The 144,179-nt window shown below is 37.7% G+C and overlaps 1 protein-coding gene across 1 annotated transcript; it reads right to left on the reverse strand.

Moving 5' to 3' along the window:
• Positions 1-34,107: 34,107 nt before the first annotated feature.
• Positions 34,108-84,727, reverse strand: LOC149217111 (adrenodoxin-like protein 2, mitochondrial). Its single transcript, XM_089390136.1, has 10 exons — positions 84,561-84,727; positions 84,252-84,436; positions 84,013-84,037; positions 83,744-83,808; positions 83,545-83,630; positions 56,851-56,915; positions 35,555-35,661; positions 35,399-35,448; positions 35,223-35,305; positions 34,108-34,771 (listed from the first exon to the last, which is right to left on the reverse strand). Exons 2-10 carry the CDS (start codon positions 84,352-84,354, stop codon positions 34,657-34,659), a joined length of 699 nt encoding a protein of 232 aa, XP_089246262.1. The 5' UTR covers positions 84,355-84,436; positions 84,561-84,727; the 3' UTR covers positions 34,108-34,656.
• Between the last annotated feature and the right edge of the window lie 59,452 nt (positions 84,728-144,179).

Consider the following 144,179-nt stretch of genomic DNA (forward strand, 5'->3'; position numbering starts at 1 on the left):
CCATAAGGGAGAGGGAGAGGGCCGCCATCGACTGGCTGGCATGAAATAAATGGCTGGCTGAATGGGTATTGGAATGAATGGCTGGCAGGAGCGGAGTCCACTTCAATGGCTGGAAATCAATGGCTGACTGTCCAGCTGTCTGTCTGGCTGGTTGGTTGGCTGGCTGAATGGGTAATGTCTGGCTGGCTTTCAATGGCTCGCTTTCTTTGTTTCGTTTCTTAAATTTGAGAAAGAAATGGAAATAAGGAAGGTCCGTAGGGTCTTGCGCTTCCGAGTGCAAGGGGAAAAGGCCGTCCTATAATTAGCTTGCCTTTGAGCTCTCGTGAGCCCTCCCTACCTCACTAACTCTCTCACTTTCGAAAGCTGAGATCGATATTACATATGTAATAACGAAACCGCCCATATATTCTATCCCACCACTGCTTGCGGGAAAGAAAATGAAGAATCAGCCAGCCGCCACCAACCGCAAGAAACCGACCAACACCACATGGATGCATGCATCTATTACATGAGAACACTGCGTATAGATAGCCAGAGGGAGTCGCAAAGCTAGCTGATGAGCCTCAACCAACCTCTTTAGGTTGGGCTTTCCTCCCCCTGCCTGCCCTTACTCATAATCACTTCCTGAATGAATCTTCTTAGTTAGGGGGTACCACTATGAACCTGCCGAGGAGCCTTTACAATACCGATTCAGAAATTGAAATCTACTGCAAGGACATAGACCTATTAGCCCTAGACTTTAGGGAATCGCTTCATGAGGACAGCTATAGACACTTATACAGGCGGGATCAACCACTCCGTGCCTTTACTATTCCCTTCACCCTAGGACGATGGAGAAATCCCTAACCCATTGAATTGATGAAGCCAGGAACCCTAAAATAGGCATGGCATGCTATGAACCCTTTCACCCCCTTGGTTTACAAACTCTTTACCCACCTCCAAGAACTAGACCTTTATTTAGCCCTAGACCACCTGAGGAATGAATTGCCTTAGTGCGGAGGGCTACTTTCCCTTTCAGAACCGGATCACACAAACTTACCCTTTCCCTTTCTTACTGCCTTCAGCCTAGGATATGGAGTAATGCCCAACAACTCATTGCTTAAGCCAGGAAGAACTGGGTAGGCATGCTATGAAACCCCTACCTTGGTTCCACACACTTTACCCACCTGAATGAATAAACTAGACCTATATCACTTTCATCATCCATGCTTTCTTGCTACTGCACTAGACCTTCTCTTATAGGGACAGGATTCACCAGCTTACAGACAGTATCACATACAGCGCACCATCACTACGTATCCACCGGAAGACCTACACCTGTAGTCCTAGACCACTTTATGAAATTCTCAAGTGGGGACTGCTTTGCACCTTCTCTTCTCAGCAGGACCGGATCAACCAAACTGAACCTTACTTGATTACTGCCTTTCCACACAACCTATTTACCCACCTTCCGACAAGACCTTTACTGCTTCCTTGCACTAGGAAGCGCAAGCCCCTCCGGGACCTTCGAATTCGAATCACGGCCCTTGACCTACAACTTGTGTTAACCTTACTTTACGTACCCCTGGCTCCAGTACTTTCACTTTTCGATATGAACGGAGGGAGGACGGGCTTGCTTGTTTCGGTGGGTGGGTGGCACAGGAACACCCAGTAGCAGTTGGATCATAGCGCGTGGGAACTTATGGATTCAGCCAGAACTTATTAGATCCAATGGGAGTCAGCACATAGATAGGAGTGACTTAGATCATTGCTATTACCCTTTGAAGAAGAAGCCTATATATAGGACTACTCTTTTCGTTGGACAGCTACTCCCGTCCATCTGCTTCTTTCTGGAGCTGCATCCAATGCTGTATCGACAACTATAGCTATCAATCGGAGCATGCTTTCATTCTTGCCTGGGGAGGATGGATAGAAAAACCCATTCACATTCCCATGGGAGGATAGCCTAATCAACGGCATCTAGGGCCCGATGGCGAATATGTCAGTGGAGATTCTGTAATCTCCACTCGGACCTCATGGACGGATTCTCGGGTGAAAACCAAATCCTCATTTCTGAATAGGATCGCTATAAAGCCACTTTGAACTGAGAGTAGGGCACTTATTAGAGGGTTATGCCTTTTGGTTTGGTCTCAAAAACATGAAAGCTACCTACTAGCGAGCTATGACTATTGTTTTTCATGACATTATCCATAAGATCATCGAGTCATGTGTAAACAACCTACTTACTAAATCCCAATTACATTATGACCATCCTTGATACCTATGTACCATGCTCCTGTGCCTGTGTGCTTATAAGAGTCACTGAAACTTGGGCAAATGTGCCTGACCTTGGGTGAGTTGTTAGGTTTTCTTATATTTCGCTGTGGCATTGACATTGACCCAGCTAAAGCCAAGGCTATTCCTGAGATCCCTAAACCCTGTAATGAGAGAGCCCTCAGGTCCTCCCTTGGTCGTGTCAGGGCCATTTGACACCTTGTAGATCTTTACAGAAGTATAGTGCCTCTTAAATCAATTGCTTAAGAAGGGAACACCTTTTGTGGGGGATGAAAGGTACCAGAATGCTTTCTAGAGATTTAAGGATATGTTGCTCACTCCGCTTACCTTAATCTCACCAAAACTTGATCGTCCTTTCTTACTATATGTGTTTACGTCTGACTAGGCCATAGTTGTAGTACTCATGTATAAAAAGAATTCTCAGTGCTCGACCAACGGGAGAGGACCTTTAGGTGCTCGACCAACGGGAGAGGACCTTTAGGTGCTCGACCAAAAGGACCTTTAGGTGCTCGACGATAAGGGAGAGGGAGAGGAGAGGGAGATCTTGAAAAACCTCCGCCAAGGTGATAAGCCAAAAGAAGAGGGCCCCATATTACTTAGGGGTCACTCACTCATTCCGATGGGTGAGGGCTTTTTAGTTACTTATTTGAGAGGGGCCACCCAATAAGTAAAATGAAACTTGAGTTGGGTGAAGAAAGGCTTCTGGCGGCGAGAGGCCTTGCCAACCAGTACTGTAGTCAGCCAGTCATAGAGCCATAGGGGCATTAGATGAGTGAAAGGTGCGCTACTGTAACAGATGACTGCCGCATAGAGCAGAGAGATAGCTAAGGATACGCGTAACAAGATTGGCATTGATGACATATAAAGATAGCGGAATCGCTAGTAGAATGGAAACAAGTGTAATCATAAGCATTGCACACTAACTTACGGCATACTGTAATCATAACATCTCCATAGAATAATTAAGCTTATTGCTTTATCATGGACACGATATAAAATCTCTTAGTAGAACCATGAATCTAGGGTGGTATAGTGTGTCGTAATCCGGATGAAACTGATCTAGATAACTCATTGGTAAACCAGTCTCTAGTGGAGTGTATCATACAGGTACGCTTACTAACTACCTCGTGTTCTACTATATCTTTTGGATGTTTTCTCCTAGTCATGGGATGGAAGCACTTCACATAGAGCTGTTGGCTTGACCGCCTTCCTGACAGCACTCACAGGCAGACCTGGAATCATCACACTTGCTGAAATATGCTGGTACCACTATGACTACCGCTACGCCCCTGCCTTCCGAACCTTGACTTACTACTGCCTTAATCCCACCTTTCTTTATCAAGTGTGCTGCCTGCCCGTATCCACCCATTGATTCAGCCAGGAGTTGGGGGTACAGCACGAGCTCTTCTATTTAGACTTTCACCTCATACCGTACCTTATTTCTTCTTATGGGTACCACCTATTACCTTCTTGTTTGTACCATGTTCCCGCCGAGGAGCCTTGCCGATACGATTATTCAATTAGAACTGCTGAGACCTACCTGCTACCCACCCACCTAGATACACCCAACCTGACTTAGAACCTATTGCTTCAGCCAAGAAGAACAGGGGAGGCATGCTATGAACCCCTTGACCTTACCCTTACGCCCAGTGCATGCTACCTGTATGACCTATAATATCACATGGACAAGGCATGCTAATGGAGTGCTGGTCGTCTTTCTTTAGACCCGAACCAAAGTGAATAAAATAGAGTAATAAAGGTCCGGAGGGCCCTTACTTCTCTTATTTATTGGCAGCGCATCCTTGCCCTCAGAAGCGCAAGCCCTCCGGACCTTTATTACTCTATTTTATTCACTTTGGTTCGGGAACGAAGAACTCACTATCTACAGTTAGATGGGTGCGCATGGATCGGTCAAGGTTGTCAGCGCTGCTGTTTATGTTCATCATTGCATTCGGCAAACTACGTAAGATGGGTCAATAGTAGCTGGTAGGGCTATTGCTCTCGTAGTGAGATGCTTCAAGAGTACGTGTCCGCTCTCCCTATATCGTTTAAGCCAAGACTAGAAAAATACTCAAGACTCGCTGGGCGGTGCCGCCATTATTTATGTCATTTAGCCTTTATTGATCTATCAAAGTAAAGCAGCCGGTATCGGGTTCACCTATGATTTACGAGATTCGGGTTCATTCAACCTTTTTTCTATTTCCAAAGCCCGCTCCCGTCTTCGTGCCCTTACAGTCTCCTCGTAACTAGGTATTGTTTAGTTGATGTCTTAGTGGCATCTGCACCCACGTCCGGACCAGTCTGACTATTAGTCCCTCTACGTACATGTATTCCATTATATATGTCTCTGTTAAGTCTCCCTATTCTCTGCGGTGCTTTCTTAAAGCCAAAGGAACCAAGCATTGGAACTATTTACCCACCCACCCCAATCCCCCGGCGGAGCCAGCTCTGTTTCTATGCCTACTCTGGGATTGCTTACTCTCGTTCTACAACTACTGTATTGGCCGTATAATACTGTAGATACAATGACTCTGGGTATGCAAATAGTGTTATCCGTATGTGGTAGGATGCGTAGGGTAAGGATAAGTTATAACTTCGCTAACGTGTTTTGTTGTTCTGTACGGGTTGTGACCCGTCTATGTCCCACCCACGTAGTATTAGTATTTGTTTGGGGCATGTATTGGTCGTATTATGTAGGACACTATCATTCTATCTCTTGGTTGTATTATGTATGATACCGGTATGCTTGCTATTGGTGGTATCCGCCAAGGCTATTGTTTGAATTGTTCATGTTCTGTCAACGTGCAACGCATGGACCATTCTTTCTCTTGCCTGTCTCTGGCTGTCCCCCGTATGTTCCACTGTCGTTCCCTCTCGAAAGGGAGAACCTTGTCTATTGTAATGTCCCCTGTAGCATCTCTATATATATAGAGATGCCCATATCTATTTTGTCTTTGCGTGTTGCTTTCGACAGGATGGCCCTTGCTTGCTTCCTTCGTTGGCTTGCTCGCTTCCTTCGTTGATTGGTTGGAGGCCAACATCTTTCGGGCCTTTCACCACTGGCTTTGTCCTCCCCGATTGGTCCTGACCTTCTATAGCTGTGTTTGCTATCGCTCGTAATTCATCTTTGACGAACCCGAGTTGGGACGACTACTTGTGGCGAGCTCCAGGGGCCATATGCCTAATTTTGATACGGTTCCCTAGCACTTCTTATCAGTGTTTTGGTTCCCTAGCACTTCTTTCCATTGGTAACGCGCTACTAATAGCAGATCTGGGTTCGGGGGTGGATATCCAGGATGAGGGTATCAATTCGCCTTATGCATTTCTATTTGTCTTCTGTTTTCGCTCATTACAGTGGTCCACCCTCCCTAATAGATGCTTACGAGATACGATTAGCTGCTAGCTGTGGATGATCATCATTGGTCTCCTGTTGTACGTGTCCCAGATAGTTCTAGGCATGCTCCAGACGGTTCCATACATGCTCTGAATGCTCCTTGGCCTTATGTTTATGAAAGGGTGACGGCTCCTGCTCTCTAGGCTTTATCTGTACGGGGTGTGATGATGCCACTGGCTGGGATGGATTGATTCATGGACGGATGGACAGATAAGCGGGTTGGTCATACGGATTGGTACCTTTGCTCTCCTATGCTCTATCCACGTTGGTTGTTTTCCCCATGCATTGCCTTTCCTCCGCTCTGTTTAGGTGTTATCCAGGCTCTTATGTTGTACTCTATATGCCGTGTACTCTATTATAAGAGATAGAATCAAATCAAAGCGTAATTACGTATATAATATCTAGAGATCCTCTCCCTCTCATCCTCCTCTGTCGGATGAGCGTTAACACCCTCACCTCATGCTTTTCTTTCAGTGGCACCCAAAATTTGGAATAAGTAAGTTGCGATGTGTTCGAACAACAATGGCAACGAAATCGAGCTACAGCAGCGAAGGATTCATACATTGAAATGACTCTATTTATTTCATTATCGATCGTACCCTAATAGAAGAATATCGTATACAAAGAGATATCTCATTATATATGTCATTACGCTAAGGTAAGGATTCGTTAGAAAGAAAGTATAGATAAAGCAACTCTTTGGCAAGCGAGTTCTTCTACGGATAGTGGTAGGGCCTATGGTTCGTAACTGAAGCCAACAACACCTGACTCGGGTATAACTTATGATTCCGGATCATCTAAAGCCACTGGAGCGACTTGAACTGCTGATGCTGCTGGTGCGGTCGATTTCGCATCTATATGATCTCGGTCTGTCAACATATTGTCCAACATGTGAATGTTTTGGCCTCTGGAGTGTTTCTCATGCTAGCTACGGTCACTCGACCTACGGCCACCTTCGCATCTCCGTCGGAAGTTTATCGATCAACATTCAAAAAAACTGGCTATTTCTCCCGGTCGGCTATCATCGTACATGAGAGAGGCTGAACGTGCGATCCCTTGGGCGTGGTCGCTGAATCCGTTTTGGATTTTGGATTCCCGATTCATGTGTTGTTAGCGCGAGGGATTACCGTGGCGTTGGATTCTTGGTTGAAAAGAGATAATTGTTTGGCCCAGCTCACAAATTACCATTCACGTTGGCATACCATTCAAGAACGGATTGATCGCGCGCATACTTCTTATTCATTGTCCTGATCATCTAATTATGAATTAGTTTATGATTCAAGATCTCCTGTGGCATCATATTCCTTGCTCGGTTCCTGCTACTGCTATTAGTATTATGAATTACTCTTCTTCACACTATAGTAGAATTCGCTCTTCGCTCCTACCATCCTTTCTCCTTGGCCTGCGGGGTAGTCTATGCCTTTCAACGGGCATAGCATCCTTGTTCGCTTCTGCCTGTACCAAAGCCTGAGAGTTTTTCCTGAGCGTACTTCTCGTTTCCCTTCTCCGACCGATAGTTAGGTAGGTTCATTAGAGTCAATTAAGTTGCTCGATGATGGATTTCATCAGCTTGGGTCGATTAAGTTGCTCGATGATGGATTTCATCAGCTTGGATGGATGGGGAGCTCGCTGGTTAGCTGGATGGGGAGCTTGCTGGGGAGCTGGTTGGTTAGCTTGCTTGCTAGACCTAACTGAGGCTGGTCGATATAATCTGAGGCTGGTTGAACACAGCTGCTTGCCGGTTGATTAACCGAGCGAGGGCTGCTTTAACCCGTGAGGCAAGAACTTACGCTAGAACGTTTGGCTATACAGGTTACACCCGATGATGATTATGCTCAGATCTACAATAAAAAAAAGCACCGATTGATTTAGAGATTGATAACGACTGAAAAGCCTAGGTTGGTGATCCCACCTTGCCCGGATAGTGAGTTATTGATTTGATTGATTGATTGACGACAGAAACCCTAGCTTCTACAGGACGAGACGACAAAACCCGTTATCTAGCTAGAAACCCAAGGGATGGAAGAACCCGTTATCTAGCTAGAACCTGTCTGTGGTGGCTAGACGTTAGGATTGAAGGAACTAAATATCTGGGCTGGATTGGATAGTCGAAGAACCGACCGGGCTGGTTGAAGAAATGAGGAACTTTAGTTGCTCGACCCCCGGGAGAGGACCGGCAACGGGGCTCGACTGATAAGGAGAGGAACTTTAGTTGCTCTTTAGTTACTTATTTGAGAGGGGCCACCAAATAAGTAAATTGAACCGGCAGGGTGCGTAAGCACGCTCGACTGTTAAGGAGAGGGACGGAGTCACTCACTCATTCCGATGGGTGAGGGGCTTGACCATAAGGGAGAGGATTTGAGATTCTCGTTACTAATGATATTTTCCACTTTAGAACATGCTCGTAAATAATCTATTTGTTATAAGCATCAGTAGTGCCTAGCCTGGTATGCCCGGCTGGTAGGTGGGGTGCCTATGCCTGGTGAGGATAGCAGGTTCAAATGAGAAGGGTTGGGGAAGCTCAGTGTCTAAGTAAGGCCCGCCCAGGACCATTATAAGATCCATAGCCAGAAGCCTGGAGCATTTGAATAATAGCCGCCTTTACCGCTACTAATGAGACTGAGAAAGATGGGTCCACGGGGACTAGATAGGAATCTCTGCTACTAGGTAAACTGAGTCAACAACAACTTGTTCCGCAACCCTGCCTTCACTGCTTATACCTTGACTGCTTGCTTTGCTCCGTAATATGCTTGTGATTTCCTCCTGTCTGTAACCACGATTGGCATCGATCTGACTCTTTCACTTGTTTAAGGTAAGCAACTGGGTCTCGCTAAAGAAGAAATATCAGAATCTTCCTATCGATCACGAAAGACAGGATCTGGATAACGAAGGTATGAATCACGATCATCAGGAGGAACTGCTCGATATCGTCCTGTCACTTCACTGTGCCTGGGCTGAAGCTAGCTGTTATGCTGCTAGTTCAATAGGTGTGCTGGATCACTGGTATTAGAAGTTGCTGCTACTACTGGATAAGTTGCGACTGGATCTGCTACTGCCTGATCCATTAGTCATTCTTTTTTGTTTTTTTTTTATTCTATAACTAGAGGAGGGAATTTGAGCGGTAACCCTAGACAGCTGGGTTTCAAAGACTTACTCTTCTATTCCCTTCTAGCTCTGAGGGGAAGAAATCCATCAAAGGCCAGGTCCTGCTTAGCTAGCTCTGCTCTTTGAGGGGAAGAAAGGGTGCCGTTTGAGGGTAAGAAAGAAAGGGCGAGGGTCTTTAGACGCTCGACCGTAGGGCCGCCATCGCCTACTTCTGGGGTCGCTCACTCATTCATATGGGTGAGGGTGAGGGTCTTTAGACGCTCGACCGTAGGGAGAGGAAAAAGAGGCTGTTTGGCCCCCTCCTTCATTTACTAATATAACTAATATTTTATAATTAATTAAAAAAATCGATAATATATATTAAAAATATTTGGTTGCATATTTTCGAAAACATATTAATGAAACTTTGAAATCCTATCAAATATATATATATATATATGAAAACATAGCTCATAATAAATAGAATTTAACTTCTATTTGTGTTTTCCATAACTGTTCAATTCGATTAGCCATTGCATGAGCATTGGAATCTATATTAGGAAATTGGGAGGAGTGAATTAAAAGAGATGTTGTTACGGGCATGCTCAAATTCTGAAGTTTAAATATAAATATTAAATTAGCACTCCACGTCACACCAAAAAAAACTACTTTTAATTGTTAAATAATAATAATATAATAATATTGTTGGGTCTTTAGCGTAGTGCATGAGTAGAAAAAATAAAATTAGTTAAATTAATTTTCATCCTCAAACATGCATATGAGAGAATAAGCAGAAATATGATAACGATGGATACGATTTTCCAAAAAATCTCCAACCTAATTTCAAAAAAGAAAGATGTTCAACTTCAAAAAAAAATCTCACCTAAAACAAAAAGGTTACTAGTGCAAATTAAGATTTAAACATTTACACGTTGATTTGCATATTATTAATTCCAAAAGAAATTACAATAAAATCCAACAAAGAATAACCACTTAAAGTTATGCTTCTTGCATTACATAGGGTTACTAATGCAAATTAAGATTTAAACATTTACACATAGATTTGCATATCATTAATTCCAAAAACAGTTTACAATAAAATCCAACCATGAAAAGCCACTTAAAGTTATGCTTCTTGCATTACATATTCACATATAATTATTGAAAAATGGACTTGCATATCATTAATTCCCCAAAAAAAAAAAGTTACAATAAAATCCAACCAGTTAGAGCCACTTAAGTTATGCTTCATGCATTACATATCCACATATAATTATTGCAAAATGGATAAGTTAAGGCCCTCTCTATTTCCAAGATTTGTGAAACGGTTGTGAATAATGTGCATACACAGATTATAAAATAGAAATATGCATGTTTAGTGATAATAAGATAAGGAGATAAATAGGCATATGAATTATATATTTTAATTTTGTGTATTGAGTATTAGTTATATGTATTATTGGTTAATATCAATTACAACGTGAGGTATTGAAATTAAAGGGTGAGTTTGAATATAGATAAGTTAAATATATATTTAATAAATATGGAAAATGAAGATTAAGTATAAATTTTTAATAATATTTAATAATAAATTTTTTGTATTAATAATAAATATAAGGTTTAAATATTAATATAGAAAATATTTAAAGGTGTGTTATTGGCACAATTAATTTTTTGATATATTTAGTGATACAAGTTTAGATTAGGATTGCGAAGACGTGTATGTTTGGATGACAGTTTGTTCAAAAACTTTGGATTACTTAGAGGGGTCAGTTTGGGGTTGTGACTATGTATATGTTTAGCTTGATAATTTTAATGTCGAGCTAAAGTAAGTCCAAATTTCATTAATTTGGTTATTATTTTTCCTTTTATTCTTTGTAAAATAATTGAAATTGCATCAATTAAAAATATATTTTGGATTTTTATTTCTTGCATTGGAAACTGTAAGTGTCTAAAACTTAAAATCTCCAATCCTCCAAACACTTGAGTTAAATTGGCAATAAAAAAAATGAGATTGTGGAGAAGAAAGGTTTAATGATAAAATTCCTTAATCTTGCCAACATAGCCCTAAGAAAAAAAACAATCAGGTAAAAGAAAACACAATCTTCAATACCAATATTTGTTTTACCATTATTTCTTACAAAAATTTCATATGGTATAGTGCTTTGGTAATATGTGCTATATTGTAGGTAGTACTTTAGTTATTTAGTTAACTAAGTAAATCATATCTTATTGTTTAAATTTTATTGATACATCTAAATCATACACTATGATTCAGTTATGGTTCAATTAAGTGTTATGTCAACATAGGAATGTTGAAGTATAATGTGTGAGGACGGGGTAATTAGACATAGTTTTGATGAGAGGATAATGATGCACATGTGGTTCTTATTTATTTATTTTGTTATAATAATGATGTATGCTCATGTTGGATATGATATGAATAATGTGGCATATGGATTATGATGTTATGATATGAGGTTATATTGACACGAGGTTCATTAATTATGTGATGATATGTCTTTGATGTTGATATTATGATGTGAAGCACATGGTAATTTTATGTAGATTTATAACATGAAAAATGTTGTGATTAATCATGATGTTATGTTCTCATGATGGCATGCAAGACTTGACATGTGGATTATTTTCTATGATACTATGATGTTATAACTAATGCATTGGATGCATGTTGAAATGTGGTGATTGACAGGAACTCCACAAATGAGATGAGAGGGCCAGGTTATTTGATGATCTCGTGGGAGCCCATACCTACGAGGGAGAATATGTAACACCATATGGGCTGGGGATATACTCAATCAACACTACATATGCCAATGGTTCTTTTGTCTTGTATAGCTCTTGATGGATAACTCTTGAAGGGCTATGGGACCATCTTGAGGAGGCCAAGTGCCTGATATTGTAGGTTAAGTGCCTGGTATTGGATTGGGATGCCAAAGTCTGGTGGGGGTGTAAGGACTTCGATGCCTGGGGTTGTGCACCTTAGTAGTGTGGAGGGAGTGGGTCAGCCTTGCGAGATACCCTGAGTAATTGGGTACCGTATCGAATGTTTGCCTTGGGGCAGATGAGGTCTGAGTCAGGCGCGAGCCTTGGGCTAGGATATAGACTGATGAGGCTTATGCCTGGTTCTAAAAGTGGGAAAAAAGGACAGAGATTCCTTGAGATTTCCCCGGTGTTGTGAAAAGTTTCGATGCTTGTTGGTTATACTAGTTCAGCAGAGGATGTAGGGCAAACATGAAGTAATAAATAACTAAATAAATAAAATGCTATAAATTATTCAATTTAACTTCGGGACAAAGTGCTTTAAAGAGGGAGAGTATGTAATGTCCCTTAATAATAAGAATAATAAAAATAATAAATAATATAATATAATATTAAAATATAAGCAAATAAATAATAAACATTAAAGAAAAGATAAATAGATAATAAATAATGAAGAAATATAATAATAACAAATAAATAAAATAGTAAAATACAATACTACAGTTCTAAAATAAGTATATATAAAAGTAAACTATAAAATAGTAACAAAAGCAAAGTTAAGAAAAAGGTAAAATAAAATAAGAAAGAGTTAACTAAGAGAACTATAAAAATAGTAAAAATAAGTAAATTATCAAAAAGTAAAAAAGAAATAAATTAAGAGAAAATTTAACTTAAGTAAAACTTAAAATAAAATGAAAATAAAAGTTGCATGTTGACACATAAAATGTATGCATGTGGTTCACTTTCCAATGTTTGGTCTATTTAATATACGACGATGAAGATGAGAGATCATTCATTCCCCCATTCTCTGGGGAGAAAAGTGTGGTGAGACAAAGGATTCTCATGCAGTAGTACATTGATTGAGGGCTCAGAGGTGACCAGTTGTAGAAAGATTATATGCAGTTGAGCATACAGTTGGGTGGAGAGTCATCCCCAAAAATTTGTTGCAGTTAGCGAGATTCAAATAGCGTTCAACTTCGAAATTACAAGTAAGGAATATGATCACTACAGGTAAGTTTCCTTTGCCCCTATTTCTCAAAAATTCTATGCTAATTAGTCGAATAGAGGTGTATTGATTGTAAATCGCATAACTGATTTAATTAGTTGCATGTTTTAACTTCGGGGTTGTTACAACCCTGAAATTAAAACATGCAACTAATTAGATCAATTATGCAATTTACAATCAACACACCTCTATTCGACTAATTAGAATAGAATTTTTGGGAAATAGGAGCAAAGGCAACTTACCTGTAGTGATGATATTCCTTACTTGTAATTTCAGAGTTGAACGTTATTTACCCTGAAATTAAAACATGCAACTAATTAGATCAATTATGCAATTTACAATCAACACACCTCTATTCGACTAATTAGAATAGAATTTTTGAGAAATAGGAGCAAAGGCAACTTACTTGTAGTGATGATATCCTTCACTTGTAATTTCGGAGTTGAACGTTATTTGAATCTCACTAACCACAACAAAGTTTTGGGGACGACTCTCCACCCAATTGTAGGCTCAACTGCATATAATCTTTCTACTATTGGCCGCCCCCGAGCCCTCAATCAACATACAACTGACAGAGAATCCTTTGTCTCACAACACTTTTCTCCCAAGAGAATGGATGATGAAATCATCTCTCATCTTCCTCATCATCTATTAAATAGACCAAACATTGGGAAGGGAACCCCATGCACACATTCCATGTGTCAACATGCAACTTTTATTTTTTTATTTTAAGCTTTACTTAAGTTAAATTTTCTCTTAATTTATTTCTTTCTTATTTTATTCATTTTTGCTTTTTGATAACTTTACTTAACTTTTACTATTTTTGTAGTTTTCTTAATTAACTCTTTTTCATTTTATTTTACTTTTTGTTACTATTTTATAGTTTACTTTTATATATATATATGAACTCTAATATTGTTATTTACTATTTTATTTATTTGTTATTATTATATTTCATCGTTATTTATTATCTATTATCTTTTCTTTATTGTTTATTATTTATTTTCTTATATTTTAATATTATATTATTATTATTATTATGGAACATTACACTCAAATCCGACAATGCACATAGCCATAAATCTAAAGTGAATATTTATAGCAAGACTTCAAATAGTAAGCACAATAACAAATTAACACTTTCATTGTCAACTCAATAATATGTATAGATAAAACTTTAGTGCACCACTATCACAAGCAATTAGCAAATAATAAATAACATGAATGCTTATCACTTGACTTGACTAGCTGCACTAAATACAATAAGTGAAAGTGAACCGTATAACTAGTGCAAAAAATTAATGTTAAGCTATATTTTGATAAATCTAATTTCAATTTTTATAAATTTTGTCGTACAATGAGTAAAAAAAAAATTATATTATAAAAATTTTAAAATTATTTTTTAATTTCCAAATAATTCAATTTAATATTTAATTTTTTCAAAACTTGAATAAATTTAATAAAAAATGTTTAAAAATTTTACAACTAATTCAAGTCAAAACATTTTGACATAAAAACAAAAACAATATAACTTATCTTAAACGGATATAAAATAACAATATAAAAATATTTATAAACTTCAAATTAACACTCTAAATTTAATCCTTACACTATCAAAAAAAATTATGAAATTGATAGTCACAACCGATCACATGTAGTTCTCGCATTAAATTCTCAATTTTCCATGAAATCAGCAGTTTCACCATTGACAAATGATGGAAAGAATGTTTAAATTGTTGCTTGCCACCTCATCACTTTCTTACGGTGTGCACATAAATTAAAAGGATACTTAAAATATGTATCAATCACAAATCTTGTGTTTCTCTGACTAGAATGAACATCAAATTTTAAAACTAGTGTAAAGCACCCAGAGATGATTGAGATTGCACATCAAGGAATCTAAGACAACAATCATCTTTGGTATGCAGTGCATAACCATAGTATTCTTTCATTGTCACTACGTAGGGCTTCCTATTAAGGCCTTCTTGAATGGAGTGGAAAACTGATGCGATTAAATGGCATATAGATGGAACATGAAATAAATGATATATGTACAATATAGATTTGGATAATGGAAAAAAAAAACAAAAACTCTGACATGACGATCTAGAGTTGACAATATTATTTGCATTGATCAAAAAATAAATTGGTAGAGTCTGAATTTTCATAAATCTTGCTTCCTAAAACAATTGCCTAAATCCATGTCATTAAAGTTAGCAACTTAGTAAAGAGGAATAATGTACTTATATCTTAATCCATGTTATTAGAATAATCTCTTTAGTAAGGAGAAACAATGTGGTAATATATGTAAGTGACTAAGTTGTTGGAAAATTCAAAGTGAATTTATTAAATCAAATTTCCTTAATTTTAATATTTGCTTGTGAAATTAGTCTTTTTTTATTCTTTATTTAGATTTTTTCATAAACAAATATCAAGAACAAAAATAGTAGCAACAGAGGACACATAAATTAGGCTTTTAGTCTGGGAAAAACCTCTCCAAAGAGAAAACCCAGAAAAACTCCTCTTCTTATAGCATCTGCTTCATATGAGACAACAAAGACCCAAACCCTAGATCAAGTCCTTCTCCAAGTATCATGTCATCCCTTCCAATAAGTTGTGCTTTGATTTAGCACTAACCAACTTCAAAATGCAACTTCGACCTCCCAACTTCAATATTTCTCCTTCGACCTACAACTTTGGCCCTGTAACAGCTGCAAAAACCCTAATCCAGCTTCCTCTTGAGACCTTCCTTGAGCAAGACAACTCCTCTCAAGGTCAACAAGGTCTAGATAGAGTATTCTTCCTTTTAGCGAAATGAGATTTCACTTCGTCCTACTACAACTCGGATCTGTAATTTCGTCCTTCTTTGTACCTGCAAAAACCCTTGATTTTTGCACGTGTGAGAGAGAGATAGCACAAAAACAAGTCTTCTTCTTCTTCTAGACCTCCACTTTTCTTGTCTGCTTGCTTTCCAGCATTAGATCGAACTTTTTCCTTGATATCGAACGTCTTGGTGAATGAGTCACAAATGAGATTAAACTGCTCCTTTATATAGCCTTTCCAAGGGGTTGAATTCCCTCCTTTAGGCCAACTTGTAATTTTGGAGTTTCTAGGACTTTCTAGACTCAAAAGTAATTCTTTTTCAATTACATTTTCCCCATAAGGGTCTTATAAACATGATGTTGAATTCTTTGACTCGTGGCAATAAATCCTAAGACCTAACAAACCCTAGAAGCATGAAGAACATGCTTTTACCTAAAAGACCATCAATAAGAAGCATGAAACTCATGTTTTAATAATAATAACTTTTTATTTTCTTCTTTTGTTTGTTACATAGGATACATATTGAAAAGAGTACAACAATTATGAAGACTAAAACTAGTTACATTTTCAATTCTTCCTCTTAACTAGGGAGGTATTCATAATTGTACAACCAGTACAACATCATTCTCAAACTGAAGAGTTCTCATAAGAAGAGTCAAATTGATAAGCCAAACAATAAGCATCATCATTATAACCAGCACTGTCACTGAGGCCTAAGTTGACAAGCTCAACTTCATTCGAGAGCATTATGTTGAGAGGCTTTACATGTGATACTGCACTACCTCTAGAAGGCACATACCCCATCTGGATGTTCACAAGATATGTCCTTTTAGGACTATTCTTGTCTTAGATCTCCAATCTTGAGCCCTCAAAGAATATCGGTCCTCTTCAACTACTCTTCTCTTAAACACCTATCCTATCCTCAAAGAGTGTCAGTACCTTTCCTTTCTTAGATTTTATATCCTCAAGCAAACCACAAACGTTCATCCAATCCTCCACCATTCTCTTTTCATCACTTGAAGAAGAGAATGCACACGTAATGTCCAACATCACTCTCTCTCAACCAAAAAGAATATCACTATTTCCTCTTGCCCAAGGAATAGATCATTGCTCCCATTTAAGGAGTTTGCTTCCTCTCAAAACCAAAGAAGATTCCAGACTTCCTTTCTATTTGGGAAGTCAACACCACAAGCCTTATAGCTTGTCTTCATAAGGGTATCAACTACCAGTTCTTCATAGCTTTATGTCTCTCTCTCTTCTCTGCATCTCATCGTATTGAGCCTTCTTCCTTTCGAGGTATCATCAAGCCATCTTCACTTTTCAATCTTGCAACAAGTTCTAGGTCATTTTTCTTGCTTATCACTTTCATCTTCGACATTATAGATGAGGGCACTACATTGGGCCTTTCAAAGCTTCAAGTTGATCACAACTTTCAAATGAAAGTGATCTCCTTTGACCTTCAGGTTATCTTCTCACACTACTACCTTTCAATCCAAGGTGGGCACATATTGACTTCATACTTGCCAGGTACCAAATATTGAGTTTCCCTCAACATTCTTCATACATTTCCATCCACACAATTGAACTTGCCTCAACTGTAATCATGTATCGCTGCAACATTCTTCCAAGTAGCAAAATAATATGTTAACCAAATAACCAACAATAATTTAAAATCAGACTTACCTCATCCATATGACATTTTCTTCCAATCAACATCCTCATGGTCCATCACCATATGGATATCCCTTCATGCATCAAAGTGCCCAAAGATCAAACTTGATGTAACAACCCCAAAATTAAAACATGCAATTAATTAGATTAATTATGCGATTTGTAATCAACACACAATTTATCAACTATTTAACATAAAATTTCGGAAATATGAGCAAAGACAACTTGCCTGTGGCGATGATATTCCTTACTTGTGATTTCGGAGTTGAAAGTTATTTGAATCTTGCTAACTGCGACAAAGTTTTGGAGACGACTCTCCACCCAACCGTAGGCTCAGTTGCACAAAATCTTGCTACAACTAGCCACCCCCGAGCCCTCAATCAATGTACTACTGTCAGGGAATCCTTTGTCTCACAACACTTTTCTCCCAAGAGAATGGATGATGGAATCATGGAATGATCTCTCATCTTCCTCACCGTCTATTAAATAGAGCAAACATTGGAAGGGGAACCGCATGCACACATTCCATGTGTCAACATGCAACTTTTATTTCTTTATTTTAAGTTTAACTTAATTTAGTAATTCTCTTAATATAATTCTTTCTTATTTTATTCATTTTTACTTTTTGATAACTTTACTTATTTTTACTATTTTTATAGTTCTCTTAATTTAACTCTTTCTTATTTTATTTTATTTTTTGTTAACTTTACTTATTTTTACTGTTTTTATAGTTCTCTTAATTTAACTCCAGTATTGTTATTTACTATTTTATTTATTTATTATTATTATATTTTCTTCATTATTTAGTATTTACTATTATTATATTTTCTTTATTGTTTATCATTTATTTTCTTATATTTTAATATTATATTTTATTATTTATTATTTTTATTATTATTAAGGGACATTACATACTCGTCCTCTTTAAGGAACTTCGTCCCAAAGTTAAATTGAATCATTTAACATTTTATTTATTTAATTATGTATTACTTCATGTTTGCCTACACCCTCTGCTGAACTAGTATAACCAGCAGGCATTGAAAGTTTTCACAACACCCGATAAATCTCAAAGAATATCTATCCTTTTTCCCACTTTCGGAACCAGGCATAAGCCTCCCCTATCTGTATCCTAGTCCAAGGTTGGCCCCAAGGCTCGCGCCTGACTCAGGCCTCATCTGCCCCAAGGCAGGCATCCGATACGGTACTCAATGACTCCGGGCATCTCGCGAGGCTGGCCCACTCCCTCCACAACTACTAAGGCGCACAGCCCCAGACATCGAAGTCCTTACACCCCCACCAGACTTCGGCATCCCAATCCAATACTAGGAACCTAGCCTACAATATCATGCACTTGGCCTCCTGAAGATGGTCCCATAGCCCCTCAAGAGTTATACAAGACAAAGGAACCACTAGCATATGTAGTGTTGATTGAGTTTGTCCCTAGCCCATATGGTGTTAAATATTCTCCCTCGCATGTATGGGCTCCCACGAGATCATCAAATAAACCGGCCCTCTTGGCCCATTTGTGGATTTCATGTCAATCACCACATCTCAACATGAAACCATGCATTAGTTATAACATCAATTTATCATAGAAAATAATCCCCATGCAACCTCTTGCATGTCATCATGATAACATAACACCATTGTTAATCACCACATTCTAAATAGTAAAGAAACACATACTCTTGTATGTCATAAAATCTACATGCAATTACCACATGATTAACATCATCAAATATCATCATACATTATAACATCAACATATATGCATCAAAGATATATTATGACATCACATAATAAATGCAACCACACATCAACATCACCTCATACCATAACATCATAAATATGAGAATCATCTCAATACACATCAAATATAGAGACATAATACATGAATTAATTTCATTTTCTTATATAAACAATGAATATCAACTATGATACAAGATTATTCAACATCCATCTAAGATCTAGGCTATCCCATAAACACTCTTAGTGTTGTGTTCTCAACAAGATGTCAAATGCTTTCAATAATCATTTTCTCTTCTTTCCATAAGAAAGTTCAAAATTTATTGAATAGGCATAGCCATACTATCAGTATGCTATAGTTTTGATATAATCTCTTTACTTGCAAGTTTCACCCTATAGTGTCATAATCTCTAGTTAAGTTACTACTAGTCTTACCATCATTCCTTAAATTATTGTTTCATTTCCAATACATTGACTTATTTAATCCAAATACATAACTCATCAATGGCATACCAACTTCTTACTCTTTAATTATTTTTCCATTAGTCTTTAATCCTTAAGTTATCACGAAATGTATCTCCTTTACCCATGGTAAACAATTATTATATTTAATATTTACCTTTCACTATTGGCTTGTCAACACTACTATTGATTTGAAAAGTGAAGCATTGAACCACTATTACACTTATTCATCCATCAAAACATTTTATATGCTTGGTGTACTTGGTAACTTCTTCCATTAGCCATGGTATAAACTAGATAAATTTCTTCTACAAAAGTCTCATTATATCATCAATCTAGTCATGAAACCATGAATAAAATTTAGTCAAATACACCCTCTATTAGTGCATTATTTTCACTTATTTTGTCATTTTATGTGTAATCCTTCTCAAGATCTCATTATATAATTTCCAGCAATATTTTTTTTTACACTTCATGCTCGGTGTTTCCTCATTAGTCTACATAGTTTATATCCTTTTCCAATAGTTAAACCATCATTATCCTTCAAACATTTTCGCAATTTAACGTTTGTCATTTCTCATCAATTAAAAGTATTCACAATTTCCAATCCTGACACTTTTAAATTTTGTAGGAAATCACTATAACCCTCAATCCACTCATCAATATCATTAGGAGAACTTGTCACTTAATATAGTCCTATCTATGTGATTAATCCGGAAGACTTATGTCTACATTATGGATCACAAAAGTGTTAGATCTAACAATATAATTTAAATTGATTACTTAAATTGCCTAAAATTACTTCTTGTCATTTTCTCAAGATTCTGTCTCTACCCTTTTAGGTTTCCAATCTATTAGAAAAATTTATTTTGATTTATTATTATTATATTGGTCTTAGATTTCCTCATTATAATTTAGCATAGTGCTAAATTCAAATGAGGAATTTATATACATCATTACCTCTCTATAACTTATTTAACATTCAATATAATCAATAAAAATGATTTCACGTTTAATAAAAATTATAATAATTTATTTCTGATACCATAAAATAATAATAATTTTTTCCAGTGTAAATATAATTTTATTTATAGTTAAATTATTTAATATATATCTTTCCATTTATGAAAATATTTTTATCTTTTCTTTTCATACCCATTCAACCACATCAATAAGTATAAGAGTAAGGCAGGCATGGATTAATTAATCTTCTAAAGTGTTCGGGTTTTTCTTTTATCCTCTCCATAAGATCTATTATAGTTTTCCCCTTGCACGTGAGAAATATTTTCAAACTCGACTTAACACTATTACAAACAAACAACTCCATATTGACTAAACTTATTCAGATATAGAACTATCTAAACCCTAACTTTAATTTAAACAAAACCCAAATTAAACCCAAACTTGAGTACATAAAGTTGCACGTATCAAATCATTAATAATAATACATGAATATAATAATAAAAATATATCTTAAATATAATATTAAATAATTTTGACTACCTCAAATTATAACTATATTTCCTTTACTTCACATTATAACTCTATTTCTCATGATCCGGATAACTTGTAATTATTGATAAGTTTTAATATATAATATATAATTGTTAAGTTCACACTATGGCGGGGATTTCTAGCGTTTTCCATGAGTTATACTTCTTGTCATGCTAAACATACTTGGAGTGTTTATCATCGGTTGAAATACCTCTTCTTATGTTGGGCTAAATTAACCTTGCGGGAATGAAATCGAAAAGTGGTGTGCATTAAAACTAAATATTACAGAAGGAAGCAAAGCACCACCTTTAATAAGCTAAATTGTATGCATGTGGAGTTAAGACTTACCATTTTTAGCCATTCATAATTTCATTGTATATCTTCCAAATATAGTGAAATTGGTCGTTTTAGCGAATATCGACGGAATTCCATCCAACGTATAATAAACTTTGTATTATAATTTTCATGTGGCAGTGCCACGTAAAGTGAGATCCCAACTACACAAGTTCGTAGTCCTCTCACGATGAGAAATTAAAAGAAATCTTAATTATTTTCGAAGTGGAAAATATTTTCAATTTGAAATATAATTTATAATGATGATGATGATGATGATGGTTAACGTCCACTGAGACAAAAATTGGTCTATCGGACCTACAATCTTCTTAATTTTTACTTGTATGGCTCCTCGTCTTTCTTGGCGAGATTGGTGTTGTAGCTTTCTTTCTTTTCTCTACGGTCTTCCAACTTCCTTTGTCTTGCATCTCCTTCATCTCTTCTGGTTCTTGGGACATTGGTGTCTTAGCTTCGCGATCTATAGTCGGAGAAGTTTGGTTTAGGAGATCTGTTTTGTTGTTAAATGAAGATTTATTTTCTGCGGTATTCAAACCCTCATAACTGTTGATTTGTTGGGGCGGGTTTCTCCTTGCTTGCTTTGAGAGTTGTTTCCTTCTTCCTTGATTTCTTGTGACTCAGAGTTTTCTCTAGAATATTCTTCTTTGATGACAGTGTAGTGTTCTTTTTGTGCTCCTTCCCACCATGTAGATCTGTGGTGGTTTTTTCTAGCAAAATTTTTCTCAGAGGCTTTTGGGCAATTTTTGGCTAGATGCCCCGTCTCAAAGCACGATCGACATCTGAAGAGGACACTTTCATAATCAAGCTTCTGGTTCCACACATAGTCTTTACTTGTTAGGTTTATTTCAGCTGGGAATCCGGCGCTGAAATCCATTTCCACACAGATGCGTGCATAGGTGGTTCTGGCATATTCCTCTGTTTCTGGGCACCTGCAGTGAAATTTCCCAATTGCATTTCCGATGGCTTTTAGCGAGGAGAGATTCCAGAGATGCAAGGGTAGGCTTGGCAATCTCACCCAAACTGGTGCTGAGGTTATCACTGCTGTAGAGGGATCGAATGATGGGTTCCATAGCTTCATGAATAGGCCTGATTTTTCCCAAAACCAAGGGCCGGAATCTAGAATACATTGTCTGCTTTCAGGATTTTCAAAATCTACTATAAAGAAACCTCTAGCACAGGGGTAGATATTAATTTCATCAGAAATGATAGGCTTCCATACCTCCGAGATCCAATTGTGGAGTTCTATAAGCCGCGGCCAAAAACCATTGAACCGGCAAATTAGGGCACTTTCGGAGAACTTCAAAGCTTCATCGAGTGAGTCCTGGACCATTTGGATAGTGGGAGCTGGGGCTTCACTCACGATATGGGCAGGAGATTGCCCTCCAGAGGCGGATGAGCCACCAGTTATTTTTGCGAAGCTCGGAGCCATATTTTACGCAGATCTGCACCAGATCGAAAGCCAAATCGCAGATCTAGTCACTGTCGCAGATCAGTGGAGATCAAAAGTTCTTCCTCGCCACAGATCAAACCACGTAAGAATTTACCCTAGTCGCAGATCCGTAAAGATCTGAATTAGAGATAAGAACCGCACGAAGAAGAAAAACCGCAGTAAATACCAAAGCAACCCTGGTATATTAATATGTAAGACTGTCCAGATCTTTACGCTGCAAATGCGACTTTAACACAAGGATATATGCCATAAGGAAGCCGTCGGGCTGGAAAGATGGCTACCGAATTAAATCGTGGGCAACAGAATAGAGGTGGCGAGATCAAATCCTTAGCTGAAATCTTGAGCAGCGGATGGAAATAGTAAATAGTAAAAAAGGGAGCTTCGCGGAAAATTACAGGTTAGCGGCCAAGCCCTTGCTAGGCGATGAAACCGTATCGCATAACCCTAATAACCGCAGATAAGAACCGCACGAAGAACCGCAGATTACAGGAAGAACCGCAGTGAGAATAGGAAGAACCGCACGAAGAACCGCAGATTACAGGAAGAACCGCAGTGAGACTACACCGAAGAAGAGATCTGCGAGATCAGAAAGCAGATCTGCGAGATCTGCGAGCCACCGAATTACTTTTTTTTTATTATTTAAAATAATAATTATATCATAAAGTTTCTAATAATAATTATATAAACAATTAATTTAAACGGGTTTTTATTTTAAATATAAAAAAAAAAATTAATTCTAAAGACAAGCAATTCATTATAGATTGAGATTAATAGCATGTGCATATATATTATTGATTATGTTTTTTCTTTTTATTTAAATAAAAAAATTATAATAATGACTCATTATGTTTTTTCTTTTTATTTAAATAAAAAAATTATAATAATGACTCACTTAAAGTAGTTGAATCCTAAAAAATGATATCTGATTATAATAATGTATTTAGAGTATCCATACTACTATATATATCTCCAACTTTCATATTTAAAAAAAAAAAAAAAAGTTTAACTACTTTTATAAAAGTAATGACATTTATTTAATACTTTTTATAATACTTATTGTAAAAAATAATCATATTTATGTAATAATTATTGTAGAAAAAAAAATTATAGTTGTTTCTTCTTATCATCACGGCAAGCAAAATTAATTATTGATGAATTTAATCAAGTATTTTTCTCAAACTTTTACTTAGAGGTCACAGAGTTGAACCCGCTGTGATACCATATGTAACAACCCCGAAATTAATACATGCAATTAATTAGATTAATTATGCAATTTGTAATCAACACACAATTTATCAACTATTTAATATAAAATTTCGGAAATATGAGCAGAGACAACTTACATGTGGCGATGATATTCCTTACTTGTGATTTCGGAATTGAACGTTATTTGAATGCTGCTAACCGCAACAAAGTTTTGGGGACGATTCTCCACCCAACCGTAGGCTCAGTTGCACAAAATCTATATGGCTACAACTAGCCACCCTCGAGCCCTCAATCAACGTACTACTGCCAGGAAATTCTTTGTCTCACAACACTTTTCTTCCAAGGGAATGGATGATGGAATCATAGAATGATCTCTCATCTTCCTCACCATCTATTAAATAAAGCAAACATTGGAAGAGGAACCGCATGCACACGTTCCATGTGTCAACATGCAACTTTTATTTCTTTATTTTAAGTTTAACTTAATTTAGTATTTCTCTTAATATAATTCTTTCTTATTTCATTCATTTTTACTTTTGGATAACTTTACTTATTTTTACTATTTTTATAGTTCTCTTAATTTAACTCGTTCTTATTTTATTTTACTTTTTGTTAACTTTACTTATTTTTACTGTTTTTTATTGTTTTTATATTTCTCTTAATTTAACTCCAAAGTGTTATTTACTATTTTATTTATTTATTATTATTATGTTTTCTTCATTATTTATTATTTATTTACTATTATTATATTTTCTTTATTGTTTATCATTTATTTATTTATTTTTTAATATGATATTATATTATATATTATTTTTATTATTATTAGGAGACATTACACTTGATTACCAAGTGACAACTTTTTCTTCCAAAGATTATATTGGATGTTAATTATTATTCTATATATAATCTAGAGAAATCCTTAATCCTTTGAGTAAGCCAAATTTTCCTTTAAAACATCACATAATCATATAGAGCATGTTACAAGATTCTACCCACATGAATCTTATCATAGAGTCACTTCCAATGTGTATCCCTATGCCTCTTATTCTATCATCTAGCTATATGTTTCATAATGAGTTTGCATCCTGAGCCATTGCATTCATTCATCCCTTTATCAGTATTGTTTCCACATTACACGGAATGTATACTAACCTTGTCATAATGCTTCTTCCAGGAACCTCTAAAATGATGGTTCTTATGGGATCATGATGATCCACCTTAGCAGGATGACTACCTCTAACACAATGTTATATAATGCATGGATGAACACTATGCAAAATGGTCTATATATCTACTTTTAAAGACTAGATTATTTTCACAAAACAACTTGACCAAGTAGACTCTACATATGCTACTATCACATTCTTCTCTATGATGTTATGCAAAATCAAAATTCTTTTCAAATAAACAACAATGCATACTATTTTAAAGGAAAGATTAGTCCTCATGAAGAACCTGGCAGATAGTTTTTCTTCTTCAATAGTAAATATCTTTAACATCTTCTTTCTTCGACTTCTTCTCAAGTTCTCATGTTTCTTCAACTATGTGAACCTCACTTCTTTCCTTTCTCTTGTTGTTCTGTTGGATGGACAGTGCCTCTTAAAGTGTCCATATGCACTTAAAGCATTGAACTTGGGACATATTTCTTCTTGGACTTCCCAGACTTTCCCTTCTTCAGCTTCTTGACTCGAGCTAGAAAGACTTGACATTGTTCATCTGATCCAATGTCATATTTTACCTTGATCCTAGATTCTTCCAAAATGCATTGACCCCACAATACACATATGGTCACTTCCAAATCAAAAATTGTCTCTCCAAACCCCTTCAAATGATCTCTTAATTGAGAGATCTTCATTAGAAAGGATGTCATGTCCTCATCGCTTGATTTCTTCCTCTTGTATAGTTTATTTTGCAAAGACATCTTTTGTCGTGATGTACTTATAGAGTACAAGTTCACTAGCTTATCATACATAGCCTTCGAAGTTTTCAAATTCACAACAAATGGAACAAGAGGATCTTTAATGGGTTCAACTATGATACTTTGTGCCCTTACTTCCCCTTTCTTGTACTTTGTTAGTTTTTGAGTCATGCCTTTTCTAGGTTCAGTAATTTATCCAATTATATATTGCATTACCTCATGTTCTATAAGTGTCAAGTCAATCATTTTCTTCCATGCTAGGAAATTTGATACTCCAACAAGCTTATTTCTATCCTTGCATAAAGAACCCGTGTGACCTATAGATTCATACATATAGTAATAATATGATACTTATTAGACAACCAAGATTCTCCTCATCCTTGATGATGTCTCCAACCTTTCTTAATGCCCTCAAGACCTTTGAAGAAACTTCAACAATGTCCTTGAAAGATATTTCCTAGGATTCGTCCAATAATAGCTTTCAAAAGTGATAAATGATACCAAGATCCTTTCGATGCTTCCTTCAAAGATGTCTTTCAATGAGCCTTTAAATAGATCTCCTCCTCTCAAGAAACAAGCTTTCTTGTAGTTTTCCTCTCAAGTCTTCCTTTGATGAAAGCTTTCTGTAATCTTGATCTTTTTCAATGTAGAAACCCTCCTTCTGAATCAATAGGTATTCAACTTCTTTTTCTTTTGCAAATGATTCCCCTTGACAAGCAAACCCTACTTTGTGTTCGCAAGATGATCCTTCCAGCTGCCTTCTTGTTCACCTTAGCTCTGATACCATATTGGAAAATTCAAAGTGGCAACTTATGAAATAAATTTTCCTTGTGAACTTAGTCTTCTTTTGTTCTTTATTTAGATATTTTCATCAAACAATATCAAAAAAAAAATAGTAGCAGCAAAAGACATGGAAATTAGAGTCTCATCCACGGCAAAACATCTCCAAGGGAAAAACCCGGAAAAACTTTTTTCTTACAGAATCTACTTCAGATAAGACAACAAAGACTCAAACACTAGACCAAGTCCTTCTCCAAGTAGCAAGTCAGCACTTCCAACAAGTCATTCCTTGATCTAGCACTAACCAACGTCAAAATGCAACTTTTGTTAAACACACACGGGCAGCGAGAGAAAATATGAAAGATAAAACATGTAGTACAATTTTTATTGACAAATGATATATATTTATAGTACATTATGTGACCGTTGGGTTTCACATCCCAAGGTCTCTTGGACTCCTTTTGTCCATTCGGCTTCCACACTAACCCATTGAGGATTAGGTGTCCAACATTTCCCCCCTTAATCCGAAGGGTTATTATGAGTCCAAGAAGAGAGTTGTAATACAAAATGTGCAAAAAATACATGGCAGCACTAGGCTGAATGCGCTCTATGAAATGTTGGTTTAAAGGGCAGTGGTTTAAGGATGACCACCAACACTGAAACGCTTAGTGCAGTTCCCGGAACTCTTCCAAAACTGGCAAGAAGCTGAAGTCTTCTGCTAGAGGAAGTGATCCTATTGTTTTAAAGAGGGAAACCTTCAACCATGAAAGGGAGGTCTCACCCCGCATAAAAGGGAGAACTTCAACCTGAAAAGGGAAGTCTCAACCTGTGATGGTTTAAGGATGACCAACAACTTTGGAATGCTTAATGCAATTCCTGGAACTCTTCCAAAACTGGCAAGAAGCTGGAGTCTTCTGCTAGAGGAAGTGTTCTCAATTTCGTTCCTGGAATTCTTCCAAAACTGGCAAGAAGCTGAAGTCTTCTGCTAGAGGAAGTGTTCCAGATTGCCAACTGAAGGCATGTTCAGGGGCATCTTTGTCTCTGGCTACAACTCTGACACTGGTGTGGCGGGTTGTGGCTCAGGCTCGCTTGATGTGACTTTGAAGCTTGTAGATGACCATCATTTCCCCCCCTGTCAGATACAAGGTGAGATGATGGAGAAAACTCAACTGCAAGACTGTTCAATACTCTGGAACAAGTTCTGACATTTGTTTGGAATATCTTCTTGGTTGTTGATGCCCATTACCAAGAAGCGATCCATCCAAGATGAATCTTTGTTCTTGCAGGACGTTTGTTTTTGAAGCATCTGTGTGAAGAATGGCTAGTTTTATGACAGTGCTTACATGGATGAAGATCAAAACAGTGATCTTTCATATGGCCAACTCGGTCACAGTGTTGGCATTTCACGATCTGTTGTTTTTGTTGTTGTTGTTGTTGTTGCTGTGGAAGAGTGGTAAAATCTGGAACAACTCGAGGTGAACTGTCATGAGGAGCAGGTGAACTGTCATGAATAAATCCAGCACTCTGAAACTGAACGGGCTTGGAGTAGTCTGGAATATGAAATGACAAGTCCTTGTCATATCCAAGACCAGTTCTGTGCTTGTTGTGGACAAGCTATTCCCAAGGTCTGATGATGGGCTTGGGAAGTGCAGACTGAATTTCTGCATCTGCATGTACAACTGCTGCTTTATTGGGCACTAGATCTGAATCAATTGTAACATTATTGTCTTGTTGTTTATGGGAGTTTGTTTCATTATTCTGAACAGAAACAGGTTCAGAATGATGACTCCATTGTTGTAATTCTGCTCGCTATAGCTGAGATTCAAGCTGCAAAAAATCAATGTTTTCTTGTGCATGTTGTAAAGATGTTTGAATATCTTTGAGAGTGTCTTTGCTGACTTTAACTGTGCTTCCATCAATAGATAATATTAGAGTGCTTAAAGACTCCAATAATCCATGAATTTTCTCCATTATTCAAACAATCAAATCAATAAATGACCAAAAATGCACTTGTAAAAAACAATAATGGTTTTAGAAAATTAATTTTCCAAATTTTCAACACAAATTAATTTGCATTGATGTCTGCTCATGTTCTCACTTCACAGCAATCCCAATATTGCTGCTTTAACAGAATGTCCATCTTGACAGGTTTGCAGCACACAGGCTCTTTTTTTCCAGTGATAACAAGACCCCAACATAAATGAGATTAGCTTCTATGATTCATCGACCATAGACCATATAAATTTTGGACACAAACTCAAGGCCCCATATAACTCATATAAAACCACGTCTCCTACTTTCGTACCAAACCAGAAATCCGATTTGTAGAGCTCCAAAATTTTTGTAGCCTCAACAATTAAGACAACATATGGTTAACGCTGCGATATCATAAGAATGGCCTCAAACTCTGTCCATCATCTCCTGCCCTGGGTTTCTTGATAACAAAAATATCGGTTGGAAATTCAACTAGAAGAACAAAACGCAGAACTAGAGAAGCTTGCTTCTGAAGTTGTTAATCTTCCAAGTAAAGGATTGGGTCCATATGACATTCTTTTTTTTTATGAACATATTCCTGCGTGGGTTCCACTCTAAAGGCTGATGTTGTTGAAGATCCAAAAAGAGATGGAGCTGAAGAAGCTGTCCCAAAACGGGTGGATGAGGAGGTCGCTCCAAATGGTGAATTAAATGCAGAACCTGGTGAAGATGCAAATGTGCTACCGCCAAATCCAGGTGGTTTATTACCAAAAGGAATGGAAGACAATGTCGCTGGTGTAGATGCAATAGATACTTGACCATAGGCAATTGTCTGACCAAAGGCAAGTGTTGAAGTAGATACAAATGCAGGTGTGCTAGTTGAACCAAAAGCAGGTTGACTGCTTGCACCAAAAAGTTGACTCCTAAAAGCTCGTTGTGTCTGTCCAAAAATGCTTCGATGAAGATCAAACTACACCACTGCAAGCAAGAATAGACTATACCCTTTTGAACAAGACTTCAACAGATGGACTCGGCTACCTTATTGACGAAAGGCCGACTGTTCGGAAGGCCGCACGGTGGAGTGGAGTCGCTAGCATTCAACGCACTAGAGTATGCTTCTCAAATGAATTATGACCACATCTACCACATTTACATTTCCATGTGGAGTCTTTTTATACTCCCCCCGAAGCAATATGAAGATGATATGTGCTTCTTCTCCTGCAGGCTTTACGCCCATCACCATTTTTCTGATACGAGCCGAAACCCATCAACAGTCTGAGACTCTTCTTCCATGACTGTTTTGTAGAGGGCTGTGATGGGTCTATATTAATTCCATCCACCAGAGGTAATCGGGCCGAGAGAGATGGGTTTGATGTGGTTGTCCAGTCTAAGAAGGCGTTGGAAAAAGCACGCCCGGGGATTATCTCTTGTGCAGAGATTCTGGCTATTTTGGCTAGAGATGCAACTGTTCTGATGCACAGACCATCATGGCATACACTGAAGGCCATGGACATTGGTGTGTCTCTCTAGAATCCAATGTCCTTAACAACTTTCCCAGAGGCGATTCTAATGTCACTCGGCTATGCAAAATCTTTGAATCTAAAGGTCTCTCTTTACTTGATATGATTGCACTTTCAGGTGGTCACACAATTGGCAAATCCACTACTCACTCACTTCAACGCTATCGACCCTTCCATGGACAACGCCCATGCAGGGCTTCTCAAATGAGCGTGCCCTACCACTGGACGTGGTAGTCTAAACAGGGTCACCCAATGGATCGTTTGAGTCCTTTGAGGTTTGATAATTTGTATTACGTGAATCTTGTGAGGCACCGGGGCTTGCTTGGACCAAACAGGTACTCTTCTCCAACAGCCGGACTCGAAAATTGTTCTAATATTGCAAATTCGAGAGACGTTACTACTGAGTGAATGAAAAACGGGAGGAAGACAGGTCTGGCAAAACAAGGAGAGGCAGGATTGGAAGATTCATCAGAGTGGCGTAGAGAGAATATAGCTGACAGGAGGTAATATGTGGGATTTTATGTGTTTACAGTGTTTGAAGCGTGGAGTATGGAACCACCTCCGATGGGAATGGGAGCGTTCAATGTAAATGGCATTTTAGTGTGACAGAGACATCAGATTGGAGGGTGATATTGAGGGACTCGGTGGAGAGGAGTATTCAATGTAACTGCAGTGCTGCAGAGCATTATTAAAGGCTCTGATACCATTCAACGCATTCAATAGTTCAAATGCTTTATACCACTGGACTCCATTCAATATATACAGCGTTAAAACAGCGTTCAAATGATTCAGTGACAACGTTATACCATTCAACGTTCAAGCCACAGCGTTATACCAAAGTCGTTTTAACACATATACCATAACGCATATACCATTCAAACGTTAAAGCAATACAAGTATCTCTGCGTGGCGCAGCAGATTCATTCAACAGCGTTCAAATGATTCAAAACCGCATTCAACTTCTAACATAACGCATTCATTCAACATCATTAATATTCAAAAACCATGCGCATACCATTCAACTTCGAACCATACGCATACCAGGAGCTGGTGGCGTATCTCTGCAGTGGCACCGTCAGACCTCAGCGCTAAAACAAGAAATGACAGTGCTGTAAAAATTGACAGTATGGACAGATGTGCAGTGCTGGCAGAGGCAGGTTATTTCAGGTCTGAGGGGAATAAGGCAGAGTCAGAGGTCAGGTAACGCAGAACTGACATATATATAGAGACCACAAAACAAGTGGCTCAAATTGGAGCAGGACCAGCAATCGCCCGCTCTGATACCATGTTAAACACACATGGGCAGCAAGAGAAAATATGAAAGATAAAACATGCAGTACAATTTTTATTGACAAATGATATATATTTATAGTACACTATGTAACCGTTGGGTTTCACATCCCAAGGTCTCTTGGACTCCTTTTGTCCATTCGGCTTCCACACTAACCCATTGAGGATTAGGTGTCCAACAACTTCGACTTCCCAACTTCAATATTGCTCCTTCAACTTGCAGCGTCGACCTTGTAGCAGCTGCAAAAACCCTAATCCAACTTCCTCTTGAGACCTTCCTTAAGCAAGACAACGCATCCCAAGGTCAATTAGGCTAAGATAGAGTATTCTTCCTTTCAACAAGAAGAGACTGCACTTCATCCTACTACAACTCGGATCTACAATTTCAACCTTCTTTGTAGATGTAGAAACCCTAGATTTTCGCACGTGTGATAGAGAATAGCCCAAAACAAGTTTTCTTCTTCTAGACCTTCACTCTTCTTGTCTTCTTGCTTTCTAGTGATAGATCGAACTTTTTCCTTGAGATCAAACTTTTTGGTGAGTGAGTCACAAATGAAATCGAACTGCGCCTTTATATAGCCTTTCCAAGGGGTCAAATTCCCTCCTTTAGGGTGACTTGAAGTTGCCAAGGCCAACTTGTACTTTTGGAGTTTCGAGAACTTTCTAAACTCAAAAATAGTTCTTTTTCCAGTTACATTTTGCCCATAAGGCTCTTATAAACATGATATTGACTCATGACAATAAATCATAAGAACTAACAAACCCTAGAAGCATGAAAAGCATGCTTTTACCTAGAAGACCATTAATAAAAAGCATGAACACCATGCTTTAATAAGAATATTTTTGCATTTTCTTCTTTTAATTGTTACATAGGATACATATCGAAATGAGTACAACAACAATTATGAAGACCGAAATTAGTCTCATTTTCAATAAAAGCAATGTGGTCAACAAGGTCAAAATAGAGTATTCTTCCTTTCAACAACAAGAGATTACACTTTGTCTTACTGCAACTTGGATCTACAATCTCGACCTTCTTTGTAGCTGCAGAAACGCTAGATTTTCGCACATGTGAGAGAGAAATAGCCCAAAAACAATTTTTCTTCTTCTTCTCACTCTATTAGAATTCTTGCTTTCCAGCTATAGATCGAACTTTTTCCTTGTGATCAAACTTCTTGGTGAGTGAGTCACAAATGAAATCAAACTGCTCCTTTGTATAGTGTTTCCAAAGGGTTGAATTCCCTCCTTTAGGGTGACTTGAAGTTTCCAAGGGAAACTTGTACTTATGGAGTTTCCAAGACTTTTTAGACTCGAAAATAATTATTTTCCCAATTACATTTTGCCCAGAAGGGCCTTATAAACATGATGCTGACTCATTTGACTCATGACAATAAATCATAAGACCTAACAAACCCTAGAAGCATGAAAAACATGCTTTTACCTAGAAGACCATTAATTAGCATGAAACTTATGCTTTAATAATATTAGCTTTCTCTTTTTTTCTTTTGTTTGTTACATAGGATACATATTGAAATAGTACAACAACAATTATGAAGACCGAAACTAGTTACAATTTCAACAAAAGCAAAGTATGGAGATCCAAGAATATGAATAGCCTTTGCCTTTGATGTCAAGTTTGCCTTTGATGTCAGGGAAAATAGGAAATGGAAAATATCATGATCCTTGTTTTAAGTTTGAGGAAGCAATTACATATCCAAAAGGCTCAATAATCTAAACTAGAAGCTAATGTGATCACATAATGTTGGCCTAATGTGCAGTCCATGTGGTAAATTGTATCATGGTATGACCATGTGGTATAGTGTGCCTACCAACACCCTCATTTTTACTTTATCTTATTTAATGCAAGCCATAGCAGAACCAATGAAGTCAAGTTCAAGGTATACTGTCAACAACGCAAGCCACTAACTTGAAAAGAAACTCATATGGAATAGATTTTTTTTCAGCTTTAACTGTATATAAAAATCTTAAAATTGTAGTCTTTTGAATAAAATATATCAATATATTTGAAGTGAGAAGCTCTTACAAATAGATGCTAATAAAAATATAAATAAATAACTATTAAACAAGGATTGCTTAAAAAAATTAAAATTTTATATTAGCACGGTGACAGGGTATTCTGTTAAGGCACTCCACCGTAAAGTCACTGATTCAAAACCCTCTGGGCAAAAATCAGGCCATGCTAAAGGCTGGTGTTACTCAGGTTGGGTGCAAACCCCAAGTGATTTTGACAGGAACCAAAAACAAAAAACAAAAAATTACTTATAAGAAAACAAATTAAAATAAATCTTCCAAATTCAAATGAATCTTCCATAATATTTTACAGCTTAATCACATCATATTGTGATCATATTACAAGCTTAACAATTTACACTACTCTAATTTATAGTATAATCCCTTCATATTACAAGCTTAACAATTTACAATACTATATTCAAAATGATTAGCTTTTAAACTAGAAGCCAGTCCCTGGGCTCTCAACACCCTATATAAAACCATTCACTTTTGTATATTAAATTAAATACTCTTCGTACATGTCAAAAAGTAAATTGCGGTTTTCTACTATCAGTGCATTGCATTGAAAATATAAAATCAAAAAAACACGTGGTGGTTATGCCACAAAAAGCACTGTTTAGTGATACGGACTATAAAAATGGTATGAATTGAATTTATTGTTAAACTATTGTTATATTACACAGGATACCCTTTATTCCAGGCATGATACCCTTAAAATAATGACATTACTGCACCACACATATTTGGACGACTCAGCCAACAGGAAATACATGTATAACATATCCGAGAAAAAAATCCCAAATGCATGCAAATACAACTGATCTGGGTGGCACTTGTTGAAGCACATTCAAATATTATTGCATCCTCGAGAGAACAGATGCGGGCTTCTGTTATCATTATTGTCAATGCAATTTGAACGTCGAAGGCAAACAGTAGAGAGGACAGGTTCTAGCAGTAGGCAATGTCAACTTTGCTAGAACCCATATTTTTCAGGCTCATTAAACAATCCACAAAAATGGTTGGGCAGAATAATGAAGCAGGCAGGTAAAATAAGAAATGATAAAAACCTTGACAAAAATCATTGTTGCTCTCATTACAAAAATTGCCATGACTCTATATAAAAGTGATGCCGATTGTTATTACAGGAATAAGAACAAAGATCAAGAAAATATCATCCTAATGGGGCTTGGGAACATATCCATCTACAGCAAAATTCCTCGTGGCAGAAGGCAAAGCAACTTTCATCCCATCAAGCTCCGGCTTAGCGATGACTTGACAACCCAACCGAGACCTACACAAACACCAAACCAAAATCAATATTTGGTAGCCCAGCATAAAGACATGGCTGAGAGGAGAACCAAACTAGCTATCTGGTAGCACACCAAAAGCCACTTCATTAAGTTCTGAAGAATTGAAAAGGCCAAAATAAACAACAGATCAATGAGCAATAACCCAAAATTATACTATTTGGCAGTTCACCACAAGACATTCCGTATTATAATAAAAAATTAAAACCAAAATCAATCTCTGGTAACACATCATAACAGAAATTATGCACTAACATATTTGATAAAAAACACTTACATTCCTGTCAGGCCAAAAGCACTAACCCGATATTACACTGTATAGCAGTACATCATAAGGTACATTGCATATTAAAATGAAAAACCAAAATCAATATCTGGTAGCACACCATAAGACACATTCTGTACTAAATTTTTAGAAAAAAAAAAAAGACTCACGTTTCCGTAAGGCCAAAAGCAAGATCTAACATGTCATTCTCTTCATCTGTTGGCTCCGGTAGCTTGTTATAGTAATCCTCATCCTGTAAAAAGATAACCCCTAGACAGTGAGAACAAAAACAAAACAAAATACCACAAACATGTGGTGCCCAATAAAATATAGGAGAAGAATTTACCATGACAATAACATGGCAAGTAGAACAGGCGAGTGATCCTTCACATGCCCCTGAACAATTATAGCAGCCAAAAAGAATTAGAAAGGTAAATGGAAAAGAAGAAAAAACGTATATGCCTACACTATAATTTGATTGCCCATAAAGACAATTTGGCACCTTCAAGCTCTATGTCATTCTCATGAGCAGCTTCAAGCATCGACATTCCTACTGGCACTTTGATAGTATTTTCTTCACCATCCTTGTCAACGAATGTTACTGAGATTCTGCACCTCCCAAAAAATAAGTTGACATTTAGATTCATCTTAATGAACATTTTCAGAATGCTTTCAACTTAGCATGTTTCAATTTTGTCAAAAGGTGCATATCAGGTAATTCACCGCTGTCAAAAATTAGCTGGCCCTTGTACAGTGTAGAAAGAATTCTAAAAACTTTTTGTTTTTTAGTTTGTCTATCTTAAATTTTTATGGTGGAACAAACCACAGGTTATACAAAGGTGATAGGATATGCCACCGGATATTTCCTTCACAGTACCTGGTTAGAAGATTCTATATAGGCACCACCTCTAACCCAGGTACAAGTGGCACATTTCACCTGTTCAATCAGAAACCATAATGATTTTACCTGGCCCCTCAGTGAAACCTTCAGATGTTAGTAAACTATTAGTGGAGATAATACTATAGCACTACAGTTTTTCCTGCCTCCTGAAAATCAACTTCAAGACCACTGAACACTTTGAATCCACTTTTGTCGTTTCTTCCCTGTTTTTGCCTCACAATATTGCCCTCGGTGCACTTCTTGCAGTTTGTAGTATTAGAGGCAGAATTTCCCTGTGCAGAAAATGCTTGTCACTTGGATGATTTTACCACATGGCAGGGCAAGCATGTCACATTTACTGATCATTCAGGATACAGAAAAGCAGAGCCACAACAATGAAGGCAGATGCCCCTGCAACTTGTGTCCCAAGTGCAAATATGAAGGTCCTCCATTACATGTCAGTTGCAGCAAAATTGCATTTGAGCGCAGAAATAATTCCCCTCTAGCAGCAATCCTTGTTGGAGCATGCTTGTGGCCTCTTATGGATATACTGGCCAGTTACAGAACAGACAAGTTGTCAAGGTTTTCATATGCAAAGCATCAGCCGTTGCAGTATAGTGGTGAGAGTCCCAAAGATCACCTGTTCTCTAGCCTCCAATTGACACCCTAATTGCCTCTGGACCTCCAAATTAGTACTTCCATGACAAAGTAGGACCCACCATGAACCTCCGTTTCAGATTTCATTGAAAAAGGACTTTGTTTGACCATTTTTTGGCATTGCACCATTTCACATGAATTGATTGATTAAAGATGGGGGCCAAAACATGTTAGAAAGGAAATAAACAAAGCCAGTTATAGAAGCCTTTTGGTGACATTGGATACAAATAATTGTTTTCATCTTTCAATCAGATCAATGAGAAAAGGAGCAAGGGAATTTAAAACTAAGCCACATCCTTCAGAAGTCTTATGCACCTCATGGTAACCAATAATCTTTCATGCAAGTGTGGTGAAACGTTATAGAAGAAAATTGGTCTTAAATGCATACAGCAGCTGCGTAAATCCAAAAGGGAGGAAAAGGGCAGCACTTTCGATTTTAATCTTAGGGTCCCTTTTCCAAAGCATTCTTCTCCTCTTGCCAACCGATAAGCCATACACATAATTGAAATGTTTTGAACAGATTACTGTTTAGAGATTTTATGAGCAGAGTAGCTAATCCAAAGCCAAAGATGGACCACTCCACAAGGTTTGAACAACAAACAGAGGTTGGGTTAAAAGCTGCATGCTATAACATATCCAATGTGCATCAGCAGTGCACCTGCACAAGATAAGGATATGGACTTGGAGAGACACAAACTGCTGATCTCTTCACCAAGTCCTTGACGGAAGCAAATTTTGTGCATCTTTGCAACTACTGGGGGATAAGCTAAGTTGTCATCAAGGGGGGCTGTAATCTAATGTCAACTTTCCCTTGTTTCTTTATTAATTCCCCTGATCATCTTTAAAGGAGCATGTTGAAATGTGTGATCTAATGATGTCTAGTGGCTGCATTTGCAATGTATGATGTTCGTACAATAATCTTAAGAAAATAGTTGATTGGACATATTATACATATAATGAAGTATCATTAGACTATGTGAGGATTACAAATACTTCACTTATAGGCTCATATCATCGTCACCTATTCACAAACACTAAAATTGAGTAAATCCCATATACATCATAGGATTGAATATCTCAATTCATATACCAATTTAAACAAGAACCTAGATTCCTTTATGTGATTGAGGTGTGTATGGAACCCATATGAACTACATACTTGAATGCTTGTAAAGAGAGTTGGTGATTAATAGTAAGCCTATTTACAAGTGGATGTTTCCCTGCACTGGAATTTTAAACCTATTAATATCTTGTCTCTCTCTTGCCGCCTTATTTGATTTCTAGTTACTTTTCCAAAGGAGTTAGCAGATTAGATCCTTAGTTATCCATGCTTTGTAGGAAAAATTTCACTGCAACTTCTATTGGAGAACAGGCATTAAAGTTTCTTCACAGGATTTGAACAATCTTTGTTAAATTTGTCATTTCAAAGCTCTGCAACATGTTTTAACCATCCTTTACACTGTTCCCAATGTTATTAAGCAAAATCTGCGTTGTTTTCCACTGAGGGAGCTCCAGCACAAGACACAACACTCCACTACAAATCCAGTGCTCCAAAAACCATAGACTCAACTTCTTTTCCCTATTCCAGCACTAAGGATGAGTAATTCATTGTGCAGAAACAATGGGGTTTAGTATTCTGGACAATCAACATGCACAAATTGATGTCCATAGCCCTTAAAGGCTTCATTCAGAGTATGGGAATAGATGTTGAGACTAGAATCTGTCCAGGTTTAAAGTGCGAATTTTGTGATATTTGAGCTTTTACTCATAATGGAAATTTACTCAGTTGACTTCTCAAAATCTTAAGAATGGAAGGTGCACATTGCACCAACCATCAGCTGACAAAGACTGATCACTATGGGCATCCATAACATCCCATCATTAACATAGGACTCGCAAAGAAATGTCTATTGACATAAAAGCACAAGTTTTAATCAAAAGGGCAAAATGTAATCATGAGCTAATTTATAATTATTTATAACATCATTAAAAGTACAACTAATGCTGTTCAAATTGATTTAAGCCCAATCAAAAAATACTGAATTGTCATTAAACATGTTTGCATCACATTAAGCTTAATGATTACATACCATTTAACCATGAAAATTTAGGTACATGACAACCTATGTTATATTTTGTTGGACTACGGACACCATTTGTCAAAAATGGAGACAAAATCCTCTCAGCAATTTAATCCCTAGGTTCCTTGGGGATTTAGTTAGACTACATCACTAAAGGATTAGCACTGCACTATAGGATAGAAGTCATAACTTACAAAATAAAAACTGGGGTAGGCAATGCTCCTTGCCACCTTCTCTGGTTGGTCAAGGCAGAGACAGGTAAGCACCCTGCTACCCTTCCTCTTGGGCAGGTTTGTCAATGCATGGGAGGGGCAGAGGAGAGAATAAGTGGAATTAAGCAGAGTCACTTCTCTTTGCGGGTGAGCAAGGGGTTCTCACTGCTATGCTCACCAAGGACCAGCCACTTTCTGGGGTTCAGGAAAATAAAAACAACACTATTTTCCCTCAAAGTTCACTCAAGTCTCTCATTTTTTTCTTCCCTAAAAACCTAAGTCATTAAAGTGTATTATTATTGTAATTTACACTTGTTACTTTATTTTTTCTATCTCATTGTACATAATTCATCGGTGGCTTTGTCACACTTTGATTGGGCACTAAATATCTTAACCTTAATGTACCCTTAAGAAACTTGATTATACTTAATCTCTCTCCAACAGTTTTGAACTTATATATAGATAGTACCATGAACAGTGTAGCATATGTGTACATTGCAAAAATCTCCTCTCTACTTGCATGCTTGAATTCCTTGGATTCTCTGTTCTTGTATGAGAGTATTGGCATTACTGCTTTGTGACGACGTCATTAATGCACCAAATGGCGCACAATGATGGAGAGTTGACCATATAACCTAAATAATATTAATACAGCACATACTTCAAAAATAGAGAAAGATCAAAAAATAGCCAAAACATTAACAATAGAACAAAGTACAAGATAAGGAGAAGCACACTGCTTCCAAGTGATGGGCCGCACATTGCTTGCCCTAACAAGATAAATGGAGGCAGTCTACCAACCAAACAAATAGAGTAAGGCCGCCCACACAAAACTTGACTGTCAAATGTTAAAAATATTTTGAGGGATAACCTTTTTATAGTAATAAATTGTTGAGAATCTTATCCCAGACCATGGTTGATGGACATACATACACAATATTATACCAAAGCTGTAAAATAAACTTGTGTACCTGACAAATAGTCAATCATATACAATCACCTCAATAAACCTTTGATGTTGACTTGGACAGATAAATTAACCTATAAATACCTACAAAACCTAATGAGGCAGTCATCTTCTTTGTTATGCCTGTTGTATGTTGTACAAGGGGAAAGATAGAGAAAGATCAAAAAATAGCCAAAACATTAACAATAGAACAAAGTACAAGATAAGGAGAAGCACACTGCTTCCAAGTGATGGGCCGCACATTGCTTGCCCTAACAAGATAAATGGAGGCAGTCTACCAACCAAACAAATAGAGTAAGGCCGCCCACACAAAACTTGACTGTCAAATGTTAAAAATATTTTGAGGGATAACCTTCTTTTTATAGTAATAAATTGTTGAGAATCTTATCCCAGACCATGGTTGATGGACATACATACACAATATTATACCAAAGCTGTAAAATAAACTTGTGTACCTGACAAATAGTCAATCATATACAATCACCTCAATAAACCTTTGATGTCGACTTGGACAGATAAATTAACCTATAAATACCTACAAAACCTAATGAGGCAGTCATCTTCTTTGTTATGCCTGTTGTATGTTGTACAAGGGGAAAGCGTGCCCTCACTTCGTAGGAGCTTTAACCCCGAAGCATTAGAGAATACCAAATAATTGGATTTTTCTCGTTTTAGATCCCAAGTCATTCCATGCTTGATTATCTATCCATTGATATCTTATCCTTATCCATGTCAATCTTCACCAGATTGGCATCACATAATTGTTCTCTTGTTCCATGTATTTTCATATCTGTCATTTGGTGGCAATTATTGGTCTTCCATGATGTGTGATTGTTCATTGAGTCCATAAATTTCTTGAGGTTCTACCACCTGCTATCTTGAAAGGTATGGATATTTGTCTTGTCTTGATTAAAGACACCTAATAGTGAAAATGTCAATTCAGTTTAATGTATAGACGCTTTAAGTTGTCCTTCATCTTTGAATTTTTCTTCAATTATTTCTTTGAACACCTTGTCCAATTCATCTTCTTTTTGTCCTTGTTTCTTACTTCAAATAGATTTATTTTTACAGCATCTCTTAGAATGCAGCAAGAACGCTCGTCTCCAATCTAAGAGAATTACAATGTAATTGTCTTACAATATTCAATTAAGAATTCAATTCAGGTGGGGGATATCTATCCAGATATTGCACCTGGACCCAACTGCATGGAATACCTGCTTGCATGGATGCGAAAGCTCACGAGGGATGAGACATGTCTTTGGACTCTGGAGGACTTGAACCTTTTTGGTGAGAGAATATCACCAACCTTGCTTAACCATCAAACAAAGACCATGTTGATTATTTTAGAGTATATCCCAACATCATTTCTTAATCTTCCATTTCTGATTTAAGCTTATCTCATTTAAGTGCAACATTTTCCAACATTTCCTTTGACCTTCATTAATCCTTTTTCTTGCATTTCACACCTAATTTGCTGCATTGCCCAATAAAAGGCCCAATAAAAGGTGATAACTGATGAAGGGAAGATTAAAGGCACTTAGAGAAACAGATAATAAGAAAGTTGCATACTTGATGGATTTATGGATCAAGGTCACAAAATTTTCATAGAGGCAAAGCAGATTGATATACAAATTTGATGGAATTTGATACACATATCAGGTATGACCAAAGCAGTGTTTGCAAAAACGTCATTAAGAGGGAGTGTTACAATTAATACCTATTTATTAGGCCTAATATAATGTATTAATAGGATTCTTATTGTCTTGTCCTTGATCAATTTCAGATGGCTTTTGTTCAATGTTTAGAGGCTTTGTATTCAGAGTGTGCAAGTATAATATGTGAATGACATGTCATAAGAATGTGTATATAGTTTGGGTAGCAATAAGAGCTTTGACAGAGGGAAAGATAAATGGAAGGAGCATACATGTGGTAGGCCTTGGAAGCATGGCCCAAGGATCACGTAGTCCAGAAGGCATGCCATTCATTACATGGCAGCCTTTGATTAGCAGAAGAGATCACAACAGTTTTGCATTGATCCAGTTCCATCATGTCTACCAAGAACAAAATCGCGAGCTAGACAAATTATTTAAGCTAGCATGCAATTGAGAATCAGGTTCAATCTCCTTGAGAGTTTACTAAGACGGGATTCGGGAGATCCTCCCATTGAGGTCTTTTGATCTATGACTGGATGGGCAGATTGTTGATATGTGGATTTTGATGAGGGCAGACAACAGAGTTCTAAGCCTTTTCTTAAATCGAGGGCAGGGGCGGAGGCTGCATTAGAGCTCTCTTGGTCTGAAGTCTCCAAACATTCTTGACATGTAATGATGAAATCTTGTAGTTGCTCTTGCCTCTTTGATGTATAACAAGATGGGGGGTGGATTAGAGCTCTCTTGGTCTAGAGTCTCCAAATATTCTTGACATCCGATGAGATCTAGTAGTTACTTTTGCTTTGTTTGATATATAGGGGGTGTAATATGAACTTCTGGTCTACAGCCAGGTTGGCAGATTGTTGATATGTGTATTATGGGGAGTGCAGGTAACAGAGTTACGTGTCTTTTCTCAACTTGAGAGCAATTAGAGCTCTCTTTGTCAGAAATCTCCAAACATCTTGACGTATGACAATGACATCTAGTCTATGTTACCAGGATTTGGATACGGATCTGGATTCGCTAGTTTTTTAAAATCCAGGATCCGGATACAGCAAGGATACGTCAAGTACAAAAAACAATTAAAATATAATAATATTTTTGAAATTTTAAAAAACACTTTAAGTTCAAAAATCAAATACTCCCCTGAAACCATCAAACACTTTTAGAATTATCTTCCTGTATTTCTAATAATAAGATAAGAGCACATGGACAAATGATGTGGTATTTCTAATATATTGATGCTTAGAGTGAATATATGTCATGTGATAGATAAGATGGTGTCAAGACTGACTTATTTAGAGAATTTAATTGTCATTGTTGACTCGGCCTCCCCTGATTCCAAAAATAAAATATATATGGAAACGGATGAATCTATACAATCAACTGGATGGCACAATACAAGCAATCGGGGATGGATATCAACCAGATGATCTATACAATTAATATATATATATAGACTTAGGACTATATAGACCAATAAACTGACTCCAGGCCCCACACAATCAATAAACCTCACACAAACCATACACATATTACACTATAGGATATTACTTTTTACTGCATGGCTCCAAACAATAAACACACATATCCGTTACAAATAACACAAATAAAAAACAAATAACACAATAAAAAACAACATTTTTGTGGTGTAGGAAGTAGTGCTGTAGGGATGTTACATTAGTGAAGGAAGTGTAGGCGAAGAACTATTTAAAAGGTCTGAATCAGTGTTGTGAAAATCGCGATAATATCGCGATATTATCGTTTTATCGCAATTTTTTCCCAAAACCAATACTATCGCAAGTAATAATCACAGATTTTTTTTATACCCGATAATTTCGAAAAAATCGTGATAATTTGAAAAAATCGCGATTTTTTCCCAATTTATCGCCGAGGGTCGGGGCAGCGCGGTTTTCTAAGGAATGCTAAATGTTCGAAATGCAATTTTTTTTAAAGAAACAAATAATTTTTGAGTGGGGCACCTTAATGATCAAGTCTAGGCCCTAGTATTGATATGCTTCATGGTAATGTTAAATTCTTAATTCTTAAAGTAAAGTGATATTCTCCTTAATCTTCATTTTCATCCTTTTACTTAAATTTTTATCATTACCATGAAATGACTCAGGATGTTTGAGAGTGGTTCCGGCCTCATTGGATTTCATATGGGGAAAGTAGAATTTTAGATTTCATTCAAAATCCAGTAGACTTATCAGTTTTTCAGGATTTCAGGATTGGGAGATTGTAATGTTTCCAGGTGACACCACCTGCCCGGGCTACCCTGCCACCAGTAGAGGACGTGGTCTACCTCCTATAGCTCCTACTTCTAGTTCTTCAGCTTCTAGAACACAGCAGACTCCACTGCCAACTCCACCAGCACCAACATCTACATCTAGAGGGAAAGGGAAAGTTGTGGCATTTTCGCAAGAGGGGTAGAGGAAATCAATAGGATTAGACTTTAGTTATTTTCTTCATTTTATTGTATACTAAGTCACCAGATTCAGCGAATTTCAACGAACAAATTCGAAATTTGGCAAATTTTAATCGAAAACAAATTTATTCGTTCGAGTTCACCGAATTTTATGGCGAACTCGAATTTCATCGCGAATTCGAATTTTTTGCCGAACAAAATTGTTTAGGGTTCGATGAAATTCGTTTCCGGTTCAAAAAAGTTCGTTTTTTTCGCGCGTTTTAGCAAATTTGCCTGCAGCCCGTGGGTTTCATTGTTCGCCAAGTTTCATTGCTCATTGTTCTATTGTTTCATTGCTCAAGCCTCGAACTTCGAAGGGTTTCATTGTTGCCTGCAACCGAAGAGTTTCAATGTGGTCCAGACTCCAAACTCTATTGCAAACTTGCAAGTTGCAGTCCAGTCTACAACTGCCGAAGGGTTAGAATGACATACAGTCCAGTCTACAGTCCTCTTTTTTGTTTTCAAATTTAGTGATAACTTAGCAAAACAAATAATAGATATAGACTGGTCCAGATGGGTTAGAATGACATACAGTAATTGGAACTGATGACGGCTATTGTTTTTCTGTGTTTAGGTCTACAGTGACTTGACTGTGGATTATTTTAAAATGTTCTTGCTGAATGTGCCAGGCTAAAATAACCTCTCTATATTCAACCACTCTATGAGTGGTGGGATCTTAAAGGCAGTATCCCTGAAAAGTTTCGTTTTCACCAATTAAAGTGTACTAGGAGTCTAGAGATGCTGCTAGGTTTTGTCTATCATTAGGAGCATAAGCCCATGCAGCAGATCTAGAAATTTTGAAATGTGAAATAGGATGTTTGTTGCCATACCATTTCTCATATGGAGTCATATTTGTGACAGGACGAGTAGATGTTCTATTGATGACATGGATTGTGGAAACAGCAATCTATTCCCAAAATGGAAGTTTCATTTTCTTGGAGTGAAGCAAGCCACCAACCATCTCCATGATAGCCCTATTCTTTCGTGTTGTTAGCCTGTTACTACATTTTACTGTGGAGTGTAAGGAATAGTTCTTTAGCAAGATATGCCTTGAGATATGAGAAATTGTTGGAAAGCATTGCCAATATATTCACCTGTAGATTCTGAAGCATATAATTTGGAGGATAATTACAATAAAGATTAACATTAAAAGACTTGAAAATGACCAAAATTGATCAATCATCACACATAATTTATAAAATTTAATAGATTTTCTAGCCTCTGTTCTCTTGCTAAGCCAAAAATTTATTTGAATTTGACTTTAAATTGATTATCTATATATATATATATATATATATATATATATATATATATTTTTTTTCGAATTTCTATATTTCGAATTTTATGTCGAACTTTATCGATAAAATTTTAGTTGTTGAACTTTATTCTAATTTCATGGTCATCGAACTCGAACTCGAACACGAACCTGGTGACTTAGATTGTATATGACATTATGACATGATGAGATACATTATTAAATTTTTTGTTGATATTTTGAGGCTGATTTGGGACTCAGGAGTCAAGACTTACTATTCAGGACATGATTCAATGTTATGTGTGATTTTAGCACTAGAAATGATATTAAACATCTTATATATTAGTTCTTTTATTATATTTATGTGTCAATGTAGTTATTTTATGTTGTAGATGGTTTAGATATTAAAAAAATTGAAAAAAAAAGAATATTTTTGTACCAAACAATTTTTTCGCAATTATTTCCGATTATTTCCCCATAATTACGATTTTTTCCTCGCGTCGATATTATCACGATAACGATTAATGCAACATTGGTCTGAATCCCACTTCCGCTGTCTTTTTTCTCCCTAACCCACTCGATATTAAAGATAGGTTTCGGAGGAATTGGGGAACAAAGAAAATTTGAAACAAACTCTCGAGTCTCAAACCTTCGAAGAACAAAGTTACAAAACTGAGCTTCAAATATCAGAAAATGAGTGCGATGAACGAAGATGAATGACACCAAACGGAGATGAATAAGCAGTCATGATGAATAAGCAGTCGTGCCTTCCTCGCTTGTTCTTCCTGTTCCTCGAGAGTAGGGTGCACACTTTAACCTTTAACGAAAAGACAAAAAGCTAAAATCAATTGCAGCATTTGCTTTTTGTTAATTTTAGGTATGTCCTATGCTTAAAGCAATTTATTTCAATTTTCACAGTTAGCTCCATATCTTTTCCAGATTAGCAATCACATCAGCATTAAAGTAAACTGCAGATAGAACATAAACATAAATCACAGAAAACAAGCCAAGACAAGATGACAAAAGATACGGCGCTAGCCAGGGACAAACCCCAATGTGGGGAAACCCTTGATCAATTCTTCTTATATGTTCTTTAATAGTTCAACAGAGAGAGGGAGATAGTACGTTTACAACATAAGTCAACAGTTTGACTTATCTAGATAAGAGCATAGATCATCTCTAAGAAGATGATGCATGAGATCAGTTGAAGACATGCTGCTTCAACTAATTCTCCAAGGTGACTCCTTCACCTATCTATATTGCATTTTGTCATCATGCTGCACCTCACTGCGCTGCACCATGCTGCACCCATCATCACTACGCTGCATCTCATCACACTTCATTAATCATGACTGTAACCATCACTGTACTGCATTATGTGCCATTGTTGCACCATGTTTCCATCCTGACCTATGTATTGGATGCACCTTGCTTTCTTGTCCCTTGCTTGCTTGTTGTCCTTAGCATGTTTGTTGTTGCACGCTAGTTGTCCCTTGCATGCTAGCTGTAACATTGCATGCTTGGTGTATTTGCTGCTAAGTACCATACAATTGTCCCAATGTTAGTTAGTTATCCCTTGCATGTTGCTCTCCTTAGGAGACAGATGCTCCAACTGTTTCGGCAGTTCCCGACAGTTTTGGCAGTTCCGATTATTCCCGGAAGTTTCGGCAGTTCCGATTGTTCTCAGCAGTTCTAGCAATCCCAGCAGTTCCAACTTTTCCGACAGTTCCGACTTTTCCAGCGTTTTCGACAGTTTCGGCATTTTCGGCTTTTTTGGCTATTCCAGCTTTTCCGGTAGTTTCGTCTTTTCCAACAATTCTAGGTTTTCCAACAATTCCGGATTTTCCGACAATTCCGACTTTTCCGGTAGTTCCGTCTTTTCTGGCAGTTCCGACTTTTCCAACAATTCCGTCTTTTCTGGCAGTTCCGCTTTTCCGGCTTTTTGGCCTCTGGATCAAGACAACTTATTCCTTAGGATCTCTCCTCCTATTAAAACCCAAAGACAAGTAGAGAGAGGAAGAGATCCCAAGTGTGTTGAAATGACTTGAAGGCCACCTCTATTTATACTAAAACATTGAGCACGTGTGGGGTTTATTTGGTTGCTGGCCGACCTTGACAAATTGTCTTATAATGCAAATAAATTCATAAATCCATGAATACTTATCAGAATCGGATGATCTTTAGATCAATCCTACACCTCTCGATGAGAGGGATCCAAGAAAAATATCAGCTGCTATAAATTAGATGACCCACATGGAGTTTGGCCCTAGTTGCCAATTTTGACACTCCCTCTCAACTAGGGAGAACTCCATCCGTTGATCCATATGTTTGACTATACTATCTCTGCCATCAATGCCCTGCACTGCTCTGCTCTGCTATGATCTACTTTAATCTGCTGAGCTCTGCTCCGCTCCGCTTTGCTGAACCATGAAGAAGAAGAATTGATCGAGAATGTCTCATGCCATTCTCTACTAACCCGAAGTCAGTTTCATCTGAAGAGAGTGTGTCACATCACTCTTACTGACCCGAAGTCAGTTTTATTGATCCCAGATCAATATCCCAAGAGAGTGTCTCAAACCACTCATACTGATCCCAGATCAGTTTCATTGATCCTCGATCAATGTCACAAGAGAGTGTCTCAAACCACTCATACTGATCCCATATCAATGTCACAAGAGAGTGTCTCAAACCACTCATATTGATCCCAAATCAATGTAGGTTATCCTAACATAGGGAGTACAGTAGATACAGCGATGCGTCCATCGATAGTACTACTATGGTCCATTTCCCTGCTCAATGATCAAATGAGAGGTACTTCCCATGAGTCCCAGACTGCATGGGAAAGATGCCTCGACAGGAGAACTAATCATCCTGTCCACAGGAGAACGAATCATCCTATCAGTGGATGCCACGGAGAACTAATCATCATGGCCCATAGGAGAACTAATCATCCTCTTCCACAGTCGCCACGGAGAACAAATCATCCTGGCCCACAATAGAACTAATCATCTTGTTCCATAGTCGCCACAGAGAACAAATCATCCTGGCCCACAAGAGAACTAATCATCCTGTTCCACAGTTGCCACAGGAGAACTAATCATCCAGGCCCACAGAAGAACTAATCATCCTGTTCATAGCGCACCACCAAGGGAGGGTGAGTCGCCCTGTGGTCATATGTTGCTCCAGTAAGTACCCCAAGCCCCCCAGAGCTCCTAGAGCTCAATGCATGCAACATGCAAGACCCTTACAAGAAGGTCTCTCAACGACTCCAAGTTCTTCGGAAAGTCACAGATTTGACCTTTCCCCGGGGTTTTGACAAAATGTCTACAACTTGTACATTAGTCTCAATGCGATGGAGCCTCCTCGCTCATCAACTTATCGTATCGCAGATAAGGCAGTATCTGATGTCTATCTGCTGGAGCAATCATCGAATACGGGATTCCTCAATAATCAAATACCCCCTCTGGTTGTCACAAAGAATCACAATGGTATTCATCATGTGTACAAACAACTCACTTAAGAGCTTCTGCAACCATGCAGCTTCACACGAGATCATACTCGTAGCTATGTATTCGGTCTCGGCGGTGCTTATAGCAACCGACTTCTGCTTCCTGCTCATCCATGATATCGAAGCAGTATCCAAATAGAACCAGGACTAAGAAGTGCTCTAGTGATCCTCCACACTACCTGCCCAATCAGCATTCGAATAATCATGCAGTTTCATATTTCCGGCAATGTATCTCAATCCATGAGAGATTGTGCCCCGAAGATATCTCAGAAGATTCTTGGCACTAATCCAGTGAGGCTCAACCAAATATGAGCTCACCATGCTAACTGCAAAACATATGTCCGGACGGAAGTTCACCAAGAACATCAACGCGAATGAGTTTATGAAACTCAGAGGCATTTCCCAACTTTGGTCCGACATCATTACTATATAACTTCTAAAAGTTAAGATCCTCAAGGTAGTCACAGGCTTGCAGTTTATCATTCCACATCCAGAATCCAACTCCCTCTTACTTCTGCAAATGAAAGCGTCTGCACATGTCATAAATAGGTCGTCCTCATAAGGTGCCGGTATAAGAGGTATATCATCCACAACCTACGGGTAATGGTTTGAATCGGTTTCACTCCTAGTGAATCTCAACTTCATCAAACAGCTATCAATCCTCTCATACTACCCCCGAGGTGTTTTTCTTCAAGCCATAGAGGGCTTTCTTCCACCTGTATACATGAGATTCCCGATCATGAATCTCAAACTCCTTGGGTTGTTCCAAACCTGTGGACCTGCTGCATGAGGGGAATGGTCCCCTTATAAGATTTTCCTTTGATACATCTCAAACATGTACCTTCATGCTCTACTTGAATTCAGACATCCCTATCACCATTTGACTCACATCAGGTAGGGCCCTATAGGTAGACCTCTAGTGTTATAGATGCGATATGTCAATTGACATGATCCCCAATGGGCCATCCTGCAACTTGATACAAATTGCCAACCCTGAACCCATGAGAAAAAGCATCTTTGAAAATTATATTTTTTAACACGTACCTTTCCAACGATGAGTGCCACCCTGAAACCTTTGACTTCCATTTCCGAGATGGACACTAGGTTCTTTTTGCGATCAAGTACATAAAAGAGATTCTGTAAATGAATTGAGTTACCCTTATTCAATTGAGAGTTAACATTCCCTACACCCTTTCCAGGATAGGTGGCATCGGCTCCAACTATAATCCAACGATTGTTTCCATCTCTACCAAATTAGAGAGTGCACCCATCTATCCGATGAAGTGCCTTGAAGCACTATAATCTATAAGCCATATTCCCAAAGAATCTGAAGGAGAGGGCCAATACAAGATAACGCTTCTTTATCTTATCAGAAACAACATTTGATTCTTCATACCTGGGGTTCCTTGCTTTCTATGAAGAGTCGGCCATTTCCTTGATGACCTGCATTACCTATCATTCCTTTGATCATTGAAGATGTCCCTGGAATGATTGTTATCATCATCAAGTGATGTGTCCCTGCCATTTGAACACTCCTTCACATAATGGCCGAACTAGTTATTTGCTTTTCCTTCCACCCTGAGATCCAATCTTCCAATGAAGTGATCTTTAGGTAGGCCATATTCCGCTGCGCCATTCTGATAATATTCTCTGCTTTGACTTCACCCTTGGTGAATTTGAAGAGGGATGAGGAATCCACTGATCCTTTGGTCCTTTCCCAACTGTCTTCGATGATTGCTCTTTCACTCTTGCTTGGGCATTGTCTTCACCTCAGCTCCGATACCATGTTAATTTTAGGTATGTTCTATGCTTAGAGCAATTTATTTCAATTTTCACAGTTAGCTCCATATCTTTTCCAAATTAGCGATCACATCGGCATTAAAGTAAACTGTAGATAGAACATAAACATAAATCGCAGAAGACAAGCCAAGACAAGAGGACACAAGATGTGGCGCTAGCCAGGGACAAACCCCAATGTGGGGAAACCCTTGATCAATTCTTCTTATATGTTCTTTAATAGTTCAACAAAGAGAGAGAGATAGTACGTTTACAACAGAAGTCAACACTTTGACTTATCTAGATAAGAGCATAGATCATCTCTAAGAAGATGATACATGAGATCAGTTGAAGACATGTTGCTTCAACTAATTCTCCAAGGTGACTCCTCCACCTATTGTTGTGCTGCATTTTGTCATCATGTTGCACCTCACCGCACTGCACCATGCTGCACCCATCATCACTATGCTGCATCTCATCACACTTCATTAATCATGATTGTAACCATCACTGTACTGCATTATGTGCCATTGCTGCACCATGTTGCCATCGTAACCTATGTGTTGGTTGCACCTTGCTTGCTTGTTGTCCCTTGCTTACTTGTTGTCCCTAGCATGCTTGTTGTCCTTAGCATGCTTGTTGTTGCATGCAAGCTGTAACATTGCATGCTTGGTGTATTTGCTGCTAAGTACCATACAACTGTCCCAATGTTAGTTAGCTATCCCTTGCATGTTGCTCTCCTTCAAAGACAGATGCTCCGAATGTTTCAGCAGTTCCCGACAATTCTGGCAGTTCCGACTGTTCCCAGAAGTTCCGGCAGTTCCAATTGTTCCCGAAAGTTCTGGCAGTTCCAATTGTTCCTAGAAGTTCTGACAATTCCAGTTGTTCCCGGCAGTCCCAACAATTCCATCTTTTTGGCAGTTCTGGCTTTTCTAGCATTTCCGGCATTTCCGGCAGTTTCGGCTTTTCCGGCAATTCCAGCTTTTCCGACAATTCTGGCTTTTCCGACATTTCCAACAGTTTCGGCAATTCCAGCAATTTCTGACAGTTCCCGCTTTTCCGTCAGTGCCGGCTTTCTGGCCTCTGGATCAGGGCAACGTTATTCCTTAGGATCTCTCCTCCTACTAGAACCCAAAAGACAAGTAGAGAGAGGAAGAGATCCCAAGTGTGTTGAAATGACTTGAAGGCCACCTCTATTTATACTAAAACGTTGGGCACATGTGGGGTTTATTTGGTTGTTCGCCGACCTTGACGAATTGTCTTATAACGCAAATAAATTCGTAACTCCATGAATACTTATCAGAATCGGATGATCTTTAGATCAATCCTACACCTCTCGATGAGAGGGATCCAAGAAAAATATCAGCTGCCATAAATAAGATGACCCACATGGAGTTTAGCCCTAGTTGCCAATTTTTACACTTTTCACATTCGCCGGTCCCAACAAACTTTTATAGGATCCATTTCCGTCAAAAAGGATCCGCCATCTGCCATATTTTCCGCGTATTCCAGCGGATCCGGGGATCTTGGCCCTCCCCCTGTCGGATCCGGTAACACAGCGTCCAATAGTAGTTTTTGTTTCTTTGATGTACGAGGGATGTATTATGAACTTCTTTTCTATCTCTGTTGAACAGTCATGTAACCTCGATGACCTTTATGTCAACACGTTGGCTTGTATGATTGACTACTTTGTAACCCTTTTATTTTTATTAATCTAAAGGATTACCATTTTTTTAATTTGGGAAAAAAGAATGTGTGAATAATTAAAAGTGGGATTTGGGGGAACAGTATGTCCTAAATATTGTCATGTGAGACTTCTATAGGGGTCATGCAAAAATAGTATGTCATCTCTAGGATAGGTTCACAAAGAAAAGCTCATGATTAAGATACTGTGGCATGTAAAAAAGATTCTCAATTGTACTCTTATTAACGAAATGAGTTAAGTGTCCTATATCTAGCCTCATGTATTTTTACGGCTCAACAAGGAATACAGCGTCCTTTCCCTTCTTGAGAAAAAGAGTTTCCATACCCACTTCCAAGATGTACCTCTTAGACACAATCACCAAAAGCGTTGTCCTTTATGGTTCCAAGGTCTAAGGACAAAGCCTGCTTAAAACTAATTGGGCTTGGAAAAAAAGAATCTACACCTTCCTCCTTAGGCACATGGTCCATGCAAACAAAGTATCCCCAACCATAGTTTTAAAAACCGGCCACAAAAACCGGTAACCGGTCTAACCGGCCGGTTAGAGGCCTGGCCGGTCCGAACCGGCCTAAAAAACCGGGTTAGATACCTCATGTGCCCAAAAAACGGCCCTAACCGGTAAAAACCGGCCGGTTTAGGGCGGAACCGACCGGTTTGTAGCAAACCGGCCGGTTCCGTCCTAAACCGGCCGGTTTATGGACAGCCCACCGAATTATGACAAAAAGTGCAGCGGTTTTGTGGTTTAGGGGTTTTGGGGGTGAGGGAAAGGTATTTTCCCTCCAAAAACACCCTCACACTTGCTATAAGAGACCCCTCTCACTCTCATTTGTCTCACACAACTGATTTGGAGTGTTTGTGAGTGTTTGTGAGTTTGTTTGTGAGCTTGGAGAGTGTGGAGTTTTTGCTGAAGTAGTCATCTTGGAGTTGGAGTTGGAGCTATTTTGGAGATAGTGTGTAGCTGTCAGTGAGTTGCCATCTTCAAGAGGAGGCTAAGGGAGCTAGTTTGCATTTCCAGGTAAGGATTTGCACTTGATAATTCCTCATTTGAGTCTGCTGTCCATGAATTTTTTTTTTTTGTTATAAACTTCTCACTTTTATGATCTACCATCCAGGGAGTCATCATGCCTCCAAAAGCCGAAGATACTGCATGGGCTCATTGTGATATGATTGATGGCAAAATGATCTGCAAATATTGCCAAAAATCCATTCAAGGAGGGGGTATTAACAGGTTCAAGCAACACTTGGCTGGGATAGGAGGCCATGTAAAGCCATGTGGAGCACCAAATGAAATAATAGGGCATATTAGGGCAGAATACCTTCAGAAGTTTGAGACTCAAGTCACTGAACCAATAGAGAAGTTTGTGGCTACACAGTTTGGGAGTCGAGACTCAACCAACTGAGTTTGATCATGATGACTGAGACTCATGAGAAGTTTCAACTTCAAGTGATAATGTTGATCACTATTATAGTATTACTATTATCATATATGTAGAGTCTAGACTGAAGTCTTGTAGTAGGCCACTGGCCCCATAGTTTGTAGGCTTTATTTTTGCACTCTAGTGGCCATTTAGAACCTCATTGCTTATGTATTTTGTCGATGATATGTATTGCACTCGGTGCCATTTTGATATATTCACCTTTAAGGCTTTACATGGTATATCAATGAGCAATCTTTGCATATTTTGTCTCTATTGGCTTGGAATCATGGTTTTAAATCTTAAAAATAGTTTTTTTCATTAAAAAATAATTATTTAATGTATTTTTCTAAAACCGGTTCGTTTAGACCAAACCAGTCCCGATTAGACCGGTTCCGATCGGTAAACCGGTTCATTAGGTGGACCGGTCCGGTCACCGGTTCCGGTTTTAAAAACACTGTCCCCAACCCATTCTCCAAAGGGAGTTTGAGTCTTACCCTTTATGTCTCAAGGCCATTTTTAGATTGATGTCTTTCCTTCATATGGTCCAAATTTTGGGGGACTTGGCTTCACGGAAGGATCAATATCTTTATCTTGCACTTTGTCCTTTGGAGGCCATTGCCTCAACAGCGCCCCAACAAATCTTTTTTGTTGGTTCACAAGGCTTCCTAGTCACTTAAATCAATGGCTATCTCCCCAAACCGTCTGCATCCGTTCAGCTATTCTTTAGTTGCTCCAAGATGACACTTGTCATCTAAACGAGGAGTTAACCAAGTAATCTAGTATATACTATATTAATGTCACTTGGATTGCACCTCCCAGGGGTCATGGCCTGAAGATGACTTCTTATTCGAAGCACTTTCTAGAGGTGAGAGAAATCAAATTGAAAGAGGCTAGGCGGTAATCATCCCGAAACTCAAAAGTATATTGATTGGATGCTTTCCATTGTTGGTCTTATTATTCATCCCAACAGTTGGAACAGCCCACCTTACACTACCTATAGTAAGCCTAGGCCGCTAAAACTAGTCACCTACATCCCTATCACTAGCAGCCCATACACTGTACAGCAATACATTAGTGAGTTGGGGCCAAGATTGAATGTGCCAAATTTCATAAGAGAAGAAACAAGAGGGCCTCAAAATGTGAGAGATGCACCAAGATTCTTGTAACCATCTACATCCTTTCAGGTATTCTTTAGTTGCTCCAAGACAACACTTGCCATCTAAACAAGGACTTAACCAAGTAATCAAAAAAGACATTTATGAATAGTATATGCATGTGACTTGGATTGCACCTCCCAGGGGTCTCGGACTGACGATGAATTTTTATTCGAAGCACTTTCTAGAGTTAAGAGATGGCCTTTCTTATATATGCACAGACTTGGATGCATGCCCTCCAGATCCCCATCTTCATCAATTCCAAGTGCACTTTGGGCAACTTTGTGTCAAAATTGATCACTACATCTAGCAGCTGGATAGGGTTTACAACTTATGCTGCTTACAACAAACTAAGACAATGGGAGCACCTCATTTTTCGATGCCTTATCTACTATGAGATCAAAGAGAGATACTACTACCTCTTTAAGGACTCTAAGAGATCGCTCCACTTCCATATTATCCTGATCAAAGGTGCCTCACTCTCTTAATGAGACAAGCATTTGAACATAGATCGCAGACACAAAACTTCAGGCAAATCACCCCTTTCTTCTTAGTTGTCCCGACTCCCATCAGAACGATGCAACAAATAACAGGCTAAGATCCATGCCAGTTCAAATTCTAAATTGGCCTCAACTTTCCTTTCAAACCCTCCCCTCTTATGTACTACATACAGTGTTTGTTACAGTTTTCAACACTTCTCTTGTACCATATAGTTTCTTTCAGGTAGGTACTTAGATCTTTAACTTTATCTACTTTGCTAGTGTTGTTATAAGATATATGAGTTACTTTCACTCCCTATTTGTAATTACAGTGTGTCTACGGGTTTAGTCCCACTGACCTACATTTTGTGGGAACTCGTTAGACACTAATAAAATTATCTTCTCCTATCTATGTTTTATATTATTTGTGTTATGTTCATGCATGTGGTTTTTTATTATTTGTTTTCTTTTAGCTGTTATAAAGTATTTCCATGCTGTAGATGGCTAATCGAAACCCTAACTTATAACAGCAAAGTGTAATTTCTTGATAGCATGTGTTTGGGGACCTATTTGAGCGTCCATTGGTTAACTTGAGCCCTCTAGATTAAGCAATCAGAACCTTTGAGTGTGAATTTGGCACTATAGCCCCTTTTTTTTTCTTTTTTCCCATTTTTTTTCTTGGGGGGTGGAGGGGGGCAGTAGGATTTAGCCTAAATATTCTTGGGATACTTGATCCCTAAGATCTCTTCGGGAAATCTCCAACCACAGAAACGAAGGGAGTAGTTGTTGAGTTGACAGAGGTAACTCTCCCATTGTTGCGCTCTCTATCTAGATTGTTTAGTGAGGCTTTGCACTAAGGTGTTAGATTTTGCAGTAACAAGCACCGTTGAGAAGCCCATTCCCCTTCTAGGTCAAAATTTTAGAATTATCCAATTCCTAATTCAAGGAGGCGGGGGGGGGGGTAACAGTTCCAAAACTGATGGAATTTGTGTAGTTTGCACATCTGTTTTTCCAGGATTTGTGTGTAAGTGCTTTCCTGGGCCCAAAACATGCCTTGTTCATGCTCAAAATGTGGGCCCAGGTTTAGGGGCATGACTACAAATCACGAAAGGCCAACCAAAACATTTTGGGCTGTTTTGAAATGTGTTTCCATATTTAGAAACTTTCAGGCATGAGAAACATGGGAGGGCAAGCCATTCCTGCAACTTAGATGCAAATAGTATGAAAGGCATGCCAGAAACAAGTTTGATACTACAACAATGTATCAGGCTGGAATAATCTTAGTAAAACTGTCTTTAAAATAAGTCAATCCCAATCCCTCCATAAGTTTTTCTTCAAAATAAGCCAGTCCAATAACTCTTTTTCTGTTGTAAAGTTTTGTAAACCAAAACAAATTCTTCATTTCTCCAAACTAGAATATCATCATAGCAACTCCTAATGCATTACCTACCAAATAACATTCTCAACAGAATAAAGAAATATATACTCAACAATCATACATATCATTTAGGCAATTCAAGTTTCAGCATGTTTCTAGGATGTTTTAACTTTGCAATTAATATTTTATTCATGGAAAGTTAAGAAGATACCAACGTTTCCGTGTTAGCTGCTTGCTGGTTTTCATCAGCTTTATCTGACTCTGAAGTGAAATTCCTCTTCTGTTCAAAAGAAATTATATATGTCAACAGTTCAGACAGCTGAATAAACCAAATTAACATAGTTAAACTTATAAGTTATCGTGCACAACTAAGTATTCCTTAAAAGCCATCAAACACTATAATGTGTGATTTAGTTAGTTGGCCAAAGTCTTCTAATTTTTTCCATATCCAGAATGTATATTCCAAAAAAAAATCTCAATCAATTTTATAATCTACTAGGAGCCTCCAAGGTACTTCTACCATTTTGTGATCATTATTACTACGACTAATCTCTGTATATTGTGTAGTCAACAGGCAGACAGATGCATATTATGAGGTGGCTGGTGCTAGTTTCTTCTGAAAAAGGAATTTACACAGGCAAATTGAATTGGTTAAATCAGGTAGCATTTAGAATCTAGATGCAACTCTTGTCACTCCTAAAACCTTTATGCAACCTGAAGTAAACATGTCACCCATATTTAATAAGTTCTAATATATAAAATAATACAAATAAGTAACTGAGAAATATTACCCGGATGTCTACATAGAAGCATCACCAATTAATACATGCACTCTCTACTTCTAGCCTAGCAACACAAACTGGTTGCTGTTGTTGGGCAAACTGACTCTGACATCATCTTTCCACTCTAAACAATGGCAGGAAATGAAACGAGTGGCAGGTGTATTGTTACAACAATGTACATTAAAGCAGTGTTGACAACATTAGCGATTTTTTGCCGATGTCACAAAAAATCGTGATGTTTGACCTCCCCGAAAAATCACCTGCAAGAAATGGCGATCTTTTCGAAAACATAGTGACTTTTGCCGATTTATCACACCACAATAGAAAAAATCATGGGGCTGGCTGATCCACAGGGTTTTCAGGCGATTTTTTGGTTTTTTCCACTGACTTTTCTTTGTTTGCTGTTGGAGACGGAAGAATGAGAGTTTGTGGTCATCTTCAAGGAGTGATTGAGGGCCAAACAACCATCATCATCCCCAGCGAAGTTTTTTTAATGAAACAAGGGTTCAAATTCATTTGGCAAAGCAGCCAAATGGTGTTGTCATCCCACTCACAGGTATGTTCTTAGATCCTCCCATGTTAATTATTTGCTTTCCTGTTTGCATACCTACATTTTCCTCCTTTTTTTTTCATTTTGCCATGACTTTCATGCCCATAAAACAATGTAAAGGTTTCTTCTATATTGGAACAGCAAGCTTGATTTCAATTTTTTCTGCACCCTCTTATTGCCATTTTTCATTGCAAGTAATCTAATCTAAATTTCTAAAGGTTTGATTTTTTAAATGAATAGGCTATTTTTTTTGTCTAGTGGGGGTTTAATGCCATTTTTGTGTTTTTGGTGCCCTAGGATTGAATTTTGAAGCTGTCCATTTCCACTGCAAATATGCCAAAGGCCTTGGACACATTTTGGCAGTATGGGGAACCTAAAGATGGGACAAACTGGCAACGATTGAATTGCAAATTGTGCGGCCAACATATGACAGGAGGGGTTAGCAGGTTGAAATACCATTTGGCTAAAATCCACAGGCATGATGACAGGAAGGGTTAGCAGGTTGAAATACCATTTGGCTAAAATCCACAGGCATGATGTTGAGATTTGTAAGTCTTATACTCTTGAGGTTATGAGAGCTGCACATGATGCAATTTATAAAAAGGGCAGAAAGAAAGAAGAAGCAGCTGCAAACAGGGCCGAATTCTTGTTTCACAAAACAAAATTGGAGCACAAGTTTGTATCAAGTCAGTGATATGAAAAATAGAGAAGCAAGAAGCAGACAAGGTTATGGGAAGGCATCTTTTTTGGAGCGACTTACCTCTCAGCATCACCAAAAACAATCCATTTTGGCAGCCAATGTGTGATGCCATTGTTGTTGTGGTCCCAGTGTGTTAAATTTAGTTAACAATGGTATTTCTATGCTTAGCACAATTACTTCAATGTACTTTAAGCAGCCCAATGAAAATTTCCAAATTAGTTTCCAATAGCAATCACATTAACCATAAATCACATTGACAGTAACTGTAGATAGAACATAAAATAAAATACCAAAGACAAGCCAAGACAATAGGACACCAGATTTGGTAGATGCCAGGGAAAAACCCCAATGTGGGTAAAACCCTTTGATCAATTCTTCTTACTATTATATCAAATGTTCAGCAGAGCGAGAGAGTACAATAATACAAAGTCAAAGTCAAAATTGATTTGCCAAATCACTGTTCAAAACAGCCTTGTAAAATCAGCAATACTGCTTCTCAGTCAACAGCAGTCAAATCAGCCCTAAGTCAACAGTGGTCAACACAGCAGCAAACAGTCCACTTGGAGCTCAGTCAAACCCAGTCAAATTCAGCCTTCCTTACTGGTCAAATTCAGCCCAAAACAGTCAACAAATCTGCAGTCAAACTTGGTCAACTTAAAGTCAACCCTGCGTTCAAAGAGGCCTACAGTCAACACAGGTCAAAGCCCTCATTTTGCCTCGGTTTCTGTGCCCAAAAATGTGGCCTGCTCAGATAGAAATTCACCATGAAAATTGATGTCAAAGGATGCCTAGAAAGTAAAAGTCAATGGTGGTCAACACTGGTCAAACTGCAGACAAGTCTGAAATTTTTGGCCTTGTAATTCTGTCCAGAAATCCGACCTCCTTGCCACACGTGTGAGAGAGAGAGAATTCCCAAGAGCTATATGAACCAATGGGAGGAGAGAAGAATGTGTGAGTGATGATGATGTCAAATGGGGTGAGAGGTCACTTGTATTTATACAAGTCGTTGAGGGTGAAGAGAGATGACACGTCCATTGGACTTCATGAACCTACATGATGATGTGGCCAACCTGAACAATTTGCACGTGTGGGCATAAATTCAAAAACACACTTCTGCTCGTCCAAATTAGATAATCTTTATATCAATTTTGGTCCTCTCGAAAAGAGGAATTTAATGCAATTAGCATCTCCATCAAATGAGCTGTCCCAAGGTAGGATTTGGCCCTAGTTGCCAATTTTAACACAATGTATAAAAGCACTACATATGAAGAGTTGTGAGGGCCAATCCTTCAAACAAAAAAGGACATAAACTCTAGATTAGCAAAGCAGAAGCAGTCATGGGAGGTCTCTCAATGCACAGTGATGTCCGAGGCCGAACAGATATGAAGGGTAGGACCCTTCTAAATTTCTTGGTACATTGTCCTAGAGGTACCATGTTTATTAAATTAGGGGATGCAACAACGCATGTAAAAGGTGTAGCATTGATATGTGAGTTGTTAGACAGGTTCCTCCAAGAGATTGGTTTACATAATGTCGTGCAAATCATACCAGATAATGCAACTAATTATGAGGCTATTGGTGGGATGCTTATGGACAAGCGTAGACTCCATGCGCTGCACATTGTGTGGATTTGATGTTTGAGGATATGTGGAAACTCTCCTTCATCAAGGAGGTGATTAGTATAGCTTGGAGCATCCCCAAGTTCATACATAACCATCATTTTGTTCTTAGCCTCGTGAGGAGATGCACCACAAACATGGAGTTGCGTTGTCTTGCAATCATGTGTTTTGTCACGAACTTCATTACTCTTCAATCTTTGCTTTGACGTTAATTTGAGTTGAAGCAAATGTTTGTTTATGATGAGTAACATGATTGTACATACAACAGGAGAGAGGATGCGATATCCATATTGCTAAATTGGTGTACACTGACTTCTTTTGGCAAGGAGTGGAAGCGTGTACAGTTAGTGAACCTTTGGTAAAGGTTTCGAGATCAATTAATAGTGATAAGCCTACAATGGTTTATTTGTATGAGGCCATATATAGGGCCAAAGAGACCATTTGAGTTTCTTATGAGGAAGAAGTGTAACCCTAGGTTTAATAAACACATGATCAATGGAAAGGGGTGCTCCATCGACCCATTCACGCAACAACACTTTTCCCTAAACACGCATTTTCCTACAAATGCAGCTTTGACTTTGATGGCAACGTGATTGAAAGGCTCCATACTTGTCTTCATAGGATGATACGTAATTTCGAGATTTGTAGCACAATCAATTGTGAGATAAAGAGGTATCAGGATGGTACTAGACTATTTGGCTTTGATGATGTTATTCGTGAACGCAACACCTTAATTCCACATAAGTAACAAGTCATTAGAATTTTGAACTATAGATTTTTTAAATTCAATTATGTTTTATTTGAAAGTTTAATTATGTTTTATTTATTTTGTTGTAGATGTTTGGTGGCGAAACTATGGTGCAAGGGCATCAAATTTACAAAAAATTGCCATCAAAATTCTTAGTCAAACCTATAGTGTTTCGATATGTGAGTGCAAATGGAGTGTATTTGAGAAAATACACTTGAAGAATCACAAGAAGTTAGAAATTTGAACTTCGACTAAGCAATTACATCTATTCTATTTTATGACCATCAAAAGTCAATTCTCATTAAAAAATTTATGACACTCTAGCACGTTGGAGTTCTCATGTCTTAATGACTTGGTGTATGTCCATTACAATCTCCTACTGTGTATCAAGCAAATGGAGGGAACACAGGATGTGGATGCCATTTCCTTAAACAATATTGGTGTATTGTCTAAGTGGAGGGTGAAGTCTAAGGTTCCCATCATGGATGAGTCACCTACATGGTTGGAGGAACAAGTACAATAACAGAGGGAGCAAGACAAGGAGGAGCGGGAGGAGGAGAACGTGCTAGCATCAGCGCCACCTTTTACAGATATTGATGAGCATAGTTCTATACCCATCAATCATCGTCTAACATTTGGTGTAGAACCAAGGCCTTCTGCTATTACGAGTAGAAAACAACCCATCATCTTTCTCATAAAAGGGGTAGAGCGGATTGATCTCAAATCTCTAGTTGGTAGTATTGTTTCTTTTGTCATTGTACGTAACTCATGATAATGAGATACACTTATATATGTGATGTTATTTTTGTATTGGCCTTTATGGCAAGCCACGCAAATTCACAAGTTTTACAACTACACTCAATGAATTCTAATTCCAAACTTCAATGTCAGTCACACATATAGTTTTCCAAACTCCGACATCTTGAATGTGTTGACCACAAATCGGTAATACATGCCTTACTCCCACCAAACCAACAGGCAACCACACTACACAATACTACCCACCAGGACCACTCAAGCAATCAAACTTCTATCAAGAGGTTCTTCCCTTCAACCTTCAATATTAGGATAAAAATCGTCTTACTTCAGAGATTTTCCAAGGATTATGCAGTTAGGCCCACACAACCCCCAACTCTCCAGAGGATATCACCAACCTTTTCTTTGGTCCCTTCATAATGATTGATGGAGACAGAGATCCCTCGTCCCCCTCTTCCACCTCTAGTACATTTATTTCCACTGATAACACTGATGTTGGCTTTCCTCCTCTTCTTTTCCCAGATCCTGCTACTATTCATCGGTCCCTTCACAATGATAGATGTAGATAGGGATACCTCTTCTCCCTCTACCTGCCTCTACTTGTATTTCCAAGGATGACACTCAGGTTGAGCTAGGACCTTGAACCTCTTAGGGTCTTCCTCCTCTGCTTTGCATAGATCTTGCTACTTTCTCCCTTTTATTAGCAATTGTGTCCTTCCTCTCTAGTTAATTTTGTAGCATCCAAGCATCTTATTGACACTCCCATAGTTTACTAACCATTAGTTGTACTCCCTAGTCCCATTGACCTATTTTTTGGTTAATTGTTGATATTAATAATATAATTTTATCTTACATTCTCTTCTTTGAGCAAGATGCTCAGACTTTGGTTAGGAGATAGATGTTACTCAGTAACATGTAATAGGCCTACTATTGTCCTACAAGACAGATGCCATTTGAGTAACAACTTAACAAGAATATAAGAGCATATTAGTAATAACAAAGTTGATGAGATGGTATAAGTTTAAAGGCCATACAGGACCCCCTCCCAATAAATGCCCAACCAAAAATAAACAATATACTCGCAAGCTCTTGACATATCATTATCCGTGCTATTAAATGTGCACTTTGTGTGAATATTTTTGTTTGTACCACTTTTTCTCATTTTGTGTATGAGTGCAATATTTGTGTATCATAATGTGTTTTCCATCACTTTCTTTTATATTCTCAATGTACTTCTAAGCTACATAACTTGGAAGCTAAGTCACATCACACGGTGACACGGGACACCAAGGATATGTGGTTACGAGTATCCAACACAAGACATGGACACATGGATGCGAGTATCCAATGGAGGACATGTCGACCCCAGAAACAAGACATGAGGAACACATTACACACACACACACACATTAAAAAATTGGTTAAAGTAATTTGTGGATGTTTCTAGATGTCTCTCGCAAGTTATAAAAAGACTCACTTCATTCCCTCATCACACGAATTGAGTAAGTCATTTCACTTGGAAAGGGGCAATTTAAGAAAGGAGAGAAGAGGAAGAGAGTAGTGGTTTCAACTAGGGCGATTTCAGCAGTGAGCAAAGGAGATTTCAACAGCAAGCAAAAAAGATTTCACAAGAGGATTCTAAGCGAGGAGTTTTTGGCTATGATATTCTTGGTGATTAGCACAGCTACATCCATCTTTCTCTGGTGCTTTGTTGCATTTTGGGGTAGCTTAAGCCACAACAAATTAATTTTGGTAAGAAGCATTCATTTTCTTATATTTCTTGTATTTTTTTAGGGTTTATGCTTCCAAAAATGTTAAAACGTTTTTACTTTACAGATTTTTTTATTTTTTTTTCCAAAAATGGCTTCCAACTGAGGTGCAAGTTCAGCCCCCAAGTCCAACCAAAGGACTGACTATTATCCTCTTTGGAGTAATGTTCAGAAGCTTGAAAAATGTGCAGGGGGTGGCTCATGGGAATGGCGATGTAATCTTTGCAGTAATTCGTATAAGGGCTCCTACCCAAGAGTGAAGGTGCATTTTTTTGCATGGAGGAGGACAAGGGATTGTAGGTTGCCCAAAAACAACAGACCAATGACAAGGAGGGCATATGAAAGAGAGCAAGATGAGGTTGATCGACTTAAAAGAAGGCATGAAGAGCTTGCTAATGCTACTCCTCAAGCTCCAAACATTGAGCCAATGGTTGTGGTTGAAGAAAGGAAGAGGAAAGCGGCTCAACAATAACTACCACCATCCAAAAATACCATAAGGGCATTTGCTTTAGTTCAAGAGAGCAAAATTGCTAAATTGGTGAATGTGCAAGCGAGAGAAGAAGTTGATTCCAAAGTGGCTAGGTGCATCTTTGTGTGTGGTATCCCATCTAATGTTGTTCAGCCTCCTTACTGTCAAGATATGATAAGGGCATTTAACAAAGCTCCCACAAGGTACGAGGGGACCCACTATGAAAAAGTCAAAACTCAACTTTTCAAAAATGAGGAACTTGTGGAGGATATCTTATCACCACTTCGTTCTTCCTAGAGTAGCTCTGGGGTTAGAATAGTCTCAGATGGATGGACAGATACAGTACGTAGGCCATTTATAAATATCATTAACACTTCACCAAAAGGAGCAATGTTTTTAAAGGTGGAAGACTATTCAAGAGAGGTAAAAGATGCACAGTTCATTACTAATATTTTAATAAAATCTATTGAACAAATAGGACATAAAAAGGTGGTGCAAGTTATCATGGATAATGCACCAGTTTGCAAAGCTACAGGTTTAATTATCAAGGGGAGATATTACCACATCATTTGAACACCCTACATTGTCCATAATCTGAACCTAATCTTAGAGGAGATCGACAATAAAGTTTTGTAGATAAAGGAAATCACAGGGGAAGCAAGGGAGATTGTTAAATTCATCACTAACCACACCAATCTCAAGCAATATTTCGAAATTACTCCAATTTAGAGTCGTTGAAAGTTGTTGAGACAAGATATGCCTCAAACTTCCTAATGTTGCACTGGCTTGTTGAGGTTAACCAACCATTACTTTCTATGTTGGTGAGACAACTTTGGGCCGAGTGGAGACAAGAAAATCCGGAGTGGGAATATATGTTGTAGATTATGCCTTGATGAGGAGTTGTGGAGCAAGATAGATTTTGTGCTAAAGTTAACAACCCTTGGATTTGAGCTTCTTCAGAATGCTGACATAGACCAACCTTTCTTAAAAGAGGTATATGATGGCATGGATACCATGGTTGAGAAAACAACTTTTATTTGTTGATGCTCATTTTGCTAATTTAGTCCAAAAAATCATTGTTGGTAGCTGGAACAATTTCAACACTCCATTGCACACTTTAGCACATGCCCTGAACCCAAGAGTTTATGAAGAAGAGCTTATTGCTCAAAGTAATGGGAAGAGGAAGGCACCCCATAAAGATAGCGAGGTGGTTAATGGGGTGAAAAAAGCCCTTATGAGAATGTTTCGTGAAGGAATAATTTGCCAATTTTGCTGCAAGATTAGAAAATTATTCAAATATAGCAGCTTTGGAGGAGAGAAGCACCATGAGTCCAGTTAGGTGGTGGACTTGTCATGGAGCAAATGGTGTACATTTGCAAAACCTTTCCATTCGTGTTCTTTCACAAGTGGCAAGCTCTTCATCAACAGAAAAGAATTGGAGCACCTATGGTTCTATTCATTCTATGAAGCGCAACAAGTTGAGTTCACAGAAGGTAGAAAATCTTGTTTATGTGCACTACAACCTTCGCCTTGCATCTCGTAAGGGTCCAATGTCATTGCATAAACTATAAGTCTATCAATTATACATGATGGTGAAACATACTAACATCACATTTACTCATGAATGATCATAATGAAAGTAGTAATATCCAAAAACAACCTTGATAAACGAGATCAATAAATATATATCCAAAATCAGCCTTTCTATATGAAGTTGCAAGTACAATGCTACATAAACAAGTATCAAACTGTGGACAATGAACATATATATAAATAAAACATGAGCCCAATCTAGTAAACAATAAAGACTAATAGTCTTCATCCTCATCATCATAATCCTCGTCAAAAATAGAAGAAGAGCATGCTCAACAGTGGATGATGGAGCAGAAGAAGATGATGGGCCAATTTCATTTCTAGGCTCTCGGTCCTTAATATTCAGGGCAACAAGAGAGAGCTCCAAATCAAGAGTTTATGGATCCACATTCCATTCTTTAGAAGGGCTACTGCTATATTATGGACCCCTACAAGATGCAGAAAGGTGAAGGTTGGGGTGTACATAAACAAGATCCTCTACCTTCTGTGAACCCAACCTGTTGCGCTTCACAGAATGAATAAAACCATAGGTGCTCCAATTCCTTTCGACTAATGAAGAGCTTGCCACTTGCGAAAGAACACGAATGGCAAGGTTTTGCAAATGTACACCATTTTCTCCATGACAAATCCACCACCTTACTAGACTCGTGGTGCTTCTCTCCTCCAAAGTTGTTATATATGAATAATTATATAATCCTGCAACAAAACTGGCAAATTCTTCCTTCACCTCCCTGTGTAGATGAATTGGAAATCATAAGGGCTTTTCTCACCCCACTAGCCACCTCTCTATCCTTATGGGGTGCCTTCCTTTTCCAATTGCTTTGGACAATAAGCTCTTCATCATAAAATCTTGGGTTCAAGGCATGTGCTAAAGTGTGCAATGGAGTGACCTATCAACAGTGATTTTTTTTACTAAATCAACAAAATGAGCATTAACAAATAAAAGTCGTAGAGACTCTTGTGAAGTGATTTCCGTAGTTTTCTCAACCATGGCATCCATGCCATCATATACCTCCCCTAAGAAAGGTTAGTCTATGTTAGTGTTTCGAAGAAGCTCAAACGCAGGGGTTGTGAACTTTAGCAAGAAACCTATCTTGCTCCACCACTTCCTCATCAAGGCACATTCTACACACCACATTTCCCATCTCTGAATCTACATGTCTCCACTCAGCCCAAAGTTGACTCACCACCATAGAAACTAATGGTTGCTTAACCTCAACAAGGCAACGCAACATTAGGAAGTTTGAGGCATATCTTGCCTCAGCAACTTTTAACAACCCCAATTTGGAGTACCTTCGAACTATTGCTCGAGATTGGTGGTGGTTGGTGATGAATTTAACGATCTCCCTTGCTTCCCCTCTGATTTCCTTTATCCACAGAACTTTATTGGCGATCTCCTCTAAGATCAAATTCAAATCATGGACAATGCAGGGTGTCTAAAAGATGTGGTCATACCTCCCCTAAATAATTAAGCCTGCAGCGTTGCAAACTAGTGCACTATCCGTGATAGCTTGCACCACCCTATTAGGTCCTATTGTTTAATAGATTTTATTAAAATATCAGCAATGAACTGTGCATCTTTTACCTCTCCTGAACAGTCTTCTGCCTTTAAAAACATTTCTCCTTTCGGTGAAGTGGCAATGATATTTATCAATGGCCTACACCTTGTATTTGTCCATCCATCTCAGACTATGCTTACCCCAGAGCTACTCCAGGAAAAACGAATAGATGATGAGATATCCTCCACAAAGTCATCATTTATGAGAAGTTGACTTCTGACTTTTTCATAGGTTGGCCCCTTGTACCTTGTGGGAGCTTTGTTAACTACCCCTTATCATCTCTTGTTGGTAAGGAGACCAAACAATATTGAATGGGATACCACACGCAAATATGCACCTAGCCACTATGGAATTAGATTCTCCTCTCGCTTGCACATTCACCAATTTAGCAATTCTACTATTTTGAACTGAAGCAAATGCCCCTCTAGTATTTTTGGATGGTGGTAGTTGTTGTTGTTCTATCACTTTCCTCTTCCTTGCTTCAACCACAATCTTTGGCTCAGTGTTTGGAGCTAGAGGAGTAGCATTAGCAAGCTTTTCATGCCTTCTTTTAAGTCAATCAACCTCATCTTACTCTCTTTGACATGCCCTCCTCACCATTGGGTCTGTTGTTTTTGGGCAACCTACAATCCCCTATCCTCCTCCATGCAAAAAATGTGCCTTCACTCTAGGGTAGGAGCCCTTATACGAATTACTGCAAAGATTACATCACCATTCCCGTGAGCCACCACCCACCCATCTTTCAAGCTTCTGAACATGCCTCCAAAGGGAATAATAGGCAACCCTCTAGTTGGACTTGGGGACTAAATGTGCACCTTGGTTAGAAGCCATTGTTGCAAAAAAAAAGTTAAAAAATAAAAACAAACAAACAAACAAATTTGTAAAGAAAAAACCTTTTTAACATTTTTGGAAGCATAAACCCTCAAAAATACAAGAAATAGTGGGAAAAAACTAAGAAAATGAATGCTTATTTCTGAAAGTAATTTGTTGTAGTTGAAGCTACCCCAAAATGCCACAAAACACCAGAGAAAGATGGTTGTAGTTGTGCCAAAAACCAAGAATGTCATAGTCAGAAATTCCATGCTCTGAATCTGCTTATAAAATCTCTTTTTCTTGTTGTTAAAATCTCCTTTGCTCACTGTTGAAATCGCCCTAACTAAAACCATTGCTCCTTTCCTCTTTTCTCCTTTCTAAAATCGCCCCATTCCAAATGAAATAACTTGCTCAATTTGTGTGATGAGGGAATGAGGTGAGAGGTTTTTATATCTTGCGAGAGACATCTAGAAACATCCACAAATAAATTTAATCGCATAATAAAGAGTTAAAAGAGGAAAAAAACATTTTTTTGAGAGGAAACGCGCCCACGTTTCGGCCTCAGGGAATGCACCCATACGCCCTGAAACATGTTTCAAGCCCATAGGGAACGCATTTTAGCATTTCAGGCCTGAAACTGGGACAAAATGCCCCCTAGCCCACATTTCTTGCAACATATGCCCTAATATATAATTATATATATCGCATTTCCTCGTTTCCAAAATTTGGGGGTGCGATGGGGGGAGGGGTGTCACGTTTCGTACATGTACCCATTTCCTCATATCATGCAACTTAGGTTTCTGAGTACCTGCATCAGCAGGGTGGAGGACTATCGATTTTCATGGATCTATGTGTCTCCATATAGCCTGCTCTCCTAGATTACTCTAAATCTCACTACTATGGGTTTTTTTTTGTTATAGGTTGCCCCTTTCATTTGCGCGTCCTCCGAGACTTGTTCCTTTTGCCTCAATTGCTCTCAATTGGGATTTTCCACTAGTATCTTGTTCTAATTATAGCTCAACTAGTCTTGAGAAGCTAGAAACTCCATTGTGGATCCCCCCTTGCCAGTTTCTCTTTGTGTAATCCTCTCAATCTCAGGACCTTCTTTATCTACTATGTTAGTTTCCCTGGTCTAGCTCCATCTTGGTCGTTCCTCCCCTCCCTTTAACCTCTTGTGGTGCTCTCTCCATCACAGGCAAACAAACCTTTTGTAAGCTCCAATTTGACATGGCGTGCTAGCATGCTAGGTGTAGAAGAGGGGTTGCATATTTCAGGGGGCTCTCACAGCCAGCAAAGGGCAGAGAGTTTGACACATAGGCAAGGGGTCAACACTCCTGAATAAATCCAAAAAGAAATCGCTCAAATGGAATGAGAAATCGCTGGGTTGAGAGAACGTTTAATGAAGAGGGTGGAGAGCTCCGCACATAGGTATCAAGCCAACACTCCTCTGAAATCCAAGAGGAAATCGCTCAACTGGAACAAGAAATCATTAGGGAGAGAGAATGTTGATGAACTCAAGTGTTGAGGAAGATTATTGATTGGGTGCCTAATAACATGCATACTAGGGGTTGCTACAGCAATACATGCACATCGTTGATATATACTAGCATTTGAAGGTCCTACTTAGTGTAGAAAAAATTAATGATTTGCACCCTTACCCAGTTTATGAAGCCCTAACCCACATGTTTTGGCATACTGAAATAAACTTTTACGCATTCATTTAAAACAATTAGAGTGTTTCTACTAATATTTTTGCACCACTGAAATTAGAGAAATAATAAAAAGCACATTCACAATTTGAAACTCTTATTTTTGGTCAAATTGACCCCGGAAAAATCCCACGAACTCTTGGAGAAAACAAGTTCTGAAAGGAGGCTATTATTTGCTTCTTGAAGGAAAATTTTACAACAAAATTTCAAGAGGAATTTCAACTTATCTCATCTCTTGGAGCTTCTTCACAGAGGTTATTTTAACACTGAATTTTTTGGGTTGATATAATCTTTCTCATAGTCCTTTACTCCAGTAAAAAATACAGCCTCCTTTGAATTCACTGTGCACAAGGAATTAGATTGAAGGAACAACAAACACTTCAAAACTCTGACATAAGTTTCTCCACTGGGAATGGCACTCTTGTTGCAAACTTCTCTACCCAAAAGAGCTCACAAAGGACTCCCAAAAATTTCCTGACCCGAAATTTGCGCAAATGAGGCCCAAGATTCTCAGTCGTATATCAACTAATTGTTGGGTGAGAAATATGTTTCCAGTACGTTGTCTCTCCTCTAGAATGAGATACGACCTGATTGTTGAAGGTTATCTGACTGCTCCTGAGAGATTCGAGCTTCCTACTCCAAAGCTTAGACTCGATGTTTTGAGATTCGAACCCCTGCTCTCTTGATGTCTTTGTTGTATAATTTCTTCCTGCTTTCTCAAGTTGTTCTTTCTTCTCTCAATCTTCTCATGAGATCGAATGAGCAAATTATGGTCTCTTTTCTCCTTTTGTTTGCTTGGGGAAAAACCCTAAGAACAGATGGTTGTGATTTAATCTTGAGACCTTAGATTGGAGGGCTAAAGATTAATTCTCAAGATTTGGACCCCTCATACATTGGCCCCATCTTCAAGTGGCTTCCTAATACTTTATAATGTCTTTTTGGTCACTTTTTTCTCATAAAGTGAACTTTAAACATAAAGTCACTTTAATTTTAAAAAGTGTCACATGTAATTTTTCCTCATAAACTGATTTTATAACACAATTCACTTTAATAATAAACTACAAGATACATAATACATTAAAAGTACATTTTCCCCTCATGACTTAATTATAACACCTCAAATCCACTACAAAAGTTATTAAAGTGTCTTCCTAGGCCTAGAGACCAAAGACCATAGGAAACACTTCCTTGGTACCCTCCTTAATTTTTCAACACTCCCTCTTACTGAGGAAGTTGTTTCTCACCACTCCCATCCTGTCTCTGAAGAATACATGCTTTCCCCTTAGCAATGACTTGGTTTGAATCTTTGCTACCTGTTCATCAATGGATATATACTCAAGCTCCACTACTCCGCTTTGAACCCAATCTTTGATGAAGTGGTATATGATCTCAATATGCTTTGATTGGTCATGAAATATTGGATTCTCAAAGAGTTTGATACAACTTTGATTATCACAGTAAATCGTAGTTGGTCCCAACCTCTAACCAAATAAACCAAATAGCATCTTGCGAAGCCACAACGCCTCACAACCTACCTGACTCGCTACCATATACTCTGCATTTGCACTACTCAATGCCACTGACTTGTGTTTCCTATTGAACCAAGACACAATTGTTAAGCCCAACAAGAAACAACACCCATAAGTACTCTTCCGGACACTAGCATTGCTAACCCAATCTCAATCTGTGCAACCAATCAATCTGACTCCATCTCCCCTGACATAGTCCAAAACATAATCCACTGTGCCTTGAGGTTACCTCAACACATGTTTCGCAGCCACCCAATGCACTCTCTTGGGCTCCATCATAAACTGACTCAATGTGTTGACTATGAAACAAATATCAGGTCTAGTGTTGACCAGATACATCAATGAACTGATCAGCTGACAATATAGGGTAGGTTTCACCAACTTGGAATCTAGAGCCTGCAGCTTCTTCCAGTTGGTGATCATAGGAGTAGCCATAGGTCTGCAACCCTCCATACGGAATCTCCTCAAGAGATCACTTGCATACCTGCCCTGGCTCACAAAGATATGCCCATCCTCTTGCCAAACCTCCAACCCCAAAAAGTAACGTATTGACACCATATCGGTCATATCAAACTTTGAAGCAAGGTCTCTCTTGCAATGTTGGATGAGTCTGTCCTCCCCTGTAATAAACAAATCATCCAGATACAGTACTAGAATGAGTGGATCGTCACCAACCATAATGAAATAGAGGTTTGGATCTGCATAACTCTTTTGGAAACCCATCTGCCACAAGTAGGCATCTATCCTCTTATACCATGCCCTCAGTGCCTACTTCAGTCCATATAAGGCTTTCTTAAGACTGCACACATGAGACTCCCTCCCATGCACCTCAAGGCCCTGCGGTTGCTCAATGTACACCTCCTCCTGTATAACTCCATTAAAAAAGGTGGTCTTCACATCCGTCTAGTGAATCCTCCAACCCATCTCAGTTGTTATATATATTATTGCTCTAATGGAAGTATAACGAGCAACCGGTGCAAAGGTCTCCTCATAGTCAACTCCCTCTACTTGTGAGAACCCGCACACTAGAAAACAAGCTTTGAACTTCTCCACGTTGCCATTTGCAGCATGTTTTATCTTGTAGAGCCACCTGGAAGTCACTACTAACTTCCCCTCAAACCACACACTACCTCCCAAACATCATTCTTCATGATGGAGCCATACTCCTCCACCATGGCATCCCTCCAGATCTACTGATTGGCAGCTTCCTCAAAACTAGTTGTCTTTGTCTCTATAACATCTGCCACAAAGCCACCCAACCTCTCTGGTGGTCTGCTCTCCCTCACTGACCACTTGGGTTTCCCCACAAACTCTTAAGCCTCCTTTAGGGTCTCACGAAAACATCTTGGCTTCCTCTTCCATGTCGTAGCCTCCTCTGGTGGTATGGGAAAATCCTCAACTGCGGCCTCGCCTCCCGACGAGGAAGGCTTTGCTATGATCAATGGAGATCCGAGAATCTGAGATCTTGCAACTAACGATCCTGCACTTGGTGATATTGGAGTCTGAGACCCTGTCACCACTAAAGTAGATGACCCTCCTGAACCTGATGCTCATGAAACCTGTGATGTGGCCCCCTGCTGAGGAGATCGTTGCTCTACTTAATCAACCTCCCAAGACCTCCTCAAATCTCACATCTTGCCTCTAGACAACCTTCCGTTGTGCAAGAATGTACATATGATAGGCCCTGTTGTTCTCACTATAACCAACTATGATACCCTTCTCTGCAGTGGGTTCCACCTTTGTCCTCTTCTCCTCAGGGACATGTGAATATGTAAGGCACCCAAAGATGTTGATGTGCCCAATCTCCAACTTCTAGTCGGTAAACACCTCCTTAGGAGTCTTGCTCCCCAAAACTCTATTGGGCTTCTGTTCTGCAAATACATTGCAGTGGTACATGCCTCGGCCCACAAGAAGAAAGTTAATCTTTAGTCATGCAACATAGCTCTAGATGCACCCACTATGGCCTTGTTCTTCCTCTCTACCACCCCATTCTGCTGGGGGTTATAAGGCACAATGTACTCCCTCTTGATGCCTGCGCTCCTACAGAAATCCTTCATCTCTGTGGAGGTATACTCACCCCCATTATCTAATCTCAACACCTTGATCTTCTTCCCCGTTTGGTTCTCCATAAGAGCCTTAAACTCTTGGAACCTCTTGAAGACCTCATACTTGGTCTTCAGAAAGAAAATCCAGGTCTTCTTGGAGTGGTCATCAATTAAAGTCACATAATACTCAGTACTCACATCCATTCAATGACACATGAGACATAGTACCACATAAATTAGAGTGTACAAAGTTAAGGATACATGTATCTCAATTGCCACTGCTCGAGAAAGGTGTCTTGGTGTACTTTCCTAAAGCATACCCCCTGCACACATCATGATGATCAGTGTTGAACTCCGATAATCATGTAACCACCTACCTCAGCATCTAGAAAGTTCCATGGTGCAAGTGGTCAATCCTCATGCGCTATAGCTCACACAACTCATTGTATAGGCTTAAACATAAACCTGTATAGCCTCCGGCTCTGGGCTCCAATAAGTCTAGCATACTCAACACTAAATCCCCTGGGACATATCAACACTTGTCCATTTCGAAACAACGCCTCATACCCCTTGTCCTCTAAGCTAGAGACTGATATCAAGCTCTTCTTCAGCCCTAGAACATAAAGAACAATTTTCATCCATCCTGCAATCCATCCTCCCATCCACCACCTCCACATGCTCTTCGTCTGTCGTCGTCGCAACTCTTCTGCCATTCTCTGTTGATCAAACTCATCACACCACGTCCCTCGTCATTATTTTTTACCACATCCTACCTGATGCCCTGTCTCCCCGCTACCTTGATATTTTTCCATCCAACAAAACCTAGTTGTATTCCTCTGCCACTATTTCTTTCAACCAACCAATCGAGGTCCGTCGTCTTGTCCCCCATGAACAATCACGTTTCCTTTTATCCGCGGTCCCGTCTATTGGATTTGGGTCGATATTAAACTATAATGTTTGTTGGTATAGAGTTAATTTTAATATAATTATATATATTATATAATAATTATAACTATATAATTACATAATATGTATATTTAATATATAATTAATAATTATAATCATCTTATAAGTTATAGTTATATAATTTATTAAATAAATTAATAAAATAATTAATTATTATTACTATATTATAAATACATAAATTGAGTAAGGTTGGATAAATACACCCGACCACACACTCTATCAATGTCTTCATCAATAACAATGAGTGACTTTAATAAAAAATTGGTAGAACTTGAGAGTAAAGTCACTGCACATGCCGAAGAAATCAAGGAGCTCCAAGACACAAAGAACAGAATAGAGAATTAGCTCAAACAAAACCATAACGAATTTAAAATGGATCATGCAATCCTTTCAAATAAGGTGGATTGAAATCATAATACAGCGATAATGACTTACAATGAAGCCATGGCAGTGTTGAACTCTATTTGTGAAAATTTGAAAATTACAACTAATCAACTACCCCAGAATAATGAAGCTACTCAACACCAAGATCCTTCAAATACATCAAATTCAGCATACTCACATCATACCTTTGAATCTCCAAAAGCATCTTCCATACCCAATAGTAACATAATTTTTCAAAATATGCAACTCGCAAATCAATACCCCAACAATTGCTACATATCAACAAAGAGCAAAACTTGAGATTTCCAAATTTGACATTAACGAGAAATACAATGTTGCACAATTCAATAAAGCAAAGGCATATTTAGAGATTTACGGTATCGACAATGACAGTGAAAAGACCAGGCATGCATCCATGCAAATGGAAGGCAAAACATATAATTGGTATATGTGGTGGAAGAAAACAACACATGCTATCAATTGGAAGAAATGCAAAAATGCATTCTTTAAGAGGTTCCAAGGAGTCAAAGAAGAGTTCTTCTCGATAATCACCAAGCTACAACAAAAAGGAGATGTGGATGAATATACTAGAGAATGGGAAACATTGGCTACACGAGTACCTGGGTTATCATAAACTCGCCTTATTCAATCATACATTATAGAACTCAAATCACACCCTCCCGAATGAGCTTAAGCTCCATGACATCACTGCTATAGAAGAAGCGAGACAAAAAGAAAAAGCAGCAGAAAAGAAGCTCGAAAGAATACAACTGCCAAAAGTTGAAAGAGTATATTCGACACAGATTTCCCTAAACTACTAACGTGGATAATACAAAGTATGATCCACCGCAGCTACGTGAAAGAGAAAAAACTAATTTGGAAATGCAAAGAATGAAAGAGGTCAAGTTCAAACGTTCTGGTGAAAAATGGGATTCTAAACATGTGTTAAAAGAAAAGAGGCCAAGAACCTGTGTACATGTGAAGCAACCAATGATTCAGATAGTGAAGAATTAGACACAGAAGAAGTTGAAGATTCTCCACAGTTTTCTCTATAATTGGATAATGAGAATATTCCGCAAGTGTCATTATCAGCTATGACAGGTATATCTCAGCCCCAGACATTAAAGTGAAAAGGACATATCAAAAAAAGCAATGTAATGGTTCTAATATATGTCGACAACACCCACAATTTGGAAATGCAAAGAATGAAAAAGGGCAAGTTCAAACATTGTGGTGAAAAATGGGATTCTAAACATGTGTTAAAGGAAAAGAGACCAAGAACCTGTATACATGCGAAGCAACCAATGATTCTGATAGTGAAGAATCAGAGATAGAAGAAGTTGAATATTCTCCACAATTTTCTCTAGAATCGGATAACGAGAATATTCTGCAAGTGTCATTATCGGCCATGACAGGGATATCTAAGCCCCAGACATTAAAGTGAAAAGGACATATCAAAAAGAGCAATGTAATGGTTCTAATATATGTCAGCAGCACCCATAATTTTTTGGACTCAAATATGGCAAAAAGGCTCAACATCTTCACATATCCAATGCCTGATATGAAAGTGATGGTGGTTGATGGAAAGAAAATCGAAAAAGTAGGGAAATGTCGTAAGGTCAAATTGCAAATTCAGGGCTACAATCAAGAATCTCCATTCTACATTGTACCACTAAGACGAGTGGATGTTGTCCTAGGTATCCAATGGCTACAAACCCTAGGCACTTACTCTGCCAACTATCAAAATCAGTTTATAAAGCTCAAATGGGAGGGGCAGAAATACAACTTATATGGTTTTCAACATCCTCAAAATCAAATTGTATCATCCTATCATATGATGAAGCTGATCCAAAAAGGAGCACCAACTTATGTAGCGCAGTATTATCAAATGAAAATGTTGGCTTCGAAATTGGTTAGCAAAGAACCACTTGAAGTTTAAGAACTGATTCAAAAACACAAAAAGGTGTTCCAAGATCTTCCAATGAAGATGCCCCCTGAAAGAGAAATTGAGCACCTAATCGAAGTTAAATCAAGGTCAAACCCTGTCAACATCAAGCCGTATAGGTATCCACATCAAAAAATTTAAATCGAAAGATTAGTCCAAGATCTTTTAAAGTGTGGAATCATCACAAAAAATTGTCTTCAAAATTGGACTTGAGATCGAGACACTACCAAATCAGAATAAGGCTAGAGGACATAGCAAAGACTGCCTTTTGAACGCATGAAGGTCATTATGAATTTAAGGTAATTCCTTTCAGATTAACTAATGCTCCAACAACCTTTTAGGCTACCATGAATGAGATATTCCATCCATATCTAAGGAAGTTTGTGTTAGTATTCTTTGATGACATTCTAATTTATAGTAAAACATGGAAGGAGCATCTACAACATATGGAACAAGTTCTCACTATATTAGAAGAACATCAATTTTATGCAAAGATATCCAAGTGCACCTTTGTAAATGAAGAGGTAGAGTACCTTGGACACATAAGATCCAAGGAAGGAGTAAAATCATATCCTAATAAGATCAAAGTTATAAAAGAATGGCCCGGACCAGTTAACGTCTCCAAATTAAGAGGATTCTTGGGGTTGACAAGATATTATCGAAGGTTTATTCGAAACTATGCTCATGTATCTGCACCCTTAACAAACCTTTTGAAAAAGAACTCTTTTCAATGGGATGATAAGGCAAAAAAGTGTTTTGAAGACTTAAAGGAAATTATGTCCAATGCACTTGTACTAGAAACTCCAGAATTTTCAAAGCCTTCTGTAATTGAATGCAACACTTCAAGTTTTGGAATAGGAGCAGTATTGATGCAGGATGATCATCCAATTGCGTTCAAAAGCAGGAAGCTCAATAAGCGAGAATGTCTCAAGTCTAAATACAACAAGTAAATCATCGTCATTATGTATGCATTAACTAAGTGGAGGAAATATCTTTTGGGAAGTAAGTCCTTAATACGAACAAACCATAATAGTCTTCAGCGCCTCCTCCAACAGAAAACACTCTCTACAGAACAACAAAAATGGATCAAAAAATTGTCGCCTTCGACATGGATATATTAAATAAGAAAGGGAAAGACAACGTAGATGCTCTGTCCAAGAAAGACGAAGAATCATCATTTCTTGTAATTCCGGTTGTAGTTCGAGAATGGCTTAATGAAATACGAAGTGAGTATGCAAAAGATCCAAAAATAAGTGCTATAGTCAATAACCCTCCTCAAAATTCAAATTTTGAATGGATAAACAATATTTTATGGTACAAGGGAAGACTTCACCTAAGTCCAAAAATACCAAATTTAAATCCAAAGTTCTCAAGGAGTCCCAAGCTTCACTGTCAGCGGGACATGTAGGTTTCTTTAAAACCTACTATAATGCACGCCAATCATTTTTCTGGAAAGGAATGAATAATGAAATTCAAAGATATGTAGCAGTGTGATCAATGCCAGAGAAATAAGAATGAGGACATTATGACGCCTAATCTGCTCCATCCCCTAAATATTCCAAACCAAAAGTGGGAAGACATATCAATGGATTTTATTGAAGGGCTACCCATGTCTGATGGCAAAAGACAAAATTCTCGTAGTACTCGACAAACTCACCAAGTATGCACACACACTTCATACGAATGAAGAAATCAGACTAAACAAAACAATCGTTGAGATGATTTGCAAGAATGTCTACAAACTACACGTGTTTCCCAAAGTCATTGTTAGTGATAGAGAGTCGAGACCAAATTCAAAGTCAATTTCTGGAAGAAATTTCAAATATATAAGAACCTACCTCAACATGAGCTCAGCATACCATCCTCAAATAGACAGTCATACAGAAGTTGTCAATAAATGTTTAGAATCCTACCTATGTTGTTATGCAACAGACAAACAAAATAAGTGGGCTCAATGGTTACATCTCGCCGAATTGTGGTACCAATTCCACTTACCACACACTTCAGCGAAAATGACCCAATTTCAAGCTCTTTACGATTATGAACCTCCTAAATGGAAGGATCTTGCCATTATCGAAACAAAACTTCCAATAGTTAAAGATCAATTAGAAGAAACCCAAAAAGTCTTCCAAGCAATAAAGGTAAATCTAAATATTGCAATAAATCTTATGAAGTGGCAAGCTGACCAAAACAGAATAGAAAGGGAATTTGAAGTTGGAGAATGGGTATTTGTTAAACTTCAACCTTACAAGCAATTGTCCTTGAAACAAAAGGGAAAAAACAAATTGGCATCAAAGTTCTATGGACCTTATCAGATTATCAAAAAGATCAGCCAAGTAGCATATAGTTTAAGCCTTCTTGATAAAAGTCGTGTTCACAATGTCTTCCATGTATCTTGCCTTAAAAAGGCACTTGGAAAACACCAAGCAGCACAAACAACACTTATGGCATTAGATGACGACGGGAAGATCATTTTAGAACTAGGAGTCATCATCGTCAGGGAAAAGAAGTTGCGATCACGAGTAATCAAAGAGCACCTGATTAAGTGGAAGGACCTACCAGAAGAAGCTTCTTGGGAGACTGAAGCATTCCATCAGCAACATCCTTCGTTACCTATGCTTTTAGGACAAAGCATTCTTTCGAGAGGAAGGCAATGTTATGTAATAATTTATTGTATAAATTTATTTAACTTAATTTCTTAACTAAAGGGCACGATCAAAGATCCTACCCCCTCATGTAATGTCTCTTGGGTACTCATCACCAAGGCAAACTCAGTGTCAAATCTGGAGATAAACTTGTCCACCTTTGCTGAAGTTGCAACTCCCTGCTTCTTATTATTCTTGTTGGGACATTGAACAGCATAGTGACCCATCTTCCCACAAGCAAAGCATTTCACTTTGCTCATGTCCCCATCTTCACACAAGCAAAGCATTTCACTTTGCTCATGTCCTTCTCCCTTGCCTTTTGCTTCCCTTTCTCCTGCTTCTCTCCACTAGAATACCCCTTCTTGGCCTTCTTCTTGCCCTTCGCTGCAACGTCAACATTCTCCTCTGCTCCCCCACCACTCTTACTACCCGCCTTGGCACTCCTGGATGAAATTGTCCCACATCCTCCTCCAGTCTAGAAAGTGCTCTCTGGCACAAATGCCATGTATTAATCCATCCCATTTCTCAGTGAACCCATCTAAAGAAATCCTAACCAACTGGTCCTCTGTGATAACCTCTCCCACGGCAACCAACTCATCCTTCACCTACAAGATCCTAGTGAGGTTTGAGATTACATTGTTGGTCTTGGTCATCTTCGTGGTTCTTAGCTTTTGCCTTAACACCATCTTCCTGTTCACATTAGAACTCTAGTGCAATGTGACAAGAGACTCCCACATCTCGCAGGAAAACTTCATTACTGTCACATGAGGGAATAGATGATCTTTGATGGTGTCAAGGATGATCCTCTTTGCTTTTACATTCTTCTTGTTGAACTCATTCAATTGAACAAGATTTGCAGGAGGTTATACAGGATTCTCCACAATGTCCCATACCTCCAACTCCTCAAACAAAAGCGCCATTCTCTCCTTCCAAGGGCCAAAATTATCAGCCCTGACAATTTGTCCTCTACACTCAACATTGTTGCCATGACCTTCCCAACCAACAAATGGAGCAAATATGTGAACTAATAACCTTCCTCCCTATTAACTGCTAAAGCCTTTGGGTTTCTGGAAAGGTTTTATTAGTCCTATTCACTATTAGCAGAGGGGTTTAATGCTTGCTATTCTTGTATCAATTGTCACAAAAATCTCTAGTCTGACCCCTCTTTGGCTTTGATACCATATAGAAAAATTTAATGATTTGCACCCTTACCCAGTTTACAAATTTTGCAAGTTATGAAGCCTAACCCACATGTTTTGGCATACTGAAATAAACATTTATGCATTCATTTAGAACATTTAAAGAGTGCTTTTACTAATATTTTTGCACAACTGAAACTAGAGAAATACTAGCAAGCACATACACAATTTGACACTCTTATTTTTGGTCAAATTGACCCTGGAAAAACCCCACAACCTCTTGGGGAAAACCATATTTGGAAGGAGGTTATTATTTGCTTCTTGAAGGAAAAAATTTACAACAAAATTTCAAGAGAAAGTCCAACTTATCTCATCCCTTAGAATTTCTTCACAGAGGGTTATTTTAAGATTGAGTTTTTTGGGTTGATATAATCTTTCTCATAGTCCTTTACTCCATCAAAAAAACAAGAACAAGGAATTAAATTGAAGGAACAACAAACACTTCAAAAATTTGACAAGTTTCTCCACTGGGAATGGCACTCTTGTTGCAAACTTCTCTACCCAAAATAGCTCAGAAAAGACTCCCAAAAATTTTGTTGTAGGATACACAAGTTGCCCAAAATTTGCGCAGATTAGGCCCAAGATTCTCAGCCTTATACAGCTAACTGTAGGGTGAGAAATATGTTTCCAGTATGTTGCCTCTCCTCCAAAATGAGATACGACCTAATTGTTGAAAGTTATCTGGTTGCTCCTTAGAGATTCCAGCTTCCTACTCCAAAGCTTAGACTTAGCGTTTTGAGATTCGAACCCTTGCTCTCTTGTTCTCTTTGTTGTACGATTTCTTCACACAAAACCCTTCCTCCTTTCTCAAGTTGCTCTTTCTTCTCTCAATCTTCTCATGAGATCGAATGAGCAAATTATGGTCTCCTTTCTCCTTTTGTTTGCTTGGGGGAAAACCCTAGGAAGGATGGTTGTGATTTAATCTTGAGATCTTATATTGGAGGTCTAAGATTAATTCTCAAGATTTGGACCTCTCATACATTGGCCCCATTTTTTAATGAGTTCCTAGTACTTTATAATGTCTTTTCTCCTCAATCATTTTTCTCTCATAAAGTGAACTTAAAACATAAAGTCACTTTAATTTTAAAAAGTGTTAACGTACTTTTTCCTCATAAAGTGATTTTATAACACAAGTCACTTTAATAATAAAGTACATAAAACATTAAAAGTACATTTTCCCCTCATGACTTAATTATAATACCTCAAGTCCACCATAAAAGTTATTAAAGTGTCTTCTTAAGCCTAAAGACCAAAAAAGACGGTAGGAAACACTTCCTTGGTACCCTCCTTAATTTTTCAACACTTGGTTGAGTCCTACTTGAATGAAATGAGACCAAGAAGGAAATTTGTCTTATGTTGTATGAGCTACAACTTACAGTTAAGAACTTGAACAACAGATTGGGGCATGTTAAATTTCACTTTGGCATTCCCTGGACCCCTAGATACTCTCCCAATAGCGAAAAAGGGTCGATAGCTATGGACGCTTAAGATTCTTCCAAGTTCAAATGATGAGTTCTTATCAATCTAGTTTCTTCAGTTGTCTATATTCAATTTTGTTTTTTAGACTAGATTCTATATCGAGCTGCCTAGGCTTTTAGAATGGTTTTGTGGTTGTTTTACTGGACTTTAAAAACTTGTGTAAGTGCTACAAAAATTAAAGTTCAATCATTGGTCTAGTTTCCCAAGTGGTAAACAAGGATAGACATCAAATTGCTTTAATGTTTCTCTTCCAAATTTGAAAGAGAGTTTTTAGCTTACGATATATATATATATATATATATATATATATATATAGAGAGAGAGAGAGAGAGAGAGAGAGAGAGAGAGTGATTTTACTCAACAAGGTCATTGAAATATTTTACTTATGACCCACATTGTCCACATTAAAATGTTTTTTTCTATTAACATATTTCAAGTTCGAATGATGAGTTCTTATCAGTCTAGTTTCTTCAGTTGTTTATATTCAATTTTGTTTTTTAGACTAGATTCTAGATTGGACTACCTAGGCTTTTAGAATGGTTTTGTGGTTATTTTACTGGACTTTAAAAACCTGTGTGAGTGCTACAAAAATGGCAGTTCAATCATTGGTCTAGTTTCCCAAGTTGTAAATAAGGATAGACATCAAATTGCTTTGATGTTTCTCTTCAAAATTTGAAATAGAAATTTTAACTATATATATATATATATATATATAGAGAGAGAGAGAGAGAGAGAGAGAGATTTTACTCAACATGGCCATTGAAATATTTTATTTATGACCCACATTGTCCACATTAAAATGTTTTTTTGTTATTAACATATTTTCAAGTACATGTCCTATCATACTGGGAAGTAGGAAAAAACATCTATAAATGGGATAGAATCTCTCTAAACACACATACATTGAATTATTTTTGTTATTAGTTTTTTTTTTTAAATGCTACATGTCAACTCCATATTAAGCATTTAAGGAATTACAAATCTCCCTCATATCTTGAATTACAAAGCACCTATAATGTTACTTAATATGGGTATTGAAATATTTTATTTATGGCTAATATATATATAACACCACATGTCAAGTGAACGCAAAATAAATTACATTTCTCCGCCATACTAGACTATAATATCAATATTATGTTTGGAGGTCACATCTCAAGTCTATGTTAAATATTGAATGAATTACACATCTCCCTCGTAATAAAAAGTAGAAATCAAATTAGACATTTTTTTAACTTTTAATTACTTTATCTCTTGTAAAATTCAGATGGAAATTGAAGTATTCTCTTTATGGCCAACATTGAAAGCTTTTTTTTGTTATTACTATTTTTCAATTTATTAATGTAAGTATTACTTTTATTTTATATCTCTATATAAAGTTGATATAAAATTAAGGTGAAATTTGAAAGTTTTTTTTGTTATTACTATTTTTCAATTTATTAATGTAAGAATTACTTTTATTTTATCTCTCTATGTAAAGTTGATATGAAATTAAGGTTAAAATTGAAATATTTTGTTATTGAAAGATTTTTTTTGTTATTACTATTTTTTATTTTTTAATGCAAGTATTATAGAACATCTTCCCTATACTAGGCTATAGAGTGACTCGTGGCACAAACATTCAAATAACAAAAGAATTATACCACTTACTTGTCCTAGATAGCCCATAAGTTTCAAATGCCTGGGTGAATCCTCCAAACCTCTAAAGGGAACCAGAACTTGAGAACCCGTCTTAGCTGCACATTGATAAAAACAGTGAGCAACAATGCCTAAAGCCATACTGCGAAAAAAGCACAAACTGTGTACAAACAGAGACATTATTGACACTACAACAAATGATGCGATATACCAAGTTGATGCACAATATATCGACCGAGGAAGCCCGTGGCTCCAAAGACGGTTGCAATGATACCGCTGACACAATGAATCACAGATGATCATTAGTTAGGGTATCTACTTCAACATCTCACCGATTATGGAAATCGCTTTTATTACAAAGGAAATCCAACTGCCATTTCCATGTTTAGTTTTCACTGTTTGACCATCAGCATATATTGAATTGATGTTTAGCCTTCATAGACCATCTATGGATACCATCTAGTGGGCTTAGAGGAAAACCTGACAGATGATCTCCCTCCGATTCCTGTGCGAATAAGATGCCCATTATCAGTCAGCGATGACGCACACCGTGAATGGTCGAACTTGTATTCTTGAGAAAAACATTATCCATTCAATACAAAAGCATAAATTAACCTTGGATTTAAAACTTCAGAAATGGATCATGCAATTGGCGAATTTACAAGATTCATGCAGCCTAAGAGTTCCCCTTTTAAAGCAACCAAAAAAAAAAAACTTACCAGATGAAGCTCCCTGAACAGGTAAAGCATACCGCAGTCCCACAAAACCATTACCAGCCGAGAGAGGGCGAAGCTGGGCGGCCCGCTTCGCAGCGGCCTGCATTATGACGAGCTACCCTTTCCGTTAAAGAGGATCGATCAATCTTCACCGAAAGCACCTCCTCTGCCCTAACCCTAACCCTAACCTGAACAGCACACAATTATTTGCAAGCATGTCAATTGTGCCTCGCAAGAAAAAAAAATCATTTATACAAATGTCGAAATCGATGGAATGCACCCAATACAATAAATGCAACTATCAACGAATACCCAGCCGATTGACCACAGTTGCAAGAAGGTGGATTGAAGCATTTGTCATCGCTACGCGGCTGGGCACAAAACCACTGTTAAAATGTCGGAATCCTCCATCAAAATAGCGAATTAAGAACACACATAATACCCGGGAAATATTTTATATTCCGGGAAGATGTAGAGGAGTTCGAACCTGTAAATTTGTGAAGGGGCATGCGAACTTCAGAAATAAGATGAATTGTTTCAAGGTTTGGGACCTCCGAAACCCTAAGTCGTGACAAAGGGAAAAGGTATTCCGTTGCTCACTTTTCAAGGTGAGAATCGAGAATGTGTGCTGATAATGGAAGGAACAACATTTACGTTGTCGAAGATATTAACGAAAGCCCATGCGAGCGTGGAATATTATAGATTTTACAGAAAGTTCCACCATTGCGGATAATGAAAATGAAATTTTAACTTTTCAAGGCAAAAGGTTAGATAAATAAATTGAACCAGTTTGCCAAGCTAGGTTATTGGTTCAAATTCGGTGGAGTTGTTGGGGTTATTTCGGTTGAAAGTTTGAGTTATCTTCCTAACATTACGGAAAATGGGGGAGAACTACCACGAAAAGAAAAAGGATAAAAATAAAATTTGAATTTCAACTTATTATAAAGTTTTTTTTTTGGTTATATGAAGTGGTGATTTATTGAAGTAATTTTGGTTGGGTAAGGAATCCTATTCATTAGGTATCATTATAATTTAAGAGTATATTTTTTTTTTTCTCGGTAAAGACTAAATCTATTAAGAGAAATCAATATGGTACAAACAGGAAAGGCAAAAGACTGTCAGACCGGAAATGATAGATACATCAACCTCGGTCCCGGAAGAGAGATACAATCACAGAGCTACAGGAAAGACAAAAGTCCGACAGACCGGAAATGATATATTCATCAACCTCGGTCTCGGAAGGAAGAAACAAACTCTGCTACACCTGAAGATTCGATAGCAAAAACTAACTGTCAGGCTGTTACCCCAGCGGGACAGTGATTACACCACAATGTTTTTTCCCTTTCTTTTTGTTAACTTTTGTCCAGCCCTCATGAGGAGGATGGGCAAGAACAACTTGGAGACTGGAGTTCTCTATCATTGGGGACTCCTTCTCTGAATCAGAGGAGGAAGTCTCATGGGGACGTTTCTGGGAATTTGCTGAGACATGGGTGTGCTCCATATTGTTCGTGGGCGGATCCATCGTCTACGGCATCTGATCTGGTTCTGACTTTTTTTCCTCCTTTTCCATACTTGGAACCTTTTCCATACTAGGGGGGCTGGAGCTTCCGGTTGGCGAAGGTGGGCAGGGAGCCCAACGCTTGGGCTTAGTATTAACAAAGAGGCCCTTTTTTGCTCTTGCTGACAGCGATGGGCAAGAGATATGTAGGTGCCCTGTTTGGTGACAATGACGGCATCTGAAGGCAGTGTTCTCGTACTCTAAAAACTGGGTCCAGATAGCGTCCTTGATCTTGAGATTGATGTACTCTGGCAATCCCTTACTTAAATCAAGCTCCACACAAACTCTGGCGTATGTATAGAGACCCTGCCTCTCTCTCTGGTAGTCTCCCTTCCAAAAGCTACCCAGGGCATTGCCTATTTGCCTGTATACTTCTGTACGCCACAGGTGAACTGGGAGATTTGGAAGCCTGATCCATACCGGAGCCTTGGTGATGACTGCTGAAGCTGGATCAAAGTCGGGAAACCATGGAGTTAGGAAGAGACCAGCTGAACCCATGAACCAAGGGCCTTCGTCTAGGGCATTGTAGCAATGCTCTAGGTCATCGAACAGCACTATGAAATATCCTTTTGCACAGAAATAAACCTTACAACGATCCGTCCAGTTGTCTTTGATCCAGTCATAAAGATCCTGTGAGCACGGCCAGAGCCCATTGAATCTGCAGATGATGGCTCTTTCATCAAATTTCTGGGTTTCGTCTTCAAGATCAGGGTAGGAGATTTCAACTGATGGGATCTCCTCCACTTTGTCAACCAAAAAGGGCTTGGGTGAAGTCTGTATTGGTGGCTCTGTCTTTTCAGTCTGCTTGCCATGGACTGCATCTTTGTACGAAAAAACCTTTGCTGAGGAAGGCTCCCCCCCAGCTCCTCCTCTAAGACGAAGGGAAAGGATAATAGATGCATCTTTCTCAATGCCGTAAGAAGAAATAGGAAAGAGATCCTCAAGATGTTTACCTTGGTAGAGAAGCCGTTGGTCTGCCGAAGGGATTCCCAATTTGATGTCCAATGCATGCTTGAGATTCCGCACTAGATCCGCCTGGCAAACCCATTGAAGCATAGTTTTTCCTGAAAGAAGCCTGATTTGAATCTGGAAAGCTGCGGATGAATCTGAAGGCCCTTTTCCCCAACCGATCTGAGGAGCGGGAAGGCAGATGCCTTGATAGAGTTTCGAATCCGGCCTTGGTCTAGTGTGCAGGGGCGGCATGCATCTGATTAGTGTCTTCCCTTCTTTTCTGGACGCGCTGGTCCGAGGATAGGCTAAGGGAGCCGCACGATTTTCCTTGTCCACTGCTTCAGCAGTCGAAAGGGGGCTGCTCCGTCGCGCCGTGGAAGCAGGGGACGGGGCCATGTTTTCCGGGAGCTCTCCGATAAGAGGATAGCATGCTCTTCTAGATCTACAACCCCAGTGATCATGGCAAGGAGATCTTGAGTACCTGCCGATGAGTGAAGACCCCATGATCTTTGCCCAGATCTCTTCAATCCGTTCGCGGTCGGAGCGATTTGTGACCCAACGGCGGCCTGGGGCCTGGAAGCATCAAAGCTGGGGTTCGAGCCAGTGAAAATGGCGTGGCCTTGTTGCTGATCTGCAGCAGAGAGACAGCCCCGGAGTCTATGCTCCGATTAAGTTAAATATATTAATAACTTATGACTTAATAAGTGTCAAAAAGTTAGAAAACTTACATAAGTTGTAGTCTTAGTAACAACGCTGGAGGAGGATAGTGCCAGAGCGGCAGAGCTCGTAGAAGAGGACAGGTTCTGACCCAACAGACAAGAAACGCGGGGTCCAGCGGGACCCCATCTTACAAACAGGCAATGATGCACAAGGAGAAAGCTGCACTGGACGAAGTGCAGATATCAGGGTCTGAGAAGTCAGGAAAGGAGGAACCGACAAACAAAGGAAAGCTAAAAAGTGAGGGCAAAAACACCCCAAAACAAAAGGAAATTATTGGCAGTAACAGTACTGAGAACAGAGACAAGGAGAACCCTCTCCCTGAGGATGAACGAGCACAGAAAAACGGGCCTGAGAATGAAAGATCAGGAGACAAGGAGGATCTAAACCCTGACAAGGCAGAACAGAAAGAAACAACGACGGAGAACAAAAAGAAAGCTACCCAAGGACCATGTAAACCCATAGCAACTGAAACCCTACGGGTAATAATCTCTGACCCAGAACTACAGGCGTACCGCGACCACATGGCAGAACATGCAGTGATCTGCAAGTTCATGGGTTTTTGTCCAACAGAACGAGCCTTGTGCTTGTGGATAAAGCAGCAATGGAAACCTAGAGGGGATGTAAGACTCCATTTAGGAGCCAAAGTTTTTTTCACAGTGGTTTTTAATAATCTGGATGACAAGGATCGTATCTTCGATGGGGGTCCGTATTTCTTTGCCTCAGCAGGTCTTTACATGACACCTTGGAAACCCAACTTCGCACCAGAACAGGAAACCTTCAAATAGGTACCGGTATGGATACGCTTGTTCTCTCTACCGATTGACTACTGGGGACATGCAGCACTTGAACAAATAGGTAACAAGTTAGGCACCTTCATCAAAGCCTCAGAGGCAACATTACAAAAAAGATACACCTCCTGTGTAAGGATTTGTGTCGAGATGGATGTTTCGGGAGCTCTTCATGAAGGTCTATGGCTGGAATACAGAGATGAGGTGTATTTTCAAGCTATAGACTATGAGCAGATCCCTTTCCGCTGTAGGAAATGTCACGAACATGGACATTTAATCAGATAATGTCCTTTGAACAGAACGATAGAGAAACCCAAGGATAATAGAGGAGATAAGAACAAGGAGGCCTTTGTCCGACCTAATGCTAGATAGAGAGCAAACAAAAGAAGACAAACTAAAGCAAACACCTCCTTCAGAAACACAAGCAATGCTTTTGAGGTATTGGAGTCAGAGACAGAGTCAGAGGACAACAATCCAAAGCGCGAGACACTGAAGGAAAGCCAGACCACCACCGCACCAGGAACAAAAGAACCCATTTCCATTCCATCCATCGATATCCCACAGGCTCAGGGACAAACAGAAGGCCTAGAAGAAGACTCTGAGATGATGAATAGCGAAATTGGGCTAGAGGATATGGAACTAAGTGACATTCTTGAACAAGAAGGTATGGATCTACCAAACATGGTAGAAAATTGGAAGAAGAAAGGTATGGATCACATATCGGAAGAGGAGGTGAAAAGAATCAACAACTTATTCATAGCCAGACAACAAGCAGAACTGGACTTGCAAAAAAGGAGCTTGGGTACAGCAAAAGGGCTAGGGGTAAGAGCTCAAGGACTACATCAAACTACAACCAACTCAAAGCACCGGAAAAAAAGAGGAAGAAGGACAAACAATGAAGCATTACAAGAACTTGGTCAGATGCTCCTAAACTCAGGTAAGATGAAAGCCCTTGAGGCGTTCACACTCACCTCCTAAATTTGTTAATTATGATAGTACTTTCATGGAATGCTAGAGGGCTAAATAGCCTCAAGAAGCAGCGTTTACTAAAGAAAAAAGTCAAAAAGGAACAGCGAGACATAATTTTTTTGCAAGAAACTAAATGCACAAGCAAAACAATGGAAAACATCAGTAAGAAATTGGGAAAACAAATGGATTACATAGAAACAGCAAGTGCTGGATGGGAAGGGGGCCTGACCATCCTTTGGAACCCTCAAGTTCTCCAACTTATATCCTCTGAAGCTGCCAGATCTCATTTATCTATAGAAGTCCAAATGATAGGAAATCCAGCAACCTACCTCTGCACAAATGTCTATGGCCCTCAGAAACTAGAGGCCAAACTGCTATGGATAAGAGCTCTCTCTAACTTGCAGCAGAGATATCCCCAAGCAAAAGCCATTTTCGGAGGTGATTTTAATATGATCACTTCGCTCACGAAAAAAAAAGGAGGTATCCGATCACTTAACAGGGATTCTGAAGTGTTCAAAGACTTTATTAAATCAACCAGGCTAGTAGATATTTTCCCCAAGAGATGAGCTTTCACATGGAACAACAAAAGAGGGGGTGACAGACAAATCGCCTCTAGACTGGACAGGTTCCTAGTGACAGAAACCATTCTTCTGGAAGGGATCACTGTGGACTCGGACATACTTCCAAGTGGCAGTTCGGACCACTGGTTGATAATAGTGAATGCGGCCATTCTAGGAACACCGAGGAATAAGCCATTCAGGTTTGAGAAGTTTTGGCTTAGTCATCCTGAATTCACAACGAAAATAAAACAATGGTGGAGTGAACCAATAGGTATAAGAGGAACCAAAATGTTCATTTTCCAAGCTAAGCTGAAACATATCAAAACCAGATTAAAATCCTGGAATCTAGAAGTATTCGGGAACATTTTCAAGGAAAAAAAGAAGCTGGAGGAGCAATTGGAACAAATTCACAAGGCATGGATTCAAGGAAATATTAATCAAGAAACCATGAATACAGAACAAAAACTCATGCAGGACTGGTAGACAAGATGCCAACAGGAGGAAACCCTATGGAAGCAAAAGTCTAGAATTCAATGGCTAAAGGAAGGAGAAAAGAATACAAAAAATTTTCACGGATCTACTATTGATCACAGAGGTGCTAATAAAATTTTAAGAATAAAAGATGATCAGGGAACCTCGGTGCAAACTCATCAGGAAATCTCGAGCCTTCTCATAAATCACTTCAGCCAAATTGCAAGGGAACCTAATATTAAAAGAGGGGAAGCTATTAGGGACCTAGTGACTTCTATTCCCAAGCTCATCTTAGAGGATCAAAACAAGGCTCTAAATCGAGCAATAACCATGGAAGAAGTGGAAGAAGCGGTAAAAGATATGCCAAATGGCAAGGCACCAAGACCAAATGGCTTCACCATCGACTTTTACAAATTTTGTTGGGAAATAATCAAAACAGAGGTATGGGAAGTGGTGGAGGATTCCAGACGCTCCTCTTCCATCCTAAAATCTCTCAACTCCACGTTCATAACCCTTATTCCAAAGGAGGAGGAAGCAAATACTCCGTCGAAGTTTCGGCCAATCGCTTTATGCAATGTCCTGTACAAGATCATATCTAAAGTCATTGCTAACAAACTAAACCTATTCTTCCAAGTATCATTTCGAAAGAATATTCGGGTTATGTTGAAGGTAGACAGATTATGGACAACATTCTGCTAGCTCAAGAGATGATTTACACTCTCCAAACTCAGAAAAAGCAGGCATGATGATGTAGTTGGACCTATCAAAAGCTTATGATAAAGTCAGCTGGCAATATTTGGAGGCTATTTTGGATGCCTTGGGCTTTGCGAAGCAATGGATCATTTGGATCCTGGCCTTGATTAAATCTACTAGATTTTCCATTCTGGTGAATGGAGCTCCCACAGCCCAGTTTACTCCCTCTCGAGGTTTGCGACAAGGGGATCCCTTGTCCCCCTTTTTGTTTGTGATACTAATGGAAGGTCTCAGCAGGCTTATAAGAAGAGCAAAAGCAGATGGTATAATTCAGGGACTCCAACCCTTGCCCTCGAGCCCTGCAACTACTCATCAGCAGTTTGTCTATGACATGATGCTGCATGGTACGCCCTCTGTCAAAGAAGCTCTTGGTTTCAAAAGCATTATCAATAGCTTCAGCCTAGCTTCAAGTATGGACTTGAATTTAGCTAAATCTTCCATTTTATTTTTTAATATGCACCTCGCAGTTCAAAAAAACCTATCCACGGTCCTCGGTTTCAAGAGGAGTAACCTTCCTTCAAGGTACCTAGGCATTCCCTTAACTGATAAACCCTGGCAAAAAATTCATTGGGAAAAGATGTTGGCCAATCTGGAGAAACGGTGTCAACATTGGACTCATAGAACCCTCAACTTTGCAGGCTGCCTAGTCCTCACCAAATCTGTCCTCCAAGCCATTCCTCATTACATGCTTTCCATCCTCCCGGCACCTAAAGGTGTTCTTCATAAAATCTGATTCATTCAGAGAGCCTTTCTTTGGTCAGGCAACTCTGTGAAACAGAAGTGGTCTTTAATGGCGTGGGATAAAATCTGCAAGCCCAAAAACCTGGGTGGGTTAAATATTCAGGACCCCTATACCGTTAATTGAGCATGCGGAGCCAAGTTATGGTGGAGATGGGTAAAGGAACCAAATTTACCATGGGCCAAGCACTGGAAAGCAAAGTATGCTAATCACTATAGCTAACAGAAGTTGATCAGGATGCAAGAACCCCCAAACGGATCTCCAATCTGGAATCTGGAAAGAACTAATCGGAGCACAATTCAAGAACAGAGCTTCTAGGAAGTCTGTGATGGACAGACTGCCCTGTTCTGGGAAGACGCCTAGCAACAATTACCTAAGCTCGAAAGTCCTAATTACCAAACCATTCAGAGAAGACACCAGGAGTTAGGAAGGACAACAGTGAAACACTACTGGAAACCTAATGATAATAATCAATCATGGAATCAGTGGATATTCAATGATACAGAGCAGCTGGAAGAGGAAGAAAACATCATAGGAACATTGAAGATAGAGATGGCAAAAAGGAGAATTAGGTTTGCTCGTGATGCAGACCAACTTCGTTGGGGCAAGCTTGAGGGAGGTAATTTCTCCCTCAAAGAAGCTAGAGTCTATATTGAAGAAAACGAACAAAGAGAAAAAGTTAATTGGTATAGAAAAGTTTGGGATGCAGATCTTTGGCCGAAGATTAAAACCTTCCTCTGGCTCTTGATGCACTGAAGAACTCTTACCTGGGAGAACCTTTGAAAAAAAGGATTTATAGGCCCCTCATGATGCCCACTGTGTGAAATTGAGGAGGAATCCATGAATCACCTCCTCAATACTTGTAAATGGACAGAAATCATATGGAAATGGATGGAAGCCATATTTAAGAGAACGGATAGGGATAGAAACTCAATACAGGAAAGCATAAGGAATTGGCGAAGCAACATTTCCAAATCCCAATTGGTTAACACATTATGGAAATTCATCCTGGGATTTATAGTGTGGACGACATGGAAAGAACGAAACAAGAGGGTGTTTTAAAATGAAGTTAAAACCACAGAAACCATTAAAGTCACCATTTTGCAAAATATGAGGGAAACGGTTCTTACCAGAGGGAAAGAAGAACAGAATAAGGATTTCTCAGTAACTGACCTGCAAATTCTGAAGGCATTTGGTATTAAGAAAGGTTCCATCATGGTCTCCTCTGAACCGCGTCAACAACAAGGACCCTCCATGAATGTCTGGTCGCCACCACCAACAGGCTTTCAAAAACTCAACTTTGATGGGGCTTCTCGTGGCAATCCTGGTCCGGCAGGTATAGGAGGGGTCCTTCGGAACCAAGAAGGAGAAATACAACATATTTTCAGTCAATCATTGGGTGAAGGAACCAACAATGAAATGGAGTTTGCAGCCTTAGAGCAAGGATTATGAATTCTAATACGCCTGGACACAGGAGCTACAGTGGTGGAAGGAGACTCCCTTTTGGCGATCAATGCAGCAAGGAAAATGAAAATGGGGGTGAAATCGAGTAAGGTTACTAAGCATTGGAGGTTGGCCAAGGTCACAGAGCTCATGGCTAAGCATCTCTCAAGTCTCGACGATATCATTCTGCAAGTTGTGAGAAGAAAGGCAAACGCGGTGGCTGATTGTCTGGCCAACTATGGGATCGATCACCACTTCACCTACCTGGACACCTATTGGCATGATGTCACATGCACAGAACTTTGAGATAAGTGTTTACTCCTCTCGAGACAAGACATTCGTTAAAGGAAGGAGGGTGGCTGAGGTACGTTGGATCATGCCTTAACAACAAATGAAGAGGGACAATCGGAGGAACATCGGGCGTAAGGACCATGAAGTACATGAAGAAGAGTGTGAAATCATGAATAAGGACAAAGTGTAGCAAACGAGGAGATCGAGCGACAAAAAATATGATAGGAGACGACAGCAAATCACAGGGGAGGACACTTGGCATTCTTTCAATTGCCTTAAGCGTGGCAGAGTTAAGACACTGGATACGCATCATGAACATGAATTAGGAATTTGTAATCGTAGTTATTATGGCAGGAACAACGCCTATCCAATGGCGGAGTGGAAGATCTGCCACACCTTCACGCTCGCAACTATATCTAAAGCTTCCAACTAGGAAATTAGCATATTGACTTCTCTTGGCTCGCCTCTTAGCATTCGCAGTGCTGCTAAACTATCCAGTGATTTCGCGACCTGCAATAGCATAATGGTGCATGAAGGAAGTCAAAGTGTTTGTGCTAACCGGGATCTGAGGAAGGCCCGGGAGGCTTATGAGACACGAACCACCTAGAAAGAAAAGCGCAAAATAGCAGAGCTTGAAGCTGTAGTAATAGAGGAGGAAGAACGTATGAACGAGCAAGATTTGGAGAAGGAAATGGAGTGGATTTCTGATCCAGGCACATCAACCACAAGAGCAACTCAATTTGTTCGAACCCAGGCAGAAATGTGGAGGATGAAAACCATGCTGGCTAAGGCGCTCAGCATGCAGGCAGCCGAATTCAAAAAAGTTAAACAAGTTGTCTCTCTCAATTCAACAGAGAATCTAGTGAGGCTTGATGCCTTGCAATTCAATCTCAGCGCCTTGACTCAAGAGATTGGAGTCCTCTCGAGGAAAGTTAGTGTACTCATCAGTATCCTCAGGCTCTCCATGCAACAGGAAGCCATTGCGAGGAATGCAGCCGAGAAGGAGGTAATCAACACCAGTCAGGGGAAGAGGCCCATTATTTAGAGGATTCCGCAGAGTGAGAAAACCATTGCAACGGCCGACCCAAGTCATCCCAGTAAAGACTATATTACCCTGAAGCTATAATGGCTTCTTTGTTCCTGTTATCTTGTTTTGATTTTGTTATGTTATGTTCATGGCATCTAGACTCCTGGTTTCAAGTAGCAGTAGAGGTACTCTTGGCCTCTGTCGGTTCTGTTGGCACTACTGTCCAGCAGCCCTCGTGGTTAGCTCCGGGTTCAGTAGTTGAAGTTTTAGTTGCTTTTAGTCATTTTGAGCATTCGTCAAGGTTGTGGCTTATTCTGTGCATGCAGATCCTTATGTATCCTATGTATTTTATGAATTAATATAAAACCGTTGATTTACAAAAAAAAAAGTGTCAAAAAGTCTCGATGTCCACTTAAGTGGAACTTTTATTCCAAAAGGCACCTACATAGCTAAAGGTTATTTATTCAATATGGGAACATGTGGGTTTGTTTCATGAAAACATTATAATGTTAGCAATATCATAGAAGTGGAGGTTATGTATAATGTCAATGTTATATTGTGTGTGATATGTGAGCTGGTGCTTCATTTATGCATGTGGAGCATAATGACAGGGTAATATAAGAGAATTTTAAGCTTTTAGTAAAACATTTAATCTTTATTATAAAAGGTTATATAGTAAATGATAGTGAATTGGCAAATGGATTGGTGTTATGTAAGAAAGATTATTGATCTAATCTATCTCTTCTATCAATGTGAATTTGTATGACCTTAATACAAAAAGAACTAACAATAATTATAATAATACCTTCTTTTTTTTGTGCGCGCGTGTGTGTATATATATAAATATAACTATTATTATTAAATTAGTGGAAACTTTCTTTTCTGTTCTTTGCATCTCTCTAATTCAACATCAACACACCTACAATGTTTTCAGCTCCCAATGTTGCTTCCACATTGACTTGTGCCCTCTCATAAATAGTATTTCATTGTAACAAATCATCAACAAGAAACTACTTCTCCTACCAAGAGTACTTATGCTATCAAATATATATTACCAAATGGTCAAAATATGTGAAATGTAACTCTTTGGGTCTTAGTCATCTCCCCTTGATGGCTTATATTAACAATGACAATCTCAATCTTAGTCCATTTGTCATTGCTCTTAATGTTTATGAATCTTCTCCAACATCACCTTTGCATCCTTCCAGGGATTTTGCTCATGATTATTGCTAATTTCAAGTACTTGCCTAATGTACTCATGGTTGTAGGTACTACGCACACATTAGTCATTGACATTGAGGGTCTTTCATTCATGAATGATCGTCTAGATAACAATAGTAACAATAAATGTGGACAATGTTAAAGGTTTATGTTGAATTACAGAGAGTCAAGTGTGCACAAATCATGTGACGTATGAGTTGAGCCTTAAGAAGGTTTATTTGTGTTGGACTGTGGAGAGTTGAGGGTGCATGAATTTTGTTGTGAGGTTTGAGAATACGTTGCTTTCAATATATTTATAAATAATACTGCATATCTAGTAACAAAATATGGAGAATCAAGCATGCACTATATTGTACAACATATGAGCTAAGCCTTTTTGATAAAAACTTAATCTAGTGAGGGCTATATATGTTAGGAGTGAGACAAACCCTAATACCAAATCCAGTGGTTTTAGAACTATATTCAAAGGATGTGCTTGTAGGTTTTCATATAATAAAATAATCACAAATGAACCAATATACTACCACTACAAACCCTCGTGATCATATGCTCTCTCATTGAATATTGTACATGGAAGATTTGTCAAAAGCATCATCATAAGTAGTGGTTTTGCTTTTGGCCTACTCTTAAATAAGTTCGTAATTGATATCATTTTCTACTCAAAGAAACTAGTAAACAAACTATTGCACATAATACCATGATTCGCAGTGAATCTTCTTTGCTTTGCTATTTATATTGATAGACAGGGTGTGATGGCCCTAATCAAAGTTGGCTATGTCCATCTCTTATAACTAGCATCCACTGCTACTAGCGAACTACTTGATAAATAATAAATATTATAATTAAATGTGTTGTAGGTGCACATTCTTTGATATATTATTGAATAATGTTTTCTCGAGACATATCATGTCTAAAATCAGGTTTCGGATGTTGAATATCCACAAGTTTAAAATACAAAATTTTCAATTGCAAAAACTATTAATTATGTTGAATGTCATTAGTTCATTAAAGGGATTCAAATAGTTTAAGATTGATCCCCATGGTTGTGTTGCGACGAAGAAAATATGAAAATTCAATAAATGGCATGCACCCCTTACATAAATAACTTCATGAACGAGACCCAATATCACAACGATCTACATCGCATTAAATGTAATTAAACTAGCATAGTTTGACACATGTGATGACAATTTAGGGTGTGACTTATGATGGTTAATCGAACCATTTACTTTATACAATTCCTTCGATTACTTCCTTAGAGGATGCCACATATTATTTTTATACAATAGCAATCTCGAGAATTAATGAGCATTTCATTCAAAATTTTCTTAAAAATATTTACCAATAAGCTTTCACTATCCATGTGGCACTCATCTAGCAATTCACGTTGCATTCCCTCTCATGATTCTTACTCGCCTTTCCATTAAGGAAATCATTCAAGCAATCAAACCAATGGAAGTGATGCAAGAGAATGCCCAAGGAGTTAACATAGCAGTATTGGAGATAGATACACTCTCACAAGACCTAAAAAATACTAGTTTGTCTCTAAGGACATTAATCTCTTAAGTCTCACTTCTCCCACTTTCTTGAAGCGTTATCCATTTACTTGGATACATGTTAACATCCTTGCAAGGGTGCACTTTATGGTGGTGGTGATTTCTAAAATTTAATGGTGATGGCCAAGCTTTTTGTTATTATGTACGCAATAATCTAGAGGTCAATGACATCTTCAACACATCCATGGTCTTCCTCACAAAGGTGGAGATCATTGATATCTTGGCTACACGTGATTGATTTTAATACATCAACACATTAGTGGAGAGCATGGACAATTCTTGAGTCAAATAATCGATGTGCATATCCTCATATGGACACCATCAATTGTGATCTCCCTCGCATCATCACAATTTCACCCTCTCCCTATTATTCACATGTCTTTACCTCATTCTTTCATTATAAAACAATCTTTAAATAGATTACTTAATTTTGGAAATTGGGGGACTGCATATTTTATACATTATTAATCTTTCAAATACACAACACATTGGTGGACACATTGTAAATATTGTACCCTCCATAAATTCCATTTTAACAAAGGTGAGAAATATTATTACACTCCATTATTTTTCTTGTAGTCAGATCAAAATGTCAATATGTAAATTAGTATAATTGCTATTGTCACCGACTTAAGAAATCAAAGCTATTCTCTTGGTTTGAAGGTGGACTTTGAGGGATGAGTCGTTGACTTTATGCAATAACATCCTCTCAACTTCGAGGGTTAGTTTAAGTGGTCATGAGCTAGATGTGATATCTCTACCCCAAAAGTTTGAGAGGTCGTGGATTGGACTCTCTTGATCCCCTCAGGGTTAGGTTCTGTGATTAGGGTTGATGGTTCAGCTGATTTAGCATCCATGGATCATGGGGAATTACTCAAAGGGTTTACCACAAGGTATTTTCATTTGGAATTTAAAAAAGGCATCTTCTCTCGATTTTGTAATGACATTACCAACAACTTCGATGTCATGCCTTGTGAATCCCTCTTGCTTGTAATTGTTTCCTATCTAATTTTAATAGTTATTCATCAATATTATCAAGGGATGATCATATAATAGGATTTTGTTCCACAATGATTTTTCCTTGTGCCATTGATGTGCATTTGGTGTGTATGTTGTGAATAATCTTGCAAGAAAACAATGATTAAACATAAGTGGTTTATAAAGCAATATATGCAATGGTTTATTGAAGAAAGAGGTGGCATTTTACACTACAATTTCATTATTACAATTAAAAAATGAAAAAAGAAGAAGGAAAAGTTATGACAATAGTGGATGGGATTGTAAAGCTTAATTAGCTTTCTTTGTGCAGTTGAGAATTTTCCCTAGTTTTCATGGTTTCCCTTATCTTCTAAAATCTAATTCATGCCAATTGTGGAAGATCCCTTTCCACCCTCTTAGTTTTTTGATCTCGTTTATTTATTTTTAGACATTGTTATGAATGTTAACCCCCTCCCTCATCCATGTTTGCACATCTTTCATCCATCGGGGGGTGATCCATGTGCATGCCTCTTTGGTCCATTAAGAGGTGACAGATCCCTCTCCTGTGAAGAATGAAATGCCTTTGGTTAGCACATATATTAATGGACATCAGAGTGACACCTCCATGAAGGGGTGACAATATGATCTATTCCTTCTAATAAACCCACAAGTAGGTCACAACTATAAACGAACTTCAAAGAGAAGTTGAACTCAATGCCCTCCGCCTAATGGTGATGTGTCAATAAGTTCGCCTTAATGTCAGTCATAATGCTTGATCCTCGTTGGGGAAAGGCGGTCAAAGAGCACTTTTTGCTAACATGTTGATTTTAATATATTCAACAATGTTTAGTCAAAGCTCTATTTATTTTATATCTTATGTTTAGTGTTCCTTCTTGCAAGTTATTATGGTAATACTCCCAAATGCTAAGGGACTTCTCCTTTAGAATCTAGCGCTATATTTGATAGAGTGTTTGATGTCCATGATGGGTTTGTTTCTCTAATAGGGTTGGTCTTTTCATGAGGCCTTCATATGCTTGCTTCAAATTTATGCAATTAAAATCTATAAATTGTCCTTACATGGGTGTAGATACATGGCTTGCCTAAATTATTGCCATATGAAATGCTTTGAGTAAGTTTCTTACTTTCATAGTTATACATTCCTTTATCTACATTGAGTTTGATCTAAGGAAGGGTCTCTCTAAAGAAATATTTCCTGAATGTAATGATTGTAGTTAGATAGAAATGTTGGATTATGAACACATCATTTTAATGCAAGGCGTGTTTCAAACATGGCTACTTGGTTGCCCATTATACAAAGGTTAACGTTTTCATTTCCTCCTAGACAAAGAAGCGAGGAATATTGGAATCAACTCCAAATGGTATGAATTCAACTTTCACTAAGAATGGTGTACATATAAATACAACATCGAAATCGTTGGATTCCACTTCCAAGGTTTCTTGGACTTCTAGTAACAGTTCACCATAACCCTGATGGATTAGGTGTCCAACATTCCCCCTTAATTTGAAGGGGTGTATATGAGTCCAAGAAGAGCGCTAAAGTGCAAAAATGCACAACAACCAATGGTTGGATGTGCCCTGTGAAATGGTGATTTAAGGAAGACCACAAACCAAATGAGGTAGAAAGAACTTGAGGTCCCTTGTGGTGGTGGTTTAAGTTTGACCACCAACTTTAGAATTAAACCTTGAAGTAATTCTTGGAACAATTCCAAATCTAGCCAGAAGTTGAAGTCTTCTACTAGTGGAAGTGCTCCCTGATAATGGTTTGAAGATGACCAAAAAATAATGCAGCAGAAACTAAAGTCTTTTGCAAGTGTTCGTTTAAGGCAGGCCACCAACCAGCATGCTCATGGAGCATGACTCTTTCTTTAGCCATAACTATAAATCTAGCTATCATTGACTCTAACTCTAGTCTATGACAATTGGATTTGGTTCAGGTTGTGGCTCGGGATCACTTAATGAATCCTTGATGCAAATAGTTGACCATCAATTCCCCCCCATCAGATACAAGGTGAGAAGATGAAGAAATATCAACTACAAGACGTGCCAATACTCGAGATTATACTATGAGTTATAACTGGTATATCTTCTTGGTTGTTGAAAAGCATTGCCAAGAAGCGATCCATCCAAAGTACATCTTCGTTCTTGCAAGAATCTTGTTTCTAGAGCATCTATTTGAATGATGAGTGTGCTTACCACAATGCTCACAAGGGTGAAGATCAAAACATTAATTTTTCACATGGCCAACTTGATCACAATGTTGGCATCTAACAATTTGGTGTTGTGGAATAAGAGAAAGTGAAAATAAATCATCCTGAAGACACCCAACACTATGAGACTAGATGGGCTTGGAATAGTCCGGAATATGAAAGGACACATCCTTGTCATATCCAAGACCAATACTTTCTGGTTGTTAACAAATTCTTCCCAAGGTCTAATGACGGGCTTGGGAAGTGCAGGTTGAACCTTTGCATCATCCTTATGAAAATATGCTCCTGAAATGTCCTCACGAATCCAATTAATCTTTGACTGTTGATGGGAGTCAACATCAAACTCAAAAAGGGAGTTGCTTTGAAAAAAACCAGTTTAGAATCATGACTCTTCTACTATAGTTCATCACATTAGAACTGAGACTCAAGTTGGAAAAACTTAATCGTCTCCTACGCATGATGTATATGGGTTTTAATGTCCATAATAGAGGATTTGTTGATTTTTACTTTGTTATCAACAGTGGATAATATCAAAGTATTCAATAACTCTAATACTCCCTCAAGTTTGGCCATTTTCTTAAAACACAGAAAACACTTGTAATCGACTTTGAAAAAAAAGGGTGTCGGCTTCAACAAAGAATGCACCCACTTATAATGCAAATTCAACAAGTAAAAGATGGATAGTTGTCATTACAATATTCATAATGTTGAAGGAAATAAGAAGGGAGGAAGGGTAAGCCTTCAAGATGAGGATAAACACCCACAACTGAGTTGGTGTTCAACACAAAGCTAGCTACACTACTTTCCTCTTTGATTATCTCTTTAAATGAAGTGTTCCTTGAAGTGAATAATCAAAACTTTCATAAATTTTTAATTCATGCACATTAAATATGCAAAACCTCAAAATAATCGTTGCATGTCCACTAGCCTTGGAATTTTAGCATCACATTTAACTCTAGTCTTAAATCATTTTAATTAACCACTTTTACTTTCACTTTCTCATTTCACTTCTATTTCACCATTTTCTTTAATTTAATTGATAAAATAACATTTCACAACTGTCATTCACTTGATGACTACCAACTTCTTGCATGTTCTTCCTCTTGGAAGTTTTGTGACCGAACTCTTCCTCTTTGCTTTCACATTTCTCTTTGCTTCTCTCTCTTCTCACTTTCACCTTTCTCCCTCTGCTTATTCCCACGTGAAGTTGTTGCTTGTGGAAGGAATATCAAAAATCAAGGAAATGTATTCACCTTGCTGGTGATCTCATATTCTAGAAAATGTCTTTATTGTCCATTTTCATTTAGAATTTACTCTTGTTAAAAACTCCACAAAACTTTTTTTTAATTACTTTCACTTTCATCAGTGTTGAAGCATTCTCCACTTGCCAATAATATGTGTATTAAATTCAAACACCAAATATGAAAAAAATATTCCACTAGAAAAAATAATTAATAATTCACTTCAAAAAAAAATGCTTCAAAACTTCACTAATACTCAATGTTATTTATGCATTGTCACCTTTTAAGCTTGTGCCAACCTTAAGAGTTACTCCTGGGCAATTACTCTTATCTTAGCTACTTTTAAATTTGGAAAATAAACTATGTTTTTCTTTTAACTTTTTTTTGTTGGATTTAATAATTTTAATGGAAAAAAATTAGTGAACACTGTGGGGTTGCATCCTCTGGTTGATTCCCTGCAGTTGTTGTAAAATAGTCATTGGTTGACATAGAATAGGATTTAAAGGACTTGAAGCAATGGCAATTATTATTGGTTTATTGGGATCAATAAATGGATGCTTTGATTGAGGAAAGAAATACCATGTTGTGTGTTGATGATCCAAAGTCTAACGTTGGCTATCAAAATGGAAGTTACAACATGAGCTATTCTTTATATGCAACAACACTTCCAAAAATAGTTTTTCGTGCGCTTTTTGTTGGGAATCATGATTGTTGTCAGAGAAACACCTAAAGGTTTTGGTAAATGGATGCATCACCTGATTTAACAATCAATGGGAGGTTGTTAAACCATGTCATGACACACACGGAGATCGACTGACTTTTCTTCGTGCAACAATCTCCCCCCAGCGTGACCTGGGTGTGTATCGAACCTGTGACCTGGGCTATAATACCACTTATTGGGAATCACAATTACTATTAAACCAAAACCCATAAGTATTGGTAAATGGATGCGTCACCAGATTCAAAGATCATCAAGAGGTTGTTAAATTATATCACGACACACACAAAGATCTGCTGACTTTTCTTCGTGCAAAACTTTGCTGGAAATCGCCTCTTACCCACTGATCCTAGATCATAGAAAAATAAAGAATGTGTCAAAATAACATTGGAAATATAGCTTGAAAGGAATTTTGTGGCCTATCATAATAGTAAACATGGAATGTGCCTAAAAAGAGCAAACCCTAAGTCATGTTTACATGGATTGTTGCTACATTAATCTTCAAAACACTGATGAAAAATATAATATAAGTACCAAGGCTGATACAAAGTCTTCAATATTTTCCCTAAGAATCCATGATAATGGTCCATCTCCATGAATCATCAATCTAAACACAAGCACTTAGGTAGAGTGCCCAAATATAGACAAATCTACAAATCCTTTGGGCCAAATGTTTTGCCACACTTATGCAGTTCCAAAGATAAAGATAGAATCCCATTAGCACAAGAATAAAAGGCACCAAGGACAGTGAAGGAAGCACACATGTAGTTTATTTAGATACTCCAGTCCTTGTGAACATAAGCAACCTTGTCACGGAAAAGTGTTTTGAATGCTAATGTTGGCAGATTCAAGCATGCTTCTTTAGACCACATACAATATTAGAGTTTCGGGACACATTCAATAAGCAATGTTCCATTGGGTACCAAGTTGACGCAATTCCTGCTTATATATATATATATATGGACAATGACTGAATAAACAATATAACTTAACACAACGCCAAAATTCAATCCATAAATACAACAGTTAAAAATTTGTGCTAGATCCATGAGCTTGAGACATATTGGGCGTAAGTGGAGTAGACATAGGAGATGGCAATGGCAAACTGTGAAACAACATTCTTTAAGATTTCACTTTGCTCTGGTAGGAACCCTTTTAAGGGCCTAAAAAATATCTCCAATTGAAATAGAATGACCATGATGGCCACTATTATTTGCATAAATTGGAGGTTCTCAACTTGTATTTAACGATGTATGTATCTGCTTGGCTTATGTGAATTCAGACTAGCACAAAACTCCAACATCAAGCCAAACAAGTGTAGACCTTAACGATGATGCAAAAGATCACTCAAGAAGATTTTTTATGAAAAAATCAATGGTGATAGCATAGGAGAGCCTAGGAAGGCCACAAAATCAATGGCTCAAGTTATTCAACAAGGAAGGCTACAAAACTAGTGGCTCAAGCTATTCAAGAGGGCAGATAAACCATTGCTCTAATACCACTGTTGGAATCAAGCAGAATGTAATGAATTAAACTTTTATTATGAATTAAGTACATATAAATACAACATTTAAACCATTGGATTCAACTTCTAAGGTTTCCTAGACTTCTAGTAATGGTTCACCATAACCTTGATGGATTAGGTGCCCAACAAGGAAACCAAAAAAGCCTACTTTGAAATACTAAATGAATCAAATACAAAAGAAAAATCTAATATGGATTACGAATGTCAATCTAAGACCAAACTCATTCCCCTTTATAAGGGGAAGGATGTTGTCAAAAATTTTGGGTACAATGAAGGGTTATGCAACAAAAATGTAACAAATGGTCCAACATTTGTGTGGATTCAAGAGCCTCATGGTGTGAAGTAGGTCCCTTAAATGAAGGTTGGATGGAAGTTAGTAAGGAAAATGGTAAAAAAACAAAAACTCATTTGAAAGTATTTTCATTCAAAAAATCCCTTAGGGACATTCTTCCACGAGTGTGGAGGTTAAAAGTGATCTAAAAAGGATTAGAAATTGCAAGGAATTAGTTAAGTTGGCTTGTCTTCAATATTTACGAGTCTAGGAAATCTACAAAATTGAAATCGGGTATGATCTATTAGTGTTCAAAAAAAAATTTGATGGTCTTGTATGTTATCTATGGTTAAGGTCCTAGTGACCCCCACGATATATTCATAATTCCGTTCTACCTATATTGCATATTAATATTCTAACAATAATGCAAATATGTTTTAATTATATATTCATGCATGCATGAATACACATATAGAGAATAGCATAACTTCGTGGAGGATGGAGTTTCAGGCTAGGGTTTGAGCACACTCAAGCATGTCATATCACAAAGCGAGCAAGGAATCAATATTTTTTCAAGCTTTAGAAATTCCTCGTATATTCAAACTGCTAATTGTAATTTACTAAAACAATAGACTTGAATCTTCTGTACTCATCAGCAGAAACAATTAAACGATCGCAAAATCACGAAGCATATAAGAGAAATAATTCAATCAACACATTACACAATGATTTCCTCGGGAAAACCATAACTAAAAAACCCTGCTATCTGTAGTAAGAAAATATGAGAAGATTACAATGCTTTGCTCAAGTCCGAACAACCTCTGCACTATCTCCATATGGATCACAGATTCCTAGACAAGCCTAGGCTAATACTTAAACCAATTTTTGGCTTGCCCAAGTCCCTATTTCCTTGCGTTGTTTCCTTGGGAATTAGCCCCCTATTAATTAGGGAAATTTCTCAATATGAATTGTGCAATCCTCATAGGCCTTCCTCTGACTACATGCACCACCTATATGATTCAAACGATTATACAATTGATAATACATTGCCTTTGAACTCTAATCTCCATCGGGTAACTCTCAGATTTGAAATGCATGGTTTATTTATGAGTGAATCATAAGTTAATTGGTTGAACACATGAAGCAACACCCCATTGTTGACCTCCTACTAGTTCCTCTGTCAGTTGGAACTAGATTAACTGATTTTAACTCAGTTAAACTGAATTAATTAATTACAACTCAAAATAAACTCAACCAGCGCTCCTATAATGTAGGAGACACTCTACATGACTCAAGTTAGACCCTCAACTCGAACTAACAAAGAAAACTAAGTCAATTTAACTTAATTAACTCATACAAGTTGTCTTGTGATGTGGAATTACAATTTTATTCCTAATTTAATTCAAGGACAAAATTAAATTAGGATTTTCTTGTTGCATTTTCAGCACTCCCTCTTAACAAGAAAGGGATTATTAGATACCCCAATCCTACCTCTATGAAACTCAAATTTGCCTCTTGAAAGTGCCTTAGTCAAGATGTTTCATCTTTTCCTATGTAGGAATGTGCTCCAGCAAGATGATTCTTCTCTGCACACAATCTCGTAGATGGTGATACCAGATGTCGATATGCTTGGACCGATCATGAAAAATTGGATTCTCAGAGAGTTTGATACAACTCTAATTGTCACAGTAAATCACTGTAGGATCCATCTATTGACCAAATAACCCAACAATGATCTTCCTCTTCAAGAAAGCCTCACAAGTCGCTTGACTAGTAGCCACATACTTTGCTTTTGTTGAAATGAGTGCAATTGGTCTCTATTTCCTACTGTACCAAGAAATTGTTGTTGACCAAGTACTAAAGATTCCCCCTGATGTGCTCTTCCTGTTGGATGGACTCCCTACCCAATCTGCATTTGTGAAGCCTTGCAGCTTCACTCCCTCTGTCCGTCTATACCAAAGACCAAATTGAGTGGTGCCTCTTAGGTATCTCAACACATGTTTAGTTGCCTTCCAATAGATTTTGGTTGGCTTAACCATCGCTTGACTAATCCGGTTAACTGCAAAACATATGTTTGGTCGTGCGTTCACCAAATACATAAGTGAACCCACAAGCTGCCTATAAATAGTAACCTCAATTACTTCACCTGAAGTAGCATCTTCCTTCCTCCAATTTCCTGTTAAAGGAGTCTACATGGGTTTGCTGCTCTCCATGTGGAACTTTTTCAATATCTCATTGGCATACTTGCCCTGAGAGACAAATAGTTCCTCATATCCTTGCCATACTTCCATAACAAGGAAATAATGCATGAACCCTAGGTTCTTCATCTCGAATTCTATTGCAAAAACCTCTTTGCAAGATTTTACCAATTTCTCATCACCTATTAGCATATAATACTATAATCAATAATCTACCTTCAACCACAATATGGTAAAGGTTTACATCTACTTCACATTTGGTGAAGCCCAACCTGGTGAAATAACTGTCAATCCTAGTGTGCCAAGCATGGGGTGCTTGTTTCAATCCATACAATGCTCGCTTGAGTCTGCACACACGCGACTCTCTATTGAAGGTCTCAAATCCTTTCATGTGCTCAATGTACACCTCTTAACAATGTAAACTTTGAAACGGGAACTGTAAACTCAAAACGGGAACTCTAGCAAAAAAACCCTTTAAAAACATCAAAAACAGTGCTAAAAACGAAAAGTGTCGATGCTGGAATAACATTTTTTATTTTTTATTATTTATTATTAATTTTTTTAGGCTAAATTTTGAACATGTTTTAAAAATGGCGGTGAAAACCATTTTTTTGTGCAAAAATTGTCAAAAAAACACCCTTAAAAAAAAGTGTTAACGTTGGGATAACACTTCCCGCCCCCCTCCCCCCTTTTTTTTTCAAGGGTACTATTTCAACATTTCGAAATAATAGCGTAAAATATTTTATCATGACCCTGAAAAAAATTAAAATTTCAAACAAATAATGAAGACATAAAATAAAAAAAAAAAAAAAAAAAAAAAATTAAAACAATGAAAAAACACAAAACAAAAAAGGTATAAAAATTAACAAAACATAAATTAGAGTATATACTAAAAAAAAAACAAAATCAATCATAAAAATGAAAAAAAAAAAACTAAATTAAAAAACTAAAAAAAAATTAAAAATTATAAACAAATAAATAGTAAAAAAAACATATTTAAATAATAATAATAATAAATATAAATCTTGTAAACCATAAAAAAATGGTCAAAAGAAAAGAAAATATATATATATATATATATGGAAAAGAAAAAAAATTAAAATAAACTATAAAATTTAGGTAAAAATTGAAAAAAATCAAAAAACTAAAAAAAAAAAAATTGAAAATTAAAAACAAACTAAATTTAATAAAAAAATGGAAAAAAAAAAAAAAACTACTAAAATTAAGATTAAAATGTTAATTACTTTTGGCTTGGAGTATGTCGTAAAACTGCTTCTGCTTGGCTAAGAGCTCGTCTTCCTCGGACGTAAGGAAACAGGTTAACGGCCCAAGACCCAGAGGCATCTGGTAGGAGTGAAAGCCTGCTCCCTTACGGACCACCGCAGGTTATTACAGGTGGCGTGGTTTTCCTTGATAACAATGATGAGTCAAACCGACATTCGCGGATAACAGCCAGAGATGGCTGTCCTCACTGTTGGTTTGACACCTGAGTCTGATAGGTTTTGCCACCTTCGAAAAAAAAAAAAAAAAAGAAAGAAGAAGAAAGTTAATTACTTTCGGCCTGGAGTATGCCGTAAAACTGCTTCTGCTTAGCTAAGAGCTCGTCTTCCTCGGACGTAAGGAAACAGGTTAACTGCCCAAGACCAAGAGGCATTTGGCAGGAGTGATAGCATGCTCCCTTAAGGACCACCAGGGGGTTATTACACGTGGGATGATTTTCCTTGATAACAGTGATGAGTTAAACCGACATTCGCGGATAGCAGCCAGAGATGGCTGTCCTCACTGTTGGTTTGACACGTGAGTTTGATAGGTTTTGGCACCTTCGAAAAAAAAAGAAAAAAGAAAAAAAAAAAAGAAAAAAGAAAAAAGTTAATTACATATATATATATAGACAAAAAAAAAATGTAAAAAAAAAAAAAATTATCTCATAAACCATAAAAGAATTAGGAAAAAATAAAAAAATATATATAAAATTAAGTAAAAAAAAAACTAGTAAAATTAACATTAAAAACATTTAAAAAAAATAAATTGAATTAAAACAAAAAAAAAACCCAAAAAATTTAAAAATATATCTCTTTTCAAATTAATATATATATATATATATATATATATTTATCTTATAAACCATAAAAGAATTAGGAAAAATAAAAAATAAAAAAAAATATATATATAAAATTAAGTAAAAAAAAAAAACTAGTAAAATTAACATTAAAAACATTTAAAAAAAAATAAACTGAATTAAAACAAAAAAAGCCCAAAAAATTTAAAAATATATGTCTTTTCAAATTAAATATATATATATATATTTTAAAGAAGCATGTATTTTTCTATTTAAAAGATAAAAAGCAAAATTGATTAAAGTTACCTTTTTAATTTAAAAAAATTTAAATTTTTTTAAACAATTATTATTATTATTATTATTTTTTAATATATATATTAAAAAAATTTAAAATAATTGTTAAATAGTTTTTTATTTTTATTTTTTTTAAATAATAATAATAATAATAATTATTATTATTTTTTTTTTTTTTTGACAAAAAACAATTTTTTGTTTGTTTGTTTGTTTCTTTCTTCTTCTTCTTCTTTTTTTAACAATTATTTTTAAAGTTTTTTATTAAAAAAAAAAAAATTCGGCCTTCCCGGCCGCCCGCGGTGGCGGGGCAGGACCTCCGCCCGGGGTCGCGCCACCGCGGGCCGCTGGGAGGGCGGAGGGGCGATTCCCGGAATCGCCCTCTCGGCCCCCCATGGTGGTGCGGCCCCTCCGCCCTCCCGGCCCCCGCGGTGGCGCGGCCCCGGACAGCTGGGAGGGCTGAATTTTTTTTTTCAAAATATATCTATATATATATAAACTTTAAAAAATTTTGTTTAAAAAAAATTTACCTTTTTTTAATAATTATTATTAAAAATAAATAAATAAATAAAATTGTTTAACAATTATTTAAATTTTTTTAATATATATATTAAATAAAAAGTAACAATGTGTTTAAAAAAAAACATAAAATTTAATATATATATATATATAAATAAAAAAAAGCTAAGTTTAATCAATTTTGTTTTTTATTTTTTTTAAATAGAAAAATACGTTTCTTTAAAAAATTTAAATGTTTTTTAATTTTTTGTTTTTAAAGACATATATATATTTTTAATTTCAGCTTATTTTTGTTTTTTAGTTTTTTTTTTAATGTTAATTTTATTAGTTTTTGTTTTTTATTTTTGTTAATTTTCTATTTTTTTTTTAATCTAGTTTGTTTTTATTTTATTTTTTTTTCTTGTTTATTATTATTATTTTTAAAAAAAATTTTATGGTTTATGAGATAATTTTTTTTATAAACATTTTTTTTTGGTCTTTTTTTATATATATATATTTTTATATGAGTTTCTTGAAGTAATCAACATTAAAAATAAATAAAAATAAAACAACTTAAAAATTTGTTAAGTAATCATAATTAAAAAAAAAAAAATGGACATATTATAAGTCCTCTAAAAAAAATGTATGTTGTATAGCACGTTGCATCAACACGTTTCAAAATCAGCATAAAAAATCATTAACATTTAAAAACAAATATTTATATTTGATACTTAAGAATATTTAAATTGTCAAAAATATGCTCCAAAAAATAAGTATTGTATTTTGCATCACCACTTTTCAAAATCGGGTCACGTTTTTACTACCTCTACGAAACGGTTAATCGTATTGGTTATTTAAAGTGCCAAAAACTATGTTCTAAAAAAAAATGTGTGTTCTGCATCGCCCCTTTTCAAAATCGGATCAATTTTTTGCTATCTTTACGAAATGGGTAACAGTCTCAGTTCCCGTTTCAAAGTTTACATTGTTTCTTCCTTAATCACTTCATTGAGGAAGGTTGTCTTCACATCCATCTGATGTATCTTCCATCCCATCTATGCTGAAAGTGCTAGAATAGATCTGATTGAAGAGTACCTTGCTACTGGAGCAAAGGTCTCCACGTAATCAATTCCCTCAACCCGAGAGAATCTTCTGGCCACAAATCTAGCCTTGTGTTTCTCCACACTCCCATGTGTTGCTTGCTTTACCTTGTAAAGCCATCTGGAACTCACCACTAGCTTATTTGTTGGTCTTGGGACGAATTCCCAAGCATTGTTTCTGATAATGGAGTCATACTCCTCTACTATGGCATCAACCTATATTGGTTTTTGAACTACATACTTGAATGAGTATGGTTCAATCTCTACACTCTCGCTCATCAGAGCCATGTAGCCAGCGTACCGATCTAGTGACCTCCTTTGCCTTCGTTGTGATGTGGGTGTTCCCACATTCTCTCTAGCATCATGCATCAACCTTTCAACTTCTCTGGTGCACTTCCTTCCATCTCTTGAAGTATTTGCATGAGTGGGTGTTTCCACTCTCTGCTCCTATACATGTGGCTGCTCCACATCATCCTGAGGTTCTTCCTTTGGAGCTAAAATATTCTCATCTGCATGCAACTGAATCTCCCTCTCAAGGGAACATCTCATGGCCTTCTCTTCTTCGAACTTCACGTCTTTACAAACCATTGTCATCCTGTGAGATGGCAGGTACACCCGATACTTGTGAGGTGTATCAATGTACCCCACAAATATTCCCAACTCAGCTATTGGTTCTAGATTTTTCCTTGCATCCTTGGTAACATGACAGTAAATTAATGAACCAAAGATCTTGAAGTGTGCCATATCTGGTTTCTTACATGAAAAATCTTCTTCTGGTGTACTCATCCCGAGAATCTGATAAGGACTCATGTTCTACACATATACAGTTGTGTTGCATGCTTCAACCCATAAGTGCAACGGTAGGCCTTGATCATGTAACATTGCCCGTGCATCTCCCACAATACTTATGTTCTTGCTTTCAACCACCCCATTATGTTGTGGGTTATGGGGTGTTATTAACTCTCGTCGAATGTCTTCTGATGTACAAAATTTCGTGAATTCTTTCGACACATATTATCCACCATGATCACTCCTGAGAGCCTTCACTTTCCTGCCAGTGTCTTTCTCAACAAGTGCTTTAAATATACAAAATGTGGAGAATGCCTGATCTTTCTTCTACATGAAATAAATCCAACACTTACATGAGAAATACTCTACAAATATTACATAATACTTGTGCTTGGTGGTAGAGGTTGTTGGGAACAATCCACACACATATGAGTGAACTCTTTCAAGGATCTCTTGCGCTCGATTGCTCTTATCATAAAAGGTGCCTTTGGTGTACTTCCCCACTGTACACCCTTTACATGTATCTCTTTGCTCTATTGTACCCTTGGGAAGTCCTGTAGAAATCTGTTGCATGATCTTAAAAGCTTCGTGGTGCAAGTGGCCCAATATTCTATGCCATAATTCACCAATGTCTCGGCTCTGCACCTTCTCTGCTTTTGCGCTTAAAGAAACACAATATTCTACATCCAATTTGTATAGGTTCTTCCCTCAAACCCCGATCTGCTACACTTGTCCCGAGGCTATGTGACGAAGGAAAGCCTTTCCTATGCTAAATATCACATCGTATCCACGATCCTCCAATATAGAAACTAAAACTCAATGCTTCTTCAAACCCGAAAGATACATGACATCTTTTAATGTGATATGAAAACCAGACTCCCTATGAAAAGTAACGATATCGATGTCGATCGTGTTATACCTTCCATCATCTCCCATTTCTATGTGCATCTGGAGTTCCTTCTCCTCCAAGTCACTAAAGAATTATTTGTTACTAATCATATGGAATGAGGCTCCACTATCAAGACACCACACATTATCCATCATTGATGTCACCATGCAAGAAATGGGGGTGAAATCAAACTCAAATTATGAAGTAAGAGCTTCACCTACCGCTTCTCTTGAGGGCTTCTTGTCGACCTTCTTGTGCAGACACTTCGTGGCATAGTGCCCTAGCTCATGACAGTGAAAACATTTAATCCTCAACAAGTCCTTCTTGCCGCCCTGAATGGAATCTCCTTTGGATTGGAATTTCTTTCCTTTCACTTTCTTTGCCTTTCCAGCTAAGGTATAGTTCTCCTCATCATCATGCTTGGATGAGGTTCCATCTTTGGTGCTCCGCCTTATCTCTTCTTGCACCAAATCGAACCACAAATGCTCCCACTTTGGTAGATGCTCCCTCCCATTTACCAAATCCTGGTAGTTCTGCTAGCTCTTGGGAAGGCCTAGAAGTGCTAGGCTAACCAGATCATCTTCAACAACTGTAATACCAACACTCTCAAGATCATCCCAACATTGGGTGAACTTGCTCAAGCATTGTGGTATTGTGTCACCCTTCTCCATCTTGATCTTCTGGAGCTTGTCCTCCAGTGCCAGCTTCATGTGGTCACTGTTGTTCTGAAACAAGTCAACCAAGGCTTGCCACATTGCATATAGTGTATCCTTCCCATGTAGGTTCAAGACAATATGATCATGAACTCCTTTTAGTACAATCCTTCTCGCCTTTACAACACATTTCCTCCACTTTGCCAGATCTTGATCATTAGTTGTTAGAGGCTTAGGAATATCTTTGTTTATGAATTCCTTCAACCCGTTGTCTTCCAACACTGCCTCCATCCTTTCCTTCTAAGCAATATAGTTCGAACTACCCTCAAGGCTATATTCGAGTCTCAATCCGTAGAATGACATCCTGCTGGCTCTGAAGAATGATAATGCAAATTCTATTTCACCTGCAAAAGACAAACTCGTATTCTCCTCTTCTAGAGTGATTTCTGCTCTAATACAATGTATAAATTCCTTATAGATTCAAATTGCTAATTGTAATTTACTAAAACAATAGACTTGAATCTACTCTACTCATCAGTGGAAACAATTAAACGATCGCAAAATCAGGAAGCATACAAGAAAAATAATTCAATCAACACATTACACAATGATTTCCTAGGTAAATCCAAAGCTAAAAACCCTTGCTATCTGTATACTGCATTAGTAAAAAAAATATGAGAAGATTACAATGCTTTGCTTGAGCGTGAGTAACCTTTGCACTATCTCTATCTATCTCACAACTTCCTAGACAAGCCTAGGCCAATACTTACCCAAATTTTGGTCTGCCCAAGTTCCTATTTCCTTGCACTATTTCCTTGGGAATTAGCCCCCTATTAATTATGGAAATTCCTCAATATGAATTGTGCAATCCTCATAGGCCTTCCTCTGACTACATGCACCACTTGTACAATTCAGATGATTATAGAGCTAATAGTACATTGCCCTTGAACTCCAATCTCAACTGGGTAACTCTCAATTTAACATCCATGAGTTATTTATGAATGAATCATCAGTTAACTGGTTGAACACATGAAGAAACACCCCACTATCTGACCTCCTACTACTCCATTAATTGGAACTAGTTTAACTGACTTTAACTCAGTTAAACTGAATTAAATTAATTACAACTCAAAATAAACTCAACCAAGGCTCCTATAATGTAGGAGACACTCTACAGAACTCAAGTTAGACCCTTAACTCGAATTAACTGAGGAAACTAAGTCAAATTAACTTAAATAACTCGTACAAGTTGTCTTGTGATGTGGAATTACAATTTTATTCCTAATTTAATTCAAGAACAAAATTAAATTAGGATTTTCTTGTTGCATTTTCAACACAAGCCCATGTCGCAATGGTTTGTTTGGACATTTTGGGCTCCATTTCCTTTGCTTCTATTTTATGGGAAATCTAATCAACCCCACATTATTTTTTTTCTCGTGCATGCCATTTTTTTAACCATAAAATTTGGGCAGTTTTTTATTCATACATAATGAAGTTTTGAGGTAGATTAGTTTCACGTGACCTACATTCCATGAGTTTTGGTGAAGAGTGAACTGTCTCGAGTTCATTTTGGTTCAGATCAATAAACTCTCGACACCATGTTTATTAATATTATCAACCTTTGTTTAACCCTCAACTTGTGTGCTTATTCTACAAAAGGTTTGTTAGCACTTTAGTTTGATTGAGTTTAAAGAGCCAACATATTCCATACAATTATGAGGCTAACTCGCAAAAGGGCATAGATTTTTAGTCTAGGTGATATTTTTATGTAGTGTTAATTTGTTCACATCATTGTCTCCTCCTTACGGTTGTAGCAACCCTAACTAGTGCTCATCGACCTTTTATGGAAGTTGCAGTGTCCAAATATTTAAGGATTTCAACACTCTATTTCTAGTGGCGCTTCTATCCTAAAAAAATTACCTATGTTACAATTATTTCTCATATCTAAAAGGTGGTTCAATTTGAATTTTGTATAAATCACGCTTATATTTACAACTTCAATGGCTTTAACCCTACCTCACATATTTACACCGTTGGGTCTCGAAATCCTAGAAATTGTTAATCAAAGAAGATGCTTCCATCCATCATTTCCTCCAAGGTTTCTTCGTAATGGAATTTATTTCATCAGAGGATAGGTATCATGTCATTCACCTTAGTCCAACATTATTAGGTCATACATGTTTATGCATGAAATCTTGGAACCTTGCCTATGATCCTTCCTTCAGTAACTACCTTTGATATCAGTGTAGTCAAAGTTTCAAAACTACCCATAAAATCTTGGGGTCTTTGATGTACCACATCCATTAGAAATGATTCAAGTCTATACAACATGTAAACAAAAAATATAAGAGACTTATCTTGACTTAAGAAAAATGTGTACAAATGGATATTGTAAATGGCTTATCAGAAGAAATTTAGTTAAAAGTATATGATTTTATTTTGAACAAAAATTGGACTATGAAGAGGTGACATTCAAATGTGTTGCATGTTTTATCTATGAGTAATTAGTGGCATCATGTCTAAACTATAAAAGTTGTAGCATTCAAACTATCCAAAATCCATTAGGAAAGAGTAAAAAGTGAAAACCCCAAAAATATACAGCTTTGCTCCAAGCAATAACTCTTCAAATAAATGAACCATTAAATGGTCCCCAACTTGGATTTTTCTAATATTCTTAAGAAATGATATATAAACCAATTTTCTGGAGAAAAAAAAACTTAAACCGTTTGAAACCACAATGAACCAAAATCATTCAAATTCAACATTGTACCTTGAACCTAAATTGAATGACCAACACTAAATTAAAGTTAAAAAGAAGAAAACTAATATATTGTTGGTAAGTTTGGCCACATGAATCTCATACCAAGAAAAGGCTAAATAAATTGTATAAGTTTGCATAAATATCCAAACTAACATAATGTGTGTGTGTGTGTGAGATCTACAATGAGGTTTACCATTTTCTTAAAATTCATATTTATGTTTATTTTTAATAAAATATAAATTTATTTGAGGTGGCAGGAGTGAAAAGGTTGATCTTTAACGCTAAGAACTAGCAAACATATAGTTTTGCTTGGGGGCTAGGAATTTCTTTTAACAATGTTGTTGGAGCGTACTCTCCCCTCCAAGGATTGATGCAACTTGTTAGATTGTGGATCCAAGAAGTGATTATTATTGAAGACTCTCTAATTATAATCTCTCATTTATTATTTGGATCTCTCCCCCCCAATCTTAAGCTCTCACAAATCTTCAAGAGGCTCCTTCAATTGTACCAATCTATTCCAAGGAGAAGATGTTTCCATGTCTTAAGAAGTAACAACTTCGAAGCAGACAAATTGGCTAGTTTGGGAACAATTATCCCCAACGGAGAATTAATCTACCAAGGGGAGACATCAAAAGCCCCTTTTCCCTGGGACACAGTTAAAATGTTCAAAGTTAGATTGTTTAACAAAATTTTGAAAAGGGGGGAGAGGCACCCACCTTTTAAAATTGTAGATTACCTTGTGGCTTGCATGCGGGGATCTCCATCTACGAAGTTAATACAAGCATCATGTACTCAGTGTGGTATTGCGCGATTGAATAGGGAGCATGAGAGGAGAAGTGGTAGTATCCAAACATAGTGGATATCGACGACTTATGGCGCATCAATGATGGACACAAGAGAAGTAACTTTAATTCTACTTGTTGTGTTGCTCGATCCCAAGTGTAGAAGAGGCTTATCCGAGATGTGGACTGTTTTACATGATGAATTTGGAGGGAGGCGATATCATGATAGACGATGTTAATGCGGGCAGTGAGAGGATTGATCGTGGCATAAATTATATGTCATTGTGGAGAGATGGTATAATTTGGGTAGTTGTATCTCTACATGATAATTTAGGATACTCTCATGATTCTGGAGGGATTATTATTCGCTCTCAACATTGGGATAGAGGAAAATTGATCCACATGGGTCTATGTAATGTATGGCTTTCTTTCTTTGATTGGTTTTCTTCCTTGTTCTGACACTAGATCTGTTTATCCCTTTGTTATTCAAACTTTTCTTAGAGGAGAAAATTGGTTGCAATGTGGATTTTGGAAGGAATATTTGTGTTTGGATTCTGACTTGTTCCTTATTAATTTTTATGTTGCCCTCAACCCCCTGTGGACTTTATGGGTGCATTGTATGTTATGGTTGGTTGCTTAGACATTTGTGGGTGGGTGTTTTAGTGGCCATATTTGGGGTCTGTTGTTTTTGTGTGCTATGTTGGATCTATTGGATTCCAAGTGTTTGTGGGCTTTCACCAACTATGAAGTCAAGGAACATAGGCCCAAAGGTTTGTTTGTACAGTTCTCAAATATCTCTTGATGAAATCCTTTTGTCGATGAGCAATTGAATAAATTTCTTGTTCTGTGGATTTGGTGTGTTCACTCATGTTTTTTATGGTGCTTGCAACCTTCCCTACTCAAGTGGGATAATTGTGTATTTTGAATGGTAGTTTGGATATTAGCAGGCCAAAGTAATGGTGAACAACCCAGGGAATTTGAGTTTTTGTGTCTACTAGACTTTGGATCATCATCGACACCATCTATTTATGAGTATAAAGTTTATGCATTTGGTTCAACTTAATTGTATTGTGGAAATTTGCTTGCAAAATTGACTGGAACAATTTCAATATTATGAAGAGTGACAACAAACATTACTTGCTCGTTTATATTTGGGTGTTGGAGGCAGAGTCCATGACTGTGTCATCTAGCAGTGTTATTATCCTTCTTATAATCATTTTGACTCTAGAAATTAGCAGATGTGAAAGGGTTAATGTGGAGGAAGATCCTCCTCCATCATGGTACTATTTCAAAACTTTTTTCAGTTGAAAGCGACTAGAAACTTTAATGTTTTATTCCTCAGGATTGTATCTACGTTTGGCAGTTGATGTCTTAAATTTCATGGCTCAGGGTGGGAGAAATAGATAATTTGACTCTACTCTTCTCTCCATGCACCATGAAATCACAAGGATAATGGAAAATATGCAAAACCTTCACACTAGACTCCAAATAATTGAAGATGAATTAGATTACCTCAGATCATAGCTTGAGGAGATGATGCTTATGTGAGAGAAAGACAAGGGGGAATGCCTACTAATAAAAGCAATGTAGAAGAGTTGCTTCCCAATGTATTAAATCTTTGTTTGTTGTGCCTGATAAATTTCATTTTTCAGCGAATCTACAAATGGAATAATATGAAATATTGCCTAGTCAACCTAGAAAAAAATTGTAAACTTGATAATAGATGGTTGAAGATGTACAACAGACTTGGGCTATCAAGCCTCCTCTATCTATACTTTGTGTATGATGTATCCTAATTGAGCTTTATGCTCAACAACTTTAATACAAATATATTCTTTGCTCTCGTTAAAAAAAATATAAATTTATTTATACATTTATTTAATTTATTAATATTTGTTTCTTTATCTTTAAAAAACTAATTTATAATTAAAATCCCTTATTTTGTTAAAATCAAAGTTGATATGGTAAATTTTGTAAAGAATAATATATCATTATATTGTGTCGAGAGACGCTTTACAACCCAATATTGGGGTGATGTTGTAAAGTTATGTAATGTTATGTCAGCTCAAAATTTATAATTAAAATAATAATTATAATTATTAATTAAGAAAATTGAAATTATTAAATTAAGAATTATAATAATTAAAAATTATAATTTGAAATGTTAAATGTTAGCTCACACCTCTTTGAAGAATCACAACCACAAATATTGCATATTAATATTTCAACTTACTTCTCACTTCTCAAAATGTAATGACTGTAATAACAAAGTCAACTTTTCTCTTGCGGACAATCTAGAATGGTTTCCAAACATCCAACACTATCAAGAAAATTATCAGCGACAAGGAATTTGTGTTAATGCATGTCCTTTGTCATTGTGTTAAGTTATTTCCTGTATTTCTTTAAATCTACATGTATGAATACCAAAATTATCATAAGCATGTACAAATAACTTACCAATATATTGTAGATAAAATTTTAGAGAGTTGAAACTCCCAAAGGTTTCACTTATGTGGGTGGTTGCTTTCCCCTGTTCTGCGAAACAAATATTGTAATTTATAAATATATTGTAAGAATTATTTTGCATTCAAATATTCTATTGTTAACCCTCGATCGGGGTGTGGGATCCGGACAAAATACAGTTATGACAGAAGGAATAATGAAGAGGGTACGTGGGCGGCCCATTCAAGGACCCCACACGAAGGAGGTGGAAGAAGCCAGGAAAAGGAGGCAAGTGGAGGATGCCTCGAGAACGCAAACAGGTAGGTGGGTGAACATTCAAGAAAAAAAGGTGGCAAGAGAGCTGGGTGAATGCATGCGAAGTGTGAGAGGAGAATAAGAGCCAGGCGTTGCGAGTGGTATCCGAGAGGAGAGAAGGAGAAGGGGCTGTTGTCGGCATCTGAATTCCGCTTGCGTCAACCTGGAACAAAACTGGTATGTAAACCAAACATCCCTAAACCTAGATTTGGCACTAATGTCGCAAAATTGGAGGAAAGTTTGGCATAAAAGGAGGTTGGTTTCGAATGTAATTGGAAAATGTTGGTCCTGTCTTAAGATGATGATATGCTGAAAGAAATGAAAAAATATGTGAATTTGGGTTTAATTGTCTGTTGTTAATGTCTAGACATGAATTGACTGCATTTCATGGAAGGCAGGGGGGGGGGGGAGGGATATGCAGAGGGTTTGGAGGGTCTCTCAAACCCGGGGGAAGAAATTGATAACTGTCATAGGCAAATTCTGCAGTCTGGGATTGAGAAGAGGCTATGACTCCTCTGTCAGCCTATGGGGGTCTAGTAGTTTCTAGAATCAGTAGGGGATGGGAGGGGGGAATGGGAAATGTAATAAAGGCCCGTGAGGTTAGTCTGGCTACTGGGGGGCTGCCAAACCCCAAGGGGAAGGAAAGAGATTCAGGGGAATAGGAATGGGGGGGAATCTAGACCAGGGGACTCTGCATGGCTGGGGGGAAATCCATTCTCAATGACCTTGAGTCAAGATGGACTGTAAGGGTGGGCCAAAACTCGAAAAGATAAGAGGGAGGGGTTGGTGCATATTAAGTCTAGAGGGTCTGCCCTGGTGGTGGAATCGGAGGCAAAACCCTACTTTCCTGACGTTGGAATCCCAAATCCTTGCTGGCCAGTTCCTAAGAGTGGAGAGGGACCACTCGAGGATCCCAGTTGATAATCTCCAGGGGGGGCTTAGAGCTGAGGAGAGAAGTGATAACCCTGCTATTGCTGAGAATTGGGGGCAACCGAGCTACCGAGAAGCAAACTTGCAGTTGGAATTTTGTAAAGCAAAATTATAAGGAATGACATAATGTTATGAAATAAATTAGGATTGGTTTTAATGTATGCACTTATGTTAACATTACAAGTTGAATTAACTCTTATACTCTTCAGTCCCCGACGCTCCAATATCAGGAACATGTAAGAACGCGAGAGGGGTGGGGACTGAAGGAATTGTTGAAGGAAAGTATGGTGAAAGAAGAAACAAGACGAGAAGAAAAGGAGGCCGATGAGGAGGTAAGTAGGAAGAGAAGAAAATGAAGGGTCCATTGGCTTCAACGAGCAAAACCCAATGAAAAATGGGAAGAAAAACAAGCGAGGAAAGTATGCAAAAGTTAATGCATGCTTACCATGCAGACACCCCAACACAAGTAAAATGAATAATACTGACGTGGGAGACAGAGTTAAATGCCAATGTGGCAAATGAAGAACTTCCAATGGAAGACTGGGAGCCATTACTTATTGACCCAGGACATACTAGAGGCCGCCAAACACTGTTCAGATAGACCATCCAGCAATACTGGGTCATGAAGAATATGCTGGCAAGGGCAATGATAACATACAGGGACAGAGAAGAACCAGAGCAAGCAAGGCAGGAGGAACCAAGTTTAAAGGACATTCAGAAGGAAATACAGGTTGTACAGGTACAACAATATCACCAAAACCTTCATTTTGGGAGAATGGAAAAGCATATCCAAACCTTGCTGCAGAATGAAGTGCCCGGGTCAAGTGCCAAGGACCTGGCCCCTGTCAAGTCATCTGATGACTGATGCAGAGTAGTAGAAAGTTAATTTTTGTTATTATGACGGATAACATTTACTTTTCAAAGCATTAAGTATATAGTATATATGGTCGCAAACTTAGCATAGATGATAAGGATCAAACTGTTTAAATTTTGGATAGCTTTTGATGTTGATCGGTGGCCAACAAACTTGGTTTCCTTCGGGCAGGTTGAGGCCACCAGATATATTTTGTTACCTACTTATAGATAATTAATAGAAAAGGGAAGTACTACCAAGCTTACAAAAATACACACACACACACACACACACACACACACACACACACACATATATATATATATTTTAGAATTTATCACGACACAATAACACAACATAACTCTTGAGGGTTTCACTTGTGTGGGTGACTATGTGGGTTTCACCTCTTTTTGTACTTAAAAAGAAGTTTACACCTCGAGAAGATAAATCTAGACATATTTATACACATTTAAGAAATTTATTAATATCTTATTTTTAATGTTTTTATTAAATACATATAAACAATTATCCTTTCCAACATAAAAATTTATAATAACAATGAAGTGAAACATTTTTACGCCGTAAGGCATTCCCCTTTGAGAATAACTCTCCTCTGGTGATTCGTGGATCTAGTCTCCACGGTTAGATGACTTGTTAGATGATTAAAATGTCACCAACCATTCGATGACACCATTCTCAGTTAAGTCGTTTTAGAGTGCAATTTGGCCTTTCGATATAGGTTTCTATTTCTGCCTACTCCGCTTTCATGCAGAGTTTTTCCCGTAACGAAGCTCTGTCATTTTTGTGCCATTGGATAGTGGTATAGATTAATAGTGGTGAGCTATTTAGAAAATGGTTTATTCTCTTCTACTTTATGAAAAAATTCAGTTATATTTAGACAATGCAGTACCTTTACAAAAATGGTAGGCCAAGGACACATGCCACGATCACATGCAAGACACCTAGGCATGGTTCATGACCTTTTTGGTCCAGCTATGTGTCATCCTTTAGGGCCACATCCTATGGATCAATTGCCTCCTATTGAGCTTCTAGAATGGAGATTGGCAGGTCAACATGAAGAGTTATAAAGGCTTGTGATGGATATCCAGAGGCTGGGTGCAACACATGTAGCTATAAGAGAGGAACTTGCAGGTACCCCACAAGAGTTGCAGAGAATGCATGCTTAGGTGGCAGTTATTCAGGGCGACAAGGAGCAACAAATTAGAGGCTTGATTGACAAAACAACAAGTATGGAAGTTGAACTTCAGGCTACTGAGACTATGAATGGTGAACTACAACAAGCTCAAGCTGACACACAAAGCACGATGTAAATAATTCTACCTTGTTAACTTTTTCCAGGTCATTTATGATTTCTTTTTAGTTGTTTATAAAAGGCTTCGAGGAATTTTTTTGTACTCCTTTGTTCCCTCATAGATTTTCATGAATAAGATTGCATAACAGTTGTTACTCACCACTGTCTTCTAATGACTCTGTCCCAGTGATTGTGTTCTTGATATATATATATATATAATGTTGGATGTTTTGGTTTTTGTGATAATATTGCATATGTGTTTTTCTCTTTTTCATTATAATATCAAATGTTTATTCTATGAATGCCTCTTCATTATGTTTCCTATTCTTTCATTTTCTTAGCCTTGGTTCTAAAGCTGTCAATTTGTAACCTAACAATGGTAAGTTAAATTTATTAAATGGATATCTTGTTAGATCTAAAAAAAATATTTATTTTATTGACTTGGTTTTATGCATTGTATAGTGAATAAAGCGAGTCAGGAAAATTTTGTGGAGACAGGGCTGGGCTTAAGCCCTGAAACTGAATTTGTACCCCAAGTGAAAATTATGCTTCTGCTGACCAAATTCCTAAGCATGCAGCCTGAGTTCTACATGTCAGTTCGACATTAAGAGCCTTTTTTCAATTGGCCATCTCAACGACCTTTTTTCATTTTTTAGCTTGCATGTTTCGTTTATTTCATGGTTGCAGACCACCAAACCATTTGCATCATCCTAAATCTAGAACTTCAAAAGTTAATGATGAGAAAGCAGAGTAACCTACTCTAGTTTGAGTTCTTGACTCTCCTTTCCAAGAAGAAACACCTAGCCCGAAAGGTTTCAACGAAATTAACTCAAATCTTCAAGGTAAATCTTCGAAGCACTAAAAGATCACACAATTTTACTCTCAAATTGATCTTCTACTTTGTCCAGTGAATATTTTTCAAAGCCATATTGCTTCTTCTTATAACAAGTGAATTTACTAGGTAGAATTGGTTTCCATGTTCGTACTGCAAAATTGCGCTTACGACTTCGGTTACTGATGTTTGATGGATCTGAAAAACCAATGCATAACCCTGAAAATGTTACAAGGGAATTTGATAGATTTCGATGACCATTACAATGGAGAAACTGAATTTTTTAGTGAAAGAACTTGCAACGCTCCATCTTCTGAGGTTGTAATATCGCCTCCATCAAGATTGAAATTCTACTTTGAATGAGAATGTGGACTTTGAATTTGTAGATTTATATGGTATTCATTATCCTAAGGAGAAGCAATTCGATTTAATATATGTCAAGAATTTCCTTGTTGCTTTCGGCTTCAATGAGGATAAAGCTTTTTTAGGATGTTATTTGCGAAATAAACCTTCATATCCTTCATTATTTGAGAAGATTGAAAACTATTGTGGGTATGGTGGTGAACTGGGCCAATCAGAGGGAGATGAAAATAAGTGGGAGCGACACCTTCTTTTTGACTGCATAAATGAACTATTGCTGGAGATATTAGGGTCGTTTGTCAATCACCATCCTTGGGTAAGAAACACCAAGTTGAACATGTAGAAGATGCCTTCAGGGAAGCAACTTTTGAGAGAAACACGGGCAACAATCAGCCATTATCCTTACACACAGTTAAAAAACTGCAATACTTTAGAAAATATTGTAGCAAAGGACTTGGCTAAAGAAGGTCTGTGGATGCAGCTGCAAAATTATGTTGAAATTGTAGCGTGTGAATTAGAAAGAGCCATTTACAGTGACTTGGTTGAAGAGACTATCTTTGATCTTGTCTCATAGGGATTTGTGTTTACTTATGACTTCTTATTATTGTATTTATTTGGGTATTATGGTGTGAAAAGTATACTTGTCGAGGACGCCTTTCAGTTGTACTAGTAGCAGTAGCAGGATGTTTAAAATAGGGGGAGTGAAAGAAAATTATGAAAGTTACAGCAGATAATTTTCTTTGGACCATGTCTGAGATAGAGTTGAAGAGGAATAGAAGTATGTAAATACTGTGATTGAATTGGGGATGATATGAATTACATTTATTTTATTTTACTCCCTCCTCTTCTGTGTTAGAGAACTAGTCCTTATGCCTCAGATGGATACAAGAATTCATTTGAGATTCTTTTACATTTTTATGCTACATGTGCCCTTTCATGCCTTATGTATTATTCTCCGTAATCAAGATAATCCCCCATAGAATTTGTGAGAAGAAACCAAATTGTAATGAGAGTATAAGATTAGAGCCATAGAGCAATGTCCTGAAAGCTTAGATTATTTACATAACAGGTGTTCAGGATTTTGCATTACAGTTCCTCTTGTCTCAATTTATCTCATGCATTTTTACATACCAAGTAGTTTCACTATTCTCTTGTATATTATATGACACATAGAGCTATACAGTGGCATCTTTTTGTTACTTTCATTATATTTATGATTAAGCAGGTACAAAGATAGGAAATTATAAAAGGATAACAACTCTTCACAGAATTCGTTACTCGCCTGAATTGTATTTTAGGTTTATGGATCCATGAGTTTGTGGAAAGATAAACTTGTGAATTCTCCTCAAGCACTTTATTCTCACATTCTTTACATCTAGTCTTCTTTTTTATCCCATGAGTCATGCTAGTAGCTAATGAACTGGATTCTCTTTAGGGGATTCAATCAGAGCAACCACCACTAAGCTCTCCAACATCTTGTAGGCCACCAAACCATTTGCATCATCCTGAATCTAGAGCTTCAGAAGTTAATAATGAGAAAGCATAATAACCTAGTCTGGTTTCAGTTCTTGACTCTCATTTCCAAGAAGAAACACCCAGCCTGAAAGGTTTCAGGGAAATTAGCTCAAATCTTCAAGATAAATATTCTAAGCAATAAAGGGTCACACACGTTTACTCTCAAATCGATCTTTTACTTTGTCCAATGAATATTTTTGAAATCCTTATTGCTTCTTCTTATAACAAGTGAATTTACTGGGTAGAATTTGGTTTCCATGTTCATACTGCAGAATTGTGCTTACGACTTCGGTTACTGAAGTTTTATGGATCTAAAAAACCAATGCATAAGGTTGAAAATGTTTTGTAATGGAATGGGATAGATTTTGATGACCATTACAGGGGAGAAACTAAATTTTTTAATGAAAGAACTTCCAACACTCCATCTTCTGAGGTTGTAATATCGCCTCCATCAAGATTGCAATTCTACTTTGAATGAGAATGTGTACTTTGAATTTGTAGATTTAGATGGCATTCATTGTCCTAAGGAGAAGCAATTCGATTTAATATATGTCAAGAATGTCCTTGTTTCTCCCAGCTTCATTGAGGATAAGGCTTTTTCAGGATGTTATTTTCCAAATAATCATTCAGATCCTGCATTATTTGAGAATATTGAAAACTATTGTGGGTATGGTGGTGAATTGGGCCAATCAAAGGCAGATGAAAATAAGTGGGAGCGACACCTTCTTTTTTACTGCATAAATGAAGTATTTCTGGAGATATCAAGGTCATTTATTAATCGCCATCCTTGGGTAAGAAACAATAAGTTGAACATGCGGAAGATGCCTTCAGGGAAGCAACTTTTGAGAGAAACACGGGCAACAATCAACCATTATCCTTACACACAGTCAAAAAACTGCAATACAAATATTGTAGCAAAGGACTTGGCTAAAGAAGGTCTATGGATGCCACTACAAAATTATGTTGAAATTGTAGCGTGTGAATTAGAAAGAGCCATTTATAGTGACTTGGTTGAAGATACTATCTTTGATATTGCCTCATAGGGATTTGTGTTTACTTATGACTTCTGATTGTTGTATTCCTTTAGGTATTACAGTGTGAAAAGTCCACTTGCTGAGGACACCTTTCAGCTATACTAGTAGTAGGATGTTTAAAATAGGGAGAGTGAAAGAAAATTATGAAAGTTACAACAGAGAATTTTCTTTGGATCATGTCTGAGATAGAGTTGAAGAGGAATAGAAGTATGTAAATATTGCGATTGAATTGGGGATGCTATTAATTATATTTATTTTATTTTACTCCCTCCTCTTCTATGTTAGAGAACTAGTCCTTTTGCCTCATATGGATACAAGGATTCATCTGAGATTCTTTTACGTTTTTTATGCTACATGTGTCATTTCATGCCTTATGTATTCTTCTCCGTAATCAAGATAATTCCCAACAAAATTTGTGAGAAGAAACCAGATTGTAACGAGAGTATGAGATCAGAGCCATAAAGCATTGCCCTGAAAGCTTAGCTTATTTATGTTATAGGTGTTCAAGATTTTGCATAATAGTTCCTCTTGTCTCAATTTATCTGATGCAAATTTACACTAATTAATTTCACTTTTCTCTCGTATATTCTACGATACATGGAGGGAGACAATAACATCTTTTGTTATTTTCATTATATTTCTGATTAAGCAAGTACAAAGATAGGAAATTATAAAATGAGAACAACTCTTCACAGAATTCATTACTCGCCTAAATTGTATTTTAGGTTAATGGATCCATGAGTTTTCTTTTGTCCTTTTTTGGATTTTTCTATCTTGGCACAAAGTCTCATCTACTAGATTGGAACATCCGGTACAAAGTTGCTCTGGGCACATCTTGAGGTCTTCTTTATCTTCATGAAGGTTGTCAAATATGTATTATTCATAGAGATATCAAAGCATCCAACATTTTACTCACTGATAATTTTGACCCATAGGTAAACTCTGCCTCATTATTCATATAGGCCTCCATATTCTATCAGTAAGGGATAACCTATAGCAGAATCTGCGGGGTTGGATGATGCCATTAGTCCTGCTTTGCACTTGTATCATTGAAATATTTCATGCATTAAAGCATATTTCATAGGAACTTAGTAAGTTGATCCGTTCCTAAATTCTTAGGACATGTTTGGGTGCCTATTTCATTGATCACAGATTTTAATTTGGTGAGATCTTGGATAATTGTTCATCTATTATTTTTCAATGTCTTTTAAAGCCTATAAGTGTCTACAATTGATATCACAATAAGTTCATAACTTTTCTGGTTTACATAAGGGAGATTATTTGGTTTTTGTTAAGGGGTAGTAAATCTTGTATATAATAAAAGCTTCTATAATATCTTTTGTAGGTTAAGGCATTAACATCCGATATAAACCTCATACTTTTTGCATTGCGAAGTTCAAGTGTAGTTGAAGTGAAGTTGAGCGTCATCATCACCTAACTAGTCAGAAATTTCTATTATCGTGCATTTGTCTATTATTTACATTTTCAGTCTTTTGTGACAGGCTGACAAGATAAGGAGGCATGGTGACTGGTCAAAGTGGGTCTTACTTGATGGAGTTATCAAATTTATGTCAAGGACTTAGCCACGAGACACCTGTATAAATGTTAATACACACAATGTTGAAAATGATGCTAAATTGGAGGGGCAAATAACAAGTGTTTCGTCAAGGCATCTTATTGGATCTCTCTTAACAGAAAATGGAGTTCAAAGTGGAGTTTCATTTGAATTGGAGAGAACTTCAGGTCATGGAATATCTATGAGAACTTTTCCTGAAGGGGATATAGTTAACGATATTCTTGATATCAGGATAAATGTGATGGGATGAACTGCAAGTTTAAGCACTAATTTTTTATTTTTCATTTTTTTTGCATTATAGGGTTGCTAAATGAAAAGAATGTGGTGGTGTTCCAACAAAACCGAGTGTTGGAAGATTTCAATTTCATATATTGGGACATGAGAAAATGTGGAATGAAACATCATAAAAACTTATTACAATGATCTTCAGTTTGGCAAAGAGTTGGGAATTTAACATTTCACCTGCAAAGACCTTAATTTGCATTTTTGGAATAAAGTTGTTAATAATTTTAGATCATGGGATATTACTCATGATCGAAAGGCTATGAAGTCTATTTTTGTATTTTCTATCTCGGATGGATGAACTACCTCTGGCATTTTCTGCTTGGCACGCTGGGTTGCACACATTCTGTTATCAAATTAATAATAGAATATGACTTTGATGTAATAATGACAATAGTAATAGATCACAACTCATCACTGTCAGCTCGTCTTATTGGCTTCAGTGTTGAAGGTGGACTGCACCTTGTTATTGAGTTTTTTTCCACATGGAAGCCTATCATCATTGCTTCATGGTATGTGGAGATTATGATTTATATTTCTGATTAAGTAGGTACAAAGATAGGAAATTATAAAAGGACAACAATTCTTCAAAGAATTCATTACTCGCCTGAATTGTATTTTAGGTTTATGGATCCATGAGTTTTGTTTTGTCCTTTTTTGGATTGTTCTATCTAGGCACAAAGTCTCATCTACTAGATTGGAACATCCAATACAAAGTTGCTATGGGCACAACTCTAGGTATTCTTTATCTTCATGAATGTTGTTAAATTCATATTATTCATATAGATATCAAATCATCCAACATTTTAGTCACTGAGAATTTTGACCCACAGGTAAACTATGTCTCATTTTTCACACATGCCTCCATCTCATTTTTCATACAAGCCTCCATATTCTATGAGTAAGGGATAACTCATAGCATAATCTGCAGGATTGGATGATGCCATTAGTCATGCTTTGCACTTGTATCATTGAAATATTTAACGCATTATAGCATATTTTAAAGGAACTTAGTAAGTTGATCCATTCCTAAATTCTTAGGACATTTGTTCCTTGAGACCCTTTCAATGTTCTTTAACAAAATGAGGGCATATATTTTTCAAAATCTATTGAATATTTGCTATTGGAACTTGAAACACCATCTTTGAAGATTAAGAGGCAATCTATGTTGGAAAGGTAAGTGAGTTCTCTTTATCTTCTAGATTTGAATGACATTTTGTTTACTAATTTTTATTTTCAACGATGTTTTATATGGTTGGATTCTTCTCAAAATTATTTATGCCTTACGAAGTTTCCTTTGCAACATTTGGTGCAATTGCTAGTTACAATATCATCATAATTATCCTTTAATTAAGCAACTACATGTTGTAGATATCTAAATTGTTTAAACATATATTGAGATAAAATTAATAAACCACTGTTGCATGGCAGCATAATCCTTGCCATAAAAAATTTGCAAAAAAATATGACTTAATTATTAGTTTGAACCAAGTGATTACAAAACATTTAATTCAACTCATTTCAGTTGGATATTTATGTATGAAATTATTATATTAATTGAATATTTATGACCTTATTTAATTTTTTTTTTGTGTAGTTGATTTACACAAAACTAAATGATCATGAACCATTAGATATGTAAGAACTTCCCATCAAATCATTATGATAGTCTAACCAAGCATGCAATCCAAAATCCTTGACCTAGATCCATGGATGAGAGGGATTATGCAAAAAAGATTACTTTGTTTTGTCATTCAAAGTTTTAGTTGTTGCATATTTGTTTCTTGCATTTTCACTTATGTTTTGTGCAAATTAAAAACTAAAAAATCAATTATATTTTTGCGAATTAAAAACTACAAAATGAACTATGCTACTATGTTGCGTATGCTTCCATGTTATATAGTTGATACTGCATTACATGTAAAGAATTTTGATTTGTTCCATCAAATGATAAAAGGGTCTCCATTTTTTTATCAGTTAAACAAAAGATTTACATAATGTAAATATGGGAACAATTTTTTTTTTTTGTTAACTAAAACGGGTATGGATTTTTATTAATAAAGAGCTCCAAATGGCCAAAGCCTTACAATCTTTAGTGCAGGACTTTTACATTTTCCTGTTACAAGCTGATGTCTTTTTCATGGGATGCAAATTTTTTCTGGTTCTCCCTCGTTTATGCTGAGGTCTCCTTGGCTTAAAAGACATCCTTTATTGGCATAATAGTCCGCTTCTTTATTTGATTCTCTGAGAATATGGTAGCATTTAAAGGACGTGAAGTCTTGTAGGATATATCTCATCCTTTGCAAATTCTTATTTAATCCGGCATCATTAAATTAACCTTTCCAATGTATCATTTTGATCAGGATTTCTGAACCGCCGAATGCTTGCAGCTCCCGATGTCCTCTTTCTTTAGCTATTTGACATGCTTTTGTCAAGCTTAGGATTTTTGCTTGGTTGTTGGATCGATGTCCTAGTCCCCAACAAAACTTCGGTGCTTCCGTCAGAAGAGTATATGAGTCCTTCAGCTCCCGCTATCCCAGGGTTCCCTTTTGAGGCACCATCAAAGAAGACTGTAGTTATTCCTTGTTGCCTCCACCAACTCTGAAATATTTCGTCCTTATCTCTTAGCCTCCACTTAGGATTGAGTTGGGGTTTTCCAATACTGTGGATCCGTTGGGTTAATGCAAGGGTTCCAAGCCAGCTCTTTTCCTCCTGCTGCACCGAAGAGTCATATTTGAGTTTTTGGGAGTTCAAAGTTTCCAGGAGAAGGCCTTTTGATTTTGCTGCTACTGTGTTGGGTGTCTAGACTACATTATTGAATATCTACACATTTCTAGCTAACCATAGCTTCCAACACACAAATTTGGGAATGGTGATCCAGATTCTGGCCCATGAGGAGTTGAGGGAGGACAAAGGATAACGATCTTTCCATGATAAAAATAAGTCCACTACTGAAATTTTAGTGGGGATTGTTGCCTTCAGTCCTTGGAGTATGAGTGTCCAAACTTTGTTTGCAAATGAGCAGTCTACAAACAGGTGATCCATGGTTTCCATGACCTCTTGGCATAGTGAGCATCTATGCGAACCTGCTATTTTCCTTTTCATTAAGTTTTCACCAGTCAAAATCTTTTTGTGCATTAATATCCAGAAGAAGAAGTTAACCTTGGGTAGCACCAATGGATCCCATACCTCCATCCAAAACCTTGCAGGGAGAGATCTATCTCTGTGTGATTGCAACAACTCATAACCTTTGGCTAAGGATTATACTCCTGTAGGTCCCCAACCCCATTTATATTTTTATGGCTTGTGCACCGGAGCTGATTCACGAAGTTCTTCTTTTAGCGTTTCTGTTTGCTGTGATAAATGATTTGGTATGTTACTAAAGTTCCAATCAATCCAGAACCCGGATTCGTCCCATTTTGAGATATCATATATTGTCTTATCTCCTCTGCTTTTACGAAGCTCGCAGATTTTTTGCAGGATATCATTTGATGCTAAGGGTGACTACCCCATTATGCGATCTGTTCTCAACTTGACACGCTTACCATTCCCAGGGATACGATACATATTTTGGGAGAACAATCGCAATCCTTTGATACACAGTTGCCATAGCAGCGTCCTCTTTTTGTTGTTTGCTTTTTGTAGGTTTCTGAGTTTTGCATTTGGTATATATTTATGCCTCAATGATTTGCTGACAGGGTGATTGGGGTCGTTGTGGAGCTTCCATAGTATCTTGCATCCCAGAGCTATATTGGCAAGGTTTGGATCGCAAATTTGAAGGCCGCCTTCTCTCATGGTTCTCTTTGTTGTCTCCCATTTAACCAAATGGAATTTGTTCTGATTTCCCTTGCTTCCACGCCACAGAAAATCTCTCATGATTTTATTAATTTGCCCTGAAATTGACTTTGGTGTCATGAGGTAGGACGCTTGATATATTGGCAGAGAAGAAAGAACATATTTTATTAGAGTTAATTTGCCACCATGAGTTAGCCATTGACCTCCCCATGCAGCGATTTTGCCTTTGATTTTTGTTATTACTCCTTCCCACAGATTGACTATGTTTGTGCCTAATGTTAATGGCAGTCCAAGATAATTGATTTTGTCCCATTTTGAGTGTCCGTTGAAACCCAAATTGCGAGCTATGTTTTGAGTTTCTTCCTCTTCTGCATTCCAACTATAGACTGTGCTTTTTCTTTCACTAATTAGTGCTCCAGTTGCTTTGCAGTAGGTTTGGAGAGTATTTTTGAATGCAGAGGCTATTCTGTTTGAAGCTCCACCCAGCATGAGGGAATCATCTGTGAACAGGGCGTGATTTATTGCTTTGAGATCCTTAGTTATTTTCAAACCTGGGGCAGCTCCTGCTATCATGTCCTGCTCCAACTTTCTGCTCAACGTATCCGCCATTAAAATGTAAAGAAATGGAGAAAGAGGGCATCCTTGCCTCAACCCCCTCGTGGCTTGGAAGAAATCAGCTGGCCTCCCATTTACCAAAGGCGCAATCCAAGGACTTATGGTACAAGATTGGATCAGTTTGACAAATTCTTGGTCGAATCCGAAGGAAAGTAGAACTTGATAGAGGAAGGACAGCTTTACTCTATTGAATGCATTGGCCATGTCTAACTTGATTAGCATGCCTTTCTCATTTCTAAGGTTGCTGGAGTGCATGGCTTCCTGAACTTGAATTACGTTATCCAGAATGTGTCTCCCATTGACGAAGCCTCCTTGCGAATCTGATATGAGTTTGTTTAGCAGTGGCTTTATTCTGTTTGCAAGGAGTTTTGCAATTATTTTGTATGAAGCATTGCATAAAGAGATTGGCCTAAACCTGTCAAAGGAAGCAGGGTTTGACTCTTTCGGTATTAAAGCAAGGAATGTTGAGTTGGTGCTGCCACCCAGTTTTGATTTATGAAGGAATCCTTTGATCATTCAAATAAGATCTGTTTTGATTATGTCCCAACATATCCTGTAGAAGTGAATGGTGAACCCATCTGGCCTAGGGGCTTTATCTGGATTCATGGACCAGATAATTTTGCTGATTTCTTCTTCATTGGTTTGCTTCAACAATGCTGCATTATCCTCTTTAGTTACCTGTGCCGGAATGTTCTTTAGGAATTCTTTGTTGTCTTCTTCACAGTCATCATTCTCTTTACTATAAAGATGGTGGAAATGTAATGTAGTAGCAGATTTTATTTGATCTATTCCTTTGCATGACCTCCCATCGGAGGTGGTGATCTTTGTGATGTGATTCTTGGAGAGACGGGCTCTACATTGTCGATGGAAATATGTTGTGTTTCTATCTCCGGCTTCCAGCCAAAGGCTCTGGGACTTTAATCTCCAATATTCTTCTTCATTTTGAAGGAGAAAAATGTTTTTCATTAGGCTTCTTGCTCCTTTTCTAGCTCTGTTTTAGTTATGTCTATTGTATCCATTTCACTTTGCAACTTTTCTAGGTGTTGCACTGACTCCATTCTTTGATCTTTGGGAGTATTTGATGGGAGTTTACTCCATTCTTTAAGGGCCTTTTTTTTTTTTAATTTTTGTTCCCATACATAATTGGGGGAGCCATTAACTGAGGTGGACCATGCTAGTCAGACCGTTTCTACAAAGCCACTCTTTCCATTCCATAATGGGCTGAATCTAAAAGGGATTGGGCCTAGATTTTCTTCCTCCTCTAACATCAGTCGGATGGGTTTGTGATCCGAGGTAAGCTTGGGAAGAATGGCTAATGAGATTAGCCTCCTTTCCATCATGATTTGAACCAAGAACCTATCAAATCTAGCGGATATGTGGTCTTCCCCTGTCCTGTTATTCGTCCAGGTGTAGAGCCCTTTTTCTTGGTTTAAAATCCAGTAGGTCCCATTGTTGTATCATGTCTTCTACTACATAGGTCATCTGATCCTTGCTGGTCCTACCCCCTCTCTTTTATTTTTCATTCATCACTAGATTCAGATCTCCAGCTATGATTATGTTATTTGGGGTATTCAGTTCCAAAAACTCATTTAATGTTTTCCAGCAGTCTTTCTTTTCAGAATACAATACCAGTACACATAAATTGAATAATGTAATGGTTAACTTACTTGCTATGTGCTTCAGCTCTGTGAAGCTCCAGTGTTGTGTGTTGTGGGAGTTGACAAGCTTGAACCAGTCTCCCTTCCACAAGGTTGCTATTCCACTGGAAGAGCCTCTTGCGTTTTATTGCTTTTCCTGCGTTCTTCTGCCATTTCTTTTTGCTGATCTCTAGAAGGACCTCCCCTTCTATCTTTGTCTCTTGGAGCATTAGGATGTCTGCTGGTTCTGCTTTCAGTAGATCTTTGACCGCTTCAATTTTCATCGGGTTCCCTCGCCCTCTGCAGTTCCAAGAGGATTTTCATTACTTACTATTAGGGGTGGTTGGGCCTCCTCCTTTTGGCGGCCTTGTCCTTGTATTTCTGCCGATTGACATTTCTATAGTGGGTTGACTTCCTTGAGTCTTTTGCCTTTCAGTTTCTTCCTCCCTTGCTTCTCTGCGGGACTTTCTTCCTGCTCTTTTGGCAGGCCTTTCTAAGATCTTATCCTCCAATGAGCTTGGTGATTCATGTACTTTCTTTCTTGCTATGTCGGCATAAGAGGGGGAGGGGAATACTTCAGGGGTTCCTGCGTTTTGCCCTTGCTCCTCTGTTCCTTTCTTATTAGGAGGGGATTTGGGTTGTTCAATGCAGTCTTTATTTACTTCCGGCTCTTCTGCGACCTTACTAGGCTCTGCATTTTGAGATCCTGATTTCAACATGGGGTTGGAGTTCCCATCTTTTTGTTCCTGCCTCATTGGCCCAGGGTTGTTTTCCTTTGTTATTCCATTTCTTCAGCTGTCCCTGATTTTTGCACCGTGGTCCATTGTTCTGCTTTCTCGCTCTCTTCTGCTTCCTTTTTTTTACAATGTCTTGCGAAATGGCAGTAGCCGTGACAGTGCCAGCATTTGAAGGGTAATTGCTCGTAGTCTAGCTCCTGGATGTGCGTCCAGTCTGTTGCAGTAAGTTTAATTGCCTCTGGCAACCCTACTTCCAGATCAACCTCCATGCAGATCCGTGCGCATGAGTACTGATCCTTTCGCACTGCTTGATCAATATACCTTCCAAGCGAATTGCCGATAGCTTGCAGTGATTTTTTATTCCAACAATGTAAAGGAAGATGAGGTAGGCGGACCCAAACTGGAATGGCAGACGACACATCCTGGGCTAGGTCGAAATCAGGGGTCCATTTGTTCAGGTATAAACCCTGAGGCCCCATGAAGTATGGGCCGTTTCTGAAGATGAGATTTTTGTCGTCAAAGCTTTAGAACACGAATACATAGAATCCTTTGCCTACAAAGTGGCTCTTGATTCCTTCTGATATGAGCGACGTCCAATTCCTCTGCACCCAAGCTTCAACAGATATGGGAGAAGGCCAAAGCCCGGTAAACTGTCCTATGAGCCCTCTGTCTACAAGATTGACTGTTGATATGCATGTTTATGCAATTGGCAATTCCACGATTGGGATGGAGTCCAGCTTTTTTACGAATTTCTGCTGGGTCTCAGACAGTGGTCTCTTGAGAGATCCGACGATGAGCTTCTTGAATGCGAGGAGTTCGGGTGGGGGAGGGGAGGGATCGGCACCCCCGCCGGCCTCCATTGGAGCTGCAAACCTGTGAAGAGGTCTTTGTGGCGGCGCTGTCTAGGTCAAGGGCTGCGCAGCGCAGCACAACGAAGAATTTTTTTTAATATGGGAACATGTTTTACAATTAATTATTTTCCTTATTTAAAAATTATTGTCCTTTTTTTCAAAATGAGGATGTGGAGAAATCGAAACCCCTGCATCCTTATGAATGATTTAAATCTAAATTAACACTTTAGACATCTCTATTCAGATTATTTGAAATTTACGTCTCAAAAATCTATATTTCCATTTTTGAAATCTAATTTGAAAATAATTCTTCACATCATTTAAACATTTTAAGGAAACTAAATTAAGATACCAACACCCTCTATAAGATATTTCTTCCTTTCCTAAATTTACCTATAGCTCCAGCTAACGTTTCTCGTGTGATGCACATAGTTATGTTTATGGTAATAATGGCGGATTTGAAATCAATGATTACCAAAGATTATAACAATATTTCCCTCAAAAGTCGTCAACTCTAATCTACCTAGGGTTCTTCGAATTTAATCTCTGATCTCTCTTTTATTTGAATCTACTTATAAAATCATTCCACGATTTTCGAGATTCAAGAATTTTGGTTATATTTAAGTATCATTTATGCTGCATAATTACATTGATCCTTGTAAAATAGAGAAGCTTGCTTGCGTTTTAGTTGAGGCATGTAGACCTCTAGTGTAAAAATTGAATGAGATGTACCCTCCAATGTAAAATCATCAACATAAATCAAGTAGATATTCAAGTTATAAGACATCAAGTAGATATTCCAGTTATAAGTTTCAAAAATTCCCATAGCAAAAACCATGCCACCAAAAATTCTGAGAGTGGGCGATGTTTATAGTGTGTTGTATTAGAGTATCCTCCATCACTAAGCTTTGCCAAGCATCTTGGAGACCAACATCCTAAAAGTTGCATAACACTATAGCTTACTGTAGAATTGCCAACAGAAGGTATTAGCATATACTAATGTTCTTTCTCACAAAGGATCTCCAAGCATGCAGCGTGAAGGAAGAAACTGGTCTCACAACACTTAATGGGTCTCGGGTCTCCATTTTCTATTAAGTAAGAAACATAGAAATATCTATGTTCCTGAGCATGCATCGATCCATTTTCTATCAAGTAACGTGCATACAATAAACTACATGCATGCTCTCCATTCCATACATAAATCTCAGTAAATTTTTGTTTCTTCCATGAGATTGAAACTACATGCATGCTCTCCATTCCATACATAACAAATCTGATTGGATGCACATAGAAAATACCTTGGAAAAGCTTGCAGAAAACGATCTCCAAAGAAAGACAGAGTAGTATAGCTGGTGAGTGAACGAATTTCGAGTCCTACAATAAGAAGGCGATGTGAGGTAGATGAAGAAGAAGACAAAGATAAAATAAACAAGGGAAGCTGCGAGGCAGCAAGTCCCTGCATCAAGTTAAAACTAGTTACTTGTGCTGAAGCGAAAGCATCTAAGCTTTAATACAGTCATAGGAAACTTCAGTAGCAGAGCAGAGAATCTGTTGAAAACAAGTGAGTCTCCTGTGCGTAAAGGAAACTAAGTTGTGCGTAAAGGAGACTAAGTTGAGCCAACTAATTGCAAACTACTAATAAGCAGCGATAAGGGCAACTTTAGTGAGCTTTAAATTCTTGGCATGGTGAGCTTTCAATCAATTCTTCCAAATCATTCGCAGGATAGTGCGGTAGATAGCCAAGATCTTCTGAAGAATGAAAAAACTACAATTTTTTGCATGTATTCCAATATATATGTTTGAAACCTAGACCACTTGCTTGGATTCATTCATCTTCTTAGGAGGTCAGGTACAGCTATAGACCAGTCCCGAACCGGTCTTTAGGGCGGGAAGTCGTTATTTTGTGGAGTGTGTCAATGCAATGAGCTACCTCCCTTTACCTTTACAATTCACTTTCCACCTGCTTAACCTTACGACTTATCCAAGTGCTTGTATTCAGCCAAGTGCATGTATTCAGTCGTGTATTCAACCAAGTGCGTGTTCATTTCGAGTGAAACTGTTGGTTCTTCAACTATCTATGTAACTGTTTATGCTCTTCATCTTTCAATGCATCTTGAACTACTCGTGTTGCTTCCCTTGCCCTTGGTGTTGCGGCACCTCTCCCTCTCGATGGTGGCCCCTCGACTTTATAGCCGTATCCGTTGGTCATTATTTATATACGTAATTACGCTTTAAAGTCCTAAAAGAGTGCTCGGTAATAAAGATGGTCAAATAAGGGTATGATGGGCCTGCCTTTCATTGCAGACATATAAATAGAAGAAAATGTGATAAAAAAGCCAAGCCCCGAAGTGATCACCCAGTTATCGATTGAAAAACAATCTTTTTTGTTATCTGAATTTGAGTGGAAAAGCAATCTTTGGGAATAATCTCTAATTTAGTGATTAAGACTTGGCTAAAACCCCAGCTTCAAACTTCATTTAGCATAAAATCAAATAATGAATGAAGTAAAAACTACAATTTTTGCATATATATATGTTTGTATAATTGCGACGCACAAGAAGGCTTCGTTGAACCTGCTTTTCTCTTTTTAAAAATTAAAGCTGCTGCTTTTTTTCATGTGAACTTGAGCGGAAAAGAAATCTTTGGGAATAATCTCTATTTAGTGATTGAGACTTGGCTTAAAACCCAACGTCAAACTTCATTAAGCATAAAATCAAATAGGACTCATTGTTGTACATGTATATTTAAATTACACAAAGAAATCATAAATAAGTCTTTTCATCGATTTGAAGGTCAAAGAAAAAAGATAGCCGACATTCAATGTGAGATCTTAGAATAATTACAACATACTAGCACAAAGATTCGCAAGAAGCTCGACCTCAAATTATCATGTTCTTCCAAAGCATAACACCTGTGCACATAATTCATTGGCTGCATGTTTTTCCAGAGCATAACACCGTGCACATAAATCATTGGCTGCATGCATGGTTAATGTAACATGTCAAATTCGCTTTAACTCCGTCATTGCTATGCCCAGGTATCGGCTTCAGCAAGACTAACGAGTTGTCCGTGGCATTGCCATTATCGCCTTCGCTGTAACCATTGTCATTATGGCCTTCGCTATAAGCAACCCAATCTGTAAGCATTGTCATTATCGCCTTCACTGTAAACAACCCAATCTGCTTATGCTCTAAGGAGAGCGAGAGAAAAGCTTATTCTGGTGCTCCTTTGTTTGTGGAGATGCAACCCTATTTTTGCAGATTAGTTGATGTTCTCTGCAATAAATTCGTGATGAACAAAAAAAAATACAGTTAGAGAGTTCAATCAACTTCATTATCATAAAATATGGAGGCTGAGGGCCACAACTCTGTGTTCAGGTTGCTCGCAGGTCTCAGCTGAAGAACTTTCAGTGCCATGGAGCAAAGATCAGGTAAAGCTCAGGTAATGCAAGTACAGGTAATGCTCATTGATAAGTTCTAAAATGAAGAACTCATCAGATACGGTATTCCTGAAGATATCTGGTATGTATGCATGTTCCCTTCTGTTGTTTTTTCTTTTTCCTTTTTTGGGATTGGAATTGTGATTGGGATTGTGTGTTATACCTAGGTTTCCTTCTGTAACATATATCTTTATTGTTTTGTAGGTATTTTATTGTAAGATATTCAACTGACTGGCTTTTATAGCGCATTGAATTCTTCAGAGGTTGTCTATTGGAAGCTCTTGGCTATCTACCGCATTATTTTGTGAATGATTTGCAAGAATTGATTTAAAGCTCACCATGCCAAGAAGCTAAGCCGGTAGGGCAGCGGAGTGAACACTCTTCTATTTTTCTCTTCCAATTGCTGCTGCGGCTACTGTTGCTGGGCTAACTGGGAGGGAATCTGCAGAGGGTCCGAACGAGAGGGCTTCGGCCTATTTCTTGGACCTATTGTGTTGGAGCTGGCAGGATCAGGTGCACTTCGCCTTCACTCTTCTTTGCTTCTCCTGTCCTTCTGTTGGCGCTCATTTTCACGGTCGAAGTGCTAGCTGCCAGAGTTCCGGTGCTAATACATGATAGACATACTAGTTGTTTGTATTTAGTAATATCATCACTGAATCCTTTTCTCTTCTCTGTGTGTCTCTGGGCGAGGAAGAACCTACCAGCATAAAGAATCCAGAGAAGCCAGCGTAAATACTAAGAGCAACTGAGGTACCACCAACTCACTGTACGATGTATGATCTTCTTGCGCACTGTATAATCCTCTTCCACGCAGTATTGAGTACTGACTCGCCGATGCACTTGCAATCTCATGAGAAACATTGAAAAGCTCACATTTCTCCCTTGGATGTAAATTATCTTGTTTTTTTCTTTCTAAAAATGAAATATTTAGAAAATATTTAGTATGTCACAGTACTAGACAATAAGTAAATATCAAGCTGAATATGTTAGAGAATCTCATGTACGATGATCAACAATTATGCATAACCTTATGTTTGTACGTTGGCTTATGTTTAATCGTTGGCATTCTGCATGTCCTCTTTTACTCCTACCGTTGCGGCATTGTGTTCTCTTTTTAGCTCTCATTATTCGATTTAAAAATAACATATTTCACACCACATAAGATTAAGACGTTGCGAGATCTTCTGATTATCTATTTTAATTATTTTGAACAACACCTATGTTTGTTACATTATTCTTAGTGATCATTGTGTATTAAGCTATTAACATCAGAAATGAAAATAGGTAACAAATTAATCATATCTTAGAAAGTAGATATATACCAGTCAAGAAGTGCGTTAAACAATGAATAAGTCAAAGAAGATGAGCAAAAACAATGTAAAGTCAACAAAACCAGTGAATAAGTCAGTGAAGATCCAAAAAGAGCATAAGGAATGTAAAGTCATCAAACCCATGATATTGTTCCAAGGATGAATTTTCCTTGAGAATGCCATTTAACATCTAAAAATGAAATAATTGCACACTTGGGTTATTCATCCCTATAGCCTAACAACATTATAGTTCCATCCTTGAAGTAGACAAAATCTAAGACAATAGGAAATAGGTGTTATAAAGCAACTATTCTTTATCCATTTGATTTGCCATGATATATTGTCCCAAAGGTGCTAAAACCAAGCTCTCTCAATTCTTCTAGGTCAGCATTTTCTATTGTTTAATAAAATGCATGCAAAGATGAGGGAACACTCAATACAAAGGTAGTTTGTGTGCCTACAATTTTGGCAATTTGGACAAGCCAAGGTCAAAGTTAGAATTTAACCCCTAACCAAGCTCTGTTAATTCTTCAAGGTTAATTTTTTTTATTGTTTGATAAATTGCATGTAAAGATGAGGGAATGCTCAATACCAGGGCATTTTGTGTGCCTTCAATTTCGGCAAGCTGGATACGCCAAGGTCAAAGTCAGCCATTTAACCCTTCTCCAAGAAGATAGACTCAACAACCTATGACATGAATTATGAGGGATTTATGGCACGACTTACTTAGAAGCCATTTATGCTTAATAATATTCAGAAATTTAATGCACTTTAAAATAAAAAATCAAGTAGGAAGGATACAAAAATTGACATATTTATGTATGTACCGTAGTATGTGTCGTCAACCTCGAGCACATCTATGTGCAAAGAAACAATGAAAATACACCAAGCTTTACAAGAAATATTATCTGTGATAAAATATAGAAGGAAATGCAATACTATTCCTATCCTTTGATTATGCAAGACTAGTATATACTACCCTAACATAAAGTCAATATCGTTACTAAAAACTCCTAAACATGATTATATTATAATATTTCATAAATAAATAACAAAGACCTCCCGAGAGAAACACTATATTATTATTCTTTAGGTCTCTCTCTAGGACTCAAGTACGGAGCCTACAAGAAATGCTTAGTAGATGTCAATCGCATGCAAATGAAGTTGCCAACTACTTGCCTTTCGCTTAAAAAATAGTTATAAGGTGATAACCTTGTAAGGATACAAATTCATAAGTACATTCTCTCAAGTTAATAAAAAATTTCAAGCGACCTTTGCAACTCATCGTTTCATCAATTCTATAAATATAACTTCGTATTATTATTCGATTATATATTGTAACTTTCAGGAGTATCTCTTCGTATCCCTATAAAATAAACACATGATAATGATGAGTTTAAAATCATTCAAAATAAATTAAAGACTTTCAAATTAAAAAGTTAAATAAACTTCTCTATAATTGTTCATAGACAATATTCTTAGAAAAAACCATGACATTCATATTCCACACAACCTTATGCATGAAGTTGTAACATATGACACATCATTTTGCAAAGGTGGCACTAGTTTTACATTGCTCACCATGTTGAAACAACCCTTTAGCATTCTAATATAGTCACCACATGCTTGACATTCCTTACACATTCTTATAAGAGGTAGTCTAATGTGAAAATGAAGAGTAACTATACTTGCAATGACAACTAGCAAGAGGTGGATTTAAAGAAACCTAAACCATCTAACGAGTATTGTTTCAGTAGTTGTACTTGTGATGTTGTCCTATAGTCATGCCTGATTTCATGCTTAAAGTCATCTAAATGTTGCATGAAGTTGAATTTAATTAGATTTGCTGGTATGAGAAATACTTTTAAATTTAATGGTGTTGACAATGCTGGAAATTCGTCAACCAAGGGGTCTCCCCAATGTGAAGTCCTAATTAGACCTCACACCGTTTGGAGTAGGAGCCCCATCCGGAATATCGTCTCAGTTGCCATGTATTCTTATAGATTGTCCTTGGTTCTAATTGTTAGCAAGAAAGCAAAACACATGGTGCCTTCAAAAAGCAGGGGGGTGTGCTTGGTGAGTGTTTGATCGTATGTGTGTGTCAAATTTCTTTCACTGCGGAGGGGAGGAAAAGTGAGCCTCTAAGAGAGAGGTAGTAGTACCAACCTAGTAGAGACACACCTGAACAAGAAAGGTCCATACAAAATCAAATAGAATAGTCCACAGAGATGTGACAATCATTGAAACCAATATAACGAGGAAGATCTATCTAATATCCAACGGAATAATCCACGAGGATGCAACAACAATAATAGAAATCACAACACATTCTCAATATGATAAGTACCAAAATAATCGAAAATAGTTCAACTACTTTAGCATGGATGAAAGCAAAAATTAATAAAAAACATTCACATAATAGCCTTACAAATATTCATAATCAATGCATGAAGAACGTGTTGGCCCATAGAGCTTTTGATATTAAGTAAAAGTTCCAAGACACATGTATACAATGAACACCACTATCTCTAGTAGTGGAGCATTGGAGCCACTCCTTACTCCTCAAAATAATTGATCAGTCTCTCTAATGCCTTGCGGGAGCAACCAAGGTAAAAAGTCTTGTTCTCATACAATGAGGGTGTATATAACCAAGGGGTAATGCTTCCCCCTTTTTTGTGACTCTTTGACTACCCTCCTGACTGTTTGACTTCCTATGTATTTTCAACTTACATGACTCTTTATATTCCATGTGTGTCCTTTGGACTTCCACTTTACAATACATTTTGAATACCATTTACATGATCCACAATGACAATGTGGCATATGACAACTCATGACATGAGATGACATGACACTGCTGACATGGATTGCTTGATGATGTGGCAGTGTCAAGCCACTGTTGTTGTTGTGTGTTGAGTGTCTGCTTGAGAATGCTCTTCTTTTCACCTCTGTATGACTTGGTGATAAGGAATCTTCAATGATCTTAAGTCTTGAGTTGTGATCGCAAACTGATGTCCCTTTTCTTTCTTGTGATTGATCAACTTGCATGTTCAACTACAAGAGTGTCTTTCAACATGTTTCCCTCCTTCATATCTTTCTTCATCATCTCACCATAGCATGGTAAGGTACCTATATATGCAATTCACTCATGACAAGATAACATCAATCCGATAAACCCCTAGTCTAAGATGGTGCACATTGATCCACTGATTAAGCCGAAACCATGTGAAAGGCTGGGAAAGAGGCTCAGTAACTGCACAATTGCACAACTTAGGCATACAGGGGTGAAGCTTGAGCCTTGAGATTACATAGTGCGTAGTTCAGGCTGGACCGTGGGAGAAAACTGTGTAGTTTTGGGAGCCAGTGAGGTAGGCTGAGGGAATGGACACTTAGTGAACACACTACACATTTTTGGGAGACAAGGGAGGTTGAGAAATTGTGCAACTGTGCAGTTCAGAGGCTCAGGGAATGATCTTGAGGCTTGTGATTGTGTAGTGCACAGTTAGGGCCAGGCTGAGAGAAAGGATTGTTTAATTCTAGAGGCCAAGGCCGGAGCTTGAGCACAGAAACTACGTAGTGCAGAAGTACTGGGAGGAAGGAACTACACATTTCACAGTGCCAAGGGGTAAGGTCACAGCTAGAGGACTGAAAATGCATAGTGTGAAGTTCAGGGAGGCCAGGTGAAGCCAAGTTGCTTGGTCGGGAAGACTTCTCAGAAATGGATAAGTGTAAGACCAGTTAGATTAATGTGAACAATGATAAGACTTCGACTGTGATCTCACACTTAGAATACTTGATGACACAACAACATAGATCACCTAGGACACATGAACAATGCATTTCCCTCTGTGTGACAACTTTATGACCAGTTACGACAAGTGCAACACTTAAGATACGCTTTGTGATGACGTGACAACACTTGTGCGACAAAGCTTAAACTTTGTGAATGAGTATGACAAATGTTTACATGGTTAGAACAAATCATTTTCACAAAGATAAACCCTTGAAACCACTAGAACATGCTTCTACACATTGTGTGACAACCAATCATGTGAAAATACGACAGTTTAC

Source organism: Pinus tabuliformis, chromosome 1_1 (assembly GCF_031772625.1).
Source record: "Pinus tabuliformis cultivar Carrire ecotype Pingquan chromosome 1_1, CPIR1, whole genome shotgun sequence".
Lineage (NCBI taxonomy): Eukaryota > Viridiplantae > Streptophyta > Pinopsida > Pinales > Pinaceae > Pinus > Pinus tabuliformis.

Coding starts and splice junctions, on each gene's coding strand:
- LOC149217111 (XM_089390136.1), bottom strand. CDS start 84,354: ATGCAGGCCGCTGCGAAGCGGGCCGCCCAGCTTCGCCCTCTCTCGGCT. Junction 84,038..84,251: donor TGTTCAGGGAGCTTCATCTG/GTAAGTTTTTTT, acceptor TTATTCGCACAG/GAATCGGAGGGAGATCATCT. Junction 35,662..56,850: donor CAAGCAGCTAACACGGAAAC/GTTGGTATCTTC, acceptor TGGGAGGTGCAG/AATCTCAGTAACATTCGTTG.